Source organism: Paramormyrops kingsleyae, chromosome 5 (assembly GCF_048594095.1).
Source record: "Paramormyrops kingsleyae isolate MSU_618 chromosome 5, PKINGS_0.4, whole genome shotgun sequence".
Taxonomy (NCBI): domain Eukaryota; kingdom Metazoa; phylum Chordata; class Actinopteri; order Osteoglossiformes; family Mormyridae; genus Paramormyrops; species Paramormyrops kingsleyae.
Genome location: NC_132801.1, coordinates 8,752,660 through 8,892,869, shown reverse-complemented (window position 1 = coordinate 8,892,869; position 140,210 = coordinate 8,752,660). Strand labels below are relative to the sequence as shown.

The 140,210-nt window shown below is 42.9% G+C and overlaps 13 protein-coding genes and 1 non-coding gene across 37 annotated transcripts in view; 4 read left to right on the top strand and 10 right to left on the bottom strand.

Moving 5' to 3' along the window:
• Positions 1-5,535, bottom strand: part of septin3 (septin 3) — a 14,730-nt gene extending 9,195 nt beyond the window's left edge. Inside the window, exons 1-5 of one of the 5 annotated variants that reach the window (XM_072712038.1) lie at positions 5,462-5,535; positions 4,682-4,897; positions 2,663-4,563; positions 597-818; positions 1-93 (exon numbers count right to left, since the gene is read on the bottom strand). The exon at positions 1-93 is cut by the window's left edge and continues 36 nt beyond it. In XM_072712038.1, coding sequence (XP_072568139.1) covers positions 1-93; positions 597-818; positions 2,663-4,563; positions 4,682-4,887 — 2,422 coding nt within the window. In that variant the 5' untranslated portion in view covers positions 4,888-4,897; positions 5,462-5,535. Of the gene's footprint in view, positions 94-596; positions 819-1,625; positions 1,826-2,316; positions 2,456-2,662; positions 4,564-4,681; positions 4,898-5,461 lie in introns of those variants that run through there. The other 4 variants (XM_072712037.1, XM_023814641.2, XM_023814640.2 and 1 more) reach the window with 4 other exon arrangements.
• A 2,901-nt stretch (positions 5,536-8,436) lies between these two features.
• LOC140590839 (small integral membrane protein 45) lies at positions 8,437-9,251 on the bottom strand. The gene has a single exon (XM_072712036.1). The coding sequence runs from the start codon at positions 9,249-9,251 to the stop codon at positions 9,048-9,050; it is 204 nt and encodes a 67-aa protein (XP_072568137.1). The 3' UTR covers positions 8,437-9,047.
• On the bottom strand, positions 9,063-25,523 carry serhl (serine hydrolase like). 5 transcript variants are annotated; one of them, XM_072712035.1, is made up of 16 exons: positions 25,172-25,523; positions 24,842-24,901; positions 20,008-20,078; positions 18,988-19,131; positions 18,592-18,705; positions 18,434-18,475; positions 18,253-18,272; positions 17,913-17,987; positions 17,672-17,781; positions 17,319-17,398; positions 14,648-14,682; positions 14,442-14,518; positions 13,196-13,283; positions 12,404-12,519; positions 10,164-10,206; positions 9,170-9,266 (listed from the first exon to the last, which is right to left on the bottom strand). In XM_072712035.1, exons 3-15 carry the CDS (start codon positions 20,066-20,068, stop codon positions 10,188-10,190), a joined length of 981 nt encoding a protein of 326 aa, XP_072568136.1. In that variant the 5' UTR covers positions 20,069-20,078; positions 24,842-24,901; positions 25,172-25,523; the 3' UTR covers positions 9,170-9,266; positions 10,164-10,187. The 5 variants fall into 5 exon arrangements, with proteins under 5 accessions (XP_023670231.1, XP_072568136.1, XP_072568135.1 ...); XM_072712034.1 differs by having other exon boundaries at positions 24,842-25,523; XM_023814464.2 differs by lacking the exons at positions 24,842-24,901; positions 25,172-25,523 and adding an exon at positions 20,386-20,440.
• mb (myoglobin) lies at positions 23,878-28,196 on the top strand. 2 transcript variants are annotated; one of them, XM_023814465.2, is made up of 4 exons: positions 23,878-24,036; positions 26,188-26,273; positions 26,647-26,866; positions 27,640-28,196. In XM_023814465.2, exons 2-4 carry the CDS (start codon positions 26,191-26,193, stop codon positions 27,778-27,780), a joined length of 444 nt encoding a protein of 147 aa, XP_023670233.1. In that variant the 5' UTR covers positions 23,878-24,036; positions 26,188-26,190; the 3' UTR covers positions 27,781-28,196. The 2 variants fall into 2 exon arrangements, with proteins under 2 accessions (XP_023670233.1, XP_023670234.1); XM_023814466.2 differs by having other exon boundaries at positions 23,882-24,036; positions 26,191-26,273.
• A 10,154-nt stretch (positions 28,197-38,350) lies between these two features.
• On the bottom strand, positions 38,351-45,616 carry pane1 (proliferation associated nuclear element). 2 transcript variants are annotated; one of them, XM_023814397.2, is made up of 6 exons: positions 45,345-45,616; positions 44,852-44,931; positions 44,554-44,652; positions 43,917-43,996; positions 43,067-43,158; positions 38,351-40,350 (listed from the first exon to the last, which is right to left on the bottom strand). In XM_023814397.2, exons 1-6 carry the CDS (start codon positions 45,399-45,401, stop codon positions 40,201-40,203), a joined length of 558 nt encoding a protein of 185 aa, XP_023670165.1. In that variant the 5' UTR covers positions 45,402-45,616; the 3' UTR covers positions 38,351-40,200. The 2 variants fall into 2 exon arrangements, with proteins under 2 accessions (XP_023670165.1, XP_072568134.1); XM_072712033.1 differs by lacking the exon at positions 38,351-40,350 and adding an exon at positions 40,683-40,722.
• A 4,757-nt stretch (positions 45,617-50,373) lies between these two features.
• LOC111845212 (uncharacterized) lies at positions 50,374-53,293 on the bottom strand. Of its 3 annotated transcripts, XM_023814440.2 has the most exons (5): positions 52,449-52,531; positions 51,925-51,963; positions 51,690-51,783; positions 51,431-51,518; positions 50,374-51,114 (listed from the first exon to the last, which is right to left on the bottom strand). In XM_023814440.2, exons 2-5 carry the CDS (start codon positions 51,950-51,952, stop codon positions 50,680-50,682), a joined length of 645 nt encoding a protein of 214 aa, XP_023670208.2. In that variant the 5' UTR covers positions 51,953-51,963; positions 52,449-52,531; the 3' UTR covers positions 50,374-50,679. The 3 variants fall into 3 exon arrangements, with proteins under 3 accessions (XP_023670208.2, XP_023670209.2, XP_023670210.2); XM_023814441.2 differs by lacking the exons at positions 51,925-51,963; positions 52,449-52,531 and adding an exon at positions 52,946-53,293 and having other exon boundaries at positions 50,551-51,114; XM_023814442.2 differs by lacking the exons at positions 51,925-51,963; positions 52,449-52,531 and adding an exon at positions 52,255-52,396 and having other exon boundaries at positions 50,551-51,114.
• A 2,915-nt stretch (positions 53,294-56,208) lies between these two features.
• LOC111845196 (polymerase delta-interacting protein 3-like) lies at positions 56,209-64,248 on the bottom strand. 4 transcript variants are annotated; one of them, XM_023814411.2, is made up of 10 exons: positions 64,008-64,248; positions 62,978-63,108; positions 62,066-62,436; positions 61,776-61,835; positions 61,466-61,522; positions 60,822-61,055; positions 60,238-60,315; positions 59,230-59,359; positions 58,752-58,818; positions 56,209-57,983 (listed from the first exon to the last, which is right to left on the bottom strand). In XM_023814411.2, exons 1-10 carry the CDS (start codon positions 64,157-64,159, stop codon positions 57,776-57,778), a joined length of 1,488 nt encoding a protein of 495 aa, XP_023670179.2. In that variant the 5' UTR covers positions 64,160-64,248; the 3' UTR covers positions 56,209-57,775. The 4 variants fall into 4 exon arrangements, with proteins under 4 accessions (XP_023670179.2, XP_023670180.2, XP_023670181.1 ...); XM_023814412.2 differs by having other exon boundaries at positions 63,008-63,108; positions 64,008-64,246; XM_023814413.2 differs by lacking the exon at positions 64,008-64,248 and adding an exon at positions 63,655-63,796.
• Positions 64,249-64,609: 361 nt separating this feature from the next.
• On the top strand, positions 64,610-64,764 carry LOC111845298 (U12 minor spliceosomal RNA). Its single transcript, XR_002838585.2, has one exon. It is a non-coding gene; the product is annotated as a U12 minor spliceosomal RNA (small nuclear RNA).
• Positions 64,765-65,264: 500 nt separating this feature from the next.
• On the bottom strand, positions 65,265-73,373 carry LOC111845273 (putative RNA-binding protein Luc7-like 1). Its single transcript, XM_023814585.2, has 10 exons — positions 72,822-73,373; positions 72,032-72,126; positions 71,730-71,828; positions 71,495-71,605; positions 71,228-71,371; positions 70,723-70,899; positions 69,974-70,128; positions 66,692-66,721; positions 66,459-66,608; positions 65,265-66,217 (listed from the first exon to the last, which is right to left on the bottom strand). Exons 1-10 carry the CDS (start codon positions 72,880-72,882, stop codon positions 65,977-65,979), a joined length of 1,263 nt encoding a protein of 420 aa, XP_023670353.1. The 5' UTR covers positions 72,883-73,373; the 3' UTR covers positions 65,265-65,976.
• Positions 73,374-76,845: 3,472 nt separating this feature from the next.
• On the top strand, positions 76,846-80,661 carry LOC111845263 (essential MCU regulator, mitochondrial-like). Its single transcript, XM_023814570.2, has 3 exons — positions 76,846-77,081; positions 77,960-78,104; positions 80,335-80,661. The coding sequence occupies exons 1-2, from the start codon at positions 76,920-76,922 to the stop codon at positions 78,089-78,091; spliced, it is 294 nt and encodes a 97-aa protein (XP_023670338.1). The 5' UTR covers positions 76,846-76,919; the 3' UTR covers positions 78,092-78,104; positions 80,335-80,661.
• On the bottom strand, positions 80,407-95,586 carry LOC111845260 (TRIO and F-actin-binding protein-like). 8 transcript variants are annotated; one of them, XM_072712029.1, is made up of 17 exons: positions 95,453-95,586; positions 94,980-95,084; positions 94,430-94,599; positions 92,964-94,230; positions 92,364-92,517; positions 91,840-91,923; positions 89,047-89,103; positions 88,521-88,589; positions 87,701-87,790; positions 87,247-87,356; positions 86,287-86,731; positions 85,781-86,006; positions 84,597-84,705; positions 83,645-83,804; positions 82,703-82,816; positions 82,246-82,332; positions 80,407-82,106 (listed from the first exon to the last, which is right to left on the bottom strand). In XM_072712029.1, the coding sequence occupies exons 3-17, from the start codon at positions 94,518-94,520 to the stop codon at positions 81,945-81,947; spliced, it is 3,225 nt and encodes a 1,074-aa protein (XP_072568130.1). In that variant the 5' UTR covers positions 94,521-94,599; positions 94,980-95,084; positions 95,453-95,586; the 3' UTR covers positions 80,407-81,944. The 8 variants fall into 8 exon arrangements, with proteins under 8 accessions (XP_072568130.1, XP_072568132.1, XP_072568131.1 ...); XM_072712031.1 differs by having other exon boundaries at positions 94,430-94,531; XM_072712030.1 differs by having other exon boundaries at positions 94,980-95,000; positions 95,453-95,568.
• Positions 95,587-99,698: 4,112 nt separating this feature from the next.
• On the bottom strand, positions 99,699-116,266 carry LOC111845186 (sterol regulatory element-binding protein 2-like). The gene is made up of 19 exons (XM_072712028.1): positions 115,705-116,266; positions 111,019-111,501; positions 109,892-110,052; positions 109,539-109,691; positions 108,061-108,327; positions 107,781-107,895; positions 107,430-107,581; positions 107,118-107,331; positions 106,464-106,639; positions 105,870-106,119; positions 105,118-105,287; positions 104,499-104,670; positions 103,818-103,929; positions 103,644-103,732; positions 102,829-102,961; positions 102,574-102,745; positions 101,963-102,139; positions 101,610-101,724; positions 99,699-100,772 (listed from the first exon to the last, which is right to left on the bottom strand). The coding sequence occupies exons 1-19, from the start codon at positions 115,790-115,792 to the stop codon at positions 100,561-100,563; spliced, it is 3,411 nt and encodes a 1,136-aa protein (XP_072568129.1). The 5' UTR covers positions 115,793-116,266; the 3' UTR covers positions 99,699-100,560.
• Positions 116,267-118,883: 2,617 nt separating this feature from the next.
• Positions 118,884-125,317, bottom strand: kdelr3 (KDEL endoplasmic reticulum protein retention receptor 3). Its single transcript, XM_023814398.2, has 5 exons — positions 124,809-125,317; positions 124,070-124,170; positions 120,934-121,092; positions 120,132-120,384; positions 118,884-120,002 (listed from the first exon to the last, which is right to left on the bottom strand). The coding sequence occupies exons 1-5, from the start codon at positions 124,897-124,899 to the stop codon at positions 119,959-119,961; spliced, it is 648 nt and encodes a 215-aa protein (XP_023670166.1). The 5' UTR covers positions 124,900-125,317; the 3' UTR covers positions 118,884-119,958.
• A 14,088-nt stretch (positions 125,318-139,405) lies between these two features.
• LOC111845254 (ATP-sensitive inward rectifier potassium channel 12-like) overlaps positions 139,406-140,210 on the top strand; it is a 16,313-nt gene continuing 15,508 nt past the window's right edge. For both annotated transcript variants that reach the window (XM_023814557.2, XM_023814556.2), the window contains exon 1: positions 139,406-139,741. The gene's annotated coding sequence lies outside the window, so the exon portion shown is untranslated. The remainder of the gene's footprint in view (positions 139,742-140,210) is intronic.

The following is a 140,210-nucleotide window of genomic DNA, read 5'->3' as shown; positions in this document are numbered from 1 at the left end:
TCTTCTCGTCACGACTCCACCCTGTGCTCCTTCTGCTGACCTGAGATTTGAACAGCGTATTCACCAAGGTGGACTTCCCCAGGCCACTGGTGCCTAGAGGCAAGTAGAAAGGGTTAAGACATCAGCTGATGCACCTGAATGCCTTTCAGTTGTACAGCTGGGTGTCACAGAGGGTGTAATTCAGGTAAAATGCAGCAGTGGGGTCCGTTATGACCCCCGAATCACATGTCCTTAAGAACTGCACCCCTTATTATGCTGGAGGTATGTTGTTTATTTAAGATCAAACCAAATGAACATAATTATGATTTACTTTCAATGCTATTGACCAGGCAGTTTTATTACGATTTCAAAAATTTATTATACAAACCACAAAAAAAACCACATCATCTATAGATTTAATGCTGTTATAATGCTGAATCCTTACATACTGAAACATAACATACTGAATTATAGCACTTAGGATATTCTAATTACATACAATGTCTAAATGCCTAATCTAAAATACCTACAGACACAATATACACTTACTGGCTTAAAAAAACACTTAAGCATTAACTCCAGAGCGTCATAGAATTTTCACAGTAAATCTTTCTCACCCACTACCATGATGTTAAAGTCAAAGCCAGTCTTCATGGTTTTCTTCCTCATTTGTTCAATGATGGTATCAATCCCAATATATCCCAAGAGCGAGGACCCTCCACCTGCCCCCTGACCCCCGACACCTGAGCCCTGAGAGCCATGGACTGATGAGATCCCAGTAGGTTTAGCAGGGACTGCGGGTTTGGGTCTGACTTCTGGAGGCACAATTTCAGACATATCTGCAGGTAAAATGGGTGGAGTGGATGATCAGAAACTGGAATCGGGCATTAGCTGGACACAAAGCAATATGATTAACTGAACAGAAAGTTCTTGCTGGATACAGTGTTTTGATTTACGGTTTATGACGTAAATGTGGCCACACGTCACATTAAAACGGGATTACATAAACGCAAATGCATGTACAGATACATATAAAATCTATGGGATTCATATCACACTTAAAAATGCACTTCACGCCAAATGCTGTGGTGACTAAATGTTTCGGTCATTTTCAGCAACCAAGCAGCAATCCCGTTATTTTATGTACCACCTCGTTAGCATCGTTAATCTGTACAACGCGACGCTAGTTTATAGTTCAGTGACATTTCTGATTTATGTTATCGCAAAGAAATGTCCTTCAGGTATCGTTCACATCTCATTCTAGTCCGTATTGCATATGCAGTGTTTTAACGACTGCCTTCCTCGCGTTATGCTGTCTGCACCTTTTTGGTATTTTGACCCTTTACTCCTAATAACTCTTGATTGATTTTCGACATTAAAGGTTGACATTAAATTACTCCCCGTTAATAATACAACACATCACATGTTGGCAAATTTCACACTGCATGTGCACAACGGACACTTATTTTGATCATACCAGTCCACATTCATGCATTCATGCATTATGCACCGCGTCCCCTGTAAACCCTCCCATACTGTATATCTTTGCTATCTATTGTCTTACAACTGGAATAAAACAATGCACTTCAGAGTATTAATCTGTCGGCTACATTGCTAACAATGTTTTTCACTGCTTAGCGACTTACCAATTGTTCGTTACGAGCGCTTACCCCAAAACTGTTACAAAAAAGGAATGTGTGTTTCCTGTTGCCCAAAAATAACAAATATACGGATGATGTTTAATACAGATGGACAGAGGATGTACGGTTTACGATGAGGGTCATGTGACCAGCCACCTTTCTCTCTTCTCTTTCTCTGATCAGTCGACAAGCCTCCACCTACTAACCCCCCGCCCCCTTTTTTTGGTTGTCAAAGCAACGGGAGGAGAGAGGACCGACGGATGCAGCGCGCATGTTCAAAACAATGGCAGCCCTCCGCTAAACACATCAGGTTTATTTGTCGTTAATGAATCTAAGGTCCGTTTAAATTTGCGCTCTACTGACAACGGCGTAGTATAGAGTTTGATATTGGGGGCGGGGGAGGGGGGCGCTGAACAACTTTAGAATTTAAATAAAAAGGTATTTTTATTGGGTGGATGAAATTAAATGTTGGGGAGTACGCATGGCAAATGCATGGCCACCCCTGGTTCCCATGTCCCGATCAAAAATAATATTATTGGTTTCTGTTATTATGGTTCGGGTTATATGTGTGCGTGTGTACGCATGTGTTAATTTAGTTTAAAATTAATTTCAAATTAGAACAGCAATCAGGGCATTTTGCTCAAACTATTTTCTGTACAGTACAGTGACACTAAAAGAGAAATTGTTTAGTACTTACAAGGTTGTTGTTCGCCGGTAGTGTACAGTTTGCTGAGTGCGACCTACATCGACATTCGAGTGTCTAGTCTGTAGTTCCCTCTGAGTATCTCTGTCTTGCTCCTCCCTCCTTCACTTCCTGCCCCTCATCTCTCTTTTATCTCTCCCTGTTTCTGTCTGCCTGGAGCCAAGGTGATAAGACACACGCAGTCTGGTCATCTCGCTCAACTACAGTCATGTGCTTAAATGTTTGAATGTGACTGCCTTCGACATTCTTCGCGTCTGCATCCAGTCCTCTATATAGCGTTAACCAATTAATATATTTTCAATAAATTTTAGCTATTTGCATCACAATTTCCTGCACTCACCTGTTACGGTACATTCAGCAGAGTGCTTGGCGTCTTCAGGGGTACCTAAAACCACTGATGAAGATAAGGCCAATCCACGCTTTAGAAAGGTGCTACGGTCATGACCTCGTCCTTCTTTCTTCTGCAGGCCTGTTTTCTGAGCATATGGTATAACAAGAGACTCTTGGCCGACGCCAGGCAGCAGGCCCAGTTTTGCAATGTTTATTGGTTCATTCTCAAGGCAGCTGCACAAATCAGTCTCCTCATTATTTGATGGATTTGGCAATTTGTTGGGGGGCAACATATCAATTTCTGAGCTCTTCCCTCCCCCCGAGTCCTGTGGTCCAGCTCTGGATTTGGATACCTGTATGCTGTTTTTAATGCCAGCATGAATTGATCTTAAATGTAGGTTAGAGTCTTTACTCAGGTCTGTCAAACATTTCGAAGGTCTTGGATTCAGCTCAGTGCATGTCTCCCTCCAAGACGCCTCAGAAGCAGCGACTGTGTGTAAAACGTCACAGAGATCATGTTGATAAACCACAGTGCTGCGAGTGGGGCACATGTCGATAGGATACGCTTGTTTCAGCCGATTCTCACTATAGTTACGTACATTTATATTACTTGTTCTATAGACAGTATTTTCACTCTCATCTTCTTTTACAATACCTGGGGATAAAAATCCACGCTTGGGATTGTTACTCTGGCTAGAAAATTGACACAGTTGGTTCTTAAACGATTCCGGCTTTTTTCTTGATAGCAAAAGCATTTTGCTGGAGGTGGGAAGAGATCCCAGCTTCGATGGAGGAAGGCAAGGAGTTCGGCACGCTTCCCCGTATTGTTGCCTTTCTATGCAGAATTCTGTGTTATCAGTGCGAGTTGGTGTGTCGCCTTTGGCCCTCTGATTGAGTGGTTTGAGGTTTCCCGAATTGTCTGCATTGTTGATATGTCGATGCTGGTAATCATGACCAGTTAGAACACATCCCTGTTTTCCATGATTTCCTTGTAAGGATTCAGGCACAGGAGGATTGAGGTAGACTTTGAAGTTATGAGGGGGTGGCGGCAAAGGTCTGTTTGGAATATTCTTTTGCTGTGGTGCGTACTTTGGGATTTCCCTGGTAACAGGGCACTCCAGTGCAATTTTATGTTCATTAAACGGAGAATAGGCCAGACTTAAATCATGTCCTTTACTGGCTGAAGTTCTGAGCCCTTGAAACCTTAAAAATGAGTGTTGGTCCTTGTTTTTCAACCCAGAATTTCTACCAGGGTCCGGCTCTTTCGAACATTCCCTTTGGGTAGGTGAGATGCTGAAGCTAGATTTGGAAGCACTTTTCTTTAATACCAACTCTGCTTGATATAACCCAGAATCCTGAGGTCTGTTTTGCAAGGCATTAATTTCCCTTGTATATTTTTGATTAGGATATAAATATTTAGGTATGATCTTGTTTTGATTAGAATTAGAACTCTGCATACTCTCTTTAGGCCATGGTTTGGTAAAGTTTGCCATAGCAGTTTGGTTCTTCGCTGTCCTTTGGCCAGGAGATTTGTAAAGCTGCCTGGACCTTTGTCCCCCTCGGCCCCTTTCGCTGTGAGTAAGACTTGTAGGGCCCTGATTCATATGAAATGGAAGCAGACTTAATATCGACTCTTGGCTCCTGTCCGCTGAGGGCAGCCTTTTCTGACTTATCACCGTGGCGGAGTTTGTTTTGGGTTTACATGTGACAGGTGCATTAACCTTTTTCCTTCCAACATCACGATCCAGAGTGGAAGCTAGACCAGGCAGGTCAGGAGATTTGTTTGTCTGCCTTGACCTAGTCATCCCCCAAGTTGGTTTCGAAAGCTTTGTGCTTGGCTTTGAAATCGACGGATGGAAAATAAATGATAAGGACTCAGATGCAATGGAAATGGATGGAGCGGACTTTTTGCTAGGGGTAGAAAATGCAATAAGGAAAAAAAAAACACAAGCAAAACTCAAATAAATAAAATACAGTACATGAGTATCTGTGTGCCGATAATGATCTGGTGTTGTGGTGGGGCGCATACCTCGTGATGACTGTCGGCGGCTTATTCGACGTCTGCAATGGGAGACCCTTGCTGTCAAAGGAAGTGATCTGAATGGGCCTCTTTTTGATGACAGGAGAGGACAGCGGAGGAAGCTGAGGCAAACATGGAGGTGTCCCAGGAGGACTGGAGAGGGCAGGAACTTGGGATGAAGGGATCCCTGTGTGTTCTAGATTGTCACTGTTCATTGTAGGGCGACTTCAACATAAAAACGAGCAAGGAGAAACGGATATGGAACAATAAACAAAGCATGACATTAAAAATGAATGGATGAGACATAATAAAACAGACTGAAAGCCAAAGAATAATGGATTTTCTTTTGAGACATGTGCACTGCAGAAGTTAGTAAGCAGGACAGTGCGACACGTTGCACCACTGTTACATAAATCACACATTAGGTAACACAAATGTATTTAAGCTGACTGTAAAAACACATACCACATCATCTGAGTGGAGGGATAAAAAGTATAATGGAAGAAGTTAAGTGTCGGATGAGAAAATATACATTGTTCTTCAAATGTGATTGCAAGGTATATTATTAATCCATCCAGGGACTATCCCAGCCTTGTGTGCAGTGATGCTCGGGATAGGATACACTGCAAGCCTGACTGGAATATGCAGTGGGAAGATGCCTGGATGGATTAGTGATGCCTGTTGGCCCCTATTCCCTACTACAACCACACCTCAGGTTCCTCACACATTTAGAAAATGTCAACTTTGAAAATGAGCTCTGTAGATGATAAAAGAAAATATATGACTAACCTGGGAATCCGTGTCTGTGTTCCTATTAAGTGGAGAAACAAGTGAGTAGAAGGACAGTGGATATCAGGAAGTAGTGGGTTCCCAGTGCATTCCCTCCATTTTTCTGATCTATGGCTGCTCTGTTGAAGTCACCCACGCTCATCTCCCTGCCCACTGACACTGGGTTTGTTCATCAGGGACACTGAGGGATGGCAAGAAGCAGTTTGGGGAAATAAGGGATAACAGATAAGGAAGAAGTAAACAAAATAAGGATATGGGCAGTGGGTATTTTTTGTAGAAAGCCGTCAAAGAAAGGACAGAATATCGTCTTAGGAAAAGTTTTACAAAAACAGTAATGTGTTTAGTAAATGTACCTTTGTAAAGGTTTGAACTTTAACATGCAGATGGTGCAATGCAAAACAAACATACAGTAATAACGGACAGCAGAGAAATTGCAGATTTGGTGGTGTGCAGCTCTGCGGTGTAGAATTCATGATCAGAAGGTTGCTGGTTCAAATTCCCTGGCCAGCAGAGTGATGTCACCGTTGGGCCCTTAAGCCCAATTGCTCCAGGGACTGACTGACCCCGCTTTCTTGATTGTCCAGCGCTCTGAATAAGTGTCTGCTGAGGGATTTCCCTAGTTAATTTGTAGTTATTTAATTATGTTAATTTAGTTCATTAATTTATAGCTTTCATATTTCTTATTTTTATATTTCTTTCTGTCCTTGCTGCTCGCTCATCGTGTTCTTTGCCTGTCATACAACTTACTCTCACCAAGGCCGTCTGACCCCCCGGCTCCAGGAGTCTGAACGAAGACCATAGATAAAGGGCCTGCTGCCCTCAGTGGGGGGGGGGGGGGGGGGGGGCAGAGACAAACACAGACAGACACTGAACCGGCCGTGTGAAACATCTTCCTGTATCTTCAGTCTGCTTAAGCTTTAAGGAACCTGCCTCATCATTCAACTAAAAGAACCTGAGGTTTCATTGAAGAAATCTATCAGTTGGCGTCACAAACAGGGTCGGTGAGAGACAAGGCCGAGAGACTAACTAATGCTGGATGACTGAAGACAACAATGAAGCGCGCAAATCAACTGAGGTAAGATCTTTCTCCTGTCATTGGCTGAAGGTTGAAAATAACCTCTCTCCTGCTCAAACACCCGATCAGAGAGTTGTTTGATGAAGAAAAACTAAATATAACTATTTCTGAGATATTTGTATTAGTTGTGAGCTCAAAAAAGATAAGTCGACTATACGCTGTAACGGGATAGAAACAGCATTTTTCTTGCAAGAGTTTTCCCGTTTTTCTGTTCGGGAAAAAACAGCCGTTTACTGTTTGGGTTTACAGCTCATAATCTGTGGCTGTTCCTTTAAACATGGCCTTATCTAGGAAATTTGGCAGTATAATTAATGTTTCTGCAAGGCCGACTACTGAGAAGGGAGGAGTAGAGCCTCCAGATGTTGACGTGGAGTATATGATGGAAAATCTCAGTGAATATCTGGACACAGCTTGGTGTTTGAAGTCGAGTGGTGTCTTCCCAGAGATGGGAAAAAACGGTTGCAGTGGACACTTGTTGTGCTGGGTCAGATTCATCGTCGGAAAGACGTGATTGCAAAAACTAATGGAGAACAGAAAAGTTTGCATGAGCAAGTTACTGCTTTAACTGATGTTGTCCGTGAAAAGAACAAACAGCTGTCTGACAGAGAGAGAGATGGCAGAAGAGCAAGCTGCGCGTGTGAGTGCCGATGTTGCGCGTGTGAGGGCAGAAGAGGAGAGAGATGCCTTATTGAGGGAGTTAGCGAACTGCAGACCCGAGATGAATAAAAATCATATTGCTTTGTTAACAAATCAGCTGCTAATGGCTTCGAAAGCAGGAAACGCTGAGCGACCCCTGGGGGGTGGAGCAACCACATGGGTGACTCCACCTATTCCTCCTCCTCCTCCAACACCAGCCCCGCCTCTGACTGCTCTTCCACCTGTCCCTCCTGCACCCCCTCCTCCACAAGCGCCTAAGCCAGCAGAGTGGCTGCACTCTGCTGAAGGTCAGAAGAAGGATCGGAAAGAACAGCGCCTCACACTGGCAGAAGAATTAAAGGCCACAATGGAAAAAAGAAGCAAAAAAAAATGAGTGCTCCCCCTGTGGTGACTATGAGTACTACATCAGTGACTCATCCCAGTGCAGCACCACCAGTGGTGTCTTCAAGCACTACATCTCAAGTAATGGTTCATACATCTGCAAATGATGAGACATCAGAAGAAGAAGAAGCCTGACCCATTTGCCTGGAATGGGATAAATGGAATGGTACTACATGGCTCACGGTACAGGCATTTGGAACACTTCCCTTGGGATATGGCTTAATGTTGAAGAAAACAGGGGGAAACAAAGATTTGGTGGAAGGACAATTACACAAATCTATGCAGTCACCTAACTTAGACTCCAGCATTGAACAGTACTGCTCCCCCCTCTGGTTCCATATATATCCATTGACCTCAACAACTACGGATAGATTACTTGTATTTAGCTTCTGCTGGAGAAACCTTCATAGCAAACGTTACTGGTCCAACTGTTCCTGTTCCATATATATCCATTAACCTCAACAACTAGGGGAGGGTTATCTTTGTTTAGACTATATTGGAGCAACTATCATAGCAGCTGCTCTTGGTTTGATATAGAGAGTTAATTTTAGGACGACCCCTGGTATATGTATCTGTGGTCCTTGTATGCACCTGTCCTTGGACTCCTTCCCTTTCATTAAAGGATCGTTTTACCAAATTTGATCACAGCACTAACAGATTTCAATTCCTTCTGTGATCTTTAGGGTGTCCCAAGAGCACAGAAACAGTACAGAGGATTTGCCTCAAAGTGTAATCAGAAAAGGCATGAAATTTTGGTAAGGCTTTGCAAAGCTTAAAAACCTAACCTGGGACAAGTCTTCAACAGAAAAGCAACAATACCGTTTCATCATTCTGCTAAAAATAGGCATACTTGTGTCGGTGATAAAATAATTTGGATTTTATTTGTATATCTGCATTGTGTCTTCAACTTTAGTACAACATTGTGATCCAGAACACTTTTTCACTTTGAAATACATAAATCTTGCAATATCTTTTAATACAAAGTTAAAAGTCAAGAACACAGCATTAACTTCCAATGTACATGGCTGTGTGTTGCATTACTCATCTAGAAAGCTGTGTTACAGAGACGGCAAGCTGTGTACCATCTGGCTTTGCTGTCAGCATTGCTAACCCTACACAGTTGTGAGATAACATAAACGAGCTTTTCTAGTCTATTCAAAAATATATAAACACATATTTATCACAAATTTCACTTTTGCATAATATGACTGGCACAAGTGCTCTTATTTTTAATATTATCTATCATTTCTCTTTTGTCAAATCGATATGTATTCTGGGATGATGGTTTTAATCCCCCTTCTACCTTAGTGGGTGTTTTATGAATCTGTAGGAAAACTAGAGGAAATATACCACTACGGGATTTATATATATATATAAATATATATATACACAAATTCTTCCTTAAATGTTTATTAAACATCTAGTATATTTGTTGTGATACAGTGTGTGAAATTTAGCCATTTTTCTTTACTATTATATCAGAACATTATCATCATCTTTGCTGTAGTTTTCATCATTGGCCACCAGGGGACGTCGGTGTGGTGCCTGGGCATTCCACTTGTGTGCATCCTGCAGTCCTGGTTCGAGGAAGTACAGGCAAGCTCCAAACCCCGCCAGAACTAGGACTGACACAAGCAGGTAGAGGGGAACAAACCAGTCAAGGAACAGCCAAGGCATGTTTCCGGGGAGTAGCTGGAAGATAATTGGAACGAACAGTTAAGTGCCGAACAAGGAATGGAAGAATTCAAAGCGAGACAAAACGGGGGCATTCATACTGTACAGGGGACACCATAAAGGCTTCAACCTCAGCAAGCTAGAACATCATGAGTATCCAGAGAGAAATGTTTGAATTTAAATAGAGTGAGGATTAAGAACTTCCACATTCAGGGGGTCACAGAGTCCTCTATTTTTAGACTACATACCCTATTAAATCATCTCTACCTGCCTCTGTTCTAAATAACATACAATTCTGTTTGAGTCATTATAATTAACTGTTAAATCACAGTACTATTATTGCCACTGAGACTGTACATTATCAATGCAACCATAAAATCTAGAAAAATTACAGACAGGAAATAATCATTTAAATTAATTCAGATAATAATCTAAAAATGCAAACCATTACCTAAATTCGCTGCCGCAGCAATGAAGATACCTATATTCACTACACTATTTTGCCATGGAAAAACATCTTTTGACCATAAATGTACCAGGCTATCAGTGTTTGGTAGCTACACTGTAAACACATGCGATGAATGACATGATGAATCAGGAGGACTAATGACTTCTTTGACTGTCCCATATAATCGTGCTCTCAACCACTTGCTGGTGATTCTGCTCTGAACAAAGGAATTTATCTTAAAAATCTTAAAACAGAAACCAGTAATTAATGAGAAGGAGGTTGACAGTCCTCCAGGACAGACAGTAATAAGATCATTCCAAGAAGGATCTGCATATCATCACCTAAGCAAACAGACATACTCTACATGTCTAGCCAAGTAACACTCTAATTCAACTCAAAGAATCCACAGAGGGCATTAAATATTAAAAGGCACCTGAATGAAAACATTTAAGGACACGTTTCATTACCTGCTGGAATGGAGTAGAGCTGCTCTAGATTTGCGGAGCAGTCCTAGAGGTGCAAAACAGAAATGCTTACATTAACATTTCAAATTAGCTCATCTGCATCACTAAGAGAATACATTACTTTGGACAGATTCAGTGCTGATTCACATAAACATTGGTCCCTATAGAGGGAACAGCATCCTAACACTAAGATGCTAATGATTAACGCTTTGGGGAGACTCGTTAGGGAAAACAGGGATGGATGTGAGCGACCACCAAGACGTACGCTTCATTCAGTCCACAGCGACACAGACATGCCAATGACACTGTGAATGAAAGGTCTGCACAAGTACACACACGCTCACTTACCGGGGATCTCAGCTGCCTTGCCTCCTCGCTCTTATCGTAACCGAAAGGTATCGGAGGCGAGCGACTCAAAGTGCAGCGTCGATTCCTCAACATAAGATTACAGAACTACAACTCAAAGGGAGATCTCCCTGACGTGTGACAGTCTGCAGCCGTTTTGGCTTGCTCTGCCTTATGACATCACATTTGGAAGTAAGGGGAGGGGGAGGAGGAGTGGGGAGGGGTGGGTGAGATGTTGCCATGGAGACCGGCCTGGTGATGTTGAGCCCAGAGGGGAGAGAAAAATTTATATAACCACTTCTGTCAAAGCTCTCGCAAAAAATAAGGCTGCGTGCCCAGTGTGACTCGCTTCCAGTTCAATTGATAATTTGAGTGGATGAAGGAGTTCATCGCTTCAGTAAGCAAAGTGGAACGAGGGCAAATTGTCCAGACTGGGAGTCCAGCTCTAAAAGGGGGGAGTAACGGACACGCGAGTAATCCCAGATCACATTGGGGGGAGGTACTTCTGTGCCAAGCTGAGGTGGGAGAGCTCACACCTACCCTGCCCACTGCAGATGTTCAGTTCATTTTGGGGGGGGGGGGGGGGATGCTGGTAGAAGGCACAAGGAAAACCTGTGCTCTCGCGTATCAAATCCATGGTCACCAGAACCAAATCAACCAGCTCAGGATCTTGATGGAAGGGAGCAGAGAGTCACCCGAAAACCTTTGTGAGTTTGGTGGAATTTTATTTTCTTTGCCACAACATCGGCAGTCAGACACAATGAGAGGAGTAACGGAGAGGCACAATGCCACACATGATCGATAAATACTGTCTTCATATATTAATACAATACCTTAAAACAGATTTCATCTTTGCTTTGACTCAAAATGTTAGTCAAACATTAAAATTTTCACAATAGTAATTTTCACAACTCCCAAAATTGATACCACATAAATGCACCAATACCTGAAAAGTGTCAGTTAATGTTAAACTTTTACAGTCTGCAGTAGCAGCAGCAATACAGTGATTCGCTAAGTGTACGCAGTTTCGCTCACCCCCACCCCAGCTAGACAATAATTTTAGAAAAGCCCCTTCAAAATTAACGTGCCTTTATAAAAACACGACGACGATCCCAGAGTTCCAGATTATGTTTGCTGTTAATTCTGACATGGTTTTGTGGATCCATTCCTTGAAGTTAGGTGAGGGTTGGTGGGGAAGTTCCCCAGTGATGAACCAGTGTGTTAATGCAACTGAAGCAGAACGATGTCTGTGCCAGTGACTGAGGTCCTGATGCGGAAGTAAAATTGGACATTAGTAGGCCCGGGAGGGGAGGCATATTGGGTCTGTTATGTTTTAGGCCGTAGGCAAGAAGAGACAGGCGCTGTTGTAGACCCCTGGCACTGGGCTGAGTCACTGTTCGGGGTTTGGCCCACTCTCGGTCCCACGGGAGTATAAAGGTGTATGTTGATAGGGTGTGTGGGTCTTGGAGAATGTGTATGTGGTAAAGGGTGTGGGGTCTGCCGGGTGCAGTATCCCCAGTGGGACAAAACGATGCCTTGAGTTGATTTTGCTCCACACTGTCGCATGCGGGTGCTAACATTAAATGGAATAGACAATAGCCCTGAGGACTAATACAGCACAAAAGTGTCTGGGGATTCATTTGTTGGATCTGAGATATACTGGGATAAGTAACAGGACTTAGAAGTCCTGGGAGTTATGGTTTATCTACTGGTTGCTCTGTGTGCCGGGTGTGACTTGGTACCGAGTGCCAGAGTGTGATGGGAGCGCTTTGCTGAACTCGCTGGCGTAAAAGAGATTTTCTTTACTCACCAAACTAAGAGGTCCAGACTTTTATTCTAAGAGCCTCTCTGTGTTATCAGAGGTTGATTTATAATTTTTCTACCACACTGACTCTTACAGTTTGGCAGCCAAGTCTGAGGCTCTGCCCTCCAGGAAATCGGTGAGGATGGAGGCCACAGTTTCGGGTTTATTCAGATGAACATGATGGTTCCCTGGCACCGTCAACTGGCGGCCCTGCAGAGGAGAGGTGGGTCGTTTATGCCAGTGGCTGATATGCTCACGGGAGGAGAGAAAAGAAAAGTAAAGATGATCTATTTACAAACTAGCTATCAACCCCCTAACTCACTGTGATCTGTCTTAGCTGGGCTATCGCTACGTTGCTTGTGCCTCTGTCAGTAGACCTGTGACACTGACACTGTGTCAGTAGGCCTGTGTCACTGACACTGTGTCAGTAGGCCTGTGTCACTGACACTGTGTCAGTAGGCCTCCCATTCATCATACCTTGGTTGTGTCCCATGTCTTTCCTTTTTTTGAGCATTTGTGCTTGTCCAAGAGTGTGTGTGTGTGTGATGTATGTACTACATTGTGATGACTAAATGTCCCCACAATGTAATAGAAACCTGTTATTTTGACATTGTGGGCCCACATTTTTTCAGACCCCACAAGCAGAAATTCAATTTTATAAAAATCTGTGACTGCGATCAAAAAAATAAAAAGCTAAAAATCTTATATTCTGTTTGGTTACTTATGGTTAAGGTTAGGGCTGGTAGGGGTTAAGGGTGTCATAGCTGGGATTAGGATTATGCCCACAGAAATTAATGAGAAGTCCCCACAAAGATATGACTATATACATGCGTGTGTGTGTGTGTATGGTGTTCCCCTAGCTGTGCATGTCGATGTAGACACTTACCCCGAGGCCTTTAAAGCCATCCAGCAGGGTAGAGAAGTATCTCTTCTGCTCCGGCTTAGACGGTATCTTGATAAGTCCATCCTCTGCCCTGGAAAGAATGTGCTTTAAAAATCTCTTCATTTCCAAAATGTGAAAAACTAGCTAATTCCTAAGGATAAGACCAGTTGAAACCTTTGTTTCTACCTTGTGACACTAATAACAGTCAGAACATGTTTTGGGATTTATATTTGATGCGTGGGAGTTATCATACAGTGGGCATGTACAACTTCTCCATCTACAAAACTGAATCCTAAACAAACGTGTCACATCAAAGTACATATAGAAGAACAAGCTGATAAATACTTATGCTAATAAAAAGCTAGACTAACTGATGTTTTCCTTATTTGTAAGAAGTACTGTGATGATGTGGTTTCATTAATGACTGTAACGTGATGTGATGTGGAAGCATGCCTAAATCACAAACAAATGTTTTTCCCAGTTCACACTAATCAGTTGAGGTCAGATAAACATCAAGAGAACCAAATCACTGGATACGGCAGGTGCTATAAATAACTCAGGCTTGAGTGACAAAATCACGAATCTGGTCAACGTGCACACGAGACAAAAATCACAGTATCTCATTGTTCAATCATTAAAGTAATCATTAAAGAGCAATCACAGGAACAACTATTTTTACTGCACAAAACAGCTTTCAAACGAATGATTGACAGCACATTTGTGACCCATTACTTAACACAATTATTCACAAAAAACCTCCAAAGGCTACGAATCCATCACCTAGAGAATGGAGACAGGAAGCAGCCTCCTTATTGCTGGCCTGTGCATGGGGAATCTTACACTGGAATGTCGTTCTTTATGCTTAGAAATCTAATACAATTAAGCACTCCTAAAAAATGATTGATGGTAAACTGCTACATAGGTTACAAATCACAGTAAAACAACCATGTGGCCCCCAGCGTCCACTCCATTATTTACATGCTCAAAAAACAAACGTTACTACTCCTCTGATACAGGTCTTACAGCAGCTGAAAACCATTCAAGTAACGGGAGAAGCACTTTGTCGAATACATGAAACAAAACTGACCAACTTTTTATATTCTAATGATTAACATAAACAGAAAATACACAACTCTGTATCAATGGTGCTTATGGCCCATGTGGTTATCAGAAACTCCATTTCCCAGATTACACAGGGAAACAGGGCATTCCCCCCCCCCCACAGTAATACTCAGGAATTAGGACTTACAGGACAACAAGAATTTTAGCCTGTATTCTGGACTGAAGCTCCAGGCTCTGCTCTAGGCTGCAGCGAACAACGTTCGTCTGAGGGAGAGGAAAAGTGAGAGAAAGACAGAGAACGACATCAACATGACTTGTATTAGACATGATGGAGTGACTATTGGACTACAATCTGCAGACTCCAGGGGAGGATAAAATACAGCCAACACTCACCAGGTTGATTCTAAAATCTCTGTTGAAAACCACACCTATAGGGAAAAAGAGGGGGCATTTAATGCAGTACCATAGTGACCATTGGTAAGTTTGAATGCCAGCCTAAGAGCTCATGAGCTCAATGATCCAATTTAGCTAAATATATTTATTAAAATTGTTTACTGTCCTTCCTTTATTTGTTTTATTGGGGTCTAAAGCACGTATCACCTTGGACACTATTGTCAATTCCTACCCACAACTCAGATCATCCAACCAGTCAGACAGTGACCATACGTTTTGGCCGATATCTCCTGACCCGTTAGTCCTAGAGTCAAAATTCTTTTTTTTTCTGCAGATACAGGCAGCCATTCCCTACAAATTTGCCAGTGAAAAACAACTTCCGCCTGATTTTTGACTAGTTTGCATGATTTGAAAAACCTACTCTTGGCTACTTGTCCTACCTCATCTGACCAAATCAGACAAATGAGGTGTCAAACCAATCAGACCCCTGACCCGAGCAATATAATAATAATATTTAAAAAGTCTGACACTTGTCTACCACACGGCCATTAGCCACATCCAAACTCTACCCTAATCTGGCCTATTTTGGTCAGACAGCTATAACTCGGGTAGGCCTTGACCTACCCTAACCAAATTTGAAATCCAATCTCCCAGCATTGTTTTGGGGACACAGTGCAAGGCTGGCCGCATTTCATCAATAGCGGACGCTACAAATACCTACTGCCAATATCTCCTGACCTCCTTGGCCAATCCAAGTGAAATTTGGGAGATTTGTACTAGGCCCAAGCCTGAGGTCAGAGACATACTACAAAAGTCAGAAGTCATAAAATGCTGGCCACCACCAGCCAATCAAAATCAAGCATCCATTTCACAGGCTTAACAATAACCAATCTGAACCAAAACTGAAGGATCCATTTCTCTACAGATCCTCAATCCATCCTGGTAAGGACACCCAAGTCTGCCAGAAGGGGGTGCTACAGTCACAAATTTAGCATTTCTGCCCATTTCTCTTGAAATGTCCACCTTATAGTTGAGATTTGTTGCCAGGAGAATTCCAGATGGCATGCCAAATCAAACCACCTATAGAACTTGGTTTACCTCTTTCGATTATTGCCTATTTGAAAACAGTTTTTTTTCAAACTCGTTTTAGGATTTTCACCCACCATATATAATTCTGGTATCATTCGAGTCAGCAGAGAGTCCTCGTAAATAATTATTTAAAAAATCTTAAACTTTCAGTAAGGTACGGCCACCAGCCAAACCCAGACCACACCTCTGCCACGCCCATTGCTATCAGACAGCCATATCTCCTCCGGCTTTGGCCAATAAGCACCAAACTTAAATATGCATTGTAGGACGGTACTTGGGAAGGGTCTTACAAATTTGACGCTGATCAGCCAATAGAGGGCGCTACAGCAATGTAAAATGTGTCTCTAAACCTGCAAAACCAATGCAATTAACATTTTAATCATTTCTCTGAATTTGTCAAAATCCTTTTTTTTACCCTTTTAGCTAATTCAGCTGAAATGTCCTTATTGTTTGTAAAACCATCAAAGAATTGTCACTTTCCCCTTCAACGGAGTCCATATTAATTTCCCTTCATTTTACTGCCATTTGACTTCATTTATAAGTCAGCCAGTGCACAATGCAGTATTTTGAATGTTTTAATAAATTGGCCAGCAGGTGGAGTAAGTGCTCCATTTCATAAATGCCATTCAATACTTTCAGGCCTTCTCATGTCTAAATGAAGAGCCGACAGAAGGACAGACAAAGAATTATTTATGATCATTTAGTAATATTAGTATTATCTGACTTTTTAATACATTGGCCAGCAGTGACAGTCAGTGACGGACAGACGGATGGTTGAGTTTGAAAAATGATTGAGTTTGAAAAACGGACGGACGTTAGTTAGTTATGCCAAGGTTGTTTTCGTTTATCCCTTAAGCTGGACAGAACATGATGCACTGATTTGTGAATGGGGTCAGGGAGGGAAATAAAAAATGCATATTTTACAAATGCTTGTGTTTGGTTTTCTACTTCTCAATAAAAAGAAACTTATTAAATATATATTTAAAGTGGATTAATCTTAAACTCCCAGATTAGCCAAATCAAGTACCGCAGAGAAACCCTCTACTCAACAGTCAATTTTGTAAAGCAATGCAAATCCATCTTCCATTACCGCTTATCCAAAACATTATTATATCGTCATTATATCGTTCTTATATTGTTGTAATTATACCATCATTACCGCTTATCTAACTTTGGAAAGCAATGCAAATCTATCTTCGATCACCATATCCAATACAAAATCACGGCGAGATTGCAGCCTATTACAGGGAGCAAAGGGCACAAGGACAGACATGCCTCAGACTGGATGCTAGTCCATCACAGGAGACAATACAACTCAGTTCAATTTAAACAACACAACCTATGTCTTGCACCTTACGTAATGACATCATTTGTTGTATATGAAAGCCCTATTTTCAGCCATAAACCTTTGAGATGCCTCTCGATCCCATGTGCCACTTACAGGGCAGGAGAAGCAGAAGCAATTCAGATGTAACAGCATCTCTAAGTACCAGTGTTAGACTCATCTGGGCGCTGCTGACAGCCATTAAAGGAAACAAGTCTATGTATTAAGGGAAAGCAGAGCAGAGGGATTGGGGCTGACCTCCGTCAACTTGCGTGCTGCCTCTCTCCAAAAGGATGTGAACAGATTTCTCAGACAAAGACGGATTGGCTGCCATCAACCTGAGACAGAGACAGTGGAAGTTTTAGTCTGCATCGTTTTACCAGTGAGATGTAAAGCAGCAGAGAGAGAGAACGCTACTAAAACAGAGCAAGACTATGGGCTGAAATTTAATGACTTTTGGGACACTGATGATAAAAGTCTTCAGAATTTCTCACATATTTTACAGAGGAAACTCAGGGTGGATTTATTCATTCTAGGTGAAACACAGCTCTGTGCTGAGAGACGACCAAAGCGCCTAGCTTACGTCACCCAATTAGAAGGTCAGAAATAACCTTTCTACTGCTTTCTCATAAGTGTAAAGCCGTTCTCTCTTCTCATCTTTCTTTTTTTCAAACTCAATCATCTCCTCGATCCCTTTTCTTGCAAGTCCTGCCATCTCTTTCTGGAGAGAGAGAAAGAGAGACAGAGATAGAGAGAGAGAGAGACATCTGAGATACAACACTAGAGATTCAGGAAAGATGTCAGTACCCACGATGCCCACCGAATACACAGTAAGGGGCTCCACAGCCGTACCAGCTCAGCAGGGAGGAAGCCAAACGAGTCCAGGAACACGACAGATTCCACCATCTCAGGATATAACGCGCTGAACTGCAATTAAACACATTTAATCCCGTCAGGCTCAGACCAAGCAGCTTGGGTTAATTTCTTACGCACAACGGACCTCCCAGTATTTTCCATGCTGGCCAAGCGGCCCCAGCATGACTAAGAGCTGCGACTGTTAATAATTATGAACCCAGCACACAGGAAAGATTCTGACATGCTACTTGTTGCCTTGATTGAATAAGTGGAATATCCAGGGCCTGATAAACCATGACAGATGAAGGAGGGCAACCAAACCAAAGGGAAGTCTCACCAAACCAGCAATGTTGCCTCCTGTAAAATAAAAGGAGATGATTAATGGAGTTGCTCCAAAGATGGAGAAAGAGGGCAACAGAAGCCATGGGACCAACATTCAAAGACAAAAAAGACAAGGATGAGGAGAAACAGATGAGGGGAGGCATTCTGGTTTACATGAACACACTGTAAACACTTACCCATGCTGTGTCCAATTATGGAGAAGCGTTTCCACTGCAGAGCTGAAACGACAGCGGGATCCACAGGAGTTACCCCTAAATAAGCAGTGCCGATTCCACATCACACCATGAGATGCAAAATGGCAGGGGGGGGGGGGGCATGGCTCGTCGGCTCGTACCTTCGACGACCTGCCGCACGTCGTACACGTACGCGGGGAAGGTGTAGAGGACGCCCGCCGGCCTGTGGCTAGACAGTCCATGCCCGACCAAATCCACAGCCACGCACCTCCAGTCTGATGGGGACGAGGGGCAGCACAGGCAGATGGCATAAAACGGGCATAGTACTGTGCCCACAATCCCCCCCCCCCATCACAACCTTGGCATCACAACTAGAACAAAAGCAGCCTGACTTTTAAAAAAATAATAATAAAAAAAGGTTTCTATCATTAAAACTGTTTAGTGGTACATTTTATGTTATGTAATTATAGTAGTAGTTTTGTTATAAATTGTCCTTGCTATTACTACCACCACTAATACAAATCATAATAAATAATAATAATAATAATTAGTTGAACCTCTTGGTAGAAGTGGAATTAGGGTGTTGAAGGACCCAGCATTGTCTGCCCAGCCATGCAGGCACAGTACTGGACGGCCATGTTCAGGACCCCAGACTTGGCCCCTGATTTCTCCCCATGGCACCGACACATGTAGTTCTGAAACTGTTACATAAAAAAAAAAGAGGTTAAAAGAGGGAAAAACTTACACTGATGAATGTGAATAGCTGGATGTTTTTCATGAAAAGGTCCTGATTGCAAATCTCATTTCATTAATAGAAAAGGGGGTTTGCTGACCAAGGAAGGGAATAAGGGGGAAATGCACTCAGTTTGGTAGGTGAATTTAACTATTATCAAGATGAATGTTTTCTCACTGACTTCAACCTGTGGAAACTTGCGCACAGGAAAACACATTTATCTGCGTAGGTGGAATACCACAACATTAACCATCTGTTGTCCTAAAATCATTCTGGTTATAATAATAATAATAATAAATAATAATAATGATAATAATATAATAGGGTTGCAGCACTATGTGCTTGGAGCCCTATTAATAATAGCAGTAAGAACCCACCATTGTCTTAATGATGCTGTAATGTACCACAAAACACCCAGAGTGCCTTGGGGTAACTGTTGTGAAAGGCGCAATATAAAAATAAATTGGATTGAATCTTCTACAACTACTAATAAAGTAGAAGGCCATGGTAAGGACACCAGTGCATCACAGGGAACACACCTAACTGCACCATGGGAGGAAACACTGGCAAACACGGGGGAAACCTGAAAACTCCACGCATACAGAGGTGTGCAACAATAATAATGATAATATAACGCAAGGAGACGTCATTACCTCATTTTCTTTTGCATTACTTATTGTTTAAAGCTAATGGTATAAAATGGTAAAAGAAAAGCATTTCTAACTGTGACTGTTGGTAGTGGTACATATGGCAGACGCGCGCTTCCCGAGACTCCGTCCCCGTATGTGCTGTGACAGTCATCCTGTCACTTATCGGACCGACCATGTGTATGACAGCTCCTCACCAACTTGCTTCATAATCGCTGTTGTAGAAAAGTGTCGGACACTTCTTAGGCTCGGAATCATCCTTTACAGCCTGGGAAAAGTGAAGTGAGAGAGAGGCACACTACACGTTAATACTGAAGCTACTCTAATAAGCATGTATGGGCGACGAAATCCACTGCGATTCCTGCGGTTTTGGAAAAGCCGACTGAACGTGTCAAACTACTGAAACAAACCGGGGACGACAGAGATTGAAATAAACAATGGCGCTCTTTAGGTCGCACAAAAGGCTTACATGTTATCAGGAAAAACAGCGCATTCCGCTTTCAGATTAACTTATTTAACCCCTATATCCTACGTAATTGCCAGATTTTCCGGAGATACAACCTTCGACACTTTACCTGATTTTTCTTCCGGTAAAGATCCCCCGTGACAGCGCCCCGACCAATCAGGGCCCCGCTGAAGCAAAGCGGGTTGATTGACACACGGGAGAACCAATCCTCATTTCACACAAGGCAAAAAAGAAAAAACTTTTGCTAAAGAAGAAAACAACAGAGTTTATTATAATAGACTAAAATCTGTCCCATGAATAGTATTAAGTGGTGTTTTCACAGTTGCGGGATAGGCAGGGCAGGCAATGGCCTGGGGCCCCCGAGGTATGAGGGGCCCCCAAGGATGGCCGATTATATAGTACATTGCATCGACAAAACTGCTTTGTGCATTCTGTTTTTCAGAAAAGTGAAAATAAAGGTTGTGTGTTTGTTAAATTCTCCTTAAATATTATTAAATTTACACTTCACAGTAAAATAAAGGTTTATTTTACATTCCGCGGGAGGGGGAGTTAGGGGTGCCCATAGAGCTGTTTTTGCCTAGGGCCCCCAGAGTCCCTACAATCACTGCATGTTTTAAAATAACTTTCATGGGAAGGAAACAAGAATAAGAAGACTGCAAGACAATTTTAATATGAATATTTTATTGAACTACATAGCAGTGCTTAAATGAAGGAACAGAGATGACGACATTTTTGATTGGTAGAGTTTAAACAAATAATGTGGACAAGCAATTAAGTCAAAGCTAAACTCCATTAGTTATTCATACTGCATGTTTACATTAAGGCCCTGATTTGAGAGTCCTTGGTCTTTATTCACATAACATTTATTTCACAGAAGCTTTTGCCCAAACCATTGTACAAGCGAGGCTAAGAAAACAAGGTCAGCTAGTATTTCTGGAGCAACTGGGGTTAAGGGCCTTGTTCAAGGGCCCAAAGTAACATCACTACCTATGGGGTTTAAACCACTGGTACCATCATCAGCAGATCTGAAGCAGTGACCTTCATTTCACAGTCATAACCTGCAGAGCTACATTCTTCCCTATATTTTTTAAGTATGTACATCTAATATTAAAATATTTCTGTTTTTTATATTAGATTACACACCCACCTGTTTTCTTTGCCAAGAAAACAGTTATATTGAAAATGGAGGCATGGTGTGCGTGAGTTTATACATTACATTTGTAATGAAATTCCAAATTTCATTTACAGATGGTGTATTTAATTTAGCATCTCTGGGTATCTTTATATTGAACCACGTTAACCATCAGATAGATACTAGATACTTTATTTGTCACATACATGGTTATACAAGTACAACATGTAGTGAAATGAACCCTGAACGACCCTTAGACTCTGCAAATCAAATCAAAAATAGAATTAAGAATAAGTCAACAGTTAAGTCAGCAGTCACCATGAAGGCGAATCCTTCTCTATTGACACATGTTCAACTTCAAGGCTCTAAGAACAGGCCATGGTTTGAAATCACACATATGCCTTCCAAATTAAACACCAAGCCTTCGTTATCTGTAATTTCTGGATGAGGTCAGCAGGGGACGTCAGAGTACTGCCTAGAATTTCTGCATGCGTCTCAGATGTGTTTCACCATAATGGCCACCAGGGGGAAGCACATTGTATTAAAACAAACTCCATTCTCAATTACATATGGAATGGCCTGGGAGCGTGCCCCTGCACATGACTGAGTGGGAGTATGTGGTTTCCTCCAGGCACGGGGGCTTTTTAACTGTTCACATATGCACCCGGCATATATACTTTGCAGAAATAGTGCTAAGGTATTTCCCATTTAAATGATTCGAGTGAGACTGCGAAATCCACACACATATTGAGTATCTGCGATGGGGCTCCCAGGAATAATTGTATCTACACCTAGATACCAACTCCAAGTGGCATACCTTGGCTGCATCATTAAGTTCCCATCAGCAAAGTTATTATTAACGGGATTGCTGAGAGTCTGTTTTTCTGGATAGTGCCAAACACTATCTTTGGTCAGTGTCCTTTCCCCTTTGCATAGGCCGAAAGACTGTCTGAGATCCTCTGTCTAGATGCCGTCGGACTGCTGTTATCTTTCTATCTGTTTATCCCTATCGTCTCCCCACACCCTTCCCTTCCTTACATTGTCGCGGTGGAAAGGCTACGCATCTGATATCTTTGTTTAGCCTCCCCTGGGACGGGGGACCCTTTTCCCCCCAAGTTATATACAGCCCATGATCAGTCATGTGACGCAAAAATCCACCGTCAATGTTTAACCGTTAATGGCAATGATTTACTTTGCAGATAAATTATTTGCTGCAAGTGGTTTTGGATGAAAAAGCATCATTTTTGAGGAAAATGAGGCTGGTCCATCATGTGTTTTAGCGATGACATTCTTGTCCCCTCGGTGAACATAATGCTCGGTGTAGGAGTTGATGTCCATATCAAAAGAGCAAAGTCAGTGAGAGAGGAATTCTGTGCCACTTAATAAACCCAAGATACTTCAAAAAATGAATTATGCACCATACACTTTTCTGTTGTAGTAAAAATGTTTTGCAGTGTTTCTGTAAAAAAAAAAAAAAAAAGCAGAAAAGTGTTTTTCTTTTTTTAAATTACACTTTGATCTCCATTGTTCTGATACATGCTTATCCCCTGAAGCCGGATTTTCCACTTTGTTTGATGGCTTTGCCAAAGATGCGGATTAAAAGCCAGACTGCTTGGGCTCTGCTGAGACCAATATATATTTTATTTAACATTTGGAGCTTGAATTTTGAACCTAAGGCGAGAGGGAAATTGTATGGGACTAAACTTATCTGTCACCGAATGCACTAGCAAGACTGGAACAAAGTGAGCAGCTGCTGAAAAGCCATGCAAACTCGTGCAGCAGTTGGGCAAAGTGAGAGAGCGAGGCGAAGTGAACAACAGACAGAAGAGAGTGAGGCCAAAAGGAGAGGCCAGAGAATGATACAGATAGAGAGGCAAATTCCTTTTATAGAGTTTCACCTCTCTTGTGGAAACCTGAAGAGGCTTCCATTGAAAGCTGTTCCCTCTTTCTCCTCAAACGAGGACATCACGATCTTCCCTCTATCTATGACCATTTTCGTCATTTTTTTTTCATTTGTATGCTTTGGCAACATTCCCTCCTGGTCACGCTAGCAGTCTGGCTCGCCTTGGACCGATAACCTCTAATCACTCCCCAATGTCATTGGCCACACATGAGCCACAACCTGCCAATTGTCGAATGTGTCACCAATCACACACGGAAAGTTCACCATTTTGCAGTACGTGAGGTATTTTGTGACCAAGAACATGAGGCAAGTGAAGTGATGAATTATTTAGTCCGAGACAAAATGTTTGGACCGCAAACCTATTCGAAGCAAAAAGTACAGTTTGGAATCTGAAAGCAAGAGTCAATGTGCTGAAGTTGAGTGCAACTAGTCCTGGTAGTTTAAATGAAGAACCAAATATAAAAATAAGATGCGAGTATGAGAAATACATTAAAAAAAAAGTGTGGAACAATGCTGTAATAGTATCAGGGAGGGAGGAAAAGAGGTGGAGTTAATTCTTAAGACAGGAAAAGGGGGGAGAGAGAGAGAGATTGATGGTTGGACTGTAATTCATGAGTGAAGTTGAGGGGTATAAAAGGTAAGGTTTGGGACTTAGAACAGTACACTGAGGCATTAAACGATTCACACACAACTTAACTCGGGACGTCACCTGAATATCTTGTACGGTACGTTTTCATTGATTTTGCATAGATTTTTTGAGTAAGTGCATGATTTACTGTGGTGCTAACATGTGACTGCATTTTTCGTGGTTTGGTTCGTTATTTGTGCAAACGAGGACATGCACTCGGCTGCACGCTTTTTAAATGTAACAGAAAAGTTTTCTATCCGTTTTCTAACCACTTACCCAGTGCAGTGTTGCAGGGTTGGCCAGGAGCCTCCCCGGGCATCATAGGGCACAAGATAGGGGGGGACACACCCTGAATGGGATGCTAGTTTATCACAGGGTACTAATTTGCTGAAATGCATGCCTTTGAACTGCAGGAGGATACCTGCACAACTGTACACAGCAAGAACAGGCAAGCTTCAAACACAGAACAGGGGGGGATTTGAACCCCCAACCCTGGAGATGTAACAGTTAGTCACTGAGTCACCACCTAGGACGGTTTCTGGGACTGCATTGATTCAAACGATGGACAGTATCTGGTTTAAATATGCACCCAAAAGCCCCTTCAAACAAATGAAGATTCTCAAAGGTTATCCTTTAACATATTGTTAAAGGCGAGGGACTCTGCGTCAGTTGTTCTGGGTATAAATAATTCCAACTGGCTTTTAAAGAAACTTTTAATTCAATATTAGGGTAATTTTAATTTGCTTAATTATAATGAATGATTCAGCAATGTAAGATCCTAGGCGAATGCAAGTATTAATCATTTAATCCTTCAAATCATTATCTAGACGATGACCGGCGAAACAGGGGATACGATGAGCTTGAAAGAAACACAAAGAAGAAACCCATTAGAGAAAGTGTACCTCTGTGTAAGACTCACGAGGATCCGATTGCACTATTCCCCTACCCGGAGAAAGAGGGGTCTGAAAGAAGAGGAAATGTTTTATACTCAGATGGACATTTACCCAGGCATCTCAGGTTATAAGTCTCAATAGAGTTCAGTAGCAATTTGCAATTTAAAACTGTTGCAATTTTAAACCGCATTTTTTTTTTAAACCAGCGAAGTTGCTCCTTTAACCACGAAGTCACTGGTGCGGTGTGGGAGAAAAACGTTTTAACAAGATACAAATACTTGCAAAACAACGATGAGTACGGATTTTTTCTGCTCACAAACATGCTTTTACAGGTATTACCGTCACGATGCAAAGCTCCGCCGTAAAGATGATGTGAAGCGAAGGTCAGACTGCTGAGTGAAGGGGGATGAGGCGAAGCCAGATCGCGGTTAGGCGACGCGTCTGTTAGCGTAGCTCGTCCGGGGCGCCTCCGGTTCCCGAGCGTTGACTGAGCGGGCGAACAGTAGAGGTCAGCTGACTGCAGTCAGCATTCAAAGAACGAGCCCGAAATAATTAGCATTGCAGAAAGGTCACTGTACAGACTGTCAGAGCTGCAGCTGATATAAATAACTACAGAGACTCTTTTATACTTATCTGAATAGTATATAGCAGGTCAAGGTCACATATTGCTATTGTTATACCACAGAGTAGGCTAACAAACTAACTCAATAACTAAAAAATTATGGGATTATAGGAATTATGAAATAGATATAGTGGTGTTGCTCTGATATATTCTAGGTATAGCTGTCACGTTCATTTATATTCTAATTGTTTTCATTCAACGGCTACAAATAATGCAGAAGAGTGATTTAGTGGGTAATGCTGGCACTGGCCACCGGCAGGGCTGCTGGTTTGAATCCCACCTCAGCTCTGAATGAGTCACGTGGCGTTACATAGTGCAGTCCAAAGAACTGTGCGCTGTCCCCACATGCCTTCAATCCATCATACTTCATAATGACCCTGATGACTGCTGGCTTTACCTCTCACATTGTCTATTACCCTGTGCCACCCATCTAGTCTTTGACTGGTATAGACCTTCTGTGAGAGACCCACCCTCGGCAAGCTTAGCACTTACTTAGCCTCACTATTGTTTATTGTTTCTAGCCGGGGGGGGGGGGGGGGGGGTGTCAATGAATTAGAATGAACTAAGATTAATATTAAAAATGACCCTCTCAAGGAAGTAATTTGTCTTCTTTGTTTGACTGGTCCACGTCTCCAGTCTACGCTTTTCTGACACGCTTCCAGACAGAGCCTCTAGCGTGAGGGTCAGTAGCTAGGCCTAATCACACTGATGAGTCTGTTTTGTTTCGTTTCAGAAGATGTCTGACTTCGACCAGATTCTGAAGTACTGGCCCGCCGTTGAGAAGGACTACAGAGGAGTTGGCGGCGAGGTTCTGACCCGGTCAGTCAGTTCACTGGTCCTCGGCAATCTGTCTTCCATGCATTAAATTTGTCATGAGTGAGAATATTTCCATGTAGATCTTATGGTTTTTTTTTCTTGGCTGATAAGTATGTTGTAAATAGACCAAACCAGATTAAACACCATTATATATCATGGAGCTGAGGAGGTCATTAAAGGCTTTATCCTGAAGAAGCATTTTCTTCCCAGAATCAGCTTCAATATCTCCGTCACCCACCCCCATAACATTATTACTCACGGAGACGTGGTACTTCATCAGTAAATATCACCTGGCCTGCTGCTTTATTGCCTCTGACCGCCATTTACAAAGAGATAACTAACAAAGGAGCCGCTAACTTTGTAAATCTCACTCCAGTCTCTTCAAGGAGTATCCCGACACGCAGAAACTGTTCCCCAAGTTCGCTGGGCTTTCACAAAGCGAGCTGGCCGGCAACGCGGCAGTTGCAGCCCACGGCGAGACCGTGCTGAAGAAGCTGGGGGAGCTGTTGAATGCCAGGGGGAACCACGGCCCCATCCTCAAGCCGCTGGCAACCAACCATGCCAAGACACACAAAATCGCTCTCAACAACTTCAAGGTAGGGGCTCATACACAGCTGGTACTTCTCACAGTGGCACAGGATTTATTTTTATCCAATTGGAAACAACTTTTATCCCAATACAGATTCACCGCTTAGCTATGTTCTCTTTATACCCATGTAGACAGCAGTAAGAGAATAAGAACTTGACTCAAGGACGACACAAAGATTATAATCAGAGGTGGAGATTTCAGGTCCAGAGAGTACAAATCCAGACCATGATTTTGTTTCAACCACCCAGTTGGGTACTCTGTGTCTGTGACTCTTTATACTCAACTGGTTGGTTGAAACAAAATCTTGGTCTGGATTTGTACTCTCTGGACCTGAAATCTCCACCTCTGATTATAATCTTCCGCATAGTGCTGACAGTGAAGGTCATGTCCAGTGAGCTGGCGTGGTGTGTGTGTGTGTGTGTGTGTGAGTGGGTTTACCTATCCTTATGGGGACACAATGTCCCCATAACGTGATAAATATCCGTTTTTTTTCCCTTATGGGGACCGGTTTCCTGGTCCCCATAAGGGAAAACTCTATTTTATAAAAATCGGTGACTGCTATGAAAAAACTAAAAATGCAAAAACTCTTGTTTTTTGTTTGGTTACTTATGGTTATGGTTAGGGCAGGGTAGGGGTTAAGGTTGTCATAGTTAGCATTAGCATTTTTCCCATTGAAATGAATGAGCGGTCCCCATAAGGATATGTTTACCCTACATGCGTGTGTGTGTGTGTGTGTGTGTGTCTCTGCCACACTGACCCCTCTCTGCTGGTCCGTTTCAGCTGATCACCGAGGTCCTTGCGAAGGTGATGGCTGAGAAAGCGGGGATGGATGCGGCTGGACAAACGGCCCTGCGGAACGTGATGGGAGTGGTCATCGCGGATATAGACTCTGTCTACAAGGAAGTCGGTTTCCAGGGTTAAAGACAGAAACCCCACCATAAACAGACTTGCAGACTTTGTGAAAATTAATAGCAACTTACAATAGCGCTTAATCGTCTAATAGACATAAATGATAAATGACTCAGGCACCACATTATATGGTAACTGTACTGCAAGGCTATTAACTAAGAGCTGGTAAGAACATGTTTAATGCTAGTAGCTATGATTCCGGGTGAAAGACTCAGAGGGGAGAGAGAGGGTCTGAACTGAGACATGACTTGCTTTCACATTTCTAAAGGGGCCTTATATAGACAACAATTTATTACTTTCACTATTTCTTCTAACTCAATCTTTCCTCTTGATTCTAGCTATGTAAGCTTGATTGCTGTTTTCATAAAGAATCAACTTGTTTTTGCTGTGTTCTGAGGATCACAATTAAAGGGAAATTATATACATCATTTGCAAAACCGTGTCAGTCTTTACTGCCTCACATCGGCGCCTCTCCTTTGTTATTTATGGAGGGTCTTGTCTAAGGCCCATGACATGAAGCCATTTCACCACAGAGTAAACAACGAGGCTGTTTACAGGAAGTGCGCTGACAGTATGCGCACGTAGGAACTTGAGTTTGACGGCAGACGGATACAGCCGTCAGCCAACAGGAATTCCGAGAAGATTCAAAAACGGGGTAGGGTTTCCCATGTGAATCTGCTTGTCCGACCAGACCCAGCCTGCTCCTGCCCCAGAATTTTAAGAGCGATACGCGAGTTCCGTATCGTAGGAAGCATGCCCTGACACCGCTGCGAGCCATTCGAGTTCAAGCGACACTTGAAGTATTATCAACACACCCCACTTCTCATATAAGAAGTATTGTCTGAGCGGGACCCTTGAATACAACAGCGAGGCATGTCTACTGGCGACAGATAAAATGAAGAGTGAGTGGGTAGGGGCTGCATTTGCTCCATGACATAAGTGTAAATTACCATTGAGACAGCATGGGCCTGGATCCTGCTGGCCCGGTCCTCGTACATTGAGCATCCCCCATCTGTCAGATTATGTGGGGTCTATTCTGGTCCTCACCTCCCTTGCTCTTTATTTTTGATACTTGTCCCATCTCGTCCATGAGGGGTTTAAATACCGGCCTTTTACTTTTAATCCGCCTCCCCCCATTAAATTTGCTCACATCCAGTGCCGCTCCCCTCCTGATCTCAGGCAGCTATTTAATGCTAAACTCTTAAATGCTAAAACCGCAGAAAAGGTGCCCATGGCGGACTCCCACGGCCCCGGCTGTAAAGTGATCTAAGCCACTTCAGTGGACAATTTCCCTCCTTGGAAAGTGTAGACTCCCTCTGCACGGCAAAGGCATCGCCTGTCCTTTCAGCCATTTCAATGGCTTGGGGCACATGAAACCCAACCTGGGTCTCCTCCTACCGCCGTGCAGGCTGCGGACGTGACTTACTGCACAGCAGCAACTCGCGTACAACAGGTCTTATGCAGGTAGAGACACTGAGACTATATCAAAGCTTGCTGATGTCAGTGATAATTATGATCCTGCTGTTGCCACCACTGCAAACAAAAATAATAAGGATAATAACAAACAACATCTATTCTACTTGAATACATAAATGACTTAAATGTATTGTCTTTAACATCACGTTTTTACATTATTATTAATATGAAAATGTGAGGTATGAAGGGCCATGTTTTTGGTTCTGGTACTATCATGTTTGCATTGGTGGTGTGAAATTCCTACTTGCATGATTCTTGCAGACCGCAGAGTAAATCCTGGTGACAATGAGGACAGGATAAGAACGGTAAATAGCAATAAATAGCGAGCGAACGATAACAACAGCGTAACTTTACATGCTTACACTGTATGCACATGAGACATGCAGTTTGGCTTCATAGTGAAAAAGCAATGGTCCTTTTTCATATAGCTATAAAAGACTTATTATGTGGCACAGGTGTCCAGACTGACTATTTTAGTTTTGAGTGACGGGCAAGACTGGTTATAGATGAACCAGAGTAACTTCAGCGTGAGAGCCCCACAGCTGATGGTATACAGTGTGTTCTGGAACTAATGACGCTTCTGAGATCTGAGACTTTTTACAATGCCGCTCCAGGCTTGAAGGGTGTGTCACTTCACAAAGCGTTTTCTTGTCTTGGGACTGCTAGCGTGGGGTGTTTGGGAGCACGAGACGGAGAGGACAGGAAGGAACGGAGAGGCAGGGCAGGACAGGAAAGCAGGGACAGGCCAGGAAGGAACGGACTTAGCAGGAAGGAGCTACTGAGTTTTAAAACAATTTAGTACAAAAGGTTTAGATGCATGTCATGCATGGATCGCCATAATACTCAAAATGAAATATATAAATACATACTACCAGTCAAAGGTTTTTGTACACAATGAGATTTTCTACATTTGCATGTTACTCACGTAACATTTATTAAAAATACACTTCATATTCTTTGCTAACAAATAAATTTACAGTGTGTTCACCATTTCACCTTTATTGGCAAGAGAAGGTCATATCTTTCATTTATCAAAATAACCTCCTCTACAAGTTATAACAGTAAACAAAAGTCAAGGCATCCTTTCTGCAAGGGACATTAAATACTACTCTGTTTCATGGGATGAAATAGTTAAGTTGTGCATTTAAAGTTAAATGACAGCCTAGAATTTTCCTTTAAATCAGAGCTAGATAAGATTTTAACAACTCTGTGCTATTAGTTAAGTTCTCGCCAAACGAGCTTGATGGGTCCAATTGCCTCCTCTCATTTGTAAATTTCTTATGTTCTTAATTTGACTTTGCCATCATCACACAACCAGTTAGCAAGAGGTCAGACGTGCACTGTTACATACTCTTTCCATGTTACAAAGGAAACTTGTTTTATTTGACTTATATTTTCATTTATAGTTGTTCACTCAACTTTCCAATGCTTAACAAGAATAAAAATCTGCAGTTTATGAAATAAATGGAAAAATGGTAAAAAACCTGTGGTGTGTAAAAACATACTGTATATCTATATAAATAAATGAATAAATATATATTTCAGTAATTAATTAAGCATGTCCTTTTATTTTTAAATAATTCAATAAATTATATATTTACATATTTACACATAATAATGTGTGTCTTCTATATATTCTTTAAATTGTATTGTTATTAATGTTGTGATTCTCATTAGACAGTCATTATTAAAAAAATATAATTTTACATAATGCAAATGTGACTATTTAAATAATTCAAATTCTATTTCACAATAAAGTTCAACTTTTCACTTTGATGTATTTCCGAATGACAGTTTTTCAAACCAGCTATTCATTTCATAATGCTTCTTTTCATAATAATGGTGCACTGTTAATCTCTTTCAGAGGGACGGGATCAAGCTTGTGACTGGATCAAGTGCTCCCTACATGTTTTCAACGTGACTGAAGTCAGAACTAGTTGCATTACAGATATATCAAATATATGGAGCGCCATCGGGATATAAACCGAGAGAGAGAGATTGTGTCTCGACACGGCATTTTAACCCCCTAGACCCCTGTAAAAATGCCCGTCTTCAAGGACTTCGGCCAGTGATGTTCCTAAAACTTGTATATGTTTAAAGCTTCATTAGAACATATGCGGTCAGCTCTGCACATTTCAGAGCACGTAACACACAACAATACTGAGCCTTTTGACCTTTCATGCATTACAGTCATCAGCTGATGATGTGCAACTGACTAAACTCAATATGATATGTTTTGCGTATATATCCACGGCATTTGATATATGATCTATGTCAGAAGGCATGTCAGTGCAAAATGTGTGACTGTGTAGTAAACTGCCTCATGAACAGCAAGTCATTTTTTCCCTACAACACCAAAAAAATGCTGGGAAGTTGGTCTAATAACACGTATTACCTTTGCGCTTGAATAGGAAAGTATTAGCCAGGGTATGTACTAGTACTTTTTGGCACGTACATTTGTACCATATTGACGTGGTATAAAAATACATGTTTACATGGGTTTTTTAAGCGTATATTTTTATGCTGCCTAAACATGGGCATTTACCATGTTTAGAGGGTAATAAATACCACGTGGAGATGTACAGAGGGGAAAAAATGCCGTGTGGAGATGCATTCTGGGTCGCGGTTTACGCCCCAACAGTGTTCCATAGGGGCAATGGGATTTGCCGTAACAAGGCCTCTTACATGTGTCTGCTTTGCTAATCTATTTTTTTGCTAATCATCTTACAGTACATGTGTTTGCTTTTGCTAAACTACTGACCTCTCTCACGTCCTCTATAGCTTTGGAGGCCTTTTCTGAACTACTTTGCATATCTGCTCGGCCTAATAATGTGTCATGGCATTATGAAATAATGAATTGTGGGCAGTGGTGGCTTAATGGTTAGGGACACACACTTGTAATCAAAAGATTGTTGGTTCGAATCCCTAACCAGCAATGCACCACTGAGGTACCCTAAGCAAGGTACCGCCCCCAAGCACTGCTCCCCGGGTGCTGAATTAGCTGCCCCCTGCTATGTCACATTGAAACATATGGGTCAAATGCAGAGAACACATTTTGTTGTTGTGTGTCAGCAATGACAATTAATCGCTAAAGTCTAAATAAAAAGCTAGTTTGGAAAACCCATCCATTTTCTGTAACCGCTTATCCTATTGAGGGTTGCGGGGGTTCTGGATCTCAGAGGCTATGGGTGATGCAAGGCAGGGAGCAACAGAATGGGGCCCCAACCCATCGCCAGGCACAATCACACACCATTCACTCACACATGTGGGCCATTTGCTAACTCCAATTAACCTCTGAATGTCTTTGTACTGCGGGGTTGAAGCAGAGTGGTTCAGAAAACCTGTCATTTAGAAATACATCACTGTGAAAAGCTGAACTTTATTGAGAAATATAGTCTGAATTATTTAAGAACATAAGAAATTTACGAACGAGAGGAGGCCATTCGGCCCATCAAGCTCGTTAGGGGAGAACTTAACTAACAACTCTTATCTAGCTCTGATTTAAAGGAACCCAGGGTTTTAGCTTGTGCTACACCAGCAGGAAGACTATTCCATACTCTAACTACACACTGTATAAAGAAGTGTTTTCTCAAATTCAAATAGTCACATTTGGGAAATAATATTTTATTATGATGAATGTCTAATGAAAACCACAACATTATTACAAAATGCATTTTAAAGACTATACGCAGAAGACAAACGTCATTATGAAATATAATACTTTTTATTGAATTATTTAAAAATAAAAGGACACATTTAATTGTTGAAATATTTCTTTATTCACATTTATTTATAGATATATTTATTTCATTTTGAGTATTATGCCGTTCCATAGTTGTGCTGTACAACTGAGGCAGGACAGATGGGTCAGGAAGCCAATAAATTGCGCAATGTTTTTGCATACTTGTCCGAAGATCAAATCAAATCAAAATAAAGTTTATTTATCGAATGCACATCATCACAACGCACAGCAGTGGATGCAGGCAAAGAAATGAGTTTTTGTGTACTCGTCCAGCACGCCACCCACTGCGCCCTTTGCATCCAGCTGTAGTATTTCTCTGTCAGGAGGCTGGGACCCCCCCCCCCCTCCAAAACACCAGAGAGTCGAACGTGTGAACGCACTCCAGCTCACATTCACCAACCCTCATGTTCACGCCTTTTCTTTTCTCAAATGCATATTTGGCACATTGGCTTGAACTGTTACCTAAAAGTTACCCAACACCTCCAAAGATGGCAGTTCGTTCCCTCCTCCCCCCTATGTGTGTTGGGCTTGTATCCCATTCAAGGTGTACCCCAGTCTACTCTATGCTGCTTGGGAAAGGCTTCTGGACCCCCTGAAAGTCTGACCAGCCTAAGTGGGAGGTATGAAATGCTGTATGCAGAACCAAAGGAACGCCTGTCACCAGACACCTGCAAGAGTCCAGGTGATATGGCTTATAGAGAATGCAGCTCTTATAAAGAGCCTTTTGGAGGAATTTGGGGCAGATTCTGTTCTGAATTGAACTGACAATAATTGTAATGATGGACACATGTATTTGGCAAATAAAGTGAATAACAGATCTTTCCAGTTTGCTTTATCTCTGCATTACAAAAAAAAACTGGGATTTTATGGGACACTGGAAGATGATGGGAATTTCTTTTCTGATTTATACATAATAACCATCATTACCAGAGTCCATATTACGAAATATTTAAGAAAATTTTTGAGAAGGTTCTATTTAAGGCAATTCATTATTTAAATACAACAAACATGCTTTTGACCAGCTCCAGAGGCCACCACTGCTCCTACCACACAAGAAAATGCATTGTAAGAGCCCTAGTATGTAATATGTTTAAACTGTTTTGTTCTTGTCATCATTTCCATTTAGGTGAGACGTTGGTGCAGGTTTTTACACACCACAGGTTTTTACCATGTTTCCATTTATTTCATAAACTGCAGATTTTTTATTCTTGTTAAACATTGAAAAGTTGAGTGGACAACAATAGATGAAAATATAAGGTCAAATAAAACAAGTTTCCTTTATGACATGGAAAGAGTATGTAACTGTGATGTCTGACATCCTATTAACTGGTTGTGTGATGGCAGAGTCAAATTGTAGTCTGTCCTTTAACTTTAAATTCACTAGTTAACAGTCTCATCCCAAAAAACAGAGCAGTATGTGATGTCCCTTGTAGAAAGGATGCCTCAGATTTTCTCTGCTGTTATAACTTGCAGAGGTTACTTTGATTTATGAAAGATATGACCTTTTCTCAAATTGTACTCAAATTGTGAAAATACTGTAAATGTATTTGTTAGCAAAGAATATTGAGTGTATTTTTAGCAAATATTAAGTGAGTAACTGTAGAAAATCTCTGTGTGTGCAAAAACTTTTGAGTGGTAGTGAATGTTTAAACTGTCTCGTTCTTGTCATCATTTGCACATTTAGGTGAGACGTTGGTGCAGAGTATATACTACTGAAATATAGTATACACTACTGAAATCATTACTTCATTCATGGTTCTTTATACTCATACATTTTTTATGTATGATCACAACAGAAAACTACCATAATGAAACATAAGAGCAGATAACGCTGAACATCTGCTGCCCTTCATCAGGATTTAGCTCTAAATTTCATTTGATTACATTGATACGCATGATCCCTCACTATCACTTCAAAGCTGACGTGCTTCTGACACTCAATACTCTTCATCTCACTTTCCATCATGTTGTCCCATCACCTTATTCTGGTATCATCTGATTTTTTGATTATACCCTACTGACATGAGCGTTAGGGGACCTTCAAGTTAAACAACATTTTAACTGAAAAACAAACGCTTACAAAGAACGTAATCAGCTCTTACATCGTCAGGAAGATGGCTACCCTTACAGGTGATATACTCTGACTGGTCCCACCATGGCACAGCTATGAGAGCTGGACAAAGTAAAGAGGAAGTATTTGGTGACCTCATCTGCTTTATAGCATTAGTGGTAAAGCACTATTCCAGAGCTCTCTCTCCGGCACATCCGGAATTGTCCATCTGTCGCACAGTGTGGGGTCTATTCTAGTCGTCACCTTGCTTGCCCTTCATTCTTAAGGCCTGTCCGGCCCCTCCCACAAACAGGTCAGCCACTGGTCAGCTTGTCTAAATCTCCTCCCCGCCACCAACCTCCTTACTTTAAACTACTTTTTTGGCACTACCGCTGGAAATGAGTAATGGCTGAAAATTGCTTACAAACACTTGCAAAGCTACAGTAAACAAAAAGCAGAAAGCTCCCCTCACACTGGTTTAAAGTCGCACTGGATTTGTTGGCTAGTTGAATGCACTGATCTGAAGGTTTTCTTGGAAAGTCTTGACCCCTTGTGCACATTCCCGCCCTGTTTCTGACTCCCGCTCTCTGTAGTGTACGCACCATTTTCCCTTCAGGACCGTTTTATGCATTCCAGATCTACACCCACCATCTCTCATCCCAACCCCGCCCCTTCATCCCCGCGGCCCTATTATCTCACTATGCAGACGTGACACAGTACACACCAGCTAGAATGCCAAACTGCTCTGTACTTTCTGCCCCATACCATGCAAATTTATATTAGACCATGTGACACAGCTGTGTCCACTCGTGACTGTAAGCTAGGTTTTGAGTAACACTGCCTTTCACAGCATTCAAGCCGCAAAATCTCAATTGTAATACAGCCTAGACATACAATCTGCTTTACTCAAAACAACCCAGAGCTGTATTGTGTGCCGTGGCAAATTTTCACACAGAAAAACATAACAGGTTTCAAAATACAAAGAATATTTCCTCATATTTCAGCACATGGGCTAAAAGACAAGCTCATGCAAACTCAAAGCCACCCTGAAACACCACGCTTTATGGATATCGCTGCCGTTATTCAGCTGTGCCAGGGTGTGAGTGTATTAATAGGATTGTCTGGGTCTGACACTGTGGACATGACAAATACCAAAACACTGCAGACAGACCCTGCCTGTGTTTCTCAGTTGACCGTTCAGGGGCAAAGGACAGAAGGTCAGCTTTGAGGAGCGTTGAAATTGCACGCATCGAAACACGCCAAATGAACTGGTTTTTAGTTACACGTTTGAAAAGAGGCTCATGCCACCCCAAAACTTGCCCTTTTTTATAAAAAAAAAAATATGAAGCAACCATTTTGCTTCTTGATTGTCCTGGGAGTTAAGAAAGAAAGCCAGCATCTATAGTTTCTTAGTTAATTTTATCTTTAGCAAATACTACTGGATCTTTACTGAAATCTATTTAAGGTCCAACAATAGAAGCTTTCCTCATGGGAATTGAACCTGCATCTTCTTGGTCACAGTCTTAGATCCTTCTCCACCCTTCTACACTGGCGGCAGGATGCAGCGCAGTGTTTGCACAGGTCTGCACTATCGTCTTCCGTGCAGCCCCCGTGCAGACACCCGTCCAGCTGTGAAGCTCATTACTCATCGCGAGGCAAATGGCAGGAAACGAGGGACTTGCGGAGTCCCTGTAGGCCACAGCTGAACGTGCAAAAGCACATGGACAGACCCACCAAGCTCTTTGGTTTAAGTGCTATCCGCATCTCTTCACCCCTTTTCTTTCTCTTGAAAACAAACGATCATGCACATCAAAAACAAACAAACAAAAAAAAAAAAAAAAAAAACTTGGAAAACTTGAGATTCTGATGGGAGTTTCCAGTCTCGCACTTCTGCGGTTATTGTGAAATGGGCTTCCCAGCAGTTCAAATTCATCACATCACCTAATAAGCTTCAGTTGATCATAAATTTGACTATAACAAAGAGAAGTTGGAAAATGTACAATAATTAAAAAAAAAACATATATTTCTTGGAGGGAGATGGATCACCTTCACAGAAATTGGCCTGAAGCTAAATTCTCACTTACAGTCATAACTATTCAAATCTCCGGTTCAGATTTTCAAACTTCTGCTGCACCCCCCCTGTCCACCAACGCCACCACCGCCGCCCTGATGTGCACGTTCAGCTATCTCCAAACTCGCGTGCGCCAACACGCCACTGTTTCCGTCACCCACGACACTCCCAGCCCCCGACCGGGCTGACGCCATGCGGTACGTGCAGACAGCGGAGCAGCACAGTTCTCTCTCCTCGTGCCGACCAGCTGGTCAGTAGGCACATACTGAATGATTTAGACTCGAAACATGCTGGACTGCGGCCCAAAGCGGTTGCTGATTAAAAGGCCACCAGAAGAAAACTGCTACTTACCCATCGCCAACTTTAAACATATATAGGGCCACATCAAAAAAAAACAAAAAAACGATATATTTTTTATTCACCGTTTTTAATTAATTGTTTTTGAGCTGGAATCTTAAGGAACTTCATGTTCTAGATTTATCTTACATTTAACTATTAATTTAATTTATATATCCAGTTGCAACACCACAGATGAATATAAATAATTAATATACATTTAAATATTAAACCAAAAAATAATACTGCCAAATTTTTTATGCAAGTTTTAGTCATTCGCACGTACACTTTAATCACACAAATATTCAATTCATTCACATACATTTATGAAGTTGCTTTACATAAACCAGGCGCAGTAACTGTTCTGCAAGTACGTGTCACCGCGCATGCAGCTTCCCTCAGTAAATGGCCGTGTGCACTTTGGAACCCGATTTGGCAACAGGATAGACCCCAGCAAGATCCAAGGGCAACGTGAAGGTTACTCCAGCAAGGTCAGGGACTGGGAGACAGCAGGAACCACTCTGCCGGTATTTCGGGATATTTCGCTTGGGAGAATTTGCCATAACCAAAGTTTTCCGAATTCTCTGTCCAGAGAGTCGCAGAAAAATGGGGTTATAGAAAATAGGAAGGCAGCTTTTACAAGTGCAACAAGTACGGAGGTGGACACCCTTTGGGTTAAACTGCTATTGCAGTCCTGTAAAGGAGACTGAAGCATAAACTATAACCGACAACACAACAAAAAGTGGTATTAATAAAGAAGGAAAAGAAAAACTTCATATAATAACCTATAAAAAAAAATTCATCTGAAATACAAAGGTGACCGACTGCGCCACCTGGTGTTGGCACAATGAAAATGACATTTGCCTTTTTTTAGATGTGGCTTTTAAAAAGGATGATGGGAAATGTATTTGAAATCACAGTTTAAAATTCAGACGAAATACAAGCAGGGAGCAGGTACAAACAGCAAAACTATGTAGACCACAGAAGTGAACAGATTAAAAAGAAATGGGAGGGGGCATTTTTAATCAGGGGCTGAATCTGACATGCCTGTTTTTCTCAGTACATCAGAGTAACACAGAGCCCTCCAGTTATTGGCACCCTTTGTAAAAAGATTTGCAAAAAGGGGGGAAAAAAATCCACCTTTTGGTGAAATAAATTTAATCAAAGAAAAACAAATCCTTCATCAAGAAATAAATATTTTCAACAAAAACACATGCCACTATTGGCACCCCAGCATTTAATAGTTTGCCTCCCTTTGCCAGTATAACAGCTCTGAGTCTTCTCCTATAACATTTTATAAGTTTGGAGAATACAGAGCAGGGCATCGGAGACCATTCTGCTTTACAGAAACTCTCCAGGTCACCCAGGGTTCTAGGTCCTCCTAGGTCTTCTCCTGCACTCTCCTCTTCAGCTCAGCCCACACCTTTTCAGTGGGGTTCCAGTAAGGGGACTGAGATGGCCATGGCAGAAGCTTGATTCTGTGGTCAGCTAACCATTTTTATGTTGATTTGGACATGTGCTTAGGATCATTGACCTGCTGGAAGATCCAATGATGGCCCCCGTTTTAGTTTCCTGGCAGAGGCAGACAAATTTTGATTTAAAATGTCCTGGTGTTCCATGGAGTCCATAATCTCACATACCCTCATAAGGTTTCCAGGGGAAAACAGCCCCACATCACTGAACCGCCACCATATTTTACAGTTGGGATAAGGTTCTTTTCATTATAGCCAACCTTCTTTTTACGCCAAACGCACCTTGAATGTTTATTGCCAAAAAGTTCCATCTGTAATCACACTATAGAACATGGTTCCATTCAAAGTTGTAGCAATTCACAAACTCCAGGTGCTTAAGTTTGTGGTTAACTGACAGAAAAGGCTTCTTTTTGACATACCTCCCAAATAATCTGTTAGCTTGAAATCTGGTGTCAGATGGTGGTTTTGGAGACGCGGCAACCCCAAGATTTTACTTGGTCTTATAATTGACCAACAATGAACTCTGGGGATTTTTTTTGCCTCTTACGACCCTCCGCACCCCATGTGAGAGCAAAATAAACTTGGGTCCTCTTCCAGGCAGGTTTGTAACAGTTCCAGTTGATGCTCACATTTTATTATAACAGTAGAAATTGGCATTTTCAGGTGAATAGCTATTCTTTTATACCGATTCCCTGACTTATGAATGTCAACAAACACCTTCTCTCATTTGGCTTGTGTGTTCTCATCTTTCTCATGTTCATGGATGACTAAGAGAATTTGGCCTCCTCCTTACCTCATATTTGTACCCCAGTTAATCAGGAAGTCATGGACTACAGCTTGAAGATCCCTACACACCCCAATCAACCCAAAGAATGCAATTTACATGGGAAACACTTCAGTTACATTGCGTTCAATATAATTTCCAAGGGTGCCAATAATTGTGGCAAGTGATTTTATTAAAAATAATTATTTCTTGGGGAAGGATTTGTTTGTCTTTGAATAAATTTATATCAGTGGAAGGTTGGAACCTTTACAAGGGGTGCCAATAATTGTGGAGGGCGCTGTATATAATCAAATGGCAGGCAGCCTCAGCTGGTAATCAGGTCATCATGCAGTCAATAAAAGCAGGTCAAAAGTTTACTGGGACCAGTGGACAGGAAAACTGGAAAACTCAGAACAATATTTCAGAATGGCCGGTTAACTTGTGGCCAACCAACTGCCACCGAGATCCAGACGACCACCGTCACTGTCAGCCTCCGGCTCTTCACGGAGACTCTAAGCACGCTCAGTCCTGAACGCTGCCGTCTGAGTCCAAGGGCACTGTGCAGCGGGTGAGACTGGAGAGGTACAAGCCGGTCACCATGGGAACCAAGCCTGCTGACACCCTCAGGATTTTCAGCACTCTCTGAGCGGCAGTGCTCACTCCCTCTCTCGTCTGCACAAGGAGGACCAGAGTGGAAACAGGAGGAGAAAACACAAAGATCAGCCATTTAAGGACAAGGAGAGTCTATGCTGTTTTGTCCTTTCAGCAAAGTACATAACTTGCATTGCCTTCAGAGAATCCAGGTATCACTGCAAGATATAAGATATACATGATATGATATGATATATGATATGATATAAGATATATATGATATGATATATGATATGATATGCATCTGTAAAGCACCAAAGTGTTCCAGGAGTACCAGATAAATGCCCTGACTGCACTCAGAGCCCAAGCTTGCCTGCCTGCCTGCCTGCCTGTCTGCCTGCCTGTCTGCCTGCCTGCCTGTCTGCCTGTCTGCCTGTCTCAGAGGACAGCAAGCTTGGACATGCAAAAAGAAGAATTTCAATGTACCTGTACTCATACAAAATGGCAAATATCGTATTTCCTCAGATAAAAACCATGATTCAGTTAAAAACAGAGTTTCATATAACAGTCCGAGGTGTGGTCCACAGGAACAAATAAAGGCCGGGCCCCAAATATAGGCCGGGGGGGGAAGAGGGAGGATAAACATTCGCAGGCACATTTATATGGAGGGTGTTTTGTAATACTATTCAATAAACAAACATCATTGAAATGAACATTTTAATTATTTAAATAACAATTTAAATGATACTAGCAACCATTAAAATCAGCTGTCAGACTCAACCATCAAACTCAGTGGGTGAGCTCTAAAAGTTTACATCTCATCGGTTACACTGCAAACTAAGTCACAACAGATCGATCTCACCTAGTCGAATGAATTCACATGTATAACCGCATATCATCTGTTCCATCCCGACGCTATATTACATCCTAACTTCCCAAAATCTTAAATAAATTCTCCTAACTTTAGGATGACAGTTAAGCTGTCCTAACTTTCACTGCCCACCACAGCGTTAGCTATAGCTAAACTTATTTAATCTATATGGCTGCTCTTTTATTGCTCTTACACAACCAATAAAACGTAAGGAGCCTCGCTCAAGACATAACAAATACTATATATACTGTGGGTATGAATTACAGTAGTCCCCCTGTATCTATGGTTTCATTAATTACATTGCTCTCATGATGCATGACATTCTTTCATTGATCCATCATCACTTGAGAATTAAGCTAAAATGTCAGAATCCCTTTCATTTGAGACGATACAGTACTGTATAATAACGTACTTTATCATTACTGTAACGTAGGTAATATGTTATTGCACGTAATTTATCATCAGACGTCACCATATGTATATACACGAAAATCAGTGTAGCAGGTCTTTGGAATGCATCACCCATGGTTATGGGGGAACGACTGTAGTAAAACGTGGCCTCCAATTATATCGTTTTTATCATTATGTCACGAATGGGGCTGTGTATTGATCTTAAAGTTTATTTAAGACATCTTAAAGTTTAAACTAAAAATGAATTGACTAAGCAGAATCGACCTGTTGTACCTTAGTTTGCAGTGTAACCAATGCAGTCGTACATTTTGAAGGAAAGAGAGACACCTATAGTTCAGATAGAAATGTGCATCTAAGTTGCATTTAGTCAGTGAGAGCATTTCATGAAACGCATGTTAATAAATACAGAAAAATGCTTATTATCTGATAGACAACTAACATTCAGAATTTGTTTTATCAAGGTAAACTGTTTATATTTAGGAAAGATCCAAGTTTTTCAGATTTTGCTTGTAGCTACATATGATTATTAGATGTTTAACTGTCATAAAAAAAGGAATGTCTATTAAAGATAATATTTGGAGTAACATTGATTTTTTTTGTTTTTATGCTGACACACCTGAGTGTATTTACAATAAATACCAGTATGTGATTTGTCATACTACACACAACGTAAACTGACCGTGTGATTTACATGGAAGTGATGAAAAGTTAACTTATGAATACAATTTCAGAAGGCAGTTACTGATATTGTTAACCAGCTCTTAAATTTTTGATGGCCTTGTAATACTACAAGTCTACTATTTTACAGGCTGTACCCAGTGTGTTTAACAAGGTTCAAACTGACACATTAGTGGCATACAGGTCATTCATATATAGAATGTGTATTAACAGTGTAATGCAGTAACAGAGGGAAGGCCTGCCTCTAATACAAGCCTGCCTCTAATAAAGGGCAGTTACATCTGCGGCTTCGGTAAATAAAGGCCCAGTTGCAATTTCAGGATATACGGTATTATTTCATTTTTCTTTTTATTAATTTAAGCAATTTATCTGAGAGGGGGGGGTCACAAGGGAGCCATATCTAGAAAGGTAGCTAGAGTACTGTTAATCGCTTTGTCGTACACACAATTCACCACCGACTCGGATTTACCGGAAAACCATTGTCCTTTAAGAAATGCCCAGCTGTAAGTCAGCAAAGCATTACAGCACTCCGAACATAGCTAATCTAAAATCTTTGTTTGCATACCTAGGATACCACGATTCATGATCTAATAACACCATTAAATAATTGGTAAATAATAATTGGTATTGCAATAGGAGAATTTAATACCCACTCATCTCAATTAATGGAACTGGGTCAATCTGGAGCTTATCACAGAATTCAGATCCAAAGTGCATGTACCAAATGCGGCATATTTAACAGATGAATTTCACAATCCTCACACAAGGATCGTGTGTCTTCCCGATCCAGTTGGGATTATGTAAGGAAATGCCGTGCCGAGGAAGCGAAACACACACCTGATCCTCAGCAAACAGCAGGGGGCAGTGCAGAGAACCAGCCAGCTTCCTGAGGGAGACCAGTCGCTCATCAGGGACTAATCCACAACGCGCTAACAGGTACAAAGACACACAAAGAGGAAGAAACCTTCAGAATACCTGCTTGTCATTAATTGACCGAAACAGCAGAGAGGTTGTGGGGTCAAATCCCATCTGGGAAAATGTTATTCTATCCATAAGCCAGGTGCTGATGACCACAATAACTTCAGTGAATGTGCAGGTATACAAATCGCAGGTCTTTCATTCCACAAAACAAGTGAACAGTAACAACTCAAGCCTCTTTGTTCCTGCTGGAGAAGGATGAATATTTACATATTTAGCGCAAATAGCACAAGCTGTCGAGGAGTCAACTAGGTATAAGTACAGTTAGGCTGAGCTTACAGTGAATGCCCAGGTAAAAGTATAAGCAGGAACAGGAGCTAGACAACAGCTACACATCTACAACCAGCTATTAACAAAGAAAGATCCTAATGAGGCTATTCAGGGGCTAGTAAGTGCAACACAAGAGCATTCAAAAAACAATCAAGTTAGTAAAATAATTCATGGAACAGATGGGTTGCGCGTACAGACGTTCATGTAATGTTATTCATTGGAATGTATTTAGGAGAAGGTGTGCCGATGAGGCCACAGTGCAGGAGAAGCTGGTGTCACTGAATCAAATGGGGTTAAGGGCCTTGCTCAAGGGCCCAACAGTGATATGCTTAGTTTGCCGACCCATGGGATTTGAACCAATGACTGGGCACAGATCTCAGACCTACTGAACAGTTCATATTTACAAGGCGGGAGGAAATCACATTAAAAAATCACTTACCACCAGTCACGAGGAAACATACTTTGCCCAGAAAGTAACCAGTGTCTAACTGCTTCAGGGAGTTCTCCGTTGAAACAAGGCTGAAAGGTTTGAATTCTTATGTTAAAAATACAATATCTGCAAAGACAGGTTGAGGCTCTCTGCTTTATGAATTAACCCTTCCAGTCGTGGAAGATTCACAACTGCACAACTCATAAAACACCTGGAAAACTCACTGGAGACAGAATGAGCTCACCCCTGCACATATTGTTTACTTAATTCTCTTGTACTTTCACTAGGGGACAGCAGAGGGGCTCAAACGCTGGTCTCGCAGAAAGGCGACAAAAGTTGCACAATAGGCTGAAGTGTCTCCTGGTGAGGCCTGCAGGTTTTTGACTGCCATAACACAGGTTAGCTTCCTGAAACCCCAACATGCTTCCCTTCTACATCTGTTACCCATGGGGTCTTGCCCTACTTCTGACACTAATGTAGGGTTTTGGTTGGAAAATGACCCTAATTTCATTGCCAATAGACTGACACTCCTAACCAAGACTTCTCGGACATTATAAAAGCCTTTAATATTAACAGCAGTCACTTGGCATTAAATAAGAGAATGCATTAAAAAAAATCAACACTGTTCTGCATGCATACTGAGTACCTAAGTTCAGAGCTGAGGTGCACTATGAAAACAACCAAGTCGATTCGGGGTCTATTCTCCTCGTTTTCAGCCGGTAGGGGCAGCCCTCGAGCCAGCCGCCTAAAAACAGGTATAAAAGTACTCAGGTTTAAAGACAAATGACTGATGTTACTACAGAACATGGTAAGGGCACAAAAGGACAAAGCGAAGAGAAAAGTCTGGACTGATATGGCTCCTGGACAAAAGCACTAAGACGTGTAGGGATGCAAGGTTATTGAATTTAGGGATGAGAAGCGGGGAGACGGACAGAGAAACCTACACTGTAACGTTGACGTTGTTTTCTTGCTGGACAATAGCATCTGCCAAGTCATTCTGAAGCTTCCCTTCGTTCTCCACCAGCTATGATCAATCGCATCAAGAGTATAATGAAACCCACTGGCGTTCAGACACCAATTCTAGATCATTCTTAGTATTATGAAGACATACAATCTTATCTCCTGAAAAAAAAACTCGATCTAACATCTTACTTCCCCCCATGTCAAAGAATGAGTTCATCCGCAGGTTAGCTCAATTTCTTTTCGTGAGCAGTTAGACATAAGACTGTTATGCATAGTTATACACCGGGGTGGCCAATCTTATCCACAAAGGGCCAAGAGTGTATGCTAGTTTTTCGGATAACCTTTACGTCACTAATTCAAAGCCAGATGTGAGAAATCTTCTGCGAAAACCCGAATACACAGCAGGCCTTTCTGAATAAGACTGTCCGCCTGTTATACACTTATAAACGACTGCCGTAAAAATATACTACTCACCAGTACGTTTGCAGTGTTCAGCTGCGGCAATTTAGAAAACGGCTTAATCGAAGACATTCCGTCTATGTATCAGGACAACAAAACAAACACATTATAGGTAGCCACCGACCCGGCTACTGAGGCGACATAAGGACAACGTCTTAATAATGTTAAATAGCCGTTGGTCAGTGAGCTCTTGTTGACAAGCTCAGGAAAAGCGCGCCAACAACATTCGAACGTGCGTGAAATTTACGTCTTACGTCACAGAGACGTAAGTCGACCCTGACTCTGATGTGTTACGCGGGGATGTCACTACCGAAAATGTTACACCTACCGAAAATGTAACTTCCGCTACTACGCATGCGCACGCTTGCGACTTCTGGAAGGAGGCGTGCTATTTTTACGGCATCGCGTCACATTTCATCGTCTGTTGATTTTTGATAAGAATGTCGACAACGAGAAGAAAGAGAAGATTTAACCGGATAATGATGGAGTCCTTCGACTTTAAAAGATTTTATTTCGCATAGGCCTTTAATGCCCAATGTGCTTCAGAAGGAGCAACGTAAAATACAGGGTATGGCCATCAATTTTACAGTCAAAGGTGACATTACTTTAATGTTACCATTATGTACTTCTCCCAGTTCGATGTGCTGTGAAGTTACTTAAACTAAGCCTGCTTTTTTTCTCCTTAGTCATTTCATTTCTTAATTGTATCAGTGTAATTACCACACACTCGTGTCAGTTATGGCAGCTGTGTCTTGTGGTGCTAAATAAAGCAAATTATATTTGTTTCTGACAGACGACCGATTGTTTTTTCTTGGGCCAAACCGCACAACATAAACATTGTTTATGTTGTGCAAATAGAAGTTCTTAACTATTATTTTGGTGTGATTTTTTTTTTTTTAGAAAATGCTGTACATATATCACAGCCCCTTGATAAGCAATATGGGTACACAAGATTGATATACACCACAATTTTATTACGTTTTCTAAAGAAAAGGCATCTATTCAGCAATACCCTTGGGAAAAACCTTATGTAAGATTACTGTCAGGCACTACAAACAACGCACACACAGATGCAAATATTACAATCGGCAAAGCAATATGGTTTAAATACCACACTAAAGTGACGGCTGAACTACAAATATAAACATCAATGACCCATCTCACAATACAGTACGTGACTAATGAATGATGATACACGACGTCCACGCCCTGAATCACGCAATCACGGTCTGCCGCAAAATGTGAATACATGCGCAGTATCGGGCCTGTGGAAGTGTACATTACGCATGCGTAATAAAGAAGTGCCAGAAAATGTGGTTTCGTGGACGCATGCGTGATGAATGTGCGCATGCGTAGTAGCGGAAGTTACATTTTCGGTAGGTGTAACATTTTCGGTAGTGACAGGGGACGCTCACGCGAAATAGGGAAGTGTGACAGTCATTTACGGCTTCAAAATAGATGGGGTTTTGGTGCATATTGGAGACACCGAGGCGCAGATTGCTGTATAATGCTTTTTTCTACAAGTGCTTAATTCATAACCTGACTGGGGACGCATCTGAGTCACTTGTAATGCCCGACGCTTGTACTGTGTTTACAGTATAAATCTTTACGAAGAGGAAAGATGGTTAAAAATACAATGGAGAAAGGTATGATCGGATTTTTGTTAAGTGTCCGACGTAGGTGGCATATTTGTCTCACGCCTCCGGGGGTAGCGGTCTCACCTCGTTGTGCGTTGTGTGTCTCGCAGGTTAGGGACATTTCTACATTTCCCAAATTGTACGAGCGCCCTGAAATTGACTGGCTTAACCTTCCAGAGTGTACTGTACTCATGATCTGTGCCGCCCCTGTGATCCTGACTGATACAAGCAGTTGGAAGTTGAATGGAAAAATAGAATGCAATTAGAATATATAGATGCGCTAATACAGTATGATAGTCAAGGTGATGGGAAGCCAGTTTAATTCTGAACTTAAATATAAGGGCCAATGTATTTGCTACATAAATGGCCCCTTTTATACTTTATCTGTAAATGTAAGCAATTCTCCCAATGCTCTTCCATCCATCTTTCTTCCAACTGCTTTTCTTGATAAGGATTGCAGATCTGGCAGACGTGCACACTGGATTACATATGGCCCTTTGAATTTAGGACGTAGTTGTAGATGTAGCTACACATTTTCACCACTTAGCGCTGGGTCTGCTGGGTTTTCTGCTGCTGGACTAATCTCGGTTTTCCTGTTGCAGTGGCCTTCGCCTTGTTTTTATTCCAATATCTGAACAAAACCAGAATGAGAAGTTTAGCCAGACTGCGAAAGCGGAGGAGGTTCTTGGAGCTGCTTCATGCCAACCAGGTCGGGGTGCCGGTTCCTACTGCTGCAATAAACCAGTAGGGCTGCACGATATACCGTTTCAGTATGGTCATCATGAGGTACACGTGTGTGATGTCATCATGAGGTACACGTGTGATGTCATCATGAGGTACACGTGTATGATAATCACATCACTGCCGCCGGCACTGCTTTGGGTCTGTTGACACAGCATGCGCCAACACCACCAGCTTATTTGATTTACTCTATTGGTATGTAAGTTCTGCTTGGCTATAAGCTATACGGGGGTGGTATGTGGCTCAGAGGGCTAAGCTTCTGTGTCTGAGATCTCAAGGTCGCCATCAAGCCCAGCCTCAACACACCTGTGGGTCCCTCATCAAGGCCCTTAACCCCCAGCTCCCTAAGCACCGCCACAGGTGGGGGAGGGGGAGGTATGAGGAGAATTTCTTCACAGGGATCAATGAAGCGTCAATAATTATTTCAGGAAATTTTATCTTCTTTTTCAGTATTGTATTACTTGCAGCAATTTCACATATCCCAATGTAATATCATGCAGCCCTACAAACCACTGAAGGTTTAAAATGGTTTTGAAATGGTTATTCCAATTATGGCAGGCATTTGAAAGCTGTCTCTTCAAACTATGACTAAAAACCCACCTCTTTTGGAGGTACTTGGATTAGCACTTCCAGGATTATACTTGTATTTAAAAAAATGTATTATTTGCGATGGGAGGTTTTTAGATTGATAGTATTCTAAGTCAGGGCCTGTTGAACCAGTATCGGAATGTATTCACTGGTGAGACTCCTAAGCATTTATGCAAGTCGCTCTGGCTAAGGGCGTCCGCCAAATGCCGTAAATGTAAATGTGATTTAGCTGTGAGTCCAGGCATAAAAAATGTAAATATGTTTTTTTTTTTTTTTTAGTTTCCAGTTGTAGTTCCAACTTTAAGTAGGTGATTATAAATATTTATCAATAGTAACAATGTTCTTGTTATAGGCAAACCCCTCAGTTTCCTACGCCAAGCTGAACCGGAACGTTCCAGTTCTGCAGGTGTATTTCGACCCGGAGCAAGATCTCTGGATGCACTACAGACTGAGGCGGCGAAGCGTGAATGAGCTGATGCAGGTCACTCATCAGGAGAAGGACCATGGCTGGGCCCACCATCTGGAGGTGCTGGTGTTCGCATACTGGTTGGCTCACGGCCTGTCGTACAGGGCCACGGCGCAGACCTTCAGCGTGCCCAAGAGCACAGTCTACCGCATAGTGCACAAGATGGCCCAGCAGATCAAGAAGAACCTCCGCAAAGTAGTGTCACTGCCCGACCCGGAGGAGCTGGACGCCATCGCCGGCAGGTTCGCCCACGTGGGCCGTCACTCGGCTTTTGGAAAAGCCGTCGGTGCCGTCGATGGCTGCCACTTCCGGATAAAGCCTCCAAAACAAAATGAGGCCTATTACTTTAACCACATGCAGTTCCACTCCATTCAAATGCAGGCAATATGTGATTCCCAAGGGAAATTTCTGGACATTTTCGTTGGCTACCCTGGGTCTGTGCATGTCTCTACCGTGCTGCGAAATAGCCCCGTTTACCAAAATGCTAGCTACCCACCCCCAGGGTACTTTATTCTGGGTGAAGAGGAATACCCATGTTTGGAAACGCCGATATGCCTGATCACGCCGTACAAAATGGCCTCCGAGGTGAGGGCTGAGCAAAAGTTCAACGAGAGTCACTCCCTGGCGCACTCCGGTGTCCTGCAGGCCTTCGGCATGATGAGAGCCCGGTGGAGGTTAACGTTTTCCAAGCCGCTGGAAGTGAGCACCGCCTTTTGCTCTGACGTCATCACGGCGTGTGCCTTCTTGCACAACGTCTGCCTGATGAATGGGGACTTTCTGAGGCCGGAGCACGACTGCGAAAGAGCCAGGAACTTGGTCCCGCCTCCCGAAAGGCTTCAGGCCCAGGAGAGCAGCGGGTCGCATGTAAGGGACCGTCTGGCAGCAGATGTGCACGCTACGCTTCCTCTTCCTGTTCACTTGGAGGATCATGATTACTGTTAACCAAAATGTCGACGTTTTTCCAGAAATTATTTTGGTTCAAGACTGAAAGGCAATTGCTTTGGAAATATTTTGTAAAATGAGTTGTCATAAATAAAAAAAAGTGCCAAAAAATGTGATTAAATTGTTATGCCTAAACAGCTGTTTATTTAGCAGATGCTTTTATCTAAAGTGGCAGCGGGATCAGCCAGTCCCCGGAGAACTTGGAGTTACGGGCCTTATCCAAGGGCCCAACAACACAACCACTCTGTTGACTATGGGATTTGAACTAGCATCCTTCCAATCATGGGCACAGAGTCCGAACATGATGAGCCTCATGACACCATCTTAAATGTTTGACCCCATTCTGACACACATTTTCCAGTGGAAGTCCTTTTCTTAGAACCTATTCGGTTTAGTCACCTCATTTACTAGGTAAAGACGTCTGCCCTCCCTACTAGGAACAGGAGAATCAGTACCACTCAGCCCTACTGCTCACGCTAGTCTGTGTCCTACAAGACCAGTGTCCTGTCACCAGTTTTAAGGCTTGCCGCCCTTTTTATATATCCTCCTGAGACCCAAGGAAAAAAAAAAGTGTCCTTCAATTGTAGGTTATTTGTCTTTGGAGGAAATAAGACATCTTACAATTTAGATTTTTTCAAATTTATTCTTATTTTAATTTCGCAGCATGTCCTCTTTAGTGCACAACAAGAATAAATACGTTTCCCAACATCAGTGAAAAAATAAATGCAAAAATACAATGTCCACTACAATGGACATAAATGAATAGGTCGGGTCTCAGGAGGATATAGACCTACCAATTTTTACAAACCCCACAATTTCAACGGAGGGATCTAGGCTAAAACCAAGGTTTACCTATTTTTTTAAGTCTTTATTTAAAAACAATCAATACACAACTATTTTAGGACTGATATTTTAACACACTGCTGGAAAACAAGTAAAAACAATATTGTTAGACAGCAAAGTTGTAGTGTGTGCTCTACATCTTTTCCACCATTCTTTCAAAGGCTGAAAGCAGTCTGTTCATCTGCCTCTGGTTCTCCTCGTGTCTGGCTGTTTCTCTGGCTTCCGCGTCTTTAAACCGCTTCTCTTCCCGCTCCGACTCTTTCTTCAGGTAGTCCAACAGGCTGCTCCTCTTCCGCTTCTGCCCAATGGAACTGGTGAGCGACTGCTCGCTCTGCTCTACGCTGTCATCCGCCACGAAGCCGTCCGTGGCTGTGCCGGAGGTCCATGCGCTGAAGTCGCCGGGATCCTTCGTGTCGTCTGTGTCGGAGGTCGCCATGGGCAACGCGGCCTGCTCCGTGCTGGTGCAGGAGGCGATTACATGTAAAGGTTGTGTGGCGGGCTTCTGGCAGACAGCAGCATGCATGGCAGAGAAAAACGGCCACTGGTCTGCCATGGCTGCCATCAGGTCCTGACAGTAACAAAAAACAAAATATTCATATATAACAAAAACAAATGGGAGCCATCCCAGGAACCCCAGATGCCAGTCCAACACATGGCACGAACCCTCAAGTCAACATACAACCTCCCCACACACACAATGAATACAGGATCCAAATGCCAATACCCTGGAACTATAATGCGACAGCGCCACCTACTGCCTCAAATAATAAAAAAAATAAGAACACAAGTTTACAAACGAGCTCACTATGAATTCAATCTTAAAGTTAACATCTTATCTAACTCTGACTTAAAGGATCCCAAGGTTTTAGAAACTGATAACGTACCTTGTACTTTTTCTTTAGGTTTTCCCATTTTTTGGCAGCTTGTTTGGCGGTCACTTTCCCTTCCAAGTCCATTTTCTTTATTATTTCACTGCGTAGACAGTGAAAATGCACACATCTGTACAACGTAGGTTTACACTGAGGTGACACCTGACATTTTCACAACAGTAAAGTACACATTAATAGTTGTCTGGTAAGGGATCACTTCCAGACCTACACATGGCTCAGTTAAAATACAGGAAGGCATGTTATGCAGCATTACTCAAATCCGTTCACCGACGCATTCCGATGCCCGGTGAAAAGATGCTCGTTTTCTATCCGCAGCTGGATCAGTTGCAGCGTCTGTTCATCTGTCCCTGTGTGAGGTTTGAAAAAGAGAATTAATCACTTACAAATCATAATGACCTCAATGAAGATGTCTAAATATACATTTACATATAAGTGTTAAGATTTTGTTTACATTGTGATCCTTTTTATGAGTAATCCACTTAACTTACTATAGGACACTAGGTTTTCAACTTTCATCCAAAATACACCTGTGAAATTACACATATTTCAGCTGGATTTAGGCATCGCTACGTCAAATGCAAGCTGAATATTTGTTTTATCATTTCTACCACATTATAAGCAGATTGAACTATACTGGAATTTTTAAATATTTGTTATGGTCGTGCAATGATCTTAAAGAGTTGATAAAAGAGGGGTCCAAGATTCAGTCCCACCAGGGGGCCAGAAGCAAACCAACCACAAATACAAATTTGGCCTGGAAATGTCTGTGATCTTGGCACCTAACTTGGGTCATTTAAAAACCTAAAAACACTACATGCCTTGCATACAGGAGTGCACCACCCTTGCCCTGCTTTTTGCGTTTATAAGCAGTGAAGAAAAGCTCACTATACAGCCACTGTAAAACGCTTGAATACTTAAAAAACACTTAAAATACTGTTTGGACACTCAATTCACTTTCTTAATTAAAACAGCATATAAAATAAAGGAATCAAAAGTTGTTTACAAACATTACGTTTATCACGACTTCATAGGGGTTGTACATGTACACAAGACCACAAACACTGAATCAGATGTAAAGTAAATGTGATAAGCTATATTCTACGGAGATCTTACTAATGATGGAAATAATTACTTTTAAATTGGATAGTATTTTTTGAGCCAGTTTTTATTTAGTTTTGGTCTTATTTAACGTCAGCCGTTTTTGTTTAAACCGAATCCCACGGCTCCAAACGCAACTTTTTCGAAATACAACGACGTGAAGTGGACCGTCCAGCCAGGGCGTTTTCCAATGCTTAGGGACACACACGCGCCCTTGCCACTGGTGCCACTAACGGCTTGGGACACTCACACTGCTAGACCGCAACTGTATATGACACACAAACCCAAATACTGGCGGACTTTAGTCGCACTAAATTCAATCGCTGCATTAATATGGAAATGGGAGATGCTTTACATTAACGCGACATTATTTTTTTTACCGGAAATGAGAAAATGCGTTAAATATCTTACACTTCAGAGTATTATCAGCCATTTTCTTTTATTTCATTTTTCTTCCGGCCAGGTCGACTGGATACACTGATAGGTCGGTGGCTTGAAGACAGGAGACTTCTGGGTAATTCCCTTTGCCAAAGCCGGAGACGACAGCTGCTCTCTGGTAAGGGTGGAAAACAGCTCGGTCCAGCCCTCACGCATTCGCCATATAAAAATTGGGACACCCTGGATACTCGAGCTTTCCCTCAACCGCGCAAAAGCAGAGGCTTCCAGTCCAAATTTCGACTTTAAGCACTCATAGACGCATAACGAAGCACGTTTTTATAGCGCACGCTAATTTGGGCCCCATTGCAGCGCCATGTTTGACGAAATGAACTTCCAAATGATGAATATACGGGTGTCTTTGTGTAAACGCTGGGAAGTGTAGTCTGTGCATTGTCCCATTTTAAATAATAAAAATAATCAAGTATTTTAATTTGAAATATACTGAAAACATTAAATCTAACCTTGTAAATAAAAAGCTAAAATTTTGTTATAATTTGTGTTAATTATATTGGGTTTTAAAATGAGCAGCGTGTATTGTCTGAAAATCCATCAGATTCTCACATAAGAATGATTCCCACTGATAGTGGGGGTGGACTCTCCATCTGACATACTGGGGATTTTCCTGGTGGGTCGATGCGTTTGTGGGACAGAAACAGACATAGTCCACGACCGGTTTTTAATCCTAGTCCAGCCCTGTATGTGGTTAAATGCATTTAAGGTTGTGTGGCACATTGAATTCCTCATTTCAGAACACTTTTCTAAGAAGAATAATTGATACTTTATTGATCCCCACGGGGAAATTGTCTTTATGTCTCCCTCAAGTTGCTCTTTGTAGAGTAAGCTGTCAGCAAAGGGCAGCCACCTGTTGGGGTGCCCAGGGAGCTGGGGGTTAAGGGCTTTACTCAAGGACCCACAGATGTGCTGAGGCTGGGTTTGCACCAATGGCCTTCTGAATACAGACACACAGGCTTAGTTAACTGAGCCACATGCTGCCTCCATTTCTGTTTATCTAATTAAAGTTTATATATATATATATATATATATATATATATATATATATGTATATGTGTGTGTGTGTGTGTATATATATATGTGTGTGTATAATAAAATGCCATACAAAAACATGGAAGCAGATAAAGATACAGTTCTGTGGTTTTACATATCAGGACATAGGCCTAATTAAAACTCATCTGATCTTTACCAGCTTCTAAAATTATTTACATCTAACTTAAGGTGTAAAACAACACACAAGAGATTCAACTGTGTTGTTATTTCTTTTAAAATATGAAGCCAAAATGGAGGAGCCATATATGAAAAACTAAGTACACCCCTACGTGATTCAGTAACGTGTAGAAACACCTTTAGCGGCAATAACTTGAAGTGATGGCTTTCTGTATGACTTCATCAGTCTCTCACATCTTTGTGGAGGAATCTTGGCCCACTCTTCAGTACAAAGTTGCTTCAGTTCCTTGAGGTTTGCGGGCATTCATTTATGCACAGCTCTCTTGAAGTCCTGCCACAGCATTTCAGTCGAGTTGAGGTCTGGACTTCGACTGGACCATTGCAACACTTTTTTCTTGTTCAGCCATTCTGTTGTAGATTTGCTGGTGTGCCTGGAATCATTGTCCTGTTGCATGACCCAAATTCGGCCAAACTGTCGGACAGATGGCCTCATATTATTAGACTCCGTAATACTTTGGTGTACAGTGGAGTTCATGGTCCACTCAATAACTGCAAGGTGTCCAGCTCCCGTGGCTGCAAAACAAGCCCAAATCATCACCCCTCCACCAGCATGCAGCACTATGCATTATGGCCAAACATCTCCACTTTGGTCTTGTCTGTACAAAGGACAATGTTCCAAAAGTCTTGTGGTTTGTTCAGACACAACTTTGCAAACCGAAGTTGTGCTGCCATGTCCTTTTTAGAGAGAAGAGGCTTTCTCCTGACAACCCTTCCAAACAAGCCATGTTTGTTCAATCTTTTTCCTAATTGTACTGTCATGAACTTTAACATTGAACATGTTAGCTGAAGCCTGTAGTCCAAGATGTAGTTCTTGGGTTTTTTGCAATTTCTCTTGAGTCTGACAGGGTGAATTTGCTTGGACGTCCACTCCTAAGAAGACTGGCAGCTGTCTGGAATGTTTTCCTTTTGTGAATATTTTTTCTCGCTGAAGAATTATGGACTACAATTTGGAAATTACCTTATAACCCTTCCCAGCAACAATTGCTTCTCCAAGATCATTGCTGATGTCTTTCCTTCTTGGTATTGTAACACACCTGAATGCTACAGACCGACAAATTGCCAAAATATCTGCCTGTATAGATGTGATCATACTTGCTGATGATCAATTAATCAAGTTCATTTGATTAGCAGTACCTAGCCGTTACCCTCGTAATTCCTATGGAAGCACTTAATTTTTCACACACTCCTTCTGCATTTTGTCTTAATTTTGTTAAATAAATAATGACAGTGTAATATGTCATGTGGCGTTGTTCCTCTGAGGTAGTATTTAACTAATTTTAAGACCTGCTAAGGACCAGATGACTTTTTATGTCCTCAGATGGGCAGAAGACAAAAGACCTAAAGAAAACCATAGAAAACTAAAGCCATATCCCCTTTCGGGGACTGTAGCCTTCTAAATGTGTCATAGTGGTGCAACAAGGTCGTCCCATTTCGAAGGCTCTTCAAACGTGGCCTAGAAACACGTCCTTCATTTCCCAGACAGCAAAGAATCCACTCGATGGATCCTTCATCGGCCAACCTATCCCAAAATTCATCGCAGATTTTTAGGACACAGCCTACAAAACTTATGCAGTCCGCGTCCTTTGAAGGATGCAGCCCCTGAATTGGGACACATGCAATGCACGCATTTATAGTGCACACTAATTTTGAGCCCACTGCAGCACCATATTTGGTTAAACTAACTTCCAAATGACTGAATATACGGGTGTTTTCGCATAAACGTCTGTGCATCGCCCCGCATGAAAGCATTTGCTGGATGTCACACATTTCAGAACACTATTTACCTGCTAAGCGATCGTTCCATCATATAAAGTCATACAAGAACAAGGAGGCACATACAGATACACCTGTTAGATGCACAGAAAACAAGACCTAAACAGAACCATAGAAAACCAAGGAGAACAGGGCTCCACCTGGAACGAGAACCAGTATGACGGGGAAGGAGACGCATCCAGGAGTTAAGGATAAGAATGAAAACTACCAGCACAATAAAAGAAAATCTACAACATATTTATTATGGGTTCACCAGTACAGACTGCACCACATCAGCATGAACGACAAAGACAGAACAGCTCAGGAACTAATTAAGCATACGGATGGTGTGAGCGGTAACCAAAAAGGTAAAAAAAGAAAAAAAAAACATTTACCTGTGGAAATTTGAAATTGAAAAACAACTTGCCAGGCTGCCGAGAGGTTCCCCCCCCCCCATGATGCTAAAGCTAAACGGCTTCTCCACAGCAGTCAGCCCTCCTGCCAATCTGGAGACACAGCAGGAGGGACTGAAGAGACTCATTTACCAACAAACGACTGCAACAGCGATGGAAGAGAATGGGCAGAGAACAATGTAGCATTTCTGCACCAACGGTGGGAATCGTATTTATGGGCAGTGAGAGACTTGTACAAATTATTATTCGTGTAGATAAAAATGATCAGAGTACACTCATAGCATCAGAGAAAAAAAAAAGTTTACCGTTAGACTTCATTCACTTTTTTTATTGGAAACTAAAGACTAGTCCCTGGTGTGTGGTTGGAGTCATAGTTTGGTTTGGAGAGGTGGATGTTCAATATGAACAACTTGGAAGGCGCTCAAGTGAACCTCACATGGGGAATAAGCATATGACTGCAAATGGTGTCATCAGCCATTATCAAATGGTGGTTTCGTGGTTTCAAAAAATGTCAGTAATGCCATACATGTCCATTTAGAATATCCCTCAGCCATGTTTGCAGCGTTTATTTAAAAAAAAAAAAAAAAACCAAAAACACAAACCTTACAGAGATACTCTTTCTGATGAAGAGTAGTACGAAGTCTAAAGTCACCCAGTCGTACATTTTTGAATGGATGTGTGTTTCACCAGCGGGTCTTGTTCTGCATTACATTTGGCTTTTATTCAAAGCAACTTACATTCAAAAAAGTAAGTTGAACCTTGCAGAATAATACAAACTGTTCTCTCGTCACGCCCTTATTTGTTCTGTGGGTATGTATGCATTAGTATTCATTTGTAGCTTTGTGCTTAAAGTGCGTGTGAGGCAGTGTACATGTACAAAGCGTGTGTGAGGCAGTGTACATGTACAAAGCGTGTGTGAGGCAGTGTACATGTACAAAGCGTGTGTGAGGCAGTGTACATGTACAAAGCGTGTGTGAGGCAGTGTACATGTACAAAGCGTGTAGACCGGAGATATTTCCTTTTCCATTGTGATGGACAGTCATGGCCTTGAGTGTCACATGATGCATGCATGTTCATTGGTCTGTATATGTATATGCGTGCGTGTTCATTGGTCTGTGTATGTATATGCGTGCATGTTCATTGGTCTGTGTATGTATTTGCGTGCGTGTTCATTGGTCTGTGTATGTATATGCGTGCGTGTTCATTGGTCTGTGTATGTATATGCGTGCGTGTTCATTGGTCTGTGTATGTATATGCGTGCGTGTTCATTGGTCTGTGTATGTATATGCGTGCGTGTTCATTGGTCTGTGTATGTATATGCGTGCGTCCGTCCGTCTGTCTGTCTGTCTGTCTGTCTTGCATTGGGAGCCACAGGTCATTCGTACCGCGGCTTCCGTCAGATCTTGACGCGGTACGTGGCGGACTGCGCACCAGCGGCTTCGCTGGATGGGGCCACCTGAGGCGAGGATTTGAAAAGTGCCTTTAGGATGGTTTGGGGATCCACCTCCGGCGTGGGCTGAGAGGAGTTGCTACGGCCCGAGCGAGAGAGGGAGGCGCGAGCTCCTTCCTTCCGGCCACCTCCTCCTGGAGTGTCGCTTAGTCTCCTAGGAGAGAAAGAGAGCAAATGTGAACTGTGTTTACCACACCACCACGGAATCAAAAACAGACTAGTCTAGACATGTAAGGTAGCGGGGTAAAATTGTACCGGGGGGGGGGGGGGGGTACACGTTTGTTAAGGTAAGCAGCCTGCCTCACAATCGTGTGCCTGCATCTGAACAGGGTCAAGGAATTCAGTTATTGTTTGACTAAGCATTAGAACAGCGGAGACGTGTGATCTTGGTTTTGAATGCAGTGGTTCCGGCTTCTCATAGACAGTCTCCCTCCTGGGATTTTCACAAACTACAGTGTCTAGAGTTTACAGAGAATAATGTGATAAACAAAAACCATCTGGTCTGTGGCATTTCTGTGGCTGAAAACAGCAAGAGAGCCAAAGCTAGCAGGAAGGCCACAAGGTCATGAGCATTATGCAGAAGCTTCTCAGAGCAGTTCCGGAAGCAAAAACGTTCCTACCAGGTACTACATAGGGGTACCTAAGGTGCCAATGACCATATTTAGCTGCTTAGCCAGTACAACCATGCAAAATGACATATGGTTTTATTTTTTAACCGTACAGTTGGGTTTTTTCCCCCCATAGCAATTCATCCTGAACAGCTTTAACAGCACAGCATTAACGTCCCTGGGATATAAGCCGACAGCCTTTACGTGAGGCACCCGAACCCTTAACACTTATGCCGCCTGCCTTGCCCTTGATGTTCAGCAAAGAATTCCAGTTAGGACCTCACACTAACAGAGGAAAATGGAGGGAGACTCACAGCAGAATTGGCTGGTCTGAGGTGATCACGTTTCCCTGTATATGAAGATTGCACCTCATTGGCTGGCCTGAAGAGAGACATAGACACATTATCCAATCAGAACATCTTCAACATGGCTTCAGTGGGATGAAAAGAGTGCAAATCCATAATGTACAGTTTGAACTCATTCATAACTACTGCAAGTTTTAGGGCAATTATTTAAGAAACACCAAATCAAATACTCAAGCTAATAAAGACAAACTGGCAGTAACAGGCAACCTTGAAAATCAATTTCTTCTATAAAATACTGTAAATACCTAACAGTAGTACAGTGAGACTGTACAACATTAAAAACAGGCTTGAGCAACTACGTTAAAGTTGCATTACCCAAATACAGTAATGCAGGAGGGAACGAGCCATCTGTTGGGGTCCCATCTGACCCAATCATAAAAATAACCAATCAAAATGGCCGCAGTGGACCCCGCCTACAGCGCCTCACCATCCAGGCAGCGGTTGTTGTATTTCCTGTAGGCGTTAATGGCGTCATCCTTGCGCACGAAGACCACTTCAGCAATGCCGACCTTGAGGAGCCGGGCTCGTTTCAGGGCACCGCAGACACAGAACAGCTCCTGTACAGGTATGCCGGGGATGAACATGTACGCTCACAGACCACGCTGACACACCAGCTACTGTACAGGTATGCCGGGGATGAACATGTACGCTCACAGACCACGCTGACACACCAGCTACTGTACAGGTATGCCGGGGATGAACATGTACGCTCACAGACCACGCTCACACACCAGCTACTGTACAGGTATGCCGGGGATGAACATGTACGCTCACAGACCACGCTCACACACCAGCTACTGTACAGGTATGCCGGGGATGAACATGTACGCTCACAGACCACGCTCACACACCAGCTACTGTACAGGTATGCCGGGGATGAACATGTACGTTCACAGGCCACGCTGACACACCAGCTACTGTACAGGTATGCCGGGGATGAACATGTACGCTCACAGGCCACGCTCACACACCAGCTACTGTACAGGTATGCCGGGGATGAACATGTACGCTCACAGGCCACGCTGACACACCAGCTACTGTACAGGTATGCCGGGGATGAACATGTACGCTCACAGGCCACGCTCACACACCAGCTACTGTACAGGTATGCCGGGGATGAACATGTACGCTCACAGGCCACGCTGACACACCAGCTACTGTACAGGTATGCCGGGGATGAACATGTACGCTCACAGGCCACGCTGACACACCAGCTACTGTACAGGTATGCTGGGGATGAACATGTACGCTCACAGGCCACGCTGACACACCAGCTACTGTACAGGTATGCCGGGGATGAACATGTACGCTCACAGACCAAGCTCACACACCAGCTACTGTACCCAGCAACACCGGCGTCACACGATGACTGGGCTACAGCGCCAGGTGGGCATCCCTCACACATACGGCCAGACAGAGGGAAAGGCAATCCTACCACAATGTCCTCCTCTGTAACACGCGGGTGCAGGTTGTTCACCGTCATCTTGGTTCCCTCTAAAGGACTGAATGCAGGCTGAATGGAGGGAAACCAAAAAGAGAAAAAGCAGAGACTCCTTTAGCACGACAAGGCGAGCGCTGAGCTCGAGGATCACAGGCAGATTTAACAAAGACTCTATGCAACATTCAGAAAGCAAAAACATCCCAGGAAAATGTCACTTTATAACTCCTCAAATATCCTTCTGTTTTTACAAGAAAAGGTACATATGGCAAAGTATGGCTAGAACTGAGACACACATGAACACACATTGTTGGAAATTAACTTCAGGGAACATGACATCGTTCTTGAAATTGACACACGATTACTATCTGCTTAATTTCTATTACGCTTTATTCCAGCCTGATAAATCTCAGTTAATTCTTTCCAGGAAAACTAACAAAACATGTAAATTTGACCAATGATGCCCAAGCTCTTGCATACAACTGTAAAGAATCGTCCGCATTTAAGCCCACGAACAGCAACTCTAACACCAGCAATATTTATCCACATCGACAAAAAACACTGGAAATCGTGTCACCCACTTGTGCAGCAGCCGGCGGTGCAGCGGCGCCCCCGCTGGCACCCCCCTGCTGACCCTGGCCAGTGACGAGAGTGCGCGAGACGGGCTGCACGGCGGCGGGGGCCGTGCGTGTCCCCTGCAGGGCAGGAGCGGCTCGGGGGGGTGTGACGAGTGGGGCCGGCGCAGTGTAGCTGTCATTCTGGACAACCTTGGTGATGGGGGTGGACAGGGAGAAGGGAGTACTAACGGCTCCAGGCTGGAGGGGGGGGGGGGGCAGAGAAGATAAGAGGTCTGGCTATATTATATTGTGATGCCATAAACAATGAAATATTACAAACAGTTAAAAAAAAATCTAAATAATGCTTAAGATTAGCTTTTGATAAAAAAAAATAATCTTAAATTCACTCTTAAAGGGTCAGTAAAATGATATCTTGGAGTTAAAAAAATGACAATACAATAAAACGTGTTTAACAGATAAAGGAGTTTTGCGTGAAGGGCATACCGGTGGGGGGGGGGCTCACCAACACTGCAATCTGGCCAAAGCACTTTGGCCAAAGCAATGTGAGAGATGGTTCAGTCCAGTGATGTGCAGCACACCAATGCTTATGAATGTACCATGTCATTTACACACAACATGCGCAGCCAGTGACATGAATCACGACTCACCTTTGTGTGAAGGAAGCTGTGCTTGCTAGGGATGAGGTCATCCTCACTCGAGGGAGACTGAATGAGGGAAAAAAAATATTACTGGCAAAGCCAGCTCAGAGCAGCGATCGTCCAATAAGAGCTACACCCCAAAGTCACATGCTTAGTGCAGAGCTCATGCCCAAGTAGTAACAATTAGAATTTTTACTAGACGAAAATGTTAAACTATGATAATTATTACAATCACCACATGACAGACTGTACACTGGCCAAATTTATTAACTAGTTTACATTTCATCAAAATTGTGCCAAAAATGGGGATTGGTATCACCTCGGTGTTCCTGTTCGGTATGTTGATGCGGACCCCGCTGGTCATGCCCACCGGCTTTTGCTGACAGACAGAGAGGGAAGCGGCATTTAGACAGATCTTGGGAGACACACAATTACACTGAACTGCTCGCTGCTATGGACAGAGCTTTAATCAAGAGTTTCATGGAAGGAAGGAAATTATGTATTATAATTTGAGATCGATGGCATATAAATCACTTAAGCATTTCTGCTATTTTTTCATTACACTGCTGCACCGGTATTTTCCTGAAACCGTAACTACTCCTGTCTTACCTGGATGGTCTTTGTAATTTTGATAGGTAATGGAGACCCAACCGTTGGCAGGGCTACGGCCACACTCCTCTTCAGGCTGAGCCTATCCCGTGCATCCACCACCTTCTTAGGTCCTGCCCCCTGCTCCAACCCCAGCACCCTATTGGTTAACCCTTGCGGGGAAGCGAGGCCTGAGAGGGTGGCATGCGAGTTGGCTCCGACGCTGTTGCCGTGCGACTGTGCCGACTGTGAATGCAGCTGCGTTACGCTCTGCGACTGCTGCAGCTGCTTGCGAGAGTTGATCATCTGCCTGGCATCCTGCATGGTCCCTCCCGCCCCCCTTCCTTTGATGCGGAAGCGGGCGTCCTTCTGGGCCAGCTTCTCGCGGGCATCTTTCAGCAGGAAGGTTACAGAGAGACCAAAGTAAGATCAAAGTAATATCTATATGAAACGCCTGGAAAAAAAATGGATGGCTGCATGCACAGATGCACAGAATGTGCGCGCTTTGCTTATACTTGTGCTTATAACTAAATTGCTACACTCCAGAGTAGAGAAAACATCCACTACATTCCCGATATTATCAGTCTAAATTCATGCACTGCCAAATAAACTACTGTTGTTGAGCATTTTTACTGGGGCAGTAAGAATATTCCTGAAAGGCTGTCACAAACAACATTCCTGGAGAAGTGTGGAGCAGGTACTGTTGAAATGCAAAGCTTACCCACCCAGCAAACCAAACCCCACCCACTGCTGTGCCTTTAAGCGACAAAAGAATGTCACGCTGAAGGGAAAGCAGACAAAATCTTTGACGAGATAGGGAATATTGGCCATGTATCAAAATACAAAGATTTGTCGTAGTCTTTTCTGTAGTGCCAACAAGAATTTATGTTTTCAAACCAATTAAACATTTCTTTAAAAATGCAAGACAAATACCAGAAACTGGGGCCGGGGTTAGTGGATTACCTCTAACCCCACCAATCCTCTGCCTGACATCGGCGACTCCGATTTTCTGTCTGGCATCAAACGTCCTGCCGACGGCTCCGCCACCCCGCCGAAATGCAGGCCTGAGGAGAAACAACACGATTTTAGGTTCAGGGTAGATCACTGCCGTTTAAAACGGTGGTTTGTATAGTCTTGGGTATGAATTCAGGTACATATACGTCTAACACAAACAATGTACATCATGCAAATTAATAAAGAACATTAGAATTCTTTCGCAGTTTTATTAAATTGGTACATATGTATGTTGAGTATTTTGATAGTTAAGCACGCATACCAAGTCTGATATAAAATGATAACCCAAAAGACGTTACTGGCTAACGTCCCGTGTTTGTTTGGTGGGCTACTCGATTGGAACTAACACATTGTATTAAGGCCAACATGCAATCCTTACACCCAAATACATACGTTTGGCTCATATGTGCACAATGTTATCTAAAAAAATTAAGGTAACCACATTCCATATTCGTACAGTTTCGCAAACATCTAAAAAGTTACAACAAACGTGCAAAATACATACAGCGCTGCACTCCGAACAGATAGCAAACACGGTTGTAATTTTACACATTTAAAAATTAAGAATAGTTCAACGGGTCAATTTATAATCTTACATGTATCTGTAGTATGGTACCACGACGGATTAAATGTATCTAATAAGATGTTGTTTGTTCTAGATGGAGTTTATTAATGCTTTTAGGGACTGCCAAAATATCGACGAAATAGAACAGGAGAGACCGTAAACCACTACCACAGTGACCAATCACAAACGCGTTTGATAAGCGGAATCCGTATTCTGGCCAATAGGAACGCGAAATGTAGGCCTGTCCTACGGTGTTACGTGCGTTGGAAACTAAACCAGCCCATTCTTTTCCTTAAGAGAGCCAACAATACAATTTACTTAATCTTATCTACCGTATATTCACGTTGAGTACACAGAATAAAAACACCAATATAGATTTTATACCTGCTGTCGGTCCATTTAGAGTTTAATCCGCGTCGGCGAATCAATTCGTCCAAAGACAGATCCGCCATCTTCTTTCTAACTAGACTGAATAGCTTGTGACGCGAAAAGGGAGGGAGTGCCGGCGATGGCGGTCGTAAGAGACCAAACTTCATGTAACCACGTGAAATGTTAAAACAAAAGATATTAAGCTGCTCTCACTTTGCCTTAAAGATTGATCCCAACAGACTATTTTATCTGTTACCTAAAACGCATTTACAATCACACTTTAGGTTATTTATACCATCAATAACAAAATGAATACTATGAATTTGCATAAAACTACATCGCCACCAATTGCGTCCATCTCCATTCCACGCCCACCACAGGACCAGAAGTCTTTGCGGCCTCTGAATGTGTTTAAATGATAATTTTTGTGATTTTCCCCATCGTATTTAATACATTAATAACTATTTATTAGAATTGTAAATGAACTACTTTCAAATTCTGGTGTCAACTGAAAATTAAGTAGACAAACAAATCATATAGAAATATTGCGCCTCTCCCACCCTGAATGGTTTTCTACATGGTCGGCACCGTGTACTCTCCTGCTCCATGTTTTCGGTATGCCTTAAACTGATGAGTAAGGAAAATAACGACGCGGGGTGACGCCCGTGTCCTCGCTGGCTTATGCGAGAAGAATTTTTGAAAGGGTACAGGTCGCCCTGTCTGAGGTGACTCGCCTACTTTGCGAGATGCCTTGTAGGTCGTGATCTGCCCCGTCCTTTTTCATGTTAAAAAAGCAGAAGTAAATTTAAGTAGTAAGTTTTCATCAGTAGTCATGTTCATCTGAGAACACAGTTGAACTTTATGAAACTCTTGTCTACTGCCACATAATATCTATAGCAATCCAATTATCTTTGGAAAACTGGATGAGCGTTTAATTTTTATGGTAAGTGTAGCTCTCCTTAACTAGAATAATCTGTCGTATAAAACTCGTTCGTTAATCCATAATTTAAAATATTCGCATGCCGTTCTCGATTTGTACCACAAGGGGACAGCATACATTTCAGACGTTTTATTGGTATTGTAGGTCAAGTAGAACAGACACCCACCACCCTCCGTCTTATATAACTTAATATTTTCACACTGCATGCACAGAACTTTTTATTGAAAATGAAATTCATATGCATCACATTTTTCCTTCAATGTGTGTAGTTTCTAACCTCTGTGGTCCATTTGCACACACAATAGGATGAATAAAATAAAACAGCCATCACCTAATGGAACCCAAAATTTTATTTAATCAGTATGGACTGTAGAAAGATGCATCAGACACTTGAAAAGTACTGCACCGGGACAAAGTTTTGTGTTTTTTCCCCATTATGCAAATGCTCGTCACTATTTGTTGAAATGAAAAATGCATTCATAACCACACATACCTTATCCTGCATACATATTTAACATACATGGACAATGTAATATTAAGCTTGCATTTTCCTGTGTCAAAGGGATGTATGGGTACACATCAGAGAAATTGTAGCTGGGGTTTAATGGTTTGGAATCCATGTTTTGAAATGCATATACACAGCCACCATGTCAAGAGAATCAGCAGAACAGGTAATCTTAAAAAACCAACAGCAATGATAAAATAAAAATAAACAGGCATTGCGTAGAATCTTTTCAGTAAAAAAAAAAAAAATCCTTTTGTTGCCTGCCTTATTGTTGATAATCTCTCACATCCAAACAGAGTCGGATCATTTCCTCTCTCAAACCCACTACGCCACCTCCTCCCTCCCAAATTCCAGTGTGGTCTCATCCCTCCACCCCCCACCCCCCCCATTTGGGCTCTAGCATCTTACATAACTCCACCTCCTAGTGTCCCCCATCCTCTCATCAAATTTATACTCCTCCCTGTTGTTATATTTATATATATACCGTATGTACAACACAAACACCCCATCTGGCAACTTCTCATCCACACTGTCTGCATCTAGATCTCCCCAGATTCTCTCTCTTCAGAGCTGGAGCGCCTATCTCTCTCCGGAGAGACAGATCTCTTCCTCTGAGCACAGTCTTTTCCCCTCGCCATCTCAGGTGAAATTGACCGCCCTCGTTCCATCAGCTCTTCATCTCTCCAGCCCTCCCCTGCCCGGAATCCTCCATCTTTGGCTCTCTCCCATGACTGTGGCTGATTCCTCTCACTGGGGTGTGACGCTCTGTCTCTGGAAGACCTGTGGATGTAAATACAAGTCAGCTACCGATTGCCCTTTCCCAGTGACAGTACTGCCAAACTACCAGTTCGGTACTATGCTTGAGCTAAAAAATTTCAACATAGCACACAAAAATGTTTGAATAAACATCTCTGGCCTTCAGAATAAGTGTATGAGACAATCCACGGCAAAATGAGACAAGCTTGGCCATTTTGCATTTCTATATTGAAGCACTGGCTGTTACAATCTCCAGCAGAAATACCTTTTCTTCTTGCTCCTGTGAGAATGAGAGTGTGAGCGATGTCTCTCCCTATGTCTATGTCTCCTCTCTCTGTCCTTCTCAGCCCCCTCCTCTCGCGAACGAGAGGAGCGATGGCGCCGGGAGCGATGTGCTGATGAGCTACCTCCATCCCTGCAAGAGGAGGACTTTTCATATCTCGACACCAAGATACACAACGAACACAAAGGCTACGTTACGATATGCCGCACAGCTACCTGTATCGATCACCACTTCTTGACCTTGTTCTGGGGGGATGGAAAAAAAAAAAAGCAAATAAGGGTAAAGGTTCATTTAAAGCAGATTGCAAAAAAACAGACCAAAGATGTAAAACAGATGAATTCTGTAACAATTGTAACAATTAATCTGATCACTACAGAACTTATTTCAGACTGATTATGAGGATTAAGATTTCAGGAATGAATGTGACAGTAAATATCTGAAAAATGAGGCCTTCCAGCTCTGAAGTCACCTATATGGCTGTCTGAGCAGAATGTGGACAGAAGCGAAGGGGTTTACAGCTTCTTCAGAAACAAAACCCTTTCATCTCATATGGATGACAGAGGCAAATTGCATGCTTTATGTTTGTGCTTTTGCCTTTGTTGGCCGTGATGTTTTCTCACACAGTGAGATATTCACAGTACTGCTAGCTACTCGTTTGTAAAATCACAAATCAATCACTTTTGCTGCCACCAATGATGTCACAGGATTTCATAGAAGTGTTAAACACACAAAAACCAGTGCAGCGAATGTTTCTGAGCTCTCTCATACTGTGCCATAAATGCAAAGGCAGGAATATAATCTTTGCAAAGTTCATCATGCAATTCCAGGGAGATTAAAACATGTCACTTTAACACCTCTATGACCTGGTTGTGGGTTAAATTCCTTTTGTCAATGATAAATTACCGCATAACTTTGGCAGTTGGAAATAAGCCTGCATTTGCGATATTCCATTTGTACAACCAAGAAACAAAGTTATATAAAATAGTAAATTACAGTTTTAAATCAAAAGAATTATGAAAGATGAAAAATTTTCTAGTGTGCTGTGTTACTCCAACTATTAAGAGTTTGGGTAACGGTAGCCTGCGCCCCATTGGGTGAGCCATCAATCATAATGTCACAAGCACACAGGACCAATCGTGGGCTCTTATGCAAATATCATTCCAGTGGGCTACACCAGATCATGGCAAATAGGGTAACTATGAATGGATTTTGGATTGCCAGGAAGTCTCCCCCTTAAAAGATTATATATCACCTTAAATAAATATCAATAAGCATAGGTAACACTGGGGAGATTTTATGGAAGTAAATTAATGACAAAAGTCGTTGATGAAAAAAAACACGTTGAATTACACTTATCGAATAAAAACGCATTGCATTAATGACGCTTTGAATTTTTGGGGACTGTAATTTAATATCTGCATACATTTAAACATTGAACATTTCAACTGAAAACATTTCAATCGTAATTTCATTGCTTAAATATTCAGTACAAAAATATTCGGCTTCCAAAATTCAGTTACAAAAGATACGTATTTTAAAGTGCATGTTTATAATTCAACCACATCAATTCAGTTAATTTAATTTCGCCTCAAAATAAATTTCAAAAGAACAAATTCAGTTGAAAATAGTCCATGTGTTTTATTCGCATCTTTATTATTCAAGCAGTAACATTCAGTCCTCTTATTTCTGCTTTACAATATTCAGTCCCGTTATTTTCGCTGTTTCAAATACGCTGCCACAATTTCAGTGGTTTAAAATACGATCCGAAATTCAACCCTCTACATCCGGGACTAGCAGGATGAGCCATAGATTGCCGATAGAGTTCTCTTCGGGAACCGCGATCAAAATGGAGCAAGCGATCAGTACAAGTACTAATTGACTTGGCAGCAGATTTTTGTTGATTGTGTTATTTATGTTTCTTGTCGTTTACTGGTCAATACGATAACTTATTGCAACCCCAACTAGTAGGTTTTTATGTAAGTAATTCGCTAGCTACATTAATTATCACCAAACTTATCTTGCTAACGTAAGATGCCTGCGGGCAACTACAAGGTTTACACACCCAAGAGTTTAAATCAGCGTGATAAATTTATGATATTGACAGTCAGTTATGAAAGCTGCTGGCAACAGGTATAATGGCAAGGGCACCAGCAACTGACTTATACCTTGATGGAATTTGTATAAATAGTGCATTATAACTATTATGTAAGAAAACAAATGTTTAGCACGATATTATACACTGATGACGATATGAATGTTCATAAACACGACGCGATATTTCACGGCCCAGCCCTGTCCGATGCCGTTTCATTGTCACCGTCTTTTCCTTAATTAATTAGGCATATCATACTTTCAAAGTGCTATTAAGGTCCCTTCTGGTGTCATCGCCGACGTCACGGACCTGTCAGTCCCCAAGTCGACGACTATCCCCCTGTTCCCCTTGCAAGCTAGCAAAGTGCTATTAAGGTCCCTTCTGGTGTCATCGCCGACATCGCGCACCTGTCAGTCCCCAAGTCCACTACTATCCCATCCCAATAAGTTTTCGTATTGACCAGTAAACGACAAGAAACATAAATAACACAATCAACAAAAATCTGCTGCCAAGTCAATTAGTACTTGTACTGATCGCTTGCTCCATTTTGATCGCGGTTCCCGAAGAGAACTCTATCGGCAATCTATGGCTCATCCTGCTAGTCCCGGATGTAGAGGGTTGAATTTCGGATCGTATTTTAAACCACTGAAATTGTGGCAGCGTATTTGAAACAGCGAAAATAACGGGACTGAATATTGTAAAGCAGAAATAAGAGGACTGAATGTTACTGCTTGAATAATAAAGATGCGAATAAAACACATGGACTATTTTCAACTGAATTTGTTCTTTTGAAATTTATTTTGAGGCGAAATTAAATTAACTGAATTGATGTGGTTGAATTATAAACATGCACTTTAAAATACGTATCTTTTGTAACTGAATTTTGGAAGCCGAATATTTTTGTACTGAATATTTAAGCAATGAAATTACGATTGAAATGTTTTCAGTTGAAATGTTCAATGTTTAAATGTATGCAGATATTAAATTACAGTCCCCAAAAATTCAAAGCGTCATTAATGCAATGCGTTTTTATTCGATAAGTGTAATTCAACGTGTTTTTTTTCATCAACGACTTTTGTCATTAATTTACTTCCATAAGATTTGTATATTTTTTTAAGAATTTTTTTTTTTCATTTTGCTAGAATCACCTAAAATAGTACCACTAATTTTAAGTACATTGAATTAGTGAGAATCCCACTTTAATTTATTTTGGCCTATGAGCTTAGTTACGAATTCCATATAGATTTGACCAATTTGTTCAGTAAACATTTGAAATTGATAATAGCTTTATAAGTAAATATCGTCTTCAGCAAGTCATAAATATCCAAGTGTACCCTGACTGGCCACATATCGTAGAACTGAGTCTTTACAGTAAATAAGTACCGTAACAGTATTGCATTCTCACCTCCGCCTCTCCCTTTCTCGGTCTCTCTCCCGCTCACGCTCCCTCTCACGTTCCCGCTCCCGTTCCATCTCCCACTCCCTCTCTCTCTCCTCTTCCCGATCTCGTTCCTCTCTCCTTCTCATTCGCATCCGCTCCTGTTTCTCAGCAACCACTTTCTTTGGGAAAGACGGGTTAGGGGGAAGACAGGTGAAACCGGCAATTCTCATTTCTGGCTGATCTTAAACAAGGAGAGAGTATGAGAGAGACGAAGGAATGTGCAAATACGTCAAGTGAGAATGGCTATGAATGTAATTTCTATCCGTTTTACTCATCGACTCTCACTTCCACACAGCTAGTATACAGCGACCCACAACCCACCTCAACAGATATAAAAACTAATTAAAAAAAATATTCAAACTTTCTGTCAAGCCGAGGCTTTCAAAAGGAAATCCGTCAAGCAAATAAGTGCATCTTTTTGGGAGCTGTGATTCCTATGGGAAGAATAACACCAACTATAAGCTGCCACAGAAATATACGTCACCAAAATGCACCATTATAAAAATGTTTAAATATGCACATACTCCATGGGATAGGTGAAGGATTATATAACTGTTGGAGTAGAGTCCCCTAGGGATCCAATGTAATCTTGTCTGACCTCTTTATAGCCTGCACTGCCTCCATGCTATGATTGCATACTGATTCATAGCAAACACACCGTTCATCAATTAAGATGGACAGTACAGGCGGGCATCCACGAATAACACCCTCACCCTGAGCCTCTCCAGCTTCTCGCGGATCTCGATGAAGCCCAGGTGAAGCTTCCCCCCAAAGTGGTCAGCCAGACGACGGTCGTTGTCATGGAGACCCAGGTAGGCAGAGCAGACCTCACACACCCTGAGCTTCTGCTGCTGGAAACTGGAAGCCGGCATTGAGTTCCTGTATATATCCTAACAAAAAAATAAGTCACCCTGTATGGTAGGAGCACAGAAAGAGAGCGTAGCAAATTTCCTCTTCAAAAACTGTACCTTAGATGGGCATAAGTTACATCATTTCTTTATTCATATCCAAATCAGGTGAAATTCCCAACAGTTCCTATTACTCTAAATAAGATTGCAATTACAGTGACACTGTTAGTTACAACGACTAAGTGTGATGGTACAAAAGGTGAGAGTTCAGATGTTAACATTTTAATGGGACCTTCTTGAACATCTGCAACATCCTGAGAAACTGAGATGAAATCCTATAGCGCTGGGTCACAGCACCCCAGGTCCTCACCTCCGCCTCCCTCTTCAGGGCCCGGGTCTTCTCCACCTTCTCCAGGACCTGCTGCGCCTCCTCCACGTTGCCCTCGCCTCCCAGCTGCTCCGCCCGGGCCAGCAGCTTACCGATCTCCTCGTTCAGCTCGTGCACTCGCTCCGCCTGCAAGCGCACGAGGGCATCAGGACGACGCACAGCGGTGATCCGAAACGGCTCGGCGCCGTCATCAACATCGTTTCGTCAGCCGCTCTCCCGCCAAAAGGTGCGGCGGACGAGGAGGAGCACCTTGGCGGCCACCTCCGCGCTGATCTCCTCCTGCGTCTCCGCCAGCCGCTTCTTCGCCAGCTCTGTCCTCCTGTCGCAATCCGCGATGAAGGACTGCAGGTGCTCCGCGGCCTTTGGGCGGGGAGGGGTTCAACAGAACTGTCAGTATACACACATATGCATACATACAGGTACACAGACATAGGATTTCTTCGCACACAATCAATCGCAAGTCATGCGGTGGCAGAGGACTCACGTCGAGCTCAAAGAAGTATTCCTGTTGCTTGGAGGCGATCTCGTAGTCTGCCCTTAGCGCCAGGTCGTGAACCTTAACACACTCCCCCAGGTCCATGCGCTGTAACGTCGGCACATCTCAGTATGTATGAAAACAGCATCACCATATCCACCTGCTCCTCATGCATCTATGACCTCAGAGCCAAGGGATTCTCTGCTATGCATACAGGTGTCAAAGGTGCATCCTCTGGTATGACTGCAGCTACTAAGTCAAATGCAAATGCATCCCAGAACCCAATTAGTGAAAAAGGGCCGGAAACTCACGGTGCCTGACAGAATGTCATGAGGGCAGGAGTCCAGCAGGTGACTTTTACACACTCTCTCATCTGTAAACTTGATCCTCTGTCGCATGCTATCTCCTAAGGGAAAAGAATTTTAGTCCAGACAAGGAGAAACAGGTCCACACCGTCAGCCGTGCAAGATATACGTCAATTTTACATCTGAACATTATTGACGAATATTAAAGTACAGGAACAGATTTATAAATAACTAAAAAACAAAAACAAATTTCATGGCTAACGTTAGGTGAAATGAAGTTATATTGTAAACCTTCCAAGCAATCGCGGTATCTGTGGAGATCTACTTCATAACATGAATAGATAAAGGTTTTAAAATGTGGTAATAGCATAACTCGGTTCAGCTACTTCGACTCGTTACATGGACGCATGCAAGCAAAATTAAAAGGACCACTATGCATCACAGCTAGAGATTTTTTATGCTGTTTTTTAATGGGGCAAGCAGCGAAGGGTTGCCTATCCGAAACTCTTAAGTGCATCGGGTTTCAGTTTCAATTTACCGGCCCGTTTGCCAAATTAACAAAGAAACATGAAACCCCAACCGTTCGCAGGCAAACCGTAAGCAGCGAGTTGAAAAAGCTGAAAGGCGATGAAACGCTGTTTTCAAAAGCGGAATGAAGAGCTCGATCACTGCCATCGAGCGGCCGGTAACAGGCGCGTTTCCTTTCCCCGCACAGATAGCAGTGCAGTTAAGCCATTTCCCCTGGTGCCTTTAAATAAGCTTGACTATTATTAATTTCTCGCTTCCTTGAACTCACCGTCTCTGCCCGTGCCCATTAGCTGGTCCAGCATCGCTCGCATTTGCGCCTGAGCCGACATCTTTCCTCTTTCTGACAGACAGCCCACGCCGCTTGTCTATACATACGACAGTCAGTCGCTCCCGACAGGCCTGGGGAGAGCAACTTTTATTTCACTTCGCAAGCCTCCCGATTCGGTTAGCGATGGCGTAAACGGCGTTATGTGGCACCATTCACCAGCTCCACATGCTCCCCACACTTATTTTGCTGTTTTCACCCCCCGACGCGACGCCTTTTTTGAAAGCACGAGCAGCGGTGTGGCGCGATACTTCGCTGGCTATCCGTCGCGCTAGCTACACTCTTATCGAAAGTTAGCTGGACTATATTTATTAGAAATGAAAATATATGCCTTGTTGGTTGGGAGTGATAGCAATAAATCTCATTCGATCGCTAGTAATTTTTGTACATCCTATATCTTTGTTATATGTAAATATTTTTTCTTTCTTATGCACTTTCAGGTCTTGCACTTCCCTCTCACCAAGCGCGCTCGGCTGTTTCTGTGACTTAAGGAAGTGCTCCCCGTTGCCTGCTGTGATTGGCTGTTCGCAATGACGTCATCACCATCTCTTCCGCCGTGGGCAGCGACGTTGCCGCAACGACGCTAACGACATTTCTGTAGTGTCAATTCTGTTGTGACATTTCCTCAACATTCCTCAATATTCCTTAAATATATTTTCTCAAAATCCCTCGATTTACATCACCATTGTCATTTATTATAACCTCAATGTTATTGTTGTGTTGTCTTCACTATCACGTCTTCATAAATAAACATACATTATACGGACAAAAGTATTGGGACACCTGGCCATTACACCTACAGGACCTTTTATGACATCTCATGCTAAATACATAGGCATCAATATGGAGTTGCCCCCCCATTGCAGCTATAACAGCTGCCACTCTTCTGGGAAGACTTTCCACAAGATTTTGGAGTGTTTCTGTGGGAATTTTTGCACATTCATCCAGAAGAACATTTGTGAGGTCAGGCACTGATGTTGGATGTGAAGGCCTCACTCACAATCTCCATTCTAGTTTATCCCAAAGGTGTTCAGTGGGGATGAGGTCAGGGCTCTGTGCGGGACAGTCAGGTTCTTCCACACCAAACTCACTTAAGCGTGTCTTTATGGACCTTGGTTTGTGTGGTGGGGCACAGTCATGCTGGAACAGAAAAGGGCCTTCCCCAAACTGTTCTCACATAGTTGATATCATAGAATTGTCTAAAATGTCTTGGTATGCTGAAGCATTAAGAGTTCCCTTCATTGTTACTAAGGCCGCTGGGCCTACCCCAACCCCAGAAAAACAACCCCATACCATTATCCCTCCTCCACCAAACCGTACAGTTGGCACAATGCAGTGAAGCAGGTAACGTTCTCCTGGCAACCGCCAAACTCAGACTCGTCCAACAGACTGGCAGAGAAGTGTGACTCGTCACTCCACAGAACATGTTTCCACTACTCCAGAGTCCAGTAGTGGTGTGTTTTACACCACTGCATCTGATGCTTGGCACTGCACTTAGTCATGTGAGGTGTGCATGCAGCTGCTCGGCAGTGGAAGCCGACTCCATGAAGCTCCTGGTGCATATTTATGTGCTGCGGTTAATGCAGGAAGTTTGGAACAGTGCAGTTATTGAGTCAATAGAGCATTGACAGCTTTTACCCACTATATGCACCTCAGCGCTCGGTGACCCTGCTGTTACTTCACGTGATCTGTCACTTTGTGGCTGAGGTTCTGCTGTCCCTAAATGCTTCCACTTTGCAATAATACCACTTGCACTTGACCGTGGAATATCTACCACAAATGTTCGTGAACCTGACTGCATGGCTAGGTGCTTGATTTTATATGCTTAAGAATTCTGCATAGTTTTGTGTAGAATAGCAAAAGGATTGTGTTAATAAGGTAAATAAACCGATAAAAGATTTAATTTATTTTACAGTTTTGTATATTGAATTCTGATGGTGCTTTTTGCCTCCAGTGAATCGCTAGAGCTGACATCGTGCAGCTGAGGCATCTGGAGCCCAGATCAAACTGCTTCAGTGTTTATTTACAGTATATGTCCTCATGCACTTTTGTGCTGAACCGATTCTATCCACTGGCATTAGGTGTGTCCTCCGCATACCACCCCTAGCAGTGAGAACTGTCACAAGTATGTGAGTAGGTACCTTTTATCATTTAAGCGCATGACATATGGGATGCTTATTGCTTCTGAACTGCTTGATACCAGGATTGTGGGGATCTTGTACCGTATTAGTTTTAGGTGAAACAACCTCTTGTTTACTTCTGTTTGTTAGGTGCTACACATCATATAAGAGCCGCCAAAGGGGAGGGGGGAGCAGGGGGGCTGGTGGAAAATGGACATGTAAGGTTCTTTTGATGTGATACATAGCAATTCATACTTGTGCTCAGTAAAGAAGGACTAAATGTTCTCAGACTTATTTCTTCCAAAAATACAGAAAGAAAATTCCATTCTTTAAATTGAATCAGCAAATATATATATATTTAAAGACACACGCCTGATTCAGGCACTGTGGAGGCTGCCTATTTGATAGATGGCAGCTGGCAGGACAGCCTAAAACCACAATTTCATAATGAAAGCCAAATAGGCCAGAGCAGAAGAAATTAAATGTCTCTCTCATATGTGTCCTCTTACGTACGGAAAGACACGGTTCTGGGAAATGGTTCAATGCCCTTTATGGGGCAGCTATGCCATACCTTAACAACAATGGTTTCCCGTGCCTGGGTATGAATCCCAATAATTTCTGTGCTGTTTGTTTTTGTTTAACAATATATGTATGTGTGTGTGTGTGCTTCTCTTACTTGTGATGGATTTCTCTATGCTTTCATGCTCAGCAAATGCAAACAGGTAGAATCTCTGCTCTCTCTTGTGGTTAAGTTGCACAACAGCCTCAATAACCTCCACACTCATACCAAATTTAGCTTGGTGTTGGTGTCTCACTAAGTTTCAGTGCTGAGAGAAAGGGATGCATGTGGTGAGTGGATGGATGACTCTTCTGCTATTCAGAGGGGTATAGATTGTGGGAGGGAAGAGACATGTGTTGATGAACACAGTGATTATGCATCATACGGTTTTATCATAATAATAATGGTACCTATATTATTCAGATATTTAATATCTGCCACCAGCCGCTTTGTCTTTCTCACACTGAGATGCCGGTAGCTCTTCTTACACATCTCCTTCAGACTTCTATACTCCTCTTCTATTTCTTTGTTGATAACTCCAGCATGCCATGTGGGCTTCCTCTCCTCACTTCGGTTTTCCCCGACAATTCGAAGACAAGCGCTTAGGCTAAGTGGGGTCCCTAATTTTGTGTGCCCTGTGATGGACTGGCATGCCATCCAGGATGTTAATAATTCATTTATCCATCTGTCTACCCCAGTCTTGTGCTCTGGGTTGGCTCCGGCCACCTCAGCAACAATAACCAGAATAAACAGTTATAAGATCGATAGGTGGATGAGTGGATAGATAGATGGATGGAGATATTCTGACCCCAAGCAATTAATGAGCAACAATGAATGAAGAAGTTAAAGTTTGCAGAATTCATTTAATTAGATTCATTTTATTATTTCCCCTAAATTGTAATCCGTAATAATTTACCGGGAATAAAAATACAGTGGGCCAGGTATCCAGACATTCATCACTAACCTAATCTTTTGCACATATGGAGTGAGTGTGGGATACGTACCCCCCCCGCTGGAAGTGTGAGTGCCACCCAGTGACCAACAGTGCAATGCACAGCAATGCTATTCATTATTTCATTAAAAAGTAATTAAAAGTTACATAACACGGACAACTTAAAAACTGTAAAAATCCAGCTGGTTTATTTATTAACGTGTGTTTCCTGTTGCAGTAAAACTCTGGACTTACAGCATTACTTTGAAATACTTGATATGCAACGTGTACTTTTTTTTCTTTTCTTTTTTTTTTCAAAACGACCCGACACGCCTTTAAACACGCCTCATTAACGTCAAAGTCCCACCTACAAGGCAAACTAAGGAGTCAGAACTTCCAGTTTAAACTAGAGGGGCATTTAAACCAGGAAGATGGCGTCAGCAGTCGCCGGAGTTCTTAGGTTTTATGCATTAAAAAACAGTGCAATCCTAAAACGTAACACTGCATGCAGGTTTTTGGGCACATCGCGTCTTATTCAGTGTCGAAACGCCGTGTCAACGACGTCCGGTGCCATTCTGCCTAAGCCGACTAAAGTAAGTTTGGGGAGATTATAAGTAAGCGGCAGTTTCGCATGACAGGACCACACTGGATTAATTAAGCAGCAATCGGAAAATAATAGTAATTGAAATTATTCATAACTGTAAATGTTTCGACGGTGGTATAGAAGGACTTACATCCGAAAATGATTTTTTCAACTCAGTGGTTCTGGTTCACTGAGTCGAGAATACTTTTATATTAAAAACAGTATGGCCTATATTAAAACCCCATAAATGTTACAAGCAGGTGAATTTTTAACGATATATTTGTAATTTACGACATTCGTTTAGTCTGATACGCAACATAAAGAGTGAAACGTACGTAGTCAGGAAGTCTCAGGTGGAAAGATGTGTTGTAATCAAGAGTCAGGTACTTACAACGGCGTAACTTTGGCTTGAACTCTGGGCTGGGGGGGAGTACGTGATTATTGTGTGTGGCTCAGTGGGCTAAGCCGTGTGCCTGTAATCACAAGGTTGCTGGTTCAAGCCCAGCCTCAGCACGTCTGCGGGTCCTTGAGCAAGATCCTCAATCCCCAGCTCCCTGGGCGCCGCTACGGGTGGCAGCCCTTCGCGGACAGCTTGCTCTACAAAGAGCAAGTTGGGGGAGGCGTAAAAACAATTTCCCCACGGGGATCAATAAAGTATTAATTATTATTATTATTATTATTGGGGGGGGTTCAACCACCCCGCCACCCCCCGTAATTTCAGCCCATAGGGACTTGATTGTGAAATTATACGCCTCGTAGGGCAAAATTAAATCTTGCCATGCATTCATGTTATATTCATGCACCTTTCTGTGTCTAAATGCTAATATCGAATGATCTTTCTGTAAGATGTAACTAAGTGATTTTCTTTTTCTTTTTTGCAATTCGCAGATCCCCTTCGGAATGATTCGCATTATGATTGTGGTAGTCCCTTTTCTACTTATTGGAACTCAGATAAGCAAGAAGTTTGCCATTATGCTTGAAGAAAACGACATCTTTGTTCCCGAGGATGACGATGATTAAACCCTGGACACAGGTTTGTAGATGCCATACATACATGTGTGCAAACAGGTTGCGGTTACTGAGGGGGGTAGGGGGGGGGGAACCGGGGTCCGTTGCTCGAAGCCGTACAGTAATTAATCTTCCTGTATAGCTTAAATTCGAACTTTATATTGATGCGGTAAAATTTTGCCTTGTCATTTCCCTGCATCTCCCCCAAATGCGTGTGTTCGGAGTTCTGGGTTTAGCGTACCCCCCCACAACAAACCAAGACGTACGTACTTTACAGGGCTCTCAGTGCTTGGTTGTATGTTGTATACACTCCCAGTAGCCTTTATGATTCTGACGTAGGCTGACGTTCGCTCTGCAGGTAACACTGCATTCCTGTGAATGTTTTTAAATACGATATTGTCAACATATACTCTGTAATACGCTTGTACATTTGTGTACATAGCGCTGGCCTTTACGTCAAGGAGGTTTTTGCTGACTTCTAGTTGACACATATTATTGCTGTCTTAAGATTGTATAAATGGGGACAACAGCATCGTGAAGCTGCCACCCGTTTCACAAATTATAGTCACCTTAATACATTTCTAAAAAGTAAAATAACTGTCAAGATGACCGGAGCATTGAAGGTGAGTCTCATAATTTATGATCTAGATTGTTTAGGAAAAAACTAGTTTCCTCTTTAAAAATATCAGTCATTACTCACAAGTCTCACCATGTCTTATTCATTCCTACGAAACCACAGCCGCTGCTGCTATTGGGTTGGGTTGTTCTTTGTTTCAGCGACAGAGCCGAATGCTTTTTATTGGACAGAAAGTATGTCAGTCCCCCGAAAGGAATCACTCATTACCATTCAAACTTAGTGCCAGGAAAGTCCTTCCTCCAGGAAGATTAACATATGAACAAATATTCTGGTTATTCTACACATTGGTGAAACTGAAGTTTTAATACATGTGTAATTTTTACTCTAAGACCCTGACCAGGATGTAGGGTTAGAAGTTAGATTAATGCAGGGGTGGATCTATGGATGGCTCACTTATTCAGATTAAAAATATTATATAAAGATTTATTTGAATTAAATCATCATTTTGACTAATTACATTGAATGTGAATTGTTTTCTTATAATTATGTATGATAATATTTGGAACTTCCTCTCTTACATTTCTTGACTGACGTTATATGTTAAATTGTACCCATAATTCCGTGCGAGTTTTTCGTTGCGTGTTGGTTGGACACCACAGTCACGGCTGTATTTTTCTTGCGGTCACATATTGTAAATATCTAAGCCTGTTTTTAAAAAATGTGCGGTAATGAGTTTCACATAGGTGTCCCTAGGTTGAGCCTATCGGCTACTCTCTGTATCAACCACTGGATGAATGTACAATTTTATTGTTAAAACCGTCATTTAAGACATTTAATAGTGAATAGTACATTTTCATTACATTTATTTATGGCACACTTTAAGGGACTGGCTCTCTGGGCCAATGGTGAATCACTCTGCTGACCGTGGGATTCTGATCATAGTGCCCTACCTCACTGAGCCAAACACCGCCCCCAGTAAATTAACATTATTTATAATAAATAGAAATTTAACATTATTTAAAATGTTAAATCACTCATGTTAGAATGTGTAATGACATCCAGTAGATCGTTTTATTGAAAATATGAAAACGCCATAGGACATTGTTGCATGTCTTACTCTTCCCACTGATTTCACAGTCCGCCATGTAAATCTAGGAAAGAAAAAAACACCTTAAAGACAATCGCAAAAGCTCATACAGATCCATTTTGTATGTTAGAAATTTTTATGCAAATTAACCTCAACCTACAAAGTGACAGGCAGGAACTGCACTACTGAGCTCTATGGGGCAGCAATCAGCAGAGCTGTGTGCAGAATACAGCCTTATAAATGGTTCTAAGTGTGGCCCATGGACAAAGCACCTGAAATTGGAATTTCTGTACTAAAATTACCCAGGGTAGAAGATCGGATTAAAGTATCAGATAAGTAGTTGTAACTGTGAAATAGGACGAACATTCAGCGTGGAATAACACTTTATGCTCAGTGGAAATTAAAGGGCACTTCACACAACATAGTTCAGGATGAAAAATAGGAACCTGAATTAAAGCTGACATTCTGTACACTAGCCTCATTTTCATCTTTTGATCTGAACATGCCGCAAAAATAACTCGTTTTACTTCAATGAACCAGTATTTTGGTTTCTGGCTCTATAACCATCTGATTCCTCTTCTCCTCTTTCAGGTTGAGTGGCGCATCAATGTCAACAAATCAGACAAATTCTAGTATCACCAAAAAGAGGTCTTAGGAACCCAGCAGAATTCACACGTTACATTTATTAACAGAAGAACAGAAAGTAATGCAGTATCATCACAGTGTTTATTAACATTTGTTGTATTGGTGTGTCAAATATAGTAACTGTAACCTACTCAACATGTGACAAAAATGATTCACCAGTTTATTGAATATAAAAACTTAAGGCTCTGTATATTACTGGTCACAAGAAAGTAAAACTCATTTGAAAAATAATGGATATTTTCATTGTCATTAAAATGATTTAAAACACTTGAATTAGAGGTTTTTTCTTAATTGTGTGACAAGTGACTCTTTAGAAGTTAAAATGGTAAAATTTTTATAGCCTGCATCATAAGCAGTAAGATAATCCAGTATTTGCCACAAAATCTGATTTTCCCAAGTGGCGAAACATTGACCCACTGACTCCCAAACACACAAAAATATTGCAGCACCATGAAAAATGAGTTCAAACAAAAACATTTTCCAGGTTTTTCAAAGTTAGTCTGAAGCAATGATGCTTCATCAATGGACTGTATGTCTTTCAAGTAACAGATATCAGTGAGTGAAGCTACATCCTACTGACAGGGTGTTTGAGCAAAATTAACATTGGTGCATGTCAATGTACAGATTCAAGATGATGTATAGCAAGTACAAAACATTTGTGGGTGTTTCTCTGTTTGGCCCAAGCAGTCCCAAGAACGGCGATTTTGTAGTTTTTGTGAATTTTTACTTACAGCAATCTCAGAAATTCTGAACACTGCCACTCCGTGGACAGCCATCTGATTTAATCAACCAGTCAGTGACATTCATACGTGCTTCAAAAAGTCTGAAAAAAACTCTAGAGAAATAGCCTGCAGACACTGCAAAACAAGAGAAGGTGAAAAGTGGAAGTACAGAAGAAAATGCAAGATTTCAAAGAAGGTGTGAGAAAATTTAAGTGAATCCACCTCCGTAGTGACCACGTATAGTGGTCCTAATATGCTTTTTTGTCTCCACGTTCATAGGGCCCTTGGGTACCAAGGGAGAAGTGAGGCGATAATTGTTTAAATAGACCTTATACTCCAGTCCTTTGCCACAACTATAGTGGTATAACATTTAAGTTCTTGTATTGTCCCTCTGAAACGTGCGACAAGAAGTGCAAAACAGTGAGCCAGTACTTGGGTAGGAAACTCGTGAACCAAGTCAGCGTTCCCTTGCTACAGAATCACATGTCCTGGTATCTTCATCTCCCTGCCAATCTCCATGTCACCATAGGCTGTGTCAGTACCGGTCAAAGCCAACATGGCACTCTAGAATAGCTATCAATGCCAGTGCGCCCCCCTGCCCCGTACGAGATGCAGTGAAGTTGGCTAGTTAAACCAGCACCCTCTATGTCACCTATTGGGTTGACCGGCACTGGGTAGCGTTGAGCATGTTGGAGCCCCTGGAGATTAAGCTTTCTGAAGACAAGCCAACATGGCTGTCAGAATGGTGACGACCACAGGGCTTCTCTCTCCTAAGGGGAGTTGGGTAAGCAGGTTGGGCCGACCAGCCTCCATCTCCAACCTGGTTGTGGTGTCTCAGTGGGACATGCTGTTCCCCAGCTCCTGGCCTTCCCGCAGGGCCGCCATCGCCAGCCGCAGGTGCTCACGCAGGGCCTCAAGCTCCCGTTCGCTGCGGTTCTTCGCTGCGTTCAGCTCCACGTTGGCCTCCTTGCACCGCTCGTACGCCAAGCGCTTCTCCTACCAGAGGAGAGCAGGACTTGAAGGGTATATGCACATACTGTAGATGCTATCCTCGGTCTTACTGTAATACATCCTTAGGCCTGATGGAGACGCTGAGCAGCTTAGGTGTGGACGTTCATAAATATCACCTACAAACCTTGCTGAGGGAGAGCAGCTCGTCCCTCAAGCAACCGATCTCCTTATGCAGGTACTGGACCTCGTTCTCCTTCACTCGGAGCAGCACCTGCCAGAAGAAAAATAACGAGTGTTGGCTGGTACATAGGCGTCACACGGGACCTGAAAACACGCTCATGGGACTTATTTACACAAAAATGTTCTGAGGGACCAACTAATCAGATGTCTTGGTCCCATGTCCTCTAGTTGCTTGGACCTACCTCCTCTACAATCTGATTGGTTATCTCTCAGAATCAATCATTTTTTGTTCTGCCCTCAGAACATTTTTGTGTAAGTAAAACTCCCACGAGCAGAAAGCACACCTTCAATCGACATCCAGCTAGACGGCCGATCGCAGAATCCGAATTTCAAAGGCAGTGACCACTAGGTGGTGACAGTGATCAATTGCAGCAGTGTTCCCCTTGTCGCTTCTGCCATACCTCCAACTCGCAGGAACTGCGCTCGTGGCTGTCATGCAGGACGCCGTCTGAGCCCTCATGCTCAGAGCTTGAGCGCATGTGGCTTATCTCCTTCATCAGATGAGACTGCAGATCCTGTGAAGAGAGAGAGAGGGCTTACACCAGGGCAGGTCAAACTGAACAAGCAAAGGGGCATGTGAACACCATGTTAGTTAACAGCGCATGGCAACACGTCACTCACAGGACAGCGAAAGATAAACCAGCTAACAAGGAAGCCTTCTCTCTTTGGAAGCTTGCAAGTTCTACAATGGCTGAAGCAACTTAGGCACCCTGATAAATTCTACAGTAACTGTCAACGTCAGAGACAAAGAGTGGTGCAGACAGAAAGCAGAAAGGAAATGATTACAAACACCATTCACACGTTTCTGTTATCTACAGCAGAACAGCGTACAGCAATAAACCCTGCAGTGAGAAATGGCACAGTCCAAACACTGAGTTTTGCTTGGTGAGCTCAGTCACCAAACTGTGCACAGGCAGAAAGGACTTGCAGAACTGAACCTTAGAAATTGGGCCAGCGTGTGGCTCAGAGGTTTAAGTCTCTGTTCCTGACAGAAAGGCCCCCAGGCCTTGAATACCGTCCTCAGCAGAATAGTCACATGTCCACTGGGCTCTTGAGAAAGGCCCTTACCCCCCCCCCCCCCCAAATGCTGCAGGGGCACCAGATAAATGACCTGACCCTGCACTCAGACCCCAAGCCTCATGCGTGTGTCTCAAAGCAGAGCATGAAGGGATACGTGAAATGATGCATTCCAATGTACCTGTACTCAGACTTGTGCAAATGGAAAATTAAGTATTTCATTCCATATATAGAATATTTCAGGCTGATAGCAAACATGAATATGCATAATCACTGGCAGATGAAGCCAGCCAGGAGCTGACAGAGAGCCACAATTACTCACTCACCCAATTCTCCTTCTTCAGCTGCTCCAGCTCCGTCTCCCTTCGGCTCGCCTCCCTCTCCATCTCCCTGTGTCTCTCCTCCGCCCTCCTCACCTCCAGGCACTTCTGGGAGTACCGCTCTGACAGGCTGTCCAGCTCCCTCTGCTGGGCCAGCCGCTCAGACCTGGAACGGGTTATCAACAGTGACACTCAGACAGCGACAGCAGCAAGATAAGACAAACTGCAGGGAAGGGAAACAAACTATTAAACACATACATTCTTCTAGACCACAACTAAAATTGCGGGATGCAAGTGTCCCAAAATGAAAAAAGCCATAATTTTATGTATATAATGCACACATCATACATACAGCACCACTCGAAAGTTTGGACACACCTACCCATAGAAAGGTTGATTTGTACTATTCTCTACTACTTAGAATAAAGACATATACACTATAAAATACATATATGGAATTATGCACTGACCAAAAAAGTACTAAACAAATAAAATTAAACATAACAGCAGCACCATACATACATTCCTAATGCCTGGGGCCTGCATTTCACGAATCACCTTTGATCATGTGGCCAAAACAGCAAAACCTGCGACGACTGCATGCTGTCCAGTGAGCTGTACACATGCACACACGCACTGGCTTTTTCACAGTGAGATAACGCATCCGAATTGGACCCGAGCATCCGGGAGTTCAGACAATGTCACAACATGTCCTTCTACATTGATTGGGTTCCAGCAAAAGATAAATCTGGAGAAATAATGGGAGTGATTTTTGAACTGCGATGCTTAAATGTACGGCGTGCGTGCCCTGTGGCGGGTCGACCGTGCCATTTGGGCAGCTGTTTTCATCTCAGCTTGCCAGACCTACTTTGTATACAAATGACAGGCTTACCCATAATCCCACTACTGGCACCTCCGAAGTGGTGTGTGCGTGTGACCTACAGGTCACGTGACTCACTGTGTCTGCGGCAGGGCCTGCGGCTCGGCCGTCCCTCCGCCCAGTCTCCTCGCTCTCGCCACTTCCTCCTCCAGCTCCACCCTCAGGGCCGTCTTCAGCACCTCCATAGCTAGGGGTGTGAATTTGGGAGGGGGAGGGGGGTTGACATTATGATAATGTGTAAATGCTACTAAAAATGTCAATTAAATGCAACATTTGCACAGACAAAAAGAAAAACAATGAAAGAGGAAGTACTGGGCTTAATTATTTATCATCATCATTGTTATTATAAACAACAACCACCTGCCTAAGGTCGCAGCTCAGCCTCTAGTCCAGACACTTGTTACCTCACAACTCTCTACTGGCAGGTCTACCAGCTTCTGCTGTCACACCACCGCGGATGATTCAAAACACGGCAACACGTCTGACATTCACTCAACCTAAACATTCCCATGTCACACCCCTGCTTCTCTATCTTCACCGTCGCCCACCGCCGCTCACATCGAGTTCGAGTTCTTGCTGACAGGCTTACAGGTCCGTCAATTAACAGACACCCATCTCCAATAAGAGGGTCTTCAAGACTTCTCAGCCCCTTCGGTCAGAAAACCAATGCTGTTTGAAGCTCCCTCTACCCTACAAGAAGAGTCACTCTGGATGGTTCTCTTGTGAGGTTCTTTGATGGTGGAATGAGCTGCTGAACCATATACGGTCACCAGACTCCCTCTCTACCTTCTGGAAACACCTTAACACCCATCTGTTCCATGAATTCCTCTACTAACCTTAATATTGCACTTTTGATCATTGAATAGCCTTATTAGGTTTTTACTGCAGCTGCACTTATGGCTAGTCGACTCCCCCACAGAACATATGCTTGTAATGTGCTCCTCTCACTTGTATGTCGCTTTGGACAAAAGCGTCTGCGAAAGACGTAAAATGCAAACACAAAAATGTAAGTACACATTTACGGTATAAAGGATTAAATGCGATATCATTTCTTGTCATAAAAGTGCAAATGCACATAATATAAATACACATTTGCTCTGTCATGGCAAGAAATTAAGAAGTATTTAATCCTTTACACCGTGAATGTGTGCGTGAGTATCAGTTATGTCGGTCCCTGGTAGTAACGTAAACGCTTAGTAGCCCAGTCCGCTGCAGCCTCGCCTGGCACCTCGCCACCCAAACGGGGTTCCCTACCCACTCACCCTGCGCCGTGGCCTGGGCCTCTTCCCGAAGCAGCCGGTCGCGCTCCACCTCCAGCTTCCTCACCTCCCGTTCATGCCGCCGCTGTAGCTCCTCCAGCACCTCCCTGTGGGCCTTCTCCATTGCCTCCAGGCTTCGGCCACAGGGGGCCTCTAGGCCACACTTCCCACCTTCCCTTGCAAACCTCACCTTCTGTAGCTGCTCCACCTGAGCCTTCAGCAAGGCCACCTGATAGGGTAGGGAAGGGGAACAGAGGGTGACATCACTAACGCACAGCTGGAGCACAGCAGGACAAATAACCTCAGCTATCAATCCCTCCATTTGCGATTACTCTTCATCCAGCGAGGGCCTCGATGCTTCAGCACCTAACCTATCAAACACTGGGCATCTCTGAATGTGTGACCTCATGCACCAGTGATAGTTTTAACGTGTGGGGCAATGACAAATTCTGTGTGGTCACCATTCTTCCCAGACTTAATTATTGATTTATATAGTCTATTCCTACTACCTCCTTCAACAGCACTTCATTGGCAGGCTGGTTAGCACAGGAACCAATCAGGGGCAGCGACCTCATCTCCCGCAGAGGCAGTCTTTCAAACTCCACCCACTTCCTCTCAAGCGTCTCTTCCAGATTGGAGGCGGAGCTTGTCCCCTTCTTCAGGTGCACAGTATCCCATGGGCTGCTGCCAGGTGGCGGCTCCTTGGCGGGAACCGCAGCCTGGAACCAGCGGGTCCTGTCCTCCAGCCTCCGGGCCTGTTCCCTGTCCAGGCCTTCTTTGGTCTCCGGCGTGCTGACGGGCTGTGCGGGGGCTTGTGTGTCCATCACCGGTGCAAGCTCCACACAGTCTAGCTGATGCGGGGTGGGGGTCATAACCTCAGAGCCTGAGTCCCTGTGAGCGGGCAAAACGGGACAGGACGTGCGGATCTCTTTGTCACTCCTGCTGTCTGACAGCCTGGAAAACAGGAAGAAAAGTAATGAATGAGGATGATGCATATTTCCCTGCATGCAGTGACTCACTATGGGCCGAGTACACAGTACAAATTACAGCAAACCTGGTTTAGACAGCATATCACCAGCAGTGTGCGTGCATGTGTGTGTCTGAGGGGAAATCAGATTTGTTCAGTCAGTGCTGTCGTATCACACTGTTAGATGGACCATAAGGTGCAGGATGGGCCACAGAAATACCTGAGTGGGACCATGGGGTGCTTTGGTGGAGGAGTTCAAATGTGCATCTTAAAATTTTAGTTTTTCTTACTTCCGGTTCACAGGTATGGAAAAGTTCTGTGACTGGTTGGCATTTTCCCAGCTGTGGTGTGGGCCAAGCTCGAGACCAGCTGGGCCAGCCATACCCCCCCTCCCCCCCTCCACAGCGCGGGGAGCTGGTTCTGCAGCTGTCTAAACTGACACACCAGAGGTGTGAAGTAAAACTATATCTGAACAGAGTCGAGTACAGCAGCAGGAACTTACTGCATGATGTCGGGCGAGCTGCTGGGAAGGACGTTCTTCCGCAGAACCTCCAGCCAGTTCCTCCTGATCCCCGACGTCATGGCAGACAGGGTGAACACAGCCCCCTGGGTCTGTGCACAAGTGAAGAGAAAGAGAGGACAAGCAGGATCTTACAAGTCAGCATTTGAGATGAACACTAACCTGAAGCTGAAAACAAACATTCCATCCAGACGCTTCCAAACATTCCATATCAAACATTCCATCCTCAGAGCATATGAGGATATAATCCCAGATATACACATAATATAAAGAGCATAAGCTTCGATCTTCTGAGGAACACCTGAGGGTCCTGTATTTCCTTTCGCCACTATAAGTGAGGTGAAACTTTTTGTGAGCATACATAACAGCACCTACGTGACTTCTTTGAACATTTCCTCAAATTCAAATAAGTAAAACAGATTTCAGTACTATCCACCTGGATCTGAAAACCATAGTTCTTCTCCACATCAAACTCGGACACCCCCACACAGGACCTCAGGTCAATCTCCCCGTCCAGATCTTCCTTCTGACATGACATTAAAGAGATGAGAAAGAGACCATAACTCTTCAGTGACTTATTAGCAAAGCCGAGTGTTAGCAATTTACACCATTCCAAGTACTTTAAATTAGCAGGAATTTGTTTTTGTCTGGCTATACGTCACTTCTAAGCAGGAAAATTTGTCACTGTCCTTCCACTACATTTCCCAGCCTCACTGCTTAGCTCTCAGTCACTTCGCTCAGTGAAACTATCTGCAAATCAGTACCGACACATGCAGCTCATCTGAGATAAACATCTTGTGTCACATGTCACGGCACGCGAGAAATTGAGGAATCAAAGGGCTGCTTGTGAAGGGAGCGAGTCCCAGGCTCCATATACAATACATTTCAGGTTAAGGAGTTAAAAAGAACTCTAGTTACACCATTCTCTTTTACCTCGCATGTAAATAACCAGTGCAGAAATGAGGTGTTAGGGGAACCAGACCAAGGAATTTCCTTAGCCTGTTTCAAGCAATGAGACTATCTACACCCTGAGAGTACCTACATTTTGAGTGAATCTGAGTGAATTTCAAAAAGATTTCTACTGCTCAAATTTTTCACAATGATTGATTTCTTTATCAATTGTAACGCATCTTAGTTACTTTGCTGAGTATTTGATGTGTATCGAGTATCTGATTAAAATAATTTTAACCGAGAGCCATGGTACAGAACCACAGTGAGGATAAACGTTCAGAAAAACAATCGGCAGCTCATCTCACCTCCTCTGCCCTGGCATCCCTGTAGAACCTCAGGCTGGCGTCCGTCAACACAAACCAGTGCTTCCGCCACTGGGGAGACACACCAGGCACCATGTGACACTGACCAGGACCCGCTCTATCCTAGCCGAGGCTTCAAATGAGCCAGTATGAATAGACAGAAATTTTATTAAGAGCACACCAGGGCTGTCCCAATCCTTGCAGGAACCCCAAGTGACTTCAGTGTTCCTCTCTTTGCAACTTTAAGTGTCTAAGTGCAGGACAGAGGTTGTGTGCAGGAACACTTCTGAGTTCCCATTTTTAAATCCACAGTGGCAAGAAGTTCCTTGATGGTGTGTGGAGAAGCCAAAATGTTTCAGCATAACACCCAGTCCGCCTAATATCCAGGCAAGTATGCTCAGGCACATGGAAGAATCAGCTAACCTGCTGATGCAACAAGGGAGTCTGAAACCACCACCTCTGCTTTTGAGTGCTTTTGTCTGTTCTAAACACAACTGAGCACAACAGCAGTAGCAGAAAGGCCGAGTACCTCTCCATCGTCATCGAGCTTCGACATCCATCCCTTCTTGAAGTTAAGGAGATCAGGCTGCAGAGATAGGGTCAGGGGAAAAGGAGAACATTATTCAGAACTTAGCTTTGAAAAAACAGAAGTACAGTGACAATGGTCTCAGTATGCGTTTCCTACATCTATGTATATGTGTCTGATCACTGCTGGTACTGTGGTTCAGGTCACAGGAGTGACATGTCAATGTACCATTAACTGGAGATGTTTCAGTAAATAATGATGTGCACAAAAGTAGCTTAAATGGCAAGCAACTGAAAATATGTGTGTATATTTTCATAGCTATTTTAATACTGTATGCATGCAAACCGAGGCTGACATGTTAAAGCCACAACCCACAGAAAGCACGTCAGACACTGACTGATATACGCAGCCACTGCAGATACCCTAGTAGGTACAGAGCGAGGCGGCTTAATGGACTTCATTCATCCACGTTTACTGACAAAAACAATCACAATGCAGGCCAAATCTGAACGGCTACTTATTTCAGATTTTTTTGCTCTAGTTAATATCTTTTTCACCCATCATCCAAAAAGTAAGCTGCAAACCAGTAAGTGACTGGAATTCAGAAGGAGAGGCAGTCCTTCTCTATGATTCTTGAAAACGATCTAGGTGAACACTGAAAGACATTGCAACAAGAGCTACACGGGAAATAATGAAAATGTTATTAAATGTAGTTAGGCTACACAAAAGTTCAAACGTCCCCCTTTTGTCCAGTGAATCGTTTCCCATTGTGAGAATATCTGGTTTGACTGGCTCCTTTTCTGAATGGATCGGAGATACAGGTACTCGTAGTTGTAACGTAAGGATGAAACACAGCCATGTATTTCAAATTACACCTAGGAGTCCCAAACAAACCGTCCCCAACGTTAAAAACAGATGCAGCGGATTCTGTGAGGAATTACTCTTGCGGCATTATAAACATAACAAGGCGTTACAATGCGGAATTTGCATATGGGTCTTTGTCTATGATATTCCTAAAAATTATGCTTCTAAATAATCACGTCCATGATGCACACACTGGCTGAACACCAGCTCCGACGATCACATGGAGTCCCAGTTTCATTTCACAGTTAAAGCCTGAATGCTGCGCAGAACTCAGACGGCGTCTTAGCTGTGGATCATTCACCTTGAATGCACATGTCCTACATAAATAGGTCTGAAGTCTATTATTCATTTGTACACAGCTGTAAGTTTGAAAACTAGCTCTGTAGTTAATAAGAAGCCGAGATTACAAGAATACCAAGAGAGATACCACCTGCCGACGATGAATCGAAACATTTTTTTTATTAAACCGGCCAATGTTTTATTCTTACAGGAGAAAAAAAGTCTCCTCAACCAGATACAGAAAACACATTGGCCAAACCTGTCATTGAATCTGTGAAGTATCTAGAAATGTGTTGTACATAAACTTTATGGAACAACCGACTACATCCAACAAAAACTGAAGAATTAAACGAAATAGAAAGCAAAGTTTAAATGAGACAACGTCAGATACATAATGCTACCTTAAGTGGTAGCCTAATTCTTAATGAAAATCTCAAAGAGCAAAGTCACAACAGGAAGAGCCTGTACTGAAACACATCGAACACGGAAAAGAGCTAGGTTAAAAGGTTTCGTTTTCTAACAGAAACACCCGTTAAAAGCTATTTTTCTATCGTTAAATTGACGCGTCACACTATATACGTGAGATGCTAGAAAGCTGTCAGAAAACTTCAACTGCGATGTTACTCAAACTACACACTTGTTTTTCCATCAACAATTTAGTAACTGATCAATTAAACAGCAGTCTTCACTAGCAAAGCATGTTCTTAATGGTGACGAAAACTCCACGGTTTAAAATTACAGGTAAACACTCACCGTCATGTTTGTTACCGGATCCCAGATCCAAGGGGTGAAAGAGAAGAGAAACGCAGGCTTCAGCTTGTAGATTGATTAGCATATGTCATCTCAATTAATATAGCAAAGTGATAATCCCTACAGCCCAACATCTAACGCTCACATTTAAATTTTCTTGATTTTTACGTGCATTTTAAAAAATTCATGCGTTGATTTAAAATGCATCTATTTTCATCTGTATGTATATAATATTATAATTACTGAGAAGTTACAGCCACCGGCAAGTGACTAGTTCCTGGGCGGTTCCACGAGGTAAAGTAGGTAGACCCTCGCAGTCAACCAATGGCTATTGCACGTAGCGATACTAAGCCCATAAACGGAGAGTAAAAGGGCGTCCCAGCACATGTAGAAGGTAAATGCACGTATGCACACTGATCACAGGGCCAGGAGGCACTGAGGGACACATAAGATAAGGAGTGGTATTTTGGCGTTCAGTTCAGTCCAGTCTTTTACTTAGTAAAGCATTCACTCACTTAAAAAATATATATTCCAATTTTATTTCCCGAGTTGTCATGTTCTTAGACGTGAGTTGGTGTCAGGAATCCTGAGTACAAGCCCTGACAGCACCGGCAGGAATGCTTAAAGGCACGGATCATACGAATAAGGAACATGGCTATCACGTAGCCCGACCCACAATAAACGTTTTTCCATAAACGTTTACCGTAAAAAGACCACTTAGATAACATCAGATTGAGTTCTCTCAGGGTTAACAGACAGATTGATGGCCAGAGAGATTGCACACAAAGGTAACGGGAACAAAGCAGTGAATAAAGAATTAACAGACACCCAGACACATGCTTAAGGTGCGCAGGTTCTGCAGGAACTATTGTGGAACTTGTAGCCAAACCCAGACGAGCGTGCCTTTTCCGTTGGTCGGTGTTCCACTGGACCCATCTGCAGGCAGGCAGTGTCACTCTCTGTCAGTGTCTCCTCCCGGTGGTCACCCTGTAATAAGTCACAGGCAACATAATCCAACCACTACTGATGAAAGCAGCATGCTTGTTTTGTGTTGCCCATTTTATCCCAAAAACGGTATAAATAATAATCCTACACACTATGCATTTCGAAGCCTCATTTATCCCAACACTACCAATAAATTCCTAGGACAGAAAAAATACCCAAATACATAAAATAAAAATTATTGGACTGATCTGAGAACCAAGCAGTAACGTAAAAAGTATACTATATAGGAACAAGCACACGTATCAAATGGAATGCATAATAGATTTTGTACATTGATTTCAGTCAGTGTTCCTTATTGTATGTTTTTATTGCCCTTTGTTGCAGAATGTGCACTGTTGCAGAAAATACTTCTGGAGAGTAGATTTGCCAATCACCGTATTGATGTGTATATTGCGTCTGAAGCAGTTTGAAGCAGGGCTTACCTGAGCACTGAGTGAAGCAGTGGATCTGACACAAGGCACTCTTTCACTGTCTCCGCCTTGCCTCTTCTGCCGAGTCCTACCTCTTTCCATTCCCCTACCTCGTTCCACCACCGAGTTGCCCCACTCCTGATGGCCATCCGTTGGGCGAATTTGCCTGTCCACCACGCAGAGTGAAGCAGAGAAAGGGGTGCTAGATAACTGACATATAGACTAACTGCATATGACCATATAGAGTAATACAGTGCACCATATACCAAAATATTGTACGGAAATCAGCAACATCTTTACTAACTTGTATTTTGTCTAACAGAGGAAATGGAAAAACTACGATATGTTTGTCTTACATCAGTTACTCTGCTTGGCAACTATTTCTTAATGTGGACAAATGAGGGTCCACAGGGTAGAAGGATTTTAACATAACAAAACATTGTTAATCTGATTTCTTTTCTAAGTTAATAAATGTAGCATACTCTCATATTTCTTGCCTAAAAAAGCAGGCAAATATTGAAATATAACTTGCAGGTACTGTTTGGGAATGGTTATTAGTAGTATTTTATTTGTTTCATCTTATATGAAAATTTGCTTGCGATTACTTCTTACTTATATGGCCTGATGGGACTGTGGCTTTGACTCCTCCCCTTTTCCCAAGCTGCTTCCCTCGGGTATATGACCTTGGTCTTGGGGATGTCAGCCATTACAACGTAATCTTCCATTTTCATGCATGCAACACCCGACCCTGAGGAAGTGCGGCTGGATTCAGACTCCAGGGAGCTTTGGGAGATAGTGTGCCTTCGTCTCTGAGGGGAGGGGCTCTGGTGTGATGATCGCGTGTACTCTGGGGAGGGGCTCCGCAGCTCTAGGCCCCTCTCATTGCCACTTGTGCCCCTACCCCAGTCATCCGTTTCCATGGCAGCAGTGTGAGACTTCGACAGCTGAATGGTGGGTTTGGTGTCCAAAAGTCGCCCAGGTGTTGAGGAAGTTTGGAGTGCTGTGGTGCTGTTGTATGAGTGGACAGAACCCATCCAGGAGCCTGATAACGTTGTTGGTCTGAGGATACTTGCATCCTGGCTGGAGGTAGATGCTATGAAGTTTGCCTGTGATGGAGAATTCTCAGGTGCCTCGCAGTTTCTGTGGCTGCTGGGATGACTTTGGTCATCTTGGCCAGAGAAACGGGAGGAGCTGTGCAGCTCAGCTTTGCTGCCGGTTTCACTGAATGCAGAGGAGCATGAGGCAGTCATTCCAACGGTTGTATCAACATCTTTACATAAATATTCTGAATCTAATTTTGGACCATTTGAGCTCTTCGAGGGGCTCCTGGGTTCCTCTCTCTCTTGTGCAGGAGTGTAATTAGAGAATGGGATTCCGTTCTGTTTGAACGGGGAAGGGCTTCGAGAGGGAGAGGAGGATAGTGAGAAAGTGGAGCCGTGTCTGGGGGATGATTTAGAAATTCCAGATGAGGAGCGAGAGGGAACTTGTACTTTTGGGTAGAAGCCATCAAAAGACCACTGTTGGGAGGCACCCAACTCTGCCTGTTTGAAAGGGGTGGGGATTAACGTGCAAGGGCTTGGTGAACGGGGGCCTCTCCCCTGGGGGCCTACTCTGAAGTTTGAGTGTAGCGAGTATTTGGGTGGAGAGGGACTCCTCCCGAATGGGTCAACACCCGAGCCCCGCCTTTTCGAGGGCATGCCAAGATCCGGGTTTCGGAAGGGGATGGAGGCCTTGGGTTCTGGGAGCCTGGTGCTAGGCAGGGGGCGGCCCACTTCGTAGTGCCGGAACGGGGGTGACGGGCTGTTCTCCCGGAGGGACTGACAGCTTCCTGCCCTCCGTAGAGGAAGTCCAACTTCTTGTCCTCTGTTTGCTAAAGACCCTACACATAGCAAAAGGTAAATAAGACCAAAAGCAAGGGAACTGCTTGGAAAAGCTTTAACAAGGCTATAAAAATGTAAAGACCACAGTGCAATTGAAGACCGTATTACAGGTTATTATTGACGAATTTACTTACCTACATCACAATCCTGTAACAGAATCATGGTTAAAGTATTACCATTAGAGTATCTCTCTCTAACCTGTGTGTCGACCAAAACTGTCCCTGCTGCTACTCTCTTCCATCCAGCTCTGACGACATGGTTTGCAAGAGGCAGGATCCAACCGTGTCATGGCGTGATTTGCTGGTGAACACGGAGAGGATGATCAGCCTTCCCCGTATGTCTGATCCTAGGAGAACCAAGGTGCTAACCTGGAGTGTTGGGGAATGGAAGTGTGAGAAGAGGCCAGACAGATGGGATGTTGGGTAGAATAAGAGAGAGGAGCAGAACTGGTGAAGCGGACGGTGATCCACTGGGATATTTAGAAGCTGGACATTAATGGAGGCAGCAGAAGAAGGTAGTCGGACGTGAGAGTGCCTGGGATTTCATGCAACGTGTTTTGTACGTTCTTCTGGAAGCAGCTTGGTGGATTTAGGCTGCGTGAAGGGGCTGGCAGCATCTCCCAACACAACCTTAAGTCTACATCCAGCTCTTGTAGAAGCATTGCATGTACAGAGACACAAAAGCCACAGTGGAAGAGACCATTCCAGGCTCTTCACAGGGCAAACGCACATGCTTAATATGGCCTTACCTTGCCTTGATGATGATGTCACTGGTGCAAAGCATACAGTAAGATATTAGAATATTTGGAAGGTCCAGCTGCTGCCTACTGACATCATGGCTGTTCAAAACTCCCCTAAAAGACATAATACTGACCCATCTGAGCAAGAATAATGTCCAGAATCAAATTAGCCAAAAGCACCGTCTAGCGATGACCATTCAAGGCAGACTTGCTATCATATGTTCATTAATGCTGTTAAAAAAACTTCACAAATGCCAAAGACCACTAAGCTTAACAATGACGATTTTTGCGCAGAAAAAAGCTAGTAAATGTAATCCTCCAAAAAGAAAGGACAAAAAAACTCTTCTCGGAATATGGAATTTGAAAAAATAGCCCCCACACCAATGTACACTGAGAAGCACAGTCAAACCTAAAACACACACAGACACACTATCCTTTTAACTTGTTTGAAGGCCCCATGGTATGTACCAGTATAGACCTACCCAGCAGCGATCTGTGCAGTGGTGGCTGTGGGTCAGCGTAGTGAAATGCAGCAGTGCATCGTGCAGCTCGCTCTGTCCCGAGCCCTTCAGCCTCGGTGTCTGTCCACACCTTCTCTCACTCGCTCGGCCGGGCGATCGGGATTACAGCTCTGTAACTCGAGCTAGGCCGTGATGCCAGTCATGATTATTTTAACACTCCTGCACTTTTATGTTAAAGTGACGACCCTTTTCCCCCTAACCCCTTCCTTAATCGTGCTTTTATTTTTCCATTTTCACATGCAATTGCAACATACAATGTACTATCTTTTTCGTGTCTATTAAATGTTATGCATTTAGCCATTTAATCGTCTGGAATAAAACTTATATAATGGACATCTACAAGTTATTACAAGTTACCGATTCAGTGTGTTTGGCAATGCTTGTCAAATTTAATAAGTTATATGTAAGACAAAAACACCCATTTTAATGTATGAGAATGTATGCGGAATATCGCAACGTATTCCCAGCTGAATGAGCAGCTCAATGAATTGAATGCGTTCCGGTTCCAGCCAGGGTGAAGTACATTAGACATGTGTACATTTTGTTACTGGATATTCTCAAAGGCTTGTAAAGGATCTTTCCATTAATTAGTAATTTGAGCTGTATTCCTGCTCCCGTGTCTTGTGCCTGCTCCTCCTTCCACCTGTGTGGAACGTATCCCTGTGGCATAAAACAAAACTGTATTTTGCATGGATGCACCTTTTGTGAGTCCCGACTCTTTAGGCAGTGATAAACGAACATCTAAACTTTATAAACACACTATAAACACACTTGCTGGATTCATTTCTTGGGGGTCTGACCCTCTCATTTGGTGACACTTCACAGCCTTGCTGCTAACGTCACCCATATCAATTTCAGGCCACCACTGTAGTATCTTTCTAATTTCTTTGATGGCCTTTCATGGGCCAAGCTAATTCCTGCACCTCTCAGTCATGTTTACACACAGCTCGCCTCTATGTACACTATCAGTCAAAAGTTTTTGCACACTACAGGTGATTTACCACTTTTCCATTGATTTCATAAACTGCAGATTGTTTTATTGTTGTTAAGCACTGGAAAGATGAGTGAACAACTGCAAATGAAAATCTAAGTCAAATAAAACAAGTTTCCTTTATAAGATGCAGAGTATGTATGCATGTCTGACCTCTTGGTAACTGGTTGTGTGATGATGGCAGAGTCAAATTCTAGGCTGTCCTTTAACTTTAAATGCACTAGTTAACTGTTTCATCCCATAATGTGCCTTGTAGAAAGGATGCCTCGAATTTTCTCTACTGTTATAACTGCGAGAGAGAGTTACTTTGATGAATGAAAGATGTGACATTTTCTTGCTAATAAAGGTACTCAAGTGGTGAACATAGTGTAAATTTATTTGTTAGCAAATATTGAGTGTATTTTTAGTAAATGATATGTGAGTAACATGCAAATGTAGATAGTCTCAGTGTGTGCAAAAAATTTTGACTTGTAGTATGCCTGCAGCATCCAATCGCATGCCAAGGTGCTGTAACGCCTTGTGTTTGCGTCGATGGTTTTGTGCAGTTATGAAGGACGTGCATTCAAAGACAGTCAGTAACAGGTAAATATTCACCCTTTGACAACTTTTGACAAATTTCTACCAAGTTTTAAACCAGGCTGTGATTATGTCATTGGTTATAACATGCTATTGCATCATGAAATAACTGCAGGTATTGTGTCAGTCTAACCGAGTCAAAAGGCAAATACCTCAGTACATTTTACACTTTAGAAATAATTTTAAAATAACATAACAAATGTATTTTAACAATACTTCACAGCAGCCTCTCCATACCCATAGGAATGTATAGGTATGATGGATGTAAAAGAAACTGCATCAGACCAAAGACCTACCCACCTCATCTCATCTCATATCAGTCACACTGCCAGTGCACTTGGGGAGCGTTACGTCTCATATCAGTCACACTGCCAGTGCACTGGGGGAGCGTTACGTCTCATATCAGTCACACTGCCAGTGCACTGGGGGAGCGTTATGTCTCATATCAGTCACACTGCCAGTGCACTGGGGGAGCGTTACGTCTCATATCAGTCACACTGCCAGTGCACTTTGGGAGCGTTATGTCGGTGGTCTTATGTGTCACGGTGCAAAATGACCGAGTGAGTCCAGGACAAGATACCCATCACACCAGCAGGGACAAATTCATTTCGCATCTCGTTTTGGTAAAATCTCATCCTTCTGTCGCCAACTCTGCCAATACATCACCAATAAGAAGTCAAGTTGTTAAGTGAGGGCCGATTTAAATATTAAGCAAAAACCTGCTTTTATTTTAGTGAAAATCAGGGCTGGACGGACCATCTGGCATACCAAGCATTTTCCTGGTATGTGGGCCGTCAAAATTCACTGTGGGGGACGCCAAAGTCCAGGGCTGATGCACATGCCCTGCCGGAAATTTTTTGACACCAGTTAGCCTAGCTGCATGTCTCTGGCGAAAGCAGATGACTGACCACCACCCAGCAGTGGTCTCACAAATGCAGGGTTATGGATTTGATTCTGATCTCCTGCTCTGTGTGTGGAGAGCATGTTCTCACCTGTGGGTCTCCTACCACAAGTCCTCATGCAGTTCAGGTGGACTGACATCTTGGCATATGGATTCTGGGATAACCTCTATTCTCAAGAAAACATTATATTAGGAATGAAATCTACAAATCTAGTTTGAATTTGTCATTTCATCAACATGTACTGCCCGCATCGCTCTGGTTTGATATGGGTGTTCTGCTTTCCTCCTGTTGTCCAAAGACATGCAGATAGAAGAAATGCAATGGACTGATTGGTATTGGAGGATGGATGGATGGATGGATATATGCTTACATATAAGCTACTTATTGGCACCACATTAAGTATTAGCATACAATAAAGCAGTCTTTCCCAACCCAGTTCTCAGGGACCCGCAGACAATCCAAACTTTTGCGATTTACCAGCTCCCAGACTATCAAAAACACCAAGTACATGGTTCAGGTATATTGGGAGCTGGGAGGGAATAAAAATGTGGACTGTCTGAGGGTTCCTGAGTGTGGGGCTTGGAAACACTGGCATAAAGCATTCCTAGATGAAGTATGAACCATAATCGGATAGCACAGAAAATATGGCCTCTCTTCTGGTAACTAGAGTATAATCGCCGGATCCTTGGTTACCTGATACATGGCCACAAATAATAGAAAATAACAGGGGAATCCAGATGGGAACTGAAATCAGCCTCTCGATGAAGCTTTGCCCTTTCCCTTCTCTCACGTTTTCTCTGTTTTGTGAAACATCCCTAAATGTGAGTTTAATTCTTAGGGCTCTCGGTCTGTTAGCTTTTTAGGCCACTCAGTGAACTTGGCCTGGCCAATCGGAACGTCACATGACACACTGATGACTTCTGTGTCCGGAAGTAGTAGAGGATGTTACCTCTGCAGTTTCAGAGCTGCCGTGTTGGCACATGACTGAGACTGGCACTGTGCCACAGATGACTGAGACTGCTCCCCCCTGGGTTGCTGTGGGGAAAATTCTCAAGCTGTTTCTCTTCTTTTGCGGAGTCTGCTTTTATAGGATCTGTGCCACAGGCTCCTCTACACTGCCATTAGATTTGTTTCACTAAAGCCAGAATTAGAGATTATGAGAGAAAAGGGTAACTGTCACCCAGTTTTTCCTTTTTTATTTAAAAACAATTTAAATAATAATATCAGAAAAAAAGATAAACATAAAACAATTACATACAGACAGGGAAACTGAAAACAGAGCCCTGTGATTCTATATCCCTGTGATTCTCAACCCTGCCCCTAGTGGCTACAGTGACTGGCTGGTTTTCCAGTGTGTCTGAGCACTGAAACGTGTTGTAATTATTATGCCAGTAGAGGAGGTTTAAGTGCTGCTCTTCATGCTGTTATTGCTTATACCTTGTATGTACAAACCCTGCACAGGCCAGCGCCCACCAGAGTCAGGTTTAAGAAGCACAACTGCACTGTGGCAGTTCTGCCTGTAGGTGTCAGTGCTCCACCACAAAAACTGTATTGACACAAAACCAACATAATGTTGGCTCCAGCAGACTGCTGATTGGCAGGTGGATGGGCCATTAGCATTACACTCCATTTACAAAAGTATAGCCTGTTTCTTTAAAAATCACAGAAAAGCTAATGTTTTGTCTCTTTCCAAAATATATTGGATAATAAAAAAGTACCTTGTATCAAATCCAAGTGCTTAATTCTAATTTCAAGTTCAGCTATTTATTTCAAGGAATAAAAAGGCCACGACAACTGCAAAACTTCCTATGATATCCTGCTATAATGATACAGCCTTGTACATTTGCTTTAATAATACAAAAAGTAAGACTCCACATAGGGCTCGAAGCTCCAACTGTCACCTAATTTTTTAGAACATCCTTCTAATTTGATTGAAACACTGTTGGGCCTTCACTGACATGAGGGGATCTAAGGTCAACACCAAAATGGAGACATTCAAGTGCATTTGGTTTGGTCAGCAGACCCGTAATTCACAGAAGGTTACAGAACGTTGCCAGGCGGACCTGTCCTGATGTGATCCATTCTCTTTCCCTGTCATACTTTCCTGGCAGAGACATTAGACTGCTTCTCCACGCAGAATTACACATTGAATTATAGACATGTACAATCACATATAATTAAACTTACCAACTGGATAAATCTGCCTTCAGTATCTATGGCGTCATGCCATGTCTTTGATATGTCTTAATGCAATAACTTAGACAGCTTAGTGCCGTAATTTTAAGCTGAATCTTTTGACCCGGAATTCAATTTTGTTGAGCTGTATTTCTGTGGGTGCAAACTGCTTTTGTTTTGCTGTGTTCAGGGTTGGGAAAAGCCTGTGCAGCTCAGAGCCTCCCAGAGGGGGGGGGGTGGAAGTCTTCTGATCTCCCAATGATTTTTATTCAGTCCCCCGTGCTCCCTCCCCTTTACCACCACCACCACCACCAGTACCCGTCCTTTGGGTGTTCACAAGCCTATGTGCACAGTGAGTTTGATGGTGTCGTTGGTGCGACACTTCCTGCAGTGTCATGGACGAGGAAGTTCTTCTGAAGCAGCAGTCAAGAGGCGGCCATGGCGGTGCCCCCCCCCAGCCGCAGCAGCACTCGCTGGCAGTCACGCAGAGATCGCCGGTCCCCCGCGCGCTCCAGTGTGCGCTTGGCCTCCGACAGCAGCCGCGCTCCCTGCCCTGGGGGGGGCAGCAGCGGCACAGGTAGGTGGCTGCAGGCCAGTAGGATGGCACGGGCCCTCTCCTGCTCACCCAGGGCACCTTCTGTGGGGAGTTAAAAACACAGAAGTAAGGGGGCGGAGACAGCTACCAAGGACCAATCAGAGGGAGGCAAGAGTCCATATGAGCAGAGAATACAATTCAACAAAACTCAGCTTACATACATGGGCAATGTGTGCTGAATGACACGGGATCGTATGTGTGTGTGTGTGTGGATTAGGTTTATATTACATTGTGTGCACCAAATGTCCCCACAAAGATCTGTGAATGCAGCCAAAAAACAAAAAATGCCAAAGGTTTTGTATTTTCTTTGTGTACTTATGGATATGGTTAGGGCTGGATAGGGGTTAAGGTCATCATTGTTGGGATTAGAGTTTTCCCCATAGAAATGAATTTGATTACAAACCTGTGTGTGTGAGTGTGTGTGTTTGTAACCAACCAGCATCAGTATTATGATTATGCCAGTCTTTCAGTGAACGCAGTTGTTAATGTATAGCAGGGCTCTTCAAACTCTGCCCTTCATTCCAAATCCGGGCCTTGTTTTCAGTTCTCCCAGGCAGTTAGTTCAATAATTACAGATCCTGATTGGCCAGAGGCTTCACACCTGTCTCCCAGCTAAAGGAAGGCTGGAAAACCAGCAGGGCTCAGACCTTGAGGACCATGATCTGAATAGCCCTGAACCTCAGTAGCCTGTTAGTAATGCAGTAGTAGTTTTTGATAGTTTAATATTTCTCCTGCTCTGCTCTGCTCCTGCTCTTTTACTAGTTGCTTACATGACATGGTGTACTGAAGATCTGGGTGATGCAAAGTTAAGCAAATCATGCTCATTGTGTGATTTTAACCACTCATGGGCCCATGTGACTCATGGTTCCGGTTGGTGACCTGCACCGCAGCTGCGGGAGGGAGTCGGCCGCCTCAGGGTGTGGTCCAGTAGCCGGTGAGTGCGCATGGGACTGGCCCCCGCCATCAGCCGCACGGTCGTCTCGTGCAGAAACAGCTGCACAAGGGAATGATGAATGCTGCTCTCTCAGATTTCTGCTCATTGATCCAATGACAGATTAACAGCAAGCTGCTCTGAACAAGGTTTCAACCCTTATTAAAAAAGCTCATCTAAGCATTTGTACTCATATAATTCGCCAGCTTTAGTGACTAATATAAGGTGTATTTTTCTTCGCATGACGTCATGCTGGATAGGAACATGGCTGACGTGTTCAGTGACTGCTGGCTGGTGGTACCTTGCCCTGTGCTTGTTTGCAGTACTGGCCCAGTCGGCGCATTGAGCTGAGGTCCCTCTGGAAGCCAGCTAGCTGGTAGGAGGAAACAGGGCCTGGATCGCCACCAGGGATGCAGCCACGCTGCCACACCATGGTCCTCAGGGTGAGCAGGAAGTCACACACCAGGAGCTCTACCCCCTTCCAAAGAGACAAAGCGGCCTTTGTGAAAGGAACTAGAAGGAGCGTGACGAACGGCCATACACAGTGCTTTGGGTCAGCCGGGGCAGCAGGGGGAGCTCTGCAGTTGAGAATGACATTTGAGAGGTCTCTGTATTGCACTGCAGATACATTGCATTGGGCTGCAGGGATCATGCAATGCAACCACAATGCACCACAGCCACCCCCACTGCCAAACCCACATACACACACTCCCCCTTTCAGCAAGTACATTTAAATATATGTGTAAGTGCACGTTACATATGTGTACGTGCACATAATGTGTAACTGCCCCCTGTCAACATGGCACCTGGAAACTCCAAAATTCACCCCTGTACCCAAAGATGCACCTTAGAGAGGGAATGTCCCAGTTATCATGTGACCAGGGTGCTTCTGCAGCAAGGCATGATGGGTACCTTACTGAGCCTGTCGCCAGTTTGAACCAGAGCCACAGAACTGCCAGCACAGAGATGCCCACCGGCCTGATCACAGTGGGACAGGCACGCCAGTGCCCCCTGGCTGCTCGGCACGGTCAGGCTCAGCCGTGCAGCCTTGCACATCTGCAGCACGGCTTTGGGTAAAGGATGGCTGCAACGGACAAGAGCAAGATCACATGGCGCTCGAGGGAATCGCCAAGGCAACGGCAGGTCCAGGCAGCAGCCGAAACCCACCTGAGCTCGTGCAGAACTCTGGGCATGCGCTCGGCACCTGCTAGGGACGTGCTCGCGGCCACGTCGTCACCCTGCAGCCAATGGGAAGCCGCCTTTAGGACGGCCACCCACCACCTGCACAAGGGGTCTCCAACTGAATTAAGCAGGGAAACAAGTAGATCTATATAAACTATGTAGTCAGGTGAACCAAAGCATGATGTCATGGTCTGACAAAATATACAGTGCAGTCAAAACTTATTTGCACACTGAGATTTTATACATTTGCATGTTACTCACTTTTTACAGTTACAACATTTACTAAAAATACACCCAATATTCTTTGCTAACAAATACATTTACAGTATGTTCACCATTTGAGTACCTTTATTAGCAAAAGTTATAATAGCAGTGAAAATTCGAGGCATTCTTTTGCAAGGGACATTAAATACTGCTCTGTTTCAGGGAATGAAACATTTAACTAGTGCATTTAAAGTTAGGACAGCCTAGAATTTGACTCTGCCATCACCACACAACCAGTTAATAGGATGTCAAACATGCAGTTACATACTCTTTCCATGTTTTATTTGAGTTACATTTTCACTTATAGTTGTTCACTCAACTTTTCAATGCTTAACAAGACTAAAAAAAACGTGCAGTTTATGAAATAAAGGGAAAAGAAGTAAAAACCTGTGGTGTGTAATTAAAAGGAAGTATCGAATAAAAGGCAATGCAGCCTTTTAAGATGTCAGTATGTACAGACATTTCACGAGAAAAACACACACAATACATTCATTCTTGGTAAATGTCGGCACCCTGTAACCAATTAACTTGTGCACCTGTGGGTGAGGAGGAGACAGAAGGTGTGCGTGTCTCCTCCGTGCAGCTGTCCACAAGCTGAAGACGCTCCAAGGCACTGAAGATCTCCCTTAAAAACAGACAGTCATGCTGGGATGGATGAATGCGGGAAATGTGGCAACTGGGCGCCAGGGAGTCTAAGTCTGGCATGTTACCCGCTGTCGTTCTCCTGCACGGCCATTTGGGGGCGGGGCTGGATGAGCGCCCACACAGCCCGCTCCAGAAGCTTCTGACAGAAACAGCGGTGCAGCTGGGAAATGGAGTCCGCTAGGGGTGATGAACGGGAGATGCGCTAAGTGTTAGCGTAGCTCTAACCACAGGGCTGATGGGTATGGGTCAGGTGACTGACCAGAATCAGCCAGAAACAATTCAGGTATGTTTAACTTGTTTAACTTCAGACAAAAGTCTTGGTGTACAAATGAGAAAATGTGTTGCATCATGATGTATGTGGGTTCTGCTAAGCAGCTAAATAGTTCACAATAACTAGAACCAGTTTTTACTATAATGAAATTGAAGAGCAAATTCCCAAAACTCGCTCAAGCTATTTTTTGTTGTGTTTGAGATGAGACCGCCAATGACCTAAAGTCAGGCTTCCTCATCATATGTTACAGTATTGGGAACCAAAACTCACTCAGTCCTCATGTAATCCAGCAAACAACTTTCATTACATTTCCAGAATTGACTAAATCCACAGAATCTCATGGAGTTTTGGAAATTTGCTCACCAATGAGCTTTGTTATCTTTGCCAGTAAATTACTATGGAGTCATTGCTGTTACGCTGGTCAGGTGAGATTCCAGCCAGGCCTTCAAGAGAGTCGTCCTCAGCTTATAATCACCTGGGTCTCTCTGAGAAGTATACATGTCCTCCAGGCTGCTGGACCTGACAGACCAATCACAGCTCAGGAAGAACTGTCTTCCCAATGGTGTGGAGAGCCAGTGCAGCCAATCGGGGTGGGGCCTGCAGTCTGACTGACAGGCCGTGTTCTGTGCTCGGCTCAGCATGTAAGCCTAAGACCCGGAGGGAGAAGATCAAACGGACAGGACAGCGAAATCAACTCTAACCATGCCTCTCCTTTAATGTGAACAAGCCGGTTCAGAACATTGTTAGTTTAAGGTTTCCAGTAACATATTTAAGATATTTAACCTGACTGGTTCATATTTTTCTGTGAGGGATGGATGGATCGATTTTAGGGTTATTTTAGGGTTAAATCATGACGATACTTGAGAGCTTAAGTAAATATAAAGTACAAAACACAGCACCATGATTCATTGTGTCTATATTTAACTGATCCTTTAATCCACTGTTACAATATTGTAGGAACAATGAGAGCACCTCACCAAGGACAGCCAGGTCTTAGACATTAATGTCAGCACAACTGTCATGGCAATGGGTTTAATGTATAAGGAGAGAAGAAGAGCGCGTGGCAGGAAATGATGAAACAGGAAGGGGCTCACAGGCAGGAAGGAGCAGCGGCGCCCCAGTGTGGCCTTGAGCGCGATGGCAGCGTTGACGTAGATTTCTGCCAGTTGGGCTGGAGACACCTTCCCCTGGGCACCTTCACTCAGATTCACAGCGTTGAGGGACAGGCAGAGTCCCCACAGGGCACCGTGCTGGGGCAGCATGCCTGCCCAGAGGGGGAGGGAGGGAGAGAGAGACAGAGATCACCTGGGGGGGGGGGGTGGGGGGAGTCCCTACAGAAAGAGGGAGAAAGACACTCACAGAAAGAGAGCATGTGTTTATGTGTCTGCTTTGCTACTCTTAAGGGGTATTGAGAAGCCATCTTATTCATGATTTTTATACAACAATGGTCATAGGTTCAAGCCTAAAAGGGGGAATTTCATTTGCCGACTGTGGGCAGCTGGCTAGTATGAGATTTTTAATTGGTTTTATTTGTTTGTTTTTGTCTTATTTTTATTTATTTATTGTTTTGTTACCTTGTAAATAGTCTGTACGGTTTGCAAACTACCCCAGTGCTCTTTATGTAGCTAATGCTAGGTTTATAATGGAATGGCACATATTTGCCGCAAGATTTCTTGCGTGGGAGTCTGAAAGTGTGAGTGTCATACCAGATGTATGAGAGCTGACATCCCTGCACACGTGTATTGCACCTCAAGCTGAAAAGTGGCTAAAAATCTAAATATATAATATATACAAGTCATTTCAAAACTCTCAATCACAACAAACTGGACTATTCAAATGAACATACCTGTGAGCTGAAGCTGGCTGAGACTGTGATACACCAGAGCTGCGTCCCTGGAGCTGGTCTGAGACTCCTCCCACTCACGGTCCCCTCCAATCCAGTGAACCAGCTGACGCAAGGGGTGCGGCCAGAACAGGCAGTAGCGAATCACATTCCAGCAGAGCGAACAGGTCAAGTCAAGATGGTTGGTTGGAAGGGTCCTGGACAGGAGAGACAGGCAGGTCTGTAAGCTGGCTTCTGCAGCGGGGAAGTTGCCCTGGGAGAGGAGAGACAAAACCACATTACTCTGAGTTTACTACATGTCTGGAGGATGAGACTGGTAGGTCAGGAACATTGAGGTGTTACACAATTAAATCCTCCATGTTTACACAGACGCATCATATTACACATTTTTAAGTATGTGCATTTTTCCAAAGACCTCCAACTCCATTGGTCTTAATTAAACATATTTATAAATTATATGAAACAAGATGGCTTCCTTTTAAAGAAGTTGAACCTACAGCCTGTTGGCCAAAAACTCCTTAACTATTGCTCCCCCTGCTGCCCTACATACTAAATGCAGGGAAAGAAAATAAGACAAATGTGGAGATGTGCACCTACCCTGTACAAATGCAGGTCGGCCTGTTTGCGGTGCCTCCAGAAGCAGAAGGATTTGGGCGAGTGCAGGGGGGTGACCGGCTCCCAGAGGTACAGCACCCTGACGCAGCCCCAGACGGCGCCCACGCCGCTCAGCAGCCACATGCACACCCAGGGCAGGAGTCTCCAGAGCCAGCCAGCTGTGAGGGACAGGCAGGGAGAGCCACTGAGAAGCTGGCACACGCCACACGCGTCACATCAGAACACAAGCCATTTCCCTTCAGCGTGGTAACAGACGCAGACCGAAGGGGAGATGTGAGAACACTGAGCTGGATGTGGCTTCTATATGGCCCTACGATGCTGGACTCGGTGAGCAGTATATGGATGGGTGGGTGGATGGATGGGTGAGTGAATGGATGAATTGATGGAGGTTTGCTGGCTCAGCTGGTTCTACAAAGTAAGAGGAAAGTGTATGAAGTCCTATTTTACTTATTTGGGTTAGATGGATTTACTGAGGCAGTTCATTGATACAACTCACACGCACTGCGTTTGACAGCAGGAATTCCACTGCACAGTGAAAAAGGATCAAAGTGGACCCATTGTGTATTTTGGTCCTGTGCACTCAAACGGTGGAACCTGAAACTCCCGTAACATCTGACGGAGAGAGCGAGGGCTTACGGAAGGTCTGGCTTGGATTGGGATGACTCAGTACCACCCTGGAGGATCCACGCCCATCTTCTAATGAGGACCAGCTCACCCCGCCCTGCTCCCCAAACCTGAGGAGTGAGGGGAGGGGATTGAGGGACAGGCAGAGGAAGGTGAGGCAGCAGAGGAGAAGGCGAGATCGGTCCATCACTGCCAGCGAGGCCGGCGAATCTGGCTCACTCTTCACCTTGGGGACGAAACACAAGGTCACTCCGGTTACATTTTAGGTGTCATGCGTCAGAATCGGGGTGGGGAATCCCACAAAGGGGGTCACGTGATGCTCACCAGCTCGTGCTCCGACATAGGAGTCCCTGACTCTGAGTCGACGCAGTACGGGGACAACTGGCATGAGGAGTTTGAGTCCGAGTCAGAGAAAGGTGGGGACATCGTTACCCTTTCTGGCTTCATCAGCACATTCTCAACCCGGCGTATTGACTCTGGAGTAGAGAGGGGGAGAGTCACTACACAGTGCTCAGGTTCACATGGCCCAGAGTCAGGGTGGAAGCGTCCTGGATACCCAGAGTAACACCAATAGTCATTAAACAGTTATTAAATTAACAAAGCATTATCCTGCTACAACCTCCAGAACATAAGTCCCCTGGCTGTATTTAAGTGTTAAAAGCAGAAAAAACTCACTGCTCTTCTGCTTGGCCATCTTGAGGGTCATATTTTCCTGGCGTAATTTACGGTTGACTTGCTGAAGGTACTTAATGTAATCGATGGACTTCCGCAAGACCCCCGACTTGTGCATCTAGACAGCGAGAGGAACAGGACTGTGATGTGAATAACCATGTACAGTCATGGGTCAGGCTGCACCCAACCTCAAGCTATGACCCCACTCTATCTGTGAGTTTGGTGAAGCTCACAGCTCCTGCTCAATAAGCTCCACCCTCCTTGCATTCCTCCTCCTGCTCACCTTGGCGTCGTTCCCCATAACCAGGTCTCTCAGCTCGACGATCTTGTCGTTAATTGAGGAGCGGTACCTCTTCTCAATGATGTTGTGTGTGGTCTTCCTCTCGCCCTCCATCACGACCCCTGAGCCTAGGCTCACCCCCAGCCCAGCTCCTTGGTCTTGCGTCGCCATGGCAATGCTCCCCCCCTGGCAAATCACCGGGGCCACCTGTTTGTCTCCGCCGCCCACCACTACCGGCAGAGTGGTGAGGATATTGCTGCTCATTAGGGTCTAAATGAACAAACGGAATGACAGGAGAAAGAGATGGTTAAATCCATCCATCCATCTTCTGAAGCCACTTAGCCTAGTCCGGGTCGTGGGGGGGTACGGAGCCTATCCCAGATGTTATGGGCACAAGGCAGGGAACCCCCCCAGGATGAGGCACCAACCCATCGCAGGGCAAGTTGCCCACCATTCACTCACACACAATTCACTCACACACCATTCACTCACACACCATTCACTCACACATACACGCCTACGGGCAATCTGGTAACTCCTGTCACCCTCAGCATGTTTTTGACAATGGGGGGAAACCGGAGGAAATCCCACGATGACACGGGGAGAACATGCGAACTCCACACACATGGAACCCTCGCGGCGGCTTGAACCCGGGTGACAGGGTTAACCACCGCACCACCGTGCCCCCTGACACAATGGTTATATAGAAATAGAAATTTAAGAAAACAATAAAATTTCGCTCTGGCAAAAAGGATCAAGACTAGATTAGATGTATAATGAAAGAGCCCCACCATCCAGCGTATTATCTAATCACCAACATTACTTATTAATCACTGTCACTTTAAACCACGGCACCTTGTCCTACTCGTGTGTTTTTGCATCCATTCATCCATCCATCCATCCATTTTCTATATCCACCTGTCCTATACAGAGAAGCTACAGACACAAGGCGGGGAATAATCCAGGATTGGTCGTCACAGGACACACCCCCCATTCACACATATATTGTATATTGTATGTATATTGTATGCATCTTGTATGTAATTGTTCACTATTCTGTCATTTGTTGTACTTATATTTTGTAATTATATGTTGTTTAAGTCTGCAGGGAAGCAAGAAAGCAATTATTTCTCATTGTACAAATGACAATAAAGCTTTTGTATCCTGGAATGCTTGAAAAGGTCACCAAAGACAAAATAGGAAAAAAATAAATGGATAAAATGAGTAGACTAAGTGATTAATCTGACAAGGCTGCAGCTCTTACACATAATGTAAGTCACAGGTCTTACTAGTCCTGGGTGGAGAAAGGCATCAAAATCCATAAGGGGTGGAACTACTGCGCTCTGCAAATCACAGACTGTTTGATTCAGTTCTTACTGGATTTACTGGTTCCCGTGGCATTAAACCAGAAAATGATTGACAGCTCATTTTCGAAGCCTCATCTTCCTTTGATTCTAAATTGCCACGTTTAAATGACTCACCGGAACTTGCAGGGAGGTGGTCTGGATGGGGGTAGTCAGTGCAGTGATACTGGGTGGGTTATGCATGGTGGGCAAAACCTGAGTCGCGTCAGATTTCAGAGTTGTGAGAACAAGAGAGTCTGTCTTTATTATTTGGGGTTGGTGCACCAGGACCTGCAGAAAACACATAAAGGGAGTTTATATAAACACTCCATTCTGCTTTCTTGATTTATAGGTTCTGGCATTTGGACTCAGGCATGTGGAATTTGCTATGAAACATTTTATAGATCAACAAGACAATAGTAACATCAACATCAACAATTTTGACACTTGAAACCAAAGCTGAGCCTCAGAGAAGATCGTTTCAGACTGACCGGAACCTGCTGTATGTGTTGTGGTACCGCGTGTACCACCGGCTGCGCCGTGGTCACAGTCTGGATGGTCTGATTGGCCGGTGTCAGGACTCCCTGATGCTGGAATGCCATTGGCTGCACCTGTGGTGACGCAACGATGTTCTGCACCTGCGGCTGTAGAACTTCAGCGAAAATGAAAAGAGAGAAATTAGTGTGACAATTTTTTAAATACGTTTAAGATTATAAAATGATGATATACATAAATATATGTTTAACAGAAATATAGAGGACATTTCAACAAGTAGCAAAATAAACTACAGAAAAGCTACCAGAAAAGGCTAAAAAAAACCGTCATTGACTGTTTTGAGACGATGCAGTAAATAATCAGAAATTCTAGAATTCAATGATTTATTGGTAATATCCAACCCAAAATCTCCACAAACGATCATTTTTGTTTACATATGATGGCTGGAGTGGTCATGGCACATGGGTTATGTCATTTATGCTCATCAAACCATGGTCATTCTTGCACTGAGGATGGGGCCACGACCGAAACATTTATGGGAACATTTCAATCATTAGGAGAGAAGTGCTTCTCAGTGGCAGTATCATGATGCTTTAGAATGGCTTTATATTTTTTGCCATTCATCTTCTCCTCTAAGGGCATGAGTGGACCTAAGCAGTGCTGAGAAAATGCATCTCACCCAAACCCTTCTCCATGGTAAACAAACACTTGAAAGCTGAGCAGTCTTAATTAAAGAAGCTCTTGCCTACAAGCTAAGGTGTGACCCAACCATCTCTCTCAGACCAAGATTTCTTCTTCCATCCATCCATCCATCCATCTGTCCATCCATCTTCCAATCACTATTCCAGGTCAGGGTTGAGGGATAGCGGCGCTGTAGCCCAACCCGACTCTGAAGCACACCCTAGACGCAGATGATCTTCTAACCATTGGTAGTCAAAATATGAGCTAGTGGTCCAATATTTATATATTTTATATTTATATATTTGGGCTGGCATCCTGTCCAGGGTATGCCCCACATGACCCTGCCTAGGGCAAACAGATGGATGGCAATATATATAAGCATGATGTGGAAGCACCAGAATCCCCCATTCATACACGTCTCATTTGATTAATATCTGCCCACCTTGGAAACCAGGGGTGGGAGTCTGGTGGTAGACAACAGAGCTCTGGATGAACTGGGGCTGGGAGGCCGTGGTCAGGCTGGGGGCGAACATCACCGTCTGAGCCTGAGCGTGGCTCTGAAGCGGCACGGGCTGAGTCTGCACGGCAAACCCTGGGCTGTGAGCCGGGACGGCCTGTGTCTGGAGCGCCACCTTGTGGATCTGCTGAGGCTGCAGGTGCAGGATGGACTGAGGCCGCGGGTGGAGGACAGGAGAGGGACGCACCGGCAGCAGCTTGGGGGCCACGACCTGTACGGGGGTTTGGGGTGGGGTGAGGCACTGGACGGTGGTCGCGGTGAGGCTGGGCGGGAGGGCGGCTGGAGGAGGAGCAGGGGTGGCTGGCTGTGGAGCACTGGCTTCCCCATTCTTAGCAGAGCCTCTGAGATACTGATCTTCAAAGATGTCAGGGAAGTCTCCTACTTGGTTGCTGACAAACTGGAGCATCTCTGTAAAATAAACTCTGCCAGTCAGTCAACCAGAAGACGGCACTTCAGGCTTCTTTCCACAAATTCTTTAACTATCATTCCTGTCCTGCCCCTAACTGTATAGAAAGTACTTAATGTGTACTCCACAGAGTGTTCGACGTTTTCATATTCGTCCAAGTTACAAACTAAATTCTAAGCAATATTATTTTAACACAGCATTCTCCCTCAGCATGGTTACTTAAAGATCAGCAACAGAATTACAAGTGAACAACAGTAAACTTAGAAGAAACAGCTGCACAGTGTAACCGTCGTAACTGTCCTGTGAATGAGAGAAGGCAATGAGGAAGGCAACAGAAAACCCAGAAGTATTTTACGTAGCACTTAAGTATAGATGGAAACAAGGAGACCATTTGTGTACACAGACACCGTACCTCCCAGGGGCCTTGTTAAAAAAACAACATGAGACTAATTCGGTCCCAGTGTATCTCGCTGTGGTGTTAAACATTCTTTTGACAGTAAATAAATCGGCAAATTTTTGCAGAGTAATGCATGTCTTTGTGGCGTCACCTTCATTGTACAAATACCATACTATTATGGGAGCCAGGGAGCGGGGGACAAAATGTAAACTGGGCAACTTGACAGCAAGAAAAAAATCCATTCTGACACAATGTGGCAATTCAGACCTTTGCTGGATGCTAGAGATTCATTCATCCATCTCTTCATCCATCCATTTATCCATCCAACCATTTTCTATACCCGCTATGCAGGATTGTGGGAGTCCATAGCCTATCCCACAACGGACTATCCCGGGATGGGGCGCCAACCCGTCACAGGCTAAAGATTCACTAAAATATTATTTTATGTTTTTCTCAGTGTAATAATATTCTCTTCATTGAATTCAAAAATATAAGTGTGTGATTCTGACAATAAATAAAATATCGCAACTGGGCTGTGGGAACTGTTGGGGCCTTCTGGAAGATTCTAAACACAAAGACCAGTTTAATCCCAGTCCACAATACCCATTAAAATGGAACAAAAAAGAAAATACCCTCAGTAATGCTTGCTCGTTCCAATTAAACACAATATTTTCATTACAGTATGTTATTTTGTCCAATTTATTATACTCTGAAAACATTTCAGTCAGGACTAATTTTTGGTAGCAGTTTTATTTGTCTGTTTTCTGTGATTCCTGCTATTAAAGTTAAGAGAAGAACAACGTGTACAGATCACATTGTGTGAACACCCAATGTATCATTCCACTGATAATTAAGTTACCTTCCTGTAGATCTTGGCATACTGGAGTATCCATTAACCTAATGAAAGGTGCAGTAGCCTTGAAATGATGAACTCAGTGCCAAGTCTGGGACATTATCATAGACTATCACTGAGAAAAGACAATGGCCACCAGTGAGAAAATGCAGGGTTTATAACCCTGGCGAGGTCACTGTAAAGAAATGAGGAAAGACAGGTCTTTATGCAACCTCCGCAGAATTCTGTTACACCGATACAACTGCAAGCGTAAGGGAGAAGAAGGAGGAAAAAGTTCCACAGAAGTTTCACATTGACCTGTTTCCTACTGCAGGCTCCAAGTCAAACATACGGGTAATATTTGATCAATTTTAGCATGGTTTTTGACTGAGTCAGTTCTTAGCCAAAATAATTAACAAAAAAAAACACAGAGGCTGAGTGTACAGTTCCAAAGCCTGATTTTCAGCATTATACAGTAAAAATGCAATACACAGGTAGGTCCAGGAACTTTTCTCAGGGTTCCTCATTGGTGATGATGTAAAAGACGGCAATCTTGGTGATCTCCCCCTGTTAATAGGCTACCTTGGATGTCCCAGATGGCACCATTACGCTTTTAACCTCCTGAGACCCCACCCATTCATTTATATCCATTGTAGTAGACATTTTATTTTTGCATCTATCGTACACTAAAGAGGACATGCTGTGAAATTAAAAATAAAAATAAATTTGAAAAAATCTAAATTGTAAGATGTCTTATTTCCTCCAAAGACAAAAAACCTAAAATTGAAGGACACTTTCTTCCTTGGGTCTCAGGAGGATATAATCTCGGCCATTAGTCTGTTGGGCCTCAGAGGAGTTCTTATGTAGAGGTCGCGTTTCTGGTCTTCATGCAGATTATATCTTGTGAATTTTGAGTTGGTTGATTCTGAAGTTTAGCATTGGAAAGGGTTTCCTGCATAGCGTGGGTGTGGAGGTGGGGAGGATGGAATTATGGGAGTGCCTTAAGATCCCCATATACAGTACAAAACATAAATACAGGCGTACCGGGCAACTCCCATGAGTGGTGATTCTGACTACAGCAGCTGTAAATTACTGTCATATTACAGCCCTGCAGATATTCTTCTGCTTATTGATTTTCCTTCTTCCCTCTCTACTCAAGGTAGCATGTGGGGATATAAAGGATAGATTCTTTTGCTACTGCGAGGATCTCATGTGTTTTCTACTTTGCCCCACCAAGTCTCACTGATAGAAGTTGGGTAATCAGTGCGTTGAGGGTACCGGAGCGACGTCAAAACCAAACATCGGAGATGGAGATGCAACAAGGTCTTATCTTGTCTAACATGACCTACTGTTTACACTAGAGGAGGTTTGTGTGTGACAGTGTGGAAGCTACAGGTAATGCAATGTAGGAAAGGTCCAAAACAGCCACCAAAACAGCTAAAATGTATTACTTATACAATAAAAACAGAATAATATGAACTGAGACATCAACCACCCATCAGCCTCATATCATATAGGGGTTGATGTTACACCCTAAGGTAATATTGATAGAATTTCAGTACCGACAGTGAATCTGGTAAATGTGACTTTTATTTACTTGCAGAACTAGGTTAAAGGGTATACTTGTTACTGATCTATGTAATTTTAAACTTTTAATTTTAAGGAGACTTTTGGGTTTTTCCTTTGAATGACTGAACTTTATATCATGAGATATACCCTGCCACACCTTGCAGGAGTTATCAGGGTTCTTATCAACAGTAAAATTTACACATGGTCCCATTTAGCACTGTGCAACACAGTCCGACTGCTATGTGGAAGAATAGGCAGCACAAAGACACAGTATTTAACCAGTATTCATCACTTTAGAGTCAACCTTAAGCCCTGCATTTAAGTGACATACACCCTAAATGAGATGTAAGAAATCGAGAGACATTCCCACCCACACAGATTGCAGGCAACAGGCAACACCTGAATTAATCTGCAATTCTTAGAATTGTGGGAGGAAATCTGAGAGGACAGAGGAAGCCGTACAAACATCATGAGAACATGGAGACTTCACACCATGTCGGCAGAGTGCGGTCAGATCCAGACACACTCTAACTGTGACACCGAAATGTTCAGCACGGGGCGCATATAAAATAATCTCTGAAAGTTATGAAAACGAGTGCAGAGTACAAGTTAAAGACAATTCTGCCTGTGATCCCTGAAAATGCTATATTGTAAACTCAAAACAATATTGTTTTCTTTGCGTTTTGCGAATCATTATTATACAAGTTATTATTCCAGGATTAAATTTACAGGGAGGATAGAAAATGAATGGATATCAGATTCTGCTTAATTTTCTATTTTCTGAATCATTTGGCTGGAGTCACTAATGTATGCAACTACTTTTAAAGTCTTTATTTCAAAATTTAACAATGGTTAAATCCCCTTAATCTGGAAACCTGAAAGGTCAAACACTTTATAATTGCATTCCATGAATTCCCTTCGCAAAAATAAGAAAAAATACAATATTTGCAATACGCAATTTCTACTCAGTGAGATTCCGCACCGGTGACACTCTCTGCACAGTATTAGGGACACAGTATTAGGGACACAGTATTCAGATATTAAAAAGTGTGACCGAGATAAGTATACCATAAGTATAAGTATACCATATGCACTCGGTAAACGAAAATCATAGCGCTGTGCTAGACTGGCATTTATTTTAAAGCTGAACAACATCCTTGTGTCAAAATAGATTTAAAATACTTCAAAAGCACAGATGCAACGCAAAGGTGCATCTTAGTATTTGCCCTGACACAAATTAGAACCGCATGAAAGACAAATGCTGAAATTTCTACAAGTATAAAGACAGAAGATTCATTTTATTTTTGAGTATAATGCAACTTTTTTGACAAATGGTAGCATCATTCAGACTACCGGCAACTTAGATATTTGGTCATTTACGATAACTGTACAGCGAATAACACTCACCATCGATATCGCCCAGAGAAAATTCCTCTGCGAGCTCCGATAACGCAGGGTCCATGTTCTCCACTGATAAGTACTGCTTTTTGTCCATTTTACTCTGTCGTGAGCTGATGCAAAGTTGAGCAATACAAAATTGGTAGAAAGTACACTACGTGGGGCGGGTGTACCTATACATTCTTTGTGTTTTGTACAACTATGAAGCCAGACAGGGAATGAAGAGACGTTGCAAACCTGCCTCAAGGTGGCGACTGACACTGTTGTAGGTTCCATTGACAGATACGATCTTAATTCTCTGCTTATGACGTAATCCACAAACAGTGTATGGAAACCAGTGAGGCTGGGGATTGGATGGAACCTGACAGTTGTTGTCATGAGCCCAGGTGCCACTGGCCAATCGACGCGCCCCCAGTAGCGTGGTCCGACTGGACGTCATTGATCAGAAGCTCGCAGGAGTGTTTTTCGGTCTCACCAAAAAAGGGTGATGTTCATTAGTCGTAGCCGGCTACCGTCGTGTTGTAACTTGTAAACTTGTAATCGAGGTTTATGAGGATCATGGGACTTTTTTAACCAGTTAACTGCGCAGTTTACGGAATACGGCCGGGAAATATGATGTCACTTCCGCACTTTTTAGCTCACTCTGACTTGCTTAATTGTCGTGAAAGTAGCCTGCCGGACTTCGGCATGTATCTGTTGTGCTGTGGAAATAATCTGCCTCCTAAAGCAAGACGTTATGTATTTAATCTAACTTAAATAGCATGCTTTATAATGTTTGCATTAACCATAAATCCGATTGAAAGTTACTATATCCTACAGGTGAGGTAGGCGCTCACGACCTTTCAACTAGACTCTAACTTGGATTTGCTGGTATACTCTAGTTACAAAACTTTTTCTTTTGTTCCTGCCCCTTTAATTGGAGGCTAATACGATTTATAATGAAGAAATCTAATGTAATAAAAACATTTTCGTATTTCGTGTAATTACTGGAGTATTATTTATTAAATACATTTATTCTTGGCGTTCCACAGTTGACCAGAGGGAGAGAATTATTGTAAATAAATATATATACCACTAAAAGCGTTTGCTACTAAGCCTGATATAGGTGTGTCGATTTTGCTCTCATTGTGGGCAATAACTTTTCTGAGAGACTTTAAAGCAGGGGTAGCCAATCTTATCCACAAAGGGCCGGTGTGTATGCAGGTTTTCGCTAAAACTCCCTAATTAGATTACTAATTATAGGACTGATTGACTGAGAGTCCTCACACCTGGGTTTGAACAGCTGACCTACAGGTTATCCCAAAAACCTGCATACACACCGGCCCTTTGCGGATAAGATTGGGTACCCCTGCTTTAAAGTATTAGCAGAACTACTGATAAAACGCCTATTTAGCTACAGGAAGCCACTACATCTACGGTTTATAAAATATATTTATTTACAATTACCAAACAGTATGGGACACCTGTAGCCCTCATTTTTGCTTCATGTATCGGTTTTACACAATTAACATAAAGATTTCAAGACAGGTTTAGTGTTACATAAACGAAAACCAAGAATTACAGTACCCCAACATAAAATAGTTCGCAGTACAAAATATTAAAATAATAAAACTCGAACAGAATAAAAACTGTTGTTATTAGCATTTTATGGTATTATAAGTTTCATCTTCATTTCATTTTGTCTATACACCTGCAATGTCTCGATTAAGCCACTGGTAGGAGACATTTCCTTATGAAAAAATGTAATACCGCGTGGTCAGTCGTAGACACTTCCCCTGGCTATGGGGTTGGATGGAAGGTTCGATTTATACAAACTCCTAGTATAGAAATGTATACAAACAAACGATATTTCCTTAGGATTACACAAGCTGAATAAAATGTATATATTTTGTCATTTTGTGTTTTCTCAAAATTCATACTGTACAGTTCATGACTTTTGGGTCTATGTTCAGAAGTTCACTTTTTGTTAAGATTTAAAAATATATTGTTCCGTCTTCACACTTCAGTGTAAGTGCAACATTTGTTCCCTACAAGACTGTACTATGAAACTGAGGGTTTCAAAGGCAGATTTTTTTTTTGTAAAAAGCCATCTTTATTGCACTTTTCATTGGCAGTAATTTACAAAAATTTATGTGGGTGTTTTCTGAGAACAGAACTAACAGAATGTGAGATGTACTGGTTTAGAATGATAAAGTTCTACAAAGTTATCACAATCCTCACAAATGTAGTAAGTTTTTATGACCATTTCATTTTTTTTAAGCAGTGGTTTGATTAATCATAAGTCCAGTATGTTACAGCCTCCTGCTGCTGTTGTATCAAAAACCTCAATTTGGTTTTAACTGCATTTTGATTATGGACAGCATGTATTTCAGGGAAAGGGTTTTACCTCAAGGTTTGGGAACCAAAGCTGTGTTTTTTAGCCACCCAACAATAACTTTGAAAAAAGAAAAAAAAATCTTGTTTCTTTTTATTGTATTACTATATATTGCATATATCCTGATATTCAATAGTGTTTTCACACATAGTGCCCAGACAACTTGAACAGTACCCTATCTAAGGCAGAGTTGCTCTTGAAAGGCTGAAGATGCACAAAGGACTCAAGAACTACACTGGCCAAATTAGCCAGAACGAAACAATTACTGGGAAAATGATTCACAAGTTTCACACTTCAGACAGATGAGATAAAATGGACTGAGTCATGTGACAAGAGAAACAAAAGTGGAGCAGCATACGACCACCAGTAGAGAATGCCATGAACACCAACTGTACCCAGTAAAACTGAGCTTCATATGAAGTGACCAGCATGCTTTTGGGTGGTGAAAATACAATACAAATTTCAAATGTGACATGGTATAAACCTAACAGTGTCAATTACAGGCCACACTGATGCATATGAATTTAAGTGAAAAATACTCTTAATATATGCTGGACTATGCTAGACACTGATTTTCTACTTGCCAGACTGGAATTTATGTCATAAAATATATTAAACATTACAAACCTGCTCATTATAAAGTAAGCAAAGTAGCTAATTCTCAAGTGTTTTAAGAAAATAAGATGTATTCATCTTCCCACTGTTTACTCAGGTAAGGGGCATGGTGGGGAGCCGGGGGGGGGGGGGGGGGGGGGGGGATTGGAACCTGTCCTATAGAGACAATTTCAGAAAGCAGGGGTACATCACAACCTGGTCCTTCCCTTGCATTCCTTTATTTCTGCTAATTTCACAAAAACAAAAATCGACCAGTCATGTTTTAAAAATTGGAAGACTCACACGATGCGTGATCCCAACCAATATCTCTAAACCAGAATTTATGGAGTTATATGGTCAAGGACAAAACAATGACTTTTTCCATATGCATTTCAATGTCGCGTGTCACACATTTACTACATATCGCTTACCATGTGTAAGTCAGTAAACACTGTTAAATCATCAGAGTTTTTTATATTAAAAAATGTTAAACATAAAAATGATATCTCCTTACATCAAAACAGCTTTAAACTATCATCATAAGCCCAAAACAATATTAAACAAGAAAAATGAGACCAGATAGATAGACATGTGGCTCTTTGTTTGGAAAGACTCTCTGTTATATCCCCATAACAGCAGTTATTTCACCAATCGCACCTGGGACCCTGACAGATCCTGCTCTCTACTCAGCTGTATGTTACTTTGGACAATATATATTGCACTAAAGACGACAATGAGCATATGAATTAAATATGCCCTAACACTGTATTCAGTGAGTTTACGTAATTACACATGTATAGCTACTTGGGGTTTATACCGATAATTTGGCCTGCAGCACCATTGCAAAAGATGATGGCTCCTTTTTATTACATTGTATACTGCTTATCTATTCTGCTCAGACACGCAACATGAAATGTTAACAGGGTGACAACATTCAACAATACAATGTTACCCATGGGATTTCATTTAACACCTACAGTACACTTATATGACAGATTTTACCTGACGAAAGTGTAGAATACCAAGTCTCAGATTTAAATATGCACAAATGTTCCGAACTAACATCATACCAGGTTCAAAGTATTGATGTGAATTCTTTTGTACCTATAATGAAGATCCTCTCACTTTTGCTCATTGATCAAAACATTTAAAGGAAACCTCTTATTTGCTCAAATTGCCTTAGTATTGGAGAGGAGTACAACAAGGTCCTCTACATGGTAGTGTGTGATATTTGATTAAGACAGAGGTAATTTGAGGACTGGGAAAAGGGTGGGGGAAGTTTCTTCAGGTGGTGCTCAGACTGGCATGGGAAGAGTCATCTTATTACTGCCCCTCAGCACTGCAAAAGATGGGGGGGGGGGGGACAAGAAGAAAACATGGGATAAAAAGTAGACCTCAGTCTCCACACCAACTACAACAATACAGAACTTACATATCATCCTCCACGCCTCCCCTATTGGACACTCACCCTTAGTAACGTAAAGGTAGAAGAAGTCACAGTAGAAGATGGTCTGCACCACACCGGACACCACAGCAATCTGGTCGAAGAAGGCCTCCGTGTGATATCGCCATACCCAGTTGGCAAGGTAGAGGGCGCGATAGAGGCCCAGGAAGAACAAGTAGTGCGTGGTGATGGATTCCGCCTCTCCCGTCTTAGTGATCATGAAGAGCTGAGGCAGGATAGCCACCGACTCCAGGTAGATGGAGAAGGTCCACAGGATCTACGCACCAGAAAGATTACATGAAGCATGTGTTATGCATATGGGAGCGTCGGGCAACAACGAACAAAGTGCTTGGAAGGACGAGGAAAAGTGCAACATGCAATGGAACTGAACGAAGGGCTGTTTCTCAATATGCACACTTGACCGTACTTGTGTTCTCGGTTAGCCGTTTTACTTAGTCTTCCATTGCCGAAGACCAGTTCCAATACTCAAGAACATAAGTACAGAGGAGGGTAAATATCCTCAAGATGATATCTGGGGCAAGGCAAGGACAACAAGGATACATCGGTTGCATGCTCGCCGAACAAGACTAATCCCATGGCTCAATGCACTACAAGTTCATTCTTGGAAGGCAAGTTAGCAAAACTGGTCTTGCCAAGACCACAAGTACGACCTTTGCGTTCTTGGTATTGAGAAACACCCAGAGAGATTGAAGACACAGTTTCCACAGATCCCAGATCAGCCGAGACAGGAAGGACACGTCAGATCTATTAAAAGGGAGGGCAGACCGTTTCTCTCTTCACAGATGACAGGCAATAACTCCTCTACCTCCAAGGGCGCAAAGTCATAGTTCTCCAGGAATGACAGGCCAGCCACGGGAATGAGGAGGAACTCCACGCGGAACGAGTCGTTCTCAGAGTCATAGGAGCTCCGGAAGCGCGTGTAGATAAGATACACAGTGGCATAAGCCAAAACCAGGAACACCACCTGTGGACAATATGGTGGAGTTAGGTGATTTATGATGGCACAAGTCAATGATCCCAAAAGTATCATTTTAATTTCACTGTTTTAATGATCGCATGGACCAGTAAATATAGCTCCATGGGCCAGATATTAACAAAATCGTTTGATTTTGTTCTCCTTTTAAATGACTTCCTTTAGTATTAAAATTTTTCCCATAAGAACTTACATAATTGGAGCATTTCATTTCAATAACAGAAAAAAGTCACTTATCTTTTGTGTGTTGCATGGTTAACAGCAATATTAAGGTTTGAGTGTGACGTGTGTAAAGAGTATAGCGGCTGTTCATCAGTCAAACATGCAGAACCACAAACAAGTGGCAAATTAAACTGTCATAAAAAACACAGATATACACATTAAGTCATTAGTCAATTGTTTTTCCAGTGAGAGCTGGAAGGATATTCGTGTCATTATCAGAGGGCAACAAAAAAATCGTGTTACTGTCCCATAAAAATGATTGTGCAGCATCATGTCATACATAATATTAAAGACACGTTCTATATCTATGAAGTAATACCAGGTCCTGACCTAGTTACATCAGTTACATACAGTTGTGTTCAAAATAATAGCAGCACGACATCACTAACCTGATCAATCACTGTTTTTGGTAGAAATTATACTTCCACGTGGCAAATTATTTACTAGTAGGTATAGTAGAGTAATAGAAAACCAACAGACCCAACAGTCATGACATGCATGGTGCTGATTCTGTGTAATTGAATCATTAATTGAAAAGGGGCATGTTCAAAATAATAGCAGTGTGAAGTTCAATTAGTGAGGTCATGCGTTCTGTGAAAAAACAGGTGCCAATTATGGGCCTTAAGGAAGGAAGGCAGCAAATGTTGTACATTCTGGTTATAGTGCATTTCTCTCAGAAATTCTGAGTAAAATGGGTCGTTCCAGACATTGTTCAGAAGAACAATGTACCTTGATTAAAAAGTTGATTGGAGAGGGGAAAACATATAGAAGTCCAGAAAATGATAGGCTGCTCAGCTAAAATGATCGCAAATGCTTTAAAATGGCAACCAAAACCTGAAAGGCGTGGAAGAAAACGGAAAACTACCATTCCAATGAATCGAAGAATAGCCAAGATGGCAAAGATCATGGCAAAGAGCCAATGATCAGCTCCAGGAAGATCAAAGAAGGTCTAAAGTTACCTGTGAGTTTGGTTACAATCAGATGAAGCCTATGTGAAGCCAAGCTATCTGCAAGAAGCCCCCGCAAAATCCCATTGTTGAAAAAAAGACACGTGCTGAAGAGGTTACAGTCTGCCAAAGAACATATTGACTGGCCTAAAGAGAAGCCGTGCAACATTTTGTGGACTGATGAAAGCAAGATTGTTCTGTTTGGGTCTAGTAGCCACAGACAGTTTGTCAGACGAACCCCAAGCACTGAATTAGAGCCACAGTACACTGCAAAGACAGTAAAGCATGGTGGTGCAAGCATCATGTTATGGGGATGCTTCTCATACTATGGTGTCGGGCCTATTTATCACATACCAGGGATCATGGATCAGTTTTAATACCTCAAAATACTTGAAGAGGTCATGTTGCCTTATGCCGAAGAGGGAATGCCCTTGAAATGGGTGTTTCAACAAGACAACCCCAAACACACCAGTAAACGGTCTGGAACCAAGATGTTGCTCAACAAAATTGACGTTATGGAGTGGCCAGCCCAATCCCCGGACCTTAATACAACAGAAAACTTGTGGGGTGATCAAAAATGTTGTTTCTGAGGCAAAACCAAGAAATGCATTAGAACTGTGGAATGTAGTCCCATCATCCTGGGCTGGAATACCTGCTTACAGGTGCCAGAAGTTGGTCGATTCCATACAACACAGATGTGCAGCAATTCTCAGAAACAGTGGTTATACAACTAAATATTAGTTCAATGATTCAAAGGAAAGCAAAATCTTAATTATTTTTCAGTTCATACACTGAATGTTTGAGTTTGTAAAGAAGAATGTGGACACTGCTATTTTTTTGAACAGCCTAATATTCCCTTTCACTTTCTGTAAAGGAGTAACACAAATGCGATGAATTTCTCATCATGTTTTGATTTGAAATAGAATTCGTAGTGTTCCCAATGCATTTGCTTGTATGGAAATATAAACTATTTTAAGGATTTTGAGCTTTATTCACTTTTTTAGACACACTGCTATTATTCTGAACACAACTGTAGGTTAAAGTATTAAGTTTGGGTTGAGTTTTATTATTGCAGAAAATAATGCACCGGTAATTGCTGTACCATTATAAAATGTGAAAGAGGGTCTCCTTACTACTCTTTCATAATCATTCTGTGCATGACATACCTGAAAGTCATCTCTACATTTTAACTAGTTAACTGATTACAACTGAATAAAATTGCATAGAATTAGTGAACTACTGTATTCATCAGGATCGGCGGGAGAACTTCCCAGATAGCAGAATTTCAAACACACACAGGTTTGTAATTATATGTTTGTGGAGACTCACCATTCATTTCTATGGGGAAAACTAATCCCAACATGACAACCTTAACCCCTACCCAGCCCTAACCTTAACCATAAGTAACCAAACAAAATACAAGACTTTTGGCTTTTTTTTTCCAGTCTTTGTGGGGACCCGAAAAAATGATCCACACAACGTCAAAATAATAAGTTTTATGACGTCGTAGGGGACATTTGGTCCCCACAATGTAATGTGAACCTAATCCACACACACGCATAGACACACACACAAAATGACACTATGGGTGGTAAAGAAACGCCAATCAGCTTAACTGTATGTCTTTATTCTGCAGGAGTACACTTAAGCAGGTGAGGCCTGCACAAGCCAAAATGCAGGGCACAAAGTGTTTCAACAGAACTATTACATATAGCGTGAGAACATGCAAAAAAAAAAAAAAGCTTCCCAGCCATATAATTGCTGAGGGGGTAAGCTCTGACACATTCTAGGTTCCTCACCTTCATGACCGAGTTGTAGATTGAAATGAAGCTGGTGAACAGGTCCAGGTACCTAGTGGTGAAGACCAAAGCGAACAGCATCTGGCTTTTTCCAGAAATACCTACGGACACAAGAAAATCCCGTAACTGGTATGGTCAGCTTGACACAGTGTGCAATTTGCTGTGCACAGATAACTGATTGATTATTACAAATGTGTTTAAGGACCCGGGATTGTGACTGAAAGTATCCGAAGAAAAAAGGGATGAATGAATGGATACAGAAGGTTAGTTTTAACTTGATAAAGGAAGTTAATGTAAAGTTCCTCAATAAAACGACTGGAAGCATAAATACAAGGAACATTAGCAAGTAAACTAATAGTACACTACTTTCCGTCTGATTAGAGTTCAAACGTGGAAGTGAAGAACTAATCAATGCAGACGGATATTCTAAGCTGGGGGAGGAGAAGTGTGACCGAATTTCATAACATGAATTAATGAGTTTTTTTAATAGTGCAAATGCATTAACAGCTCATCAGTGCTAAACAGAAACGTATGCAATCATGTTAACTCGATTCAGCGTAAACAACAAAGTGCATAGTTAAAACTGCAGTAAAATAAAACAAATGGAGTCTAAAAACCTTGAAGATTTAAGTCACCAGTCAAAGATTCAAAGCATACACTCCGCAAAACACATTTCAGCTAACAAAACTTTTCAGTATCTGTCTCATCAAACAGAAAGGCAGACTAACAAACTACATACCTGCACAGGACTTAGACCTCCAGATTTTAAGAAACAATATGATGATTGCCACAAGATGGGACACGTCCCCCAAAAGACGAAAAATGTTCATTTTGTCCAAAGCCAGCAAAGTAGTTTTCAGGAGATTTATTTCTTCTAAAAACTCTAACCAACAAGACGCCTCGGCTTTTCCTTATGATCTACCAAAGTTGCGGTAAAAACGAATACGATTTAAAACACTGCACAGTTCCGTAGAACTATCTTAATCTTTAGCCTGATTAAATTTATGACCCCCAAAGTTAATCAGTTTTTTCTAAACTATTTTTCCGGGTTCTCATTAACATGCGGCAACTGTTATTTTCTCTTAAATCCTTGTTGAAAAACATGCATGCATCCTTTATAGAAAGTCTGCTGCTTTCCTTCCAGTTATATTAAAAAAAACAACCAGAAGTATCCGAAGTAGGTGGGTGACGTGGCTGGCGGTCGCGGTTCAGTCTGGCTTCCTCGTCTCTATATATAAAAAAAAAGGTTGGCCGAAAGAAATCGGAGTCGCTGCTCGCCTTTAAACCATCTTAAAGGGGATAGCGGAGAATCGGCCCACTGTTCTGGTGGCACTGTGGGGCTCCTGGCTGCCGGGACTGGGCCGCAGTGGCCGGCTTCCAGCTGAATGATGGCCACGGAGAGAAGGAGACCTTTAGGCTCTGCCTAGAGAAGCTTCTTCAGCCCCAATCCTTTCTCCCAATAATGACCTCAGACCCACGAATTGAGTGAAATGGAATGCTTTGTCTTCATTTTATGAGACTGTATAGCTGTCGTCAAATTAATAATTTCACTCGGGGATGTAAATGTACACAGGAAAAAGTGAACAGATTTACTAATTAATACTATGAAATCCGCTAAAATTACACTGTAATTAATTGTATAACGGCACACTAGCTGAGCAGATCGCCTTGTCGATTTATTGAAATGGAGGAGATACGTTTTGTGTATGCAGTTTTGTGCATGCTCTTTCAATATTCTGTATATCATGTGATATCAAATAATTAAAATATTTAACTTTTTTTACAATGCATAGTTCAAATGACAAAATGCTTTCTGTATGTGTGGCAAACTGCTGCTGTCACCTTCAGAACATCACTGAGAATGTTTCATGGCAAAAGACATACCGTAAATCCCCAATGCAGGAGATTATCTCCTAACATCCAGCTTCCTGTCGTTATGTTATTAGATAAAGTCCATAAGAACTATTGTTTTATCTGTGTGAATTGTGCACAAATAGTATGTTTAAGAAGGAATGATTTTGAGTTTATTATACAGCCATAGTGTGTCACTCAAGCTGATTGCTGGCCCAGGGTCCATGTGTGTATGTTCTGCTTGTGTTTGCATGGTTTTTCTTAAATTATTGCAGTTTCCTTTTGCATTCCAAAGATGAGCAGTTAAGTGAATTTTTCTCTAAATTGCCAGTCGTGTTTTGAGTTGATTTTGTTCCTTCAGCTGAATTTGCACTGTGCTTATTGCAGTATGCTTCAAGCTTATTGTAAGACTCTGTTTGGTACTTGATTATGGGAATTGGATAGATGGATGGATGGATGGATGACAGATAGATGGAAGTGCTAATGTCATGAGGTTGGAGAACATGTGCATTTCCTAGACAACATCTACCCCAGCCTGGGAGTCTAAATATACATTTAGAAACATACAAAGAAATACAGTGGAACCTCGGAAACCGAGCAAAACATGGTTTACGAGCGCCAAGTATCATCAAAAATCATATGGCACACATGCGCTCCTTGTTTGTTTTTACGCGCGCTAGGCTTCAAAACAGGAAGCGCATGCTTGCGCTTCTTGTTTTGACGTCGAGCGTACGTCATCACAACTGAACCAATGGTTATTCACTTTCTCACACTGCGGAATTGTGGGTAATCGTCTCCCATGCTCGGTCTCAGTTGGCATGCCTCACTCGTATAGTCAAAATTTAGTAGAAAAGCAACACCTGAATAAGGGCGTAGCAGTGCGAGCGATGAATCTGTTTAACGACAATGTAATGTCCACATTTTTGCGAAATCGAAAAGGAGGCAAAAGAGACTGTCATTGGATGGGTTCCTTGTTAAAGTCGCAAAAACAGAAAAAGATTCCAGTGAGCCAACAGATAGCAGTGATTCCGTTAATGATAGTGAAAGTCGTCCTACAAAATAACCCTCCTCTTCTCCTCTCTCGTCTCCCTCACACCATCCACGATTCTTTTCAAAGGTAAAGCGCAGGTTAATTTGTTTTATGTATTTTTTACTTTATATTTTGTATTAATCATTTTTATATGAATATTTTTAAGTTGTGGAACGGATCATATGAGTTTCCATTATTTCTAATGGGAAAATTCGCTTTGATATACGAGTGCTTTGGATTACAAGCATGTTTCCGGAACAAATTATGCTCATACACCAAGGTACCACTGTATTTCCAAAATTCTGGTACTGATAAAAGCTACATCCGATAATTTGTCTCTTCTGGTCATATACAGTGGAGCTCTTTAGATGAGATGTACAGGAACACCCCAAGATTGGAGATGGCCTGATTCTAGCATGTTCTACTGAGTTATCCTGTAGTCATCAAGAGCATGAACCATTGACAGGGCAGAATCTAGTCCTTAGAACGTTTTTTGGCCACAGGGAGCAGGTAGTTGATGGAGACAAGGGAAGTGACTCAACGTAAGGGCAACAAGATGCTCATAGCACATATATGTCGGAGCTGATGTGACAATCTGCATGCAGAAGGTCTGGCTGGTAAGGAAGTACAGGGATCTAGTCTGTCAACAACCAGACAGAAAGGATCATGTGATGCATTTAACTCCCTTCAGAACCAAAGTCTCTTCAGAAAAGTTCACCCATTCCTGGGTAGTAAAGCCAAGGTTGGGTAATATGTAGATCCTACTGGGAGGTTTGGTTTCTAAAGAGTACAACGGTTATCTGAAATATTTAGGGAAATAGTTTTCAGGGTATCTAAACTCTGGAAGGTTACTTTGATGAGATATCTGTTGCATTCTTCTTGGGGGAGTGATACATTCTTTATCACCTCACCGAATGCAACATTTCTCTGACAGCAATCAGATTTTCAGTTGTAGCATCTTGACAATAGAGCATTAGGCATGCAATTTACACTTATATGGTGTTTATTAATTTCTTCATTAATTGCAATTCTATACAATGATGCATGATTAATAAGATTGATGGAAGGATGAAAAAATAGGCATTCCTTTTTATTTTTAATCTCGAAATTACTTCATAAAGGTATGAACATCACGGGATATAACGGACGGAATTCTAAAGGAACGTTTCTATGAATCATGTAATTTAGCCTGATAATTATAGGTCGCGAACAGCATGTGAATTTCTTCAAATGTATTGTTCTGCTGCAGGTAGAGAGAGCTGCTGGTTATTGGTCACGCGATACCTGACAAGACGCCATGAAGGCTGGTACCTCTTGGTCGCAGCAAAAAAAGTGCTGCGTCTCTTGCGATATGTTCGATGCCAGTGATTTAATGCCCCTAAACTGCTACTGCCACGTACGGTCGCTAGGTGTCACTTGTGCATCAACCTCTATTCGTATCAGCCCCCTCTGAATTAGGAGACGTGTAGTTTGGTTTCAGATTACCGCGAACAGAGAATATTTACGTTGCAAAGTAATGCTAGTCTGCTACCAAACAATGTAGAAACGCATTTCAAAGTAGCAATACTGCAATGCACATCATTTGAAAAGAAAGTATCTAAGACCAGTAGTATTTAGTCATTTGCAATAACAAGCAACCGATGTTAATACTGTCGCTACAAAGATGAAGGAGAGAGAATCAGATGGAAATTACTTCAGTTTAGATGAATATGGAGGCAGTTGATTGCGCAGCTGGTGAGTTTCTGGAATATTCAGTTTGCTCTCTGCAATTGAACATGCAGAACAGACACTTTCCATCCTCCATTCAGAAGAGCAGGAGCAGTGAACAGCAAACGTCTCAAATCCATCAGCACCAGGCCGATCCCTTCTGCAGCCGTCCACCAAACACTTGACTTTTAAATACTTGATTTGTCCTGCCAAAGATTTTTTTTAATGAATTTCCCATCGTTCTTTGGAACAAAGGGTGAAAGAAGTGAGAGGAGAGACGGAGGCATTTTTAGAGCTGGGAAAACAGATAGAGGGAGGGATAGTGGCGGAGGGATGCAGCCTGAACGTGAAGAGCAGAGGGCCAATTTGTCAAGCTATTCGCAGAGTCTCAGTGGATTTCATTCTCACCTGTCCTGAAGTCCCAGCCTAGATTGCCCACGATGTATTTATAGACGTGCCGCTGGCTGAAATTGTGCCGTTTAGCAGAGAAGGGTCTCCCGCTGAATGAGACAGAGTAGACTGCAGGACTGGCTGGACTCTGGTGTCATCTGAGGTGGTGTGTGTCACCTGCAGGGCATTTCCTAAATTTAATATGCCATCTTCTTTTTATTGTCTTTATCTCAGGTGTGGGTTCAAAAGTACACCAGTTAGTCTGTAGGCTAGGTAAATTGTCTGCACTCTTAAGTGATTTCATATCCTCTGTTTTTCAATTCTTTTCTCATCCTGCAGCCAGACAGAATCATTTTGCTGTGAGATTATTAGAGAATTTTGGTGTGAGATTATTAGGGAAACTTCACAGATCTCTATGGTTATGCTTTGTAAGAAGTTAAATGATCCCCCCATACAGGTCTCACCAAGTTTTATCAAGCTTGTCGCTCAGAAGCCTGGTTGCATAGCTACACTCTGTTGCCACGCCAACAGTTCCCATGACAAGTGCAGATTTTGTAGCCATAGCAATAGGATCTCAAAACTTTGCCATGACTTTACAATAAGTTTTTTTTTTTTTGTTAAAAATATTCTTTTAATGCCTGTATTAAAACTACGAGGTAACACAGCTAATGCTGATATGTAGTGACATTAATCTCCTTCGTCAGTGTATTCACTTCAGATTGGCTATAGATTTCCTGAAGCCAATCGGCTAATATAACGTTCATGAATATGCAAGGAAGGTCTTGCTCCTTAAGTGATAAACCATCTGCTGACTGAAATACAGGCATTTCTTATATTACAGTGCTGACTGTCACACTGATTGCTTCAAAAGTGAATGCAGCCGCTTGCAGCAAGGATTTCCTGTTCCCTTTGATTTGCTTCAATGTTCACCATTTCATGTAAGTCTGTAAATAACTTGGTTACCTCACTGATGGAGCATACATGCGGTCAATAGATGCTTGCTCTTCCCAGTGGCATATTTAATTAACCTCCGTGCCCTTATACAGCGATTTTAATGGTGAATGCCGTCATTTTAGTTGCCACTTCTGGTGTCCAGGCGACCCACTCCATCGGCGGATGCGTAGGACAGCACGAAGCAAGTTGAAGGAACCGCTTAACCACCTCACCATGGGACATTCAAGAGATTACACCCGCAGCCCACAGAAACCATATCTGCCTGCTATTTCAGCCTGCTCTCCCATGTCCGCGCTCATCACTGCTTAACCCAGAATGAATCCAACAATTTATAACATTTTATTTTGCAGTTCGCAAAACATTAGAAAGGGAAATTAGACATCTGATCTGACCGCAACATTAAGTTATTTCCTGACCTCTTCAAAGAGTTGCGTAATAATGTTTGATGTCTATAAATGTAAATCAGAAATACGTTAATCCTACTGATTCTCACTTTCTAATATTCCTCTATATTTGACCTTCTATGGGAGTTCCCTATGTCAGGTGACCTACTGTGGGAGTTCCCTATGTCAGGTGATCTTCTGTGGGAGTTCCCTATGTCAGGTGACCTTCTGTGGGAGTTCCCTATGTCAGGTGACCTTCTGTGGGAGTTCCCTATGTCAGGTGACAGGTGTCTGCCGATCTCACAGCTGCCATTACCAGACGTCTTTGTTCCCCCCATCGATTACCATGCCCGCTTGACATTTTCATCTGATTTCCAAAGCAATACACAGCGAGACGAGGAATACACTGCAAAGTAAATGCAATGCACATTGAAACAACCCATGAGATCCCACACATTGGCCAGCTCTAGAATTCTTGCATTCACCACATTTCACTCACATTTCGTTTGAGGTACACTGCCGCATTCTAGCTTTTATTTTAAACCAGTGATGACATAATACAATCTTGTTTCATTCTTTCATTCTTGTTCCATTTTTAAAATCACCCTCTCCCCTGCTTCATCTCTGTGAAATTTCCATTCACCTCATCTCTCTTCTCTAGCCCCCGCCCCCCACTCCTTGGGGTCTGGCTTTTTCCTGATTCCTGTTAGAGATGCACTGTCCGCAGCAAGTGTACCTCTCATCCGCCCCCACCCACCCTCGGAGACTCTCATCGCTGTGCTAAATAGAGACTTAATCCCTTCCCTCGGTCTTGCTATGTATCATAAACCCCCCCCCAACCATTCCCATTTATTTCCCTTCCTGAATGGAAAATCTTCATCTGACTGTTATAATTCCTGGCGTAAGTCCTAGCTTGGTCCAGAGTTGCAGGAAAGCCTCCGTCCAGCTCAGCCTGCACACATACCTGTCTCTGTAACAATAAGATGACGGCTTTTTTCTTTCGCCCCCCACAATATTCGTCCCTCATGCATCTCCGCCTCTCCCTACGAAATACAAATAAAAGTCCAAAAGTGGCCTTTGTTGCTTTTTTTAAGCAAGCATCGCTTTCCAAATGAAGCAGCAGTCTCTGAATCCATGGGTAGTGCTTACATATGCTTACTCTCTGGGGATGAACAATGGAGGTGGATTGTTTTAGCTCGTAAGGTGGCGTTTGCCCTGAGTTTAATTCTAGGGGGTGTCGCTTCAGCACTGGGCAGCAGAATCTGATGATGCCATCATGGGGCATGTGCCCCCTCCCTCACCCCCCATGCCCCATATCACTCTCGTCACACCTTCCCCAAATACAGCTCCTTCTATTCATTCATCTTTCAGTGGATGCCACATCTGATCAGGACGTGTCTTTTCTCTTAGTTTTATTCCTTTGCAGTTTTTCTGCAGTACTCATCTTTTCCAACCGTGATTCTATTTGTTTTTTCCAGGCAAATGTGTATCATGTCCAAATTTCTGTGCACAAGACGTGCCCAGCTCTGCTCCTGAATAACTGTGGCACGCCACTGCTGTTCTTTCTCCGTTTATCTTCTTCTTCCTTCTCTCATCCCTCCCTTTTTTGCTTTTACTCTCGTAATTGGACGGAAGATTACTTCTCCCAAGTGTTCAGTAAGGTGATAATTAAAACACACTCCCTGAAAGCTACAGGAGTCCAGCTGCCCTGAGCCTGTAACTATGCGAAGGTAATTACATAATCATAATCTAGCCCTCAGACACTTGCAGGAGGGAGACAGAGTAGGCATTCCGCCTGTGTTACCCATACAAGGGGCTCTTGTTTCTGCTGAATTACACGGAGACCATCTCTTACAGTTTACCACCGTACAGCAACTGCCAGCCTCTCGTTCCCATGACACCCGGGACGAACTGTGCTTGGTCTCTGCCATTTGGCGGGGAAAGGATACAAAGTGTTAAAGGGACGTAAGACACGTCATGCACGACAGATTTAGACAATGAAGTATGTTCTAATCCTCTGAAATGTGAAATATGGCAGTGCAGGATAAAACAGAGATAACGCCCAAAACCACGACCAGGACGTTTGGAATCAACCTGAACAATCTCTCAGTGAACTATGGTGGAGCTCAGCAAAATCCCGACAAGCACCACTGTACAGACCACGAATATGTACAAAAAGCACAGGCTTTGTTCTTATTGAGTTAGAATTATTTCATTAAGATTAAGCTAGACTTTATTGATCCCAGGAGGAAATTCTGGTTAATGCAGCAGAGAGAACGTAGTGCACCGACAAGGTGCAGAGACAGGACACATAGTGCAAACAAGTAAATGCAGGCAAATTTAACAGCTATTCATCTATTGTTAATGCATCGTTAATAAGGGCCACAGAGATCTACAGCCTCCTGGAAGCAGGGACAACAGTTCTGTTGTTTGTTAACTGATGTTTCTAATTTGCACAGTATTTTCTTTAGGCTGTTTTGATGTTGAAACACATTTATTTAGGTCTGTTACAAAAACGAGTGCAATTTAGTCCATTAAAATTCAATTAAAACAGTTTAGGTTACTATGACCCATTTTCTGTACACTGTCAGGAATATTCTACAGTTGAACCCTTTTTCCATCTTGTCCTGGCTACATACAGGAAAAAAAAGTTGCAGTTCTATGGAAACGATTCTTTAGTCATTTCAATCATTTTTGCACTTATTGGTCTGGTAAATTCTCTGTGTGGGATGCACGCATTAGTCATAGATATGTAATAAGCAGGTCAATTGGATGGAGTGTAGCAAACCACCAATTGGGCAAAAATTAAATCTGAATCAATAGAACTTAACTTTTTATTCCCAATATAAAGAGTATTTTACTCTCCGCATCACTGACTTGACACAATGGTACAGTGGCAACCTTCTCTTACCACTGACCTCCTTTGTCAGGTTCTGTGTCTGTTTTAGAAGCTCTTCTGCTCAGTTTACCTCATTCTTTCACATCATGTGCTTTAATGAATGAGGCTAAGGCTGCTGTATTCATACCTCCTAAATGCCCTGTAAATGCCCCTATTCCCTTGCTTTTATCTGGTAGGACTTACTCAGTAGGAAACCAGAAATACTGTAACATGGTGAGCATAATGTTTGCCTGAATGAACCAGGTTCCAATTATTTCTTTAGTTGCTTAATTTATACATATTATTGATAGGAAAATGAAAATCGAAATGGACAGACTTGTTAAATCGCTCAAAGGTAAAGGGACAAAATTAGGATGACATGCTTGAGCCCACTCCCCCTCCCACCACACACACACACACACACAGGTTTGTAATTATATCTTTGTGGGGCCTCCAGTCATTTCTGTGGGGTAAAATCTAATCCCGACATGACGACCTTAACCCCTGCCCAGTCCTAACCTTACTGATAAGTAACCAAACTAAATACGGGACTTGAGGCATTTTTGCTTTTTGATAGCATTCAAAAGATCACAGATCTTTGTGGGGACCTGAATAGCAAGTTTTATGACATTGTGGGGACATTTGCTCCCTCCAATGTAATATAAACCTAATCTACACACACCAACCACCTAAAGTTTATCAGAATGAATCTGCCATTAATATTCGTAAACAGCAGAGTCACGTCCTGCTCACCACATACACCTGGGCCTTCGGTCTCCTCCTTGTCGTGGCCCTAACAAGTCACCCGTTCTTCATTTGTCTTGCCTCTCATTCTGATCCCTGATGTTAATCACTCCCAGCTGCCTCTCGTTACCTCCCTCATTAGTCCAGTGTTTCCCAGTCCCGTGTTCCCCATTACAGTCATTGATATTGTAACTTCCTGTTGCCTGTTGCCCTCCCTAATGTCCAGTCCTCCTATTTCGCAGTCCGGTGCATTTTCATACCCTGTCCATTGAAAATCAAATAAACCTTCTATCTTGATAGAACGCCAGCCCTGAAGTCCTTTGCGTGACTCCTCTACCCCTGTTCTATGTCCCTCCCCCCCCGGCGTGTCTCCTACTCCCCTCCTCTACCCCCCCCCCCCCCCGGCGTGTCCCCCTTCTCTATCCCCCCCCTCGGCATGTCCCCTCCTCTGTCACCCCCCTCAGCGTGTCCCCTCCTCTATCCCCCCCCCCCGGCGTGTCCCCTCCTCTATCCCCCCCGCGTGTCCCCTCTTCCCTTCCTCTATCCCCCCCCCCGGCATGTCCCCTCCTCTATCCCCCCCGCGTGTCCCCTCCTCCCTTCCTCTATCCCCCCCCCCCCCCGGCGTGTCCCCTCCTCTATCCCCCCCGGTGTGTCCCCTCCTCTATCCCCCCCGCGTGTCCCCTCCTCCCTTCCTCTATCCCCCCCCCGGCATATCCCATGCTCAGGCTCTCCTGTTTGGCCCAGCCTGCACCTCCGCACTGCCACACTAAAGCATCCCTTCCTCTCCCCTGTGTCACCTTGCCACCTGACTCAGCTAGTCCTTTTGGGTCCGTCTGTCCGCCCCAGCATTAGTCTCTGTCACTCTCACAGTGCTGCTGGCATTGTCCTCTTCATGTGTGTTTTTATTTTTAACTTTTTTTTTTTTTACTCTACCTGGGAGCTTCCTTCTAAACCTTGTGTGTCAGCTACATTCCTGTTCCATGTTCCTCAGCATGTGCGTTTATCCACATACAAACATCTGTGTTTGTCGACTGCTCTGTCTGGCTTCATCCAAGTTCCATCTTGACTCTTATTGGCTTTTCTCTTCATCCCACTAACTGTCTGGGAATGTGTGTCTGTATCTTTCTTTGTGGGTCATCTTCACTTTGATTTTTACCTTAGTTCTCTCCTCGGTCATGACTTCTTGGTTATCTGGCACACGTTTCTTCATGCTGAAAACTTTGGTCTGCTAATAATGACAAAGTTGTTTATCTAACACCTAATTTCACCTTTTGGGTAGGAGAAATCACTCAGAATGGGCACTCGTGCTCCTTAGGTGTGCTTGCCTGTCATCCTACCTGACCAAAACCCAGTGGTTACCGCTAACTAGCTGGGCAGTACAGCAGGGATAAAAGCACAGTACAGCAGGAATAAAGGCACAGTACAGCAGGAATAAAGGCACAGTACAGCAGGAATAAAGGCACAGTACAGCAGGCGTGCAGGTTAGTCACCAGGTAGGCCAAAGGCCACTATAATCCCCGCCCTTATGTCATCCTCTGTGAGGTAACAATAAGTCTTGATTACCTTCTACCCCATTCCATCCTTCCATTTATCTCCCACTAGCTGCCATTCTTCTGTTGTTAAGTTCCATCACCTTTGATCTTTGTCCACACCTCCCCCCTCCCCCCCACGTGCCTGGCCCCCACCCCCACTTACTGGCTGTCATCTGGACACATAACACCCACCTCTTCCTTCTGGAAAGAAAATGTAAAAATAAATTGCTTCAACTGTATAATCTAGAGAAGGAGTGAGAGAGAGGGAGAGAAGAAAATAAAAAAAGGTTTCCATAGAAACTATTGGCCTGCATATATTTTCCAATAACATCTTGGGTAGTTCTAAACCAAGACACAATTTTTTTTCCCTGTAACTGAAAATAATTTCAAGAACTGATTGGTTATAAATATCAGTCATAAATATGCAGCAGAAATGTCTGCATTTGTACACAAATTTCCACAAGCAGCTAATTTTGCTGTTTTATATATTAAGAAAGCTGACGAAAAGTTACCGCCCCCTATATATAAAGGTAGATCTGAGTTTTCAGTATTTACACTGCCAGACGGTACTATTCAGCAGGGTGATTTATGATGTTGAAATAAGTTTTCCTGAGAGGTGTGTGTAATCAGTGCAGTAAGAGAGTAGCAGAGACTAGATCAAAAGAAACTACAAAAGATCACAGGAGATTCAAGTTTACATGCCTGAGCTGCTGGACTGGCTGGTCAATTTGGATAAAAGCCCCTCCAGGCAAGAAAATAATGATGTAACTGTTCTTTACACCTTATAGACAGAGGAAAGGATTTCCTTGGAAGCTTCCTTTAGGCCCAGTGCAGAGAAAGGAATGATTGATAGAAAATAAGGAAAAAGGACTGATCTCAGGGCTGGATGATCAAGCTTTTCAGGGAGGGGTCCACTTTAAACAGCTGGCATATTCGCTGATTAGACCTCTGACTGCATTAAGCGAGGGAGACAAACAGGGATGGGCTGTGTATTTTTATTTCTTAAAATGTGCTTGGAGGCTAACTGGCTTTGACAGTGAGGCAGGGTGCAGCTGGAGAGATAAGGGCCCAGAAGCAGAGCTGAGACTGTGGGGGGGGGGTTTGGTCTGGGGGGGGGGGGGGGGGGCGAGATGCTGCCGGCCGCATGGAGCTGGGATGGTGTCACCCTTGTGAGGACACCGATGCACATTAAGCCCTGTGGGTTTTCACGTGGGCCTCAGCGTGCAAAAATAATTGGGCGTGTGGTGAACTCTCACGCTGGGGCGTGCGACTTAACACGAGACACGGGCAACCCTGAAGCGACAGTCACAGAAACACAAACTTTGCTCATTTCGGCAAAACAGTCATTTGCAAACTGTTTTCCTCTTAAACAATCATATACAGTAATGAAAACATTAAACAGTAATTTCAAATAATTGGACTGACCCAATGGGTAGTACTGTAACCTGTCAGTTGTAGGGTTGGGTATTTCAGTGCTGCCCCTGCGTACCAGTGGAGTTTGGGGGGGGGGTTCTGGTAGGTACCCACTTTTCCTCCCAAATTCCAAAAACCATGCGGTTCACTAAAGAGGCATTTTTAAGTTGCCCAGAAATGGACTGACATCCCAGTTCATGTACTCGCTGCTTCCTGCAGTAGCTCCAAACTCATCATGACCTCATGATGTGGATGGATGGATGGATGGATGGATGGTCCTTTGGGCACAGTACTGCAGTGGTGTCATCAGGAGGAACTCGCCAGTTCTGTACATCAAGGTCATCGCATTGCTGGAAATAACGACAACAACAATAATAATAATTATAATATTTTTTTCAAGTGCTCCATTTATACATATATATGGGATATACAGTGTGTATATACACTCACCTAAAGGATTATTAGGAACACCTATTCAATTTCTCATTAATGCAGTTATCTAATCAACCAATCACATGGCAGTTGCTTCAATGCATTTAGGGCTGTGGTCCTGGTCAAGACAATCTCCTGAACTCCAAACTGAATGTCAGAATGGGAAAGAAAGGTGATTTAAGCAATTTTGAGCGTGGCATGGTTGTTGGTGCCAGACGGGCCGGTCTGAGTATTTCACAATCTGCTCAGTTACTGGGATTTTCACGCACAGCCATTTCTAGGGTTTACAAAGAATGGTGTGCAAAGGGAAAAATATCCAGTATGCGGCAGTCCTGTGGGCGAAAATGCCTTGTTGATGCTAGAGGTCAGAGGAGAATGGGCCGACTGATTCAAGCTGATAGAAGAGCAACTTTGACTGAAATAACCACTCGTTACAACCGAGGTATGCAGCAAAGCATTTGTGAAGCCACAACACGCACAACCTTGAGGCGGATGGGCTAACACAGCAGAAGACCCTACCGGGTACCACTCATCTCCACTACAAATAGGAAAAAGAGGCTACAATTTGCACGAGCTCACCAAAATTGGACAGTTGAAGACTGGAAAAATGTTGCCTGGTCTGATGAGTCTCGATTTCTGTTGAGACATTCAAATGGTAGAGTCAGAATTTGGCGTAAACAGAATGAGAACATGGATCCATCATGCCTTGTTACCACTGTGCAGGCTGGTGGTGGTGGTGTAATGGTGTGGGGGATGTTTTCTTGGCACACTTTAGGCCCCTTAGTGCCAATTGGGCATCGTTTAAATGCCACGGCCTACCTGAGCATTGTTTCTGACCATGTCCATCCCTTTATGACCACCATGTACCCATCCTCTGATGGCTACTTCCAGCAGGATAATGCACCATGTCACAAAGCTCGAATCATTTCAAATTGGTTTCTTGAACATGACAATGAGTTCACTGTACTACAATGGCCCCCACAGTCACCAGATCTCAACCCAATAGAGCATCTTTGGGATGTGGTGGAACGGGAGCTTCGTGCCCTGGATGTGCATCCCACAAATCTCCATCAACTGCAAGATGCTATCCTATCAATATGGGCCAACATTTCTAAAGAACGCTTTCAGCACCTTGTTGAATCAATGCCACGTAGAATTAAGGCAGTTCTGAAGGCGAAAGGGGGTCAAACACCGTATTAGTATGGTGTTCCTAATAATCCTTTAGGTGAGTGTGTATATATATATATCATGATTTATGATTGCACAAAGGTGTCTGAAATTGAACTATTTACAACAACAAATGACAACAACAGTAAAATGCATCTTAGAATCTTTGTACAACCGGTACAATTTTAATGTGGTGTCTTAAAAAAATAAATAACTTCTTTTGGCCTTTTTAAACACAGGACTCGATGTCTGTTTGCAATCTTGATCTATTTGGGACACTTACGGGTTCTTCCAATTATTGTGTTCCTACAAAACAAAGGACGGAGATATTTCATGGGTTAAAATAGCTGATGGATTGTAAACCAGGGTACAGACTTCAGGTCATGTGTCTTTTTCTAAATTAAGCATGTTCCCCAGCCTAGAAATGAATAACTGAATGAAATGTATCTTCAGGGCCAAATTGTACAGGTAAGCAGAGACAACAGTAAATGGAACAACCGCAGATTTGACCACTGAACATAATTCAAATAGTTATAAATTAAAAACCACTAACCATTTTTTATGCTGCACAGGTGTCAGCCGGTGCTGTCTGAATGTGTCCTGGCTGTACTGCCTAAGGGCGCAAATAAGCATCGACACACCAATATATTAAACAAGACAGACTTCGCACTGGTGGAGAAACCCACTACATGTGTGCCAATGGAAAGTGCCCAGGCACAAATGGGAAAGGCACCTACACACACGGCCACACAAATCTACACAAACAGAGACATAATCAAACTGACAGGCTCTCTCTCGCTCACTGCCTCACCCCTCCCTCCCTCCCTCTCTCCCTCACTCTCCCGCACCCACACACTTGCAGAGATGGAGATGGACAGGGGCTTGTGAGAGAGACGAGCGCGAAAGGAAACAGAGGGAGATCGCGGCTTATATGCCAGTGTCATTAAGTAACAATGCAAGGCAAACAAACGGCTGGGATGCGGACAAACGGAAAATAACCAAATAGACAGATTAATACATTTAAATTATTGCACTGGAGCATAATATAAGTCCACCTACCGATCCGAAGACGCTCTGGATCTTACCCTCAGAGTGCACAGGATACCGGTTTCTCATCCTGAGAAGTACTTAGTTGTAGGACCAGCTCTCTCTCTCAAGCGCTGCAGCCACAAAACATTTGGCACTGTGGAGGTAAGTTCATGATGTTCACTTCTTGATGTCCGGTCCTCTGTCAGTCTAAGTTTATATATCTTTCATCATCGTTGTCATGCTTTCCTAGTCTGTAAGTGGACTTATTTTAATCCATAACGCGTTGATTTACGCGTATTTGCTTCAAACTTTAAACGTTATTTACTAATATAACTGCATGTAGAATATTATAACTAACTCCAGCCGACGTCGTTACACAGAACAGCTATTCTGAACCTCTTCATGGTTATATAATTTTACGCCACCAGGAGTCTTGATAAAGTCAGTCACTCGTGTTTAAATACAGTATCTAAAGTATATTAAGATATTTTTCTTTGATTAGCTAATTGAGGGATGAAGTTGTTATCGTTATTGTACTTTTTGTTTGTGTAATATACAGTGACATCATTTTATCCTTTGCGCCCTCCTTACAAATAGGTTAATTAGGTGTGTCCATTTTTTTAGTTTATCA

Coding starts and splice junctions, on each gene's coding strand:
- LOC111845263 (XM_023814570.2), top strand. CDS start 76,920: ATGGCGTCAGCAGTCGCCGGAGTTCTTAGGTTTTATGCATTAAAAAAC. Junction 77,082..77,959: donor TTCTGCCTAAGCCGACTAAA/GTAAGTTTGGGG, acceptor TGCAATTCGCAG/ATCCCCTTCGGAATGATTCG.
- LOC111845212 (XM_023814440.2), bottom strand. CDS start 51,952: ATGAAAGTTGAAAACCTAGTGTCCTATA. Junction 51,784..51,924: donor TGAAAACCTAGTGTCCTATA/GTAAGTTAAGTG, acceptor AACCTCACACAG/GGACAGATGAACAGACGCTG. Junction 51,519..51,689: donor GCGTCGGTGAACGGATTTGA/GTAATGCTGCAT, acceptor CTGTCTACGCAG/TGAAATAATAAAGAAAATGG.
- LOC140590839 (XM_072712036.1), bottom strand. CDS start 9,251: ATGCCTTGGCTGTTCCTTGACTGGTTTGTTCCCCTCTACCTGCTTGTG.
- LOC111845186 (XM_072712028.1), bottom strand. CDS start 115,792: ATGGACAAAAAGCAGTACTTATCAGTGGAGAACATGGACCCTGCGTTA. Junction 110,053..111,018: donor TCCCACCCCTGGTTTCCAAG/GTGGGCAGATAT, acceptor TTTTCGCTGAAG/TTCTACAGCCGCAGGTGCAG. Junction 107,582..107,780: donor GATGGCCAAGCAGAAGAGCA/GTGAGTTTTTTC, acceptor TCTCTACTCCAG/AGTCAATACGCCGGGTTGAG.
- mb (XM_023814465.2), top strand. CDS start 26,191: ATGTCTGACTTCGACCAGATTCTGAAGTACTGGCCCGCCGTTGAGAAG. Junction 26,274..26,646: donor GGCGGCGAGGTTCTGACCCG/GTCAGTCAGTTC, acceptor ATCTCACTCCAG/TCTCTTCAAGGAGTATCCCG. Junction 26,867..27,639: donor TCGCTCTCAACAACTTCAAG/GTAGGGGCTCAT, acceptor GGTCCGTTTCAG/CTGATCACCGAGGTCCTTGC.
- kdelr3 (XM_023814398.2), bottom strand. CDS start 124,899: ATGAACATTTTTCGTCTTTTGGGGGACGTGTCCCATCTTGTGGCAATC. Junction 124,171..124,808: donor GAGGTCTAAGTCCTGTGCAG/GTATGTAGTTTG, acceptor TTGTGTCCGTAG/GTATTTCTGGAAAAAGCCAG. Junction 120,003..120,131: donor CTACCTTTACGTTACTAAGG/GTGAGTGTCCAA, acceptor CATCTTTTGCAG/TGCTGAGGGGCAGTAATAAG.
- LOC111845273 (XM_023814585.2), bottom strand. CDS start 72,882: ATGTCGGCTCAGGCGCAAATGCGAGCGATGCTGGACCAGCTAATGGGC. Junction 71,829..72,031: donor ATGACATTCTGTCAGGCACC/GTGAGTTTCCGG, acceptor CCGACGTTACAG/CGCATGGACCTGGGGGAGTG. Junction 66,722..69,973: donor CGAGAAAGGGAGAGGCGGAG/GTGAGAATGCAA, acceptor CCATCCCCCCAG/AACAAGGTCAAGAAGTGGTG.
- serhl (XM_072712034.1), bottom strand. CDS start 20,068: ATGATTCCGAGCCTAAGAAGTGTCCGACACTTTTCTACAACAGCGATT. Junction 17,782..17,912: donor GCTTCCTCCCTGCTGAGCTG/GTACGGCTGTGG, acceptor CTCTCTCTCCAG/AAAGAGATGGCAGGACTTGC. Junction 14,519..14,647: donor GAGATTTTAGAATCAACCTG/GTGAGTGTTGGC, acceptor CCTCTCCCTCAG/ACGAACGTTGTTCGCTGCAG.
- LOC111845196 (XM_023814411.2), bottom strand. CDS start 64,159: ATGAAGTTTGGTCTCTTACGACCGCCATCGCCGGCACTCCCTCCCTTT. Junction 61,836..62,065: donor AAATTACAAAGACCATCCAG/GTAAGACAGGAG, acceptor TCTGTCTGTCAG/CAAAAGCCGGTGGGCATGAC. Junction 60,316..60,821: donor CACCGCCGGCTGCTGCACAA/GTGGGTGACACG, acceptor CCCTCCATTCAG/CCTGCATTCAGTCCTTTAGA.
- pane1 (XM_023814397.2), bottom strand. CDS start 45,401: ATGTCTTCGATTAAGCCGTTTTCTAAATTGCCGCAGCTGAACACTGCA. Junction 43,159..43,916: donor ATGTTTCCTCGTGACTGGTG/GTAAGTGATTTT, acceptor TGTACCTGTTAG/CGCGTTGTGGATTAGTCCCT. Junction 40,351..43,066: donor TGCTGTTTGCTGAGGATCAG/GTGTGTGTTTCG, acceptor CTCCTTGTGCAG/ACGAGAGAGGGAGTGAGCAC.
- LOC111845260 (XM_072712029.1), bottom strand. CDS start 94,520: ATGACACGGTTGGATCCTGCCTCTTGCAAACCATGTCGTCAGAGCTGG. Junction 92,518..92,963: donor AGTCCCATCAGGCCATATAA/GTAAGAAGTAAT, acceptor CGTGGTGGACAG/GCAAATTCGCCCAACGGATG. Junction 82,107..82,245: donor AGCTGCTCTCCCTCAGCAAG/GTTTGTAGGTGA, acceptor CTCCTCTGGTAG/GAGAAGCGCTTGGCGTACGA.